General features: G+C 37.7%; 10 protein-coding genes and 2 pseudogenes across 12 annotated transcripts; 6 read left to right on the top strand and 6 right to left on the bottom strand.

The window, feature by feature from the left end:
* Window positions 1–2,739: 2,739 nt before the first annotated feature.
* LOC137717199 (uncharacterized) lies at window positions 2,740–3,885 on the bottom strand. Its single transcript, XM_068456496.1, has one exon. It carries the CDS (start codon window positions 3,883–3,885, stop codon window positions 2,740–2,742), a length of 1,146 nt encoding a protein of 381 aa, XP_068312597.1.
* Window positions 3,886–21,571: 17,686 nt separating this feature from the next.
* Window positions 21,572–37,241, bottom strand: LOC137717567 (phosphatidylinositol-3-phosphatase SAC1-like). Of its 2 annotated transcripts, XM_068456973.1 has the most exons (16): window positions 36,986–37,241; window positions 36,683–36,887; window positions 36,429–36,594; window positions 35,372–35,594; window positions 34,849–34,925; window positions 34,421–34,608; window positions 34,206–34,303; window positions 33,103–33,236; window positions 32,175–32,309; window positions 28,641–28,929; window positions 27,974–28,095; window positions 27,423–27,530; window positions 27,045–27,257; window positions 26,695–26,886; window positions 26,112–26,223; window positions 24,695–25,278 (listed from the first exon to the last, which is right to left on the bottom strand). In XM_068456973.1, exons 1-16 carry the CDS (start codon window positions 37,163–37,165, stop codon window positions 25,030–25,032), a joined length of 2,691 nt encoding a protein of 896 aa, XP_068313074.1. In that variant the 5' UTR covers window positions 37,166–37,241; the 3' UTR covers window positions 24,695–25,029. The 2 variants fall into 2 exon arrangements, with proteins under 2 accessions (XP_068313075.1, XP_068313074.1); XM_068456974.1 differs by lacking the exons at window positions 24,695–25,278; window positions 26,112–26,223; window positions 26,695–26,886 and adding an exon at window positions 21,572–22,060.
* Window positions 37,242–42,424: 5,183 nt separating this feature from the next.
* On the bottom strand, window positions 42,425–47,106 carry LOC137718820 (receptor homology region, transmembrane domain- and RING domain-containing protein 2-like). 2 transcript variants are annotated; one of them, XM_068458358.1, is made up of 4 exons: window positions 46,696–47,106; window positions 46,278–46,508; window positions 44,532–44,969; window positions 42,425–43,217 (listed from the first exon to the last, which is right to left on the bottom strand). In XM_068458358.1, exons 1-4 carry the CDS (start codon window positions 46,832–46,834, stop codon window positions 42,640–42,642), a joined length of 1,386 nt encoding a protein of 461 aa, XP_068314459.1. In that variant the 5' UTR covers window positions 46,835–47,106; the 3' UTR covers window positions 42,425–42,639. The 2 variants fall into 2 exon arrangements, with proteins under 2 accessions (XP_068314459.1, XP_068314460.1); XM_068458359.1 differs by having other exon boundaries at window positions 44,532–44,936.
* A 2,478-nt stretch (window positions 47,107–49,584) lies between these two features.
* On the top strand, window positions 49,585–55,184 carry LOC137717578 (CBS domain-containing protein CBSCBSPB3-like). Its single transcript, XM_068456988.1, has 14 exons — window positions 49,585–49,863; window positions 50,057–50,225; window positions 50,304–50,436; window positions 50,600–50,770; window positions 50,978–51,056; window positions 51,171–51,284; window positions 51,400–51,466; window positions 51,597–51,702; window positions 51,770–51,828; window positions 52,565–52,671; window positions 53,017–53,144; window positions 53,996–54,078; window positions 54,172–54,261; window positions 54,739–55,184. The coding sequence occupies exons 1-14, from the start codon at window positions 49,715–49,717 to the stop codon at window positions 54,910–54,912; spliced, it is 1,629 nt and encodes a 542-aa protein (XP_068313089.1). The 5' UTR covers window positions 49,585–49,714; the 3' UTR covers window positions 54,913–55,184.
* Window positions 55,185–57,046: 1,862 nt separating this feature from the next.
* On the top strand, window positions 57,047–65,428 carry LOC137717750 (uncharacterized). The gene is made up of 11 exons (XM_068457214.1): window positions 57,047–57,295; window positions 57,384–57,422; window positions 58,858–58,949; window positions 59,398–59,647; window positions 59,838–59,957; window positions 60,031–60,106; window positions 61,147–61,355; window positions 61,535–61,643; window positions 62,278–62,370; window positions 63,624–63,784; window positions 64,690–65,428. The coding sequence occupies exons 1-11, from the start codon at window positions 57,107–57,109 to the stop codon at window positions 65,245–65,247; spliced, it is 1,896 nt and encodes a 631-aa protein (XP_068313315.1). The 5' UTR covers window positions 57,047–57,106; the 3' UTR covers window positions 65,248–65,428.
* Window positions 65,429–65,735: 307 nt separating this feature from the next.
* On the bottom strand, window positions 65,736–69,189 carry LOC137717795 (multiple C2 domain and transmembrane region protein 6-like). The gene has a single exon (XM_068457282.1). The coding sequence runs from the start codon at window positions 69,011–69,013 to the stop codon at window positions 65,948–65,950; it is 3,066 nt and encodes a 1,021-aa protein (XP_068313383.1). The 5' UTR covers window positions 69,014–69,189; the 3' UTR covers window positions 65,736–65,947.
* A 10,502-nt stretch (window positions 69,190–79,691) lies between these two features.
* On the bottom strand, window positions 79,692–80,258 carry LOC137717198 (agamous-like MADS-box protein AGL80). The gene has a single exon (XM_068456495.1). The coding sequence runs from the start codon at window positions 80,256–80,258 to the stop codon at window positions 79,692–79,694; it is 567 nt and encodes a 188-aa protein (XP_068312596.1).
* Window positions 80,259–80,878: 620 nt separating this feature from the next.
* On the bottom strand, window positions 80,879–83,151 carry LOC137716738 (pentatricopeptide repeat-containing protein At3g13880-like; annotated as a pseudogene).
* A 4,387-nt stretch (window positions 83,152–87,538) lies between these two features.
* LOC137717197 (UDP-glycosyltransferase 88F4-like) lies at window positions 87,539–100,038 on the top strand (annotated as a pseudogene).
* A 2,205-nt stretch (window positions 100,039–102,243) lies between these two features.
* Window positions 102,244–104,235, top strand: LOC137718001 (UDP-glycosyltransferase 88F4-like). The gene has a single exon (XM_068457527.1). The coding sequence runs from the start codon at window positions 102,588–102,590 to the stop codon at window positions 104,028–104,030; it is 1,443 nt and encodes a 480-aa protein (XP_068313628.1). The 5' UTR covers window positions 102,244–102,587; the 3' UTR covers window positions 104,031–104,235.
* Window positions 104,236–104,887: 652 nt separating this feature from the next.
* Window positions 104,888–105,976, top strand: LOC137717196 (uncharacterized). Its single transcript, XM_068456493.1, has 2 exons — window positions 104,888–105,260; window positions 105,408–105,976. Exons 1-2 carry the CDS (start codon window positions 104,888–104,890, stop codon window positions 105,974–105,976), a joined length of 942 nt encoding a protein of 313 aa, XP_068312594.1.
* Window positions 105,977–114,157: 8,181 nt separating this feature from the next.
* On the top strand, window positions 114,158–115,846 carry LOC137718372 (UDP-glycosyltransferase 88F3-like). The gene has a single exon (XM_068457909.1). The coding sequence runs from the start codon at window positions 114,180–114,182 to the stop codon at window positions 115,620–115,622; it is 1,443 nt and encodes a 480-aa protein (XP_068314010.1). The 5' UTR covers window positions 114,158–114,179; the 3' UTR covers window positions 115,623–115,846.
* The last annotated feature ends 2,047 nt before the right edge of the window (window positions 115,847–117,893 follow it).

Below are 117,893 nucleotides of genomic sequence, written 5' to 3'. Positions count from 1 at the left end.
TTCGTCCTCTCGTGAAAGATTGGGTTTTATGCGATGTGCACGGTCGCCTGGTTGTCACAGAATAAGGTCATTGGTTGAGTCGTGAATCCACCTAAGTCACATAGAAGTCTCTTTAGCCATATCAGCTCACACGCGGTTGAGGCCATTGCACGGTATTCAGCTTCGGTGCTTGATCTTGCGATGACATTTTGTTTTTTGCTCTTCCACGTGACCAAGTTTCCACCAACGAAGGTACAATAACCAGTGGTGGACTTGCAATCGATTGCGTTGCCTGCCCAATTTGCATCGCAGTACCCCATGATTTGAGTGTTGTCATTCTTTGTCATGAGAATGCCACGACCAACAGACCCTTTTAAGTAACGTAAGATCCTCTTTACAAGGTTCAAATGCTCGATGGTGGGGGAGTGCATAAACTAACTGGCGATACTCACTGAGTAGGAGATGTCCGGTCTGGTGATTGTTAGGTAGGTCAGCTTACCAACAAGCCTTTGATAGGAGCTGATATCCGAGAGTGGCGTGCCTCCCAAGTCAAGTTTGAGCTTGCTGTCGAGAGGGGTAAGTGCAGGCTTAGCATCACTCATATTAACGTTCTTGAGTAGGTCCATGACATATTTTCGTTGATTAAGAAATAGTCCCTTGTGAGAAGATGCCATTTCAATTCCAAGAAAATACTTCAACACCCCAAGATCTTTAATCTCAAATCTTTGTTGAAGTGACTGTTTGAGTGTGGAGATTTCTGCAGCATTATCACCTGTAATTATTAAGTCATCCACATATATCAACACAACTAATTTGCTCCCAGCTCCATTGCGAACAAATAATGATGAATCTGCATTACTCCTTTTGAAACCAACACTGTGAAGAACTGAACTTAGTTTAGGATACCAAGCCCGAGGCGATTGCTTCAATCCATAAATCGACTTGTGCAACTTACACACCAAATTAGGTTCTTGGCTTTGAGGGTGTCCTGGTGGCAATCTCATATAGACATCTTCTTCAAGGTCACTATGTAGAAAGGCGTTCTTCACGTCCATTTGGTACATGGACCAACCCTTATTGACGGCAACAGACAATAGAACACTAACTGTGTTCATTTTTGCAACAGGAGCAAAAGTTTCTTTGTAATCCACCTCAAATGTTTGAGTGAATCCTCGAGCCACCAGCCTGGCTTTATGTCTTTCAATTGAACCATCTGAATTGAACTTGATCTTATAGATCCATTTGCAACTGACTGCCCTTTTTCCTTTTGGAAGTTTGGTGATGCTCGAGGTGTTATGTTGGTCTAGTGCTTTGAGTTCACCTCGCATTGCTTCTTTCCACACAACTTGGTTAGCCTCATGAAAGTTTTGAGGCTCACTGTGACTTGAAATGTTGTTAAGGAAGGCAACATGGGATGAAGTCACTTTTTGATATGAGACGTAATTGGAGATTGGATGCCTCGGTTTATATGTGACAAAATCTTGAAACCTTGTGGGAGGTTGTCTGTCACGCCCAGGATTGCGTCGAGGAACTGAGAGAGTTGTCTCACTCTCGTTCAAATTATCAGACACACTTTGCAGATTTTCTTGATTGCCGTTGTCATCATCATGCACGGAACCATCTGGATGAGTGCTTTCATTGTTGACTTCAGTGAGTGGTGTAGAGGATTCATCATTGTTGACCTGGTTAAAACCTCTTTCATTTAAAACATCTGGAGTCCTAATTCTTGGTAGAGGAAGCAAATCAAAGATACACTCATCCTGACTTGTGGTTTCAAGGGACTTGCTGAAAAAAGGGTTAGCTTCATGGAATCGAACATCTTTGGATACAATTATTTTTCTCAGTTGGGGATCATAACATTTATATCCTTTTTGTGTTGATGAATAACCAAGAAAAATGCATTTGTAAGCTCTAGGGTCCAATTTATCTCGATGGTGTGACTGAACATGAACAAAACAGACACAACCAAAGATCCTAAGATGAGAAAGGTCAATTTTCCTTCCTTTCATGACTTCAAGGGGAGATTTAAACTCCAAGACCCTGCTAGGAAGTCTATCGATGATGTATACAGCTGCCATAACTCCTTGTAACCAAAATCTCTTTGGTACATTCATTTGTAACATCAATGCTCTCGTTTTTTCCAGTATGTCACGATTTTTCCTTTCGGCTACACCATTTTGTTGAGGTGTGCCAACACAACTTGTTTGATGCATGATACCATGATTGCTCAAATATTATGACATGATATGGGACATGTATTCGGTGCCATTGTCAGATCTTAAAGTTTGAATTTGAGAGGAGAAATGGTTCTTAACCAGATTGTGAAAATCCTTAAATACTTCCATCACTTCACTCTTAGACTTTAAAAGGTACAACCATGTGGCTCTAGAGAAATCATCAATAAAGATTACACAATACTTATAACCATCAAAGGATTCAAACGTTGGTCCCCATACATCTAAGTGAACAAGTTCGAAAACTTTACTAGTCCTAGATGAGGATGAGTTAACATGTAATCTAGTGGCCTTAGATAGATGACAGGTTTCACACGAAATTAAATCATTCCCTAGGTTTGGAAACAAAGCTGACAGAACAGGTTGAGAAGGATGAGCTAGACGTTGAAGCCATAATTGACAATCTTGGGATGGATTGGACTTGGCTTGAAACCCCCTAGGACTGTTCTTGGATATGTAATAGAGACGATCTAGGTAAAAGCCTTCACCAATCGTCTTCTTGGTGAGACAATCCTGAAAAATGACATTATGAGGAGAGAAGAAGGAAACAATTCAAGGTATTGGTGATTTTTCCCACAGATAGAAGTTGAAATGGAAAAGAAGGAACATATAAGGTTACTGACTTAATTTTGTTCGACATTAAGTTGATATTTCCCTTGCCTAAAACTTTGGAACTCTCACCATTTGCAGTTGAGACTTGAGAAGGTTTTGAAAAATTTTCAAACTTGTGAAATTTAGAGACATGATTGGTCATATGATCTGTGGCACCCGAATCAACAATCCAAAAATCATGCATCATATTTACATTAAGAGCAGTTTTGAAAGCAGTCATGATACCTTGCATGTCATCTCGAGGCATGTGTTGAGTGTCTGCCAGGAAGCCAGCGAACTTGCCTAACAAGGCTGTTGAGTTTCCATCTTCAAAGATGACCGTTTGATCACTCTTATTCCCTTCTTTCTTGCTTTGAAGGTACGCTGCAAACTCATTTATGAGTGCAGCCGGAATTGCTGTGAAGCTCTTGAGTGTATTAGACCCATGTGAGGTTGAGGCAGATGCATTGTTAGCTCTGTGTGTGGCACGGTTCAGCTTTTGTATGCCCTTGTTATCCTTCATGAACTCCGACTTTAATTTTGGATGTAAAATCCAGCATGTTTCCTTAACATGACCAGTATAGTTGCAGTGTTGGCACTTCAAGTGTGGATTCTTCCCTTTGTATTTCCTTTCGTTGGTCAGGTAGGCCCTTGCTTCTGTTACATTGGTCTTTGAGCCAATGTTCATTACCTTCCTTCGTATTTCTTCACGTAGGATGGTTGCACATACACTGGTGAAGGAAGGTAGTTCGGGGTTCATGAGTATATGGCTTCGTAGGTCTTTGTATTCTGAATCGAGACTTGACAAGAGTTGGAATATCTTGTCTTCTTCTGCCCTTTTTAGTAGTACATACGCTTCAGTTGTATGAGGCCTATACATTTCCAACTCATTCCACATGCCCTTCATGCTACCTAGAAGTTGAACAAGGGGCTTTCCTTCTTGTTGCAGGTTGGAAATATCCTTCTTTAATTGGAACACACGTGCAGCGTTGTTCTGACTGCCATACATCTCCTTGACAGTCTCCCATAGCTTGAATGATGATTCAAAATAACTGAATATTTCAGCTAGCTTACGTTCCATGGAATTTAGGAGCCATGACATAACTAGTTGATCCTTGCAAAGCCAGGTTTCATAAGTTGGTGAGGAAGCATCAGAACTTTGATGCATCCATTTATGAACCCTAACTTAGACCTTCCACCTAGGACAAGACTCACTACTCTCAACCAAGGCAAGTAATTAAACTCGTTTAACAAGACCGAGCTTAATCGTTGATTCGAATTGACATCCATCTCAGACACGTTCGAGGAGGAAAGTATCTGAGAATTTTCAGCTTCAAACGAAGAAGAATTTTCTTCCGCCATACCAGAAGATGAACACGATCAGATGGTAGGAATGTAGAAGCAGGTTATTTTTCCTGCTCTGATACCATGTTGATTTTCAAGGTTTTCTTCTCATTCATTGGAGATCATTACAAAGAGAGCAGGCTATATAGCCGGCTGGGAAAAACTTAAAAAACGAAGCAAAGAGGTTGTCAACATTAATTAAGGAGTTGACAACTAAGACTCCTATACATAGAGATGCTAATCACATAAGAACCGGATCATTAACCACCTAGGGAACCATTAATACCCAAAAGAAAACTACATGAACAATTCCTTTATTATCCAATGTTAGCATAAACCATCCTAATAACCAGGAACCCTAATAACCACTGGACAACTTCCAATACTTACGTACATGGCAGAAATGTTAATATTTGAAGAGCATTATTAAGGAATAAGATACAGGGACTCTCTTAAAATTGAAACTCACCATGGACTCTCTATTACCTCATAGTTTAACGTTAATTCTCATGTTGACATTATGAAATTTTAGACATTTCAAAGGTCCCCGTTTCAGTCTCGCACAAGGCCCCAAAATCTCAGTGTTGCCTTACCTATTAGCTAGGTAAGATGATAACTACAACCAATACTTACAACAACCATGATTGAAGGCAACTAAGTAAGGTGGTAACTACAAACCATAGTGTAGCCATCCAATAATGAACAAAAATTACTAGTGTGCAATACATATTGATTCATCTTCAATAAACTAGCTATTGGCCGGTCTAGTGTTGCTTCCTTTAAATAATCAAGAAGAGATCTCAAGTCTGAATTTTTCCTCCGTCAATGAATGAAAATAAAATAAAATAAAAACAATCAAAATCTACACATCTTGTTCATGTGCAACAAAGGCAGATTCATATAATTAAAAGATTATCTCTAATTCATGAACAGATACATGCAATGGATCATATTATCCTAAAGTAGTAGCTAATCTTCAGAATAATTTGATTAACGATTTATATATGTATGTATATATGGTACAGATGAATCAAATTATATGACAATAAGAATACCTGAATTTCTGCCTTATTGAAGAGCAACGAAAAGTTCAAAACCTGAACGAAAAGATATATTGCCGAAGTGTGTTATCCTTAGAAATTAACGCTTTCAGAAGTAGGAATTCCAACCTCTTTGAGATTTATTCAAGTTGGGGAGGAGATAGACTCCATCAATAACGGGCTTAGGTTTCAGTTTTTGAGTTCAGTCAAAGCCGTTTATATGCATACGTGTAAGTAGCATATTGAGTTAAAAATTATACCAGCTGAGAGGAACTAATTCTGTTGAGAAATTACTGGGTCCTCATACTGTCATAACCATAGAGGGAGAAATTTTTCCAAGTGCCGGGAACACCATGACACATGGTGTTCCCTCACCCATTAGCATTTGACATCTTGGATATCCTTCAATTTTATATTTCAATAAATAAATAAAACTAAATGCTAATGGGTGAGGGAACACCATGTGTCATGGTGTTCCCGACACTTGGAAAAATTTCTCCCATAGAGGGATGGGGATTCTCTCCCCGACACTTGGAAAAATTTCTCCCATAGAGGGATGGGGATTCTCTCCCCTCCCCTCCCTCCCTTCCTCTCACAGTTTTTTTCTTTTTCTTTTTCTCTCTCCTTTTTTCTTCTTTCTCTCTTTACAAAGATGAAATATTGAGCATTCAAACAGGAGGGGACGGAAGAGGAGGAAAAAAGAGAGGAGAGAATCCTTGTCCCAAACTTTTATGGTGATGATGTGTGGTGAGCTCTAAACTCTTATCAATATCATCTTCTAATATATAATTTTTAAATTCTCTATATACTTTTCAAGGGTCATAGAGGTTTTCTCTTTTGCTTTGTTTATGGTTTGTTAAATATTAATAGGATAGTAAATGGAATAGCACAAAAGTATCCATACCCAAACACTGCAATTTTAATAAAATATACATTGCTTAATTATCATGAAAACGTAAAATACGCAGCTTTGACTCTGTTGGGTAGAAAGGACACGGGGAAGAAAGTAAGAGTGATCGACCGAGATAAGATGCACTAACATCTCCAAGTTAAAATGTAAACAATCCCTACACATCTCTTATGCATTCCAAATTATTTTTGTTGGAATTTGCGATTGGATAGTATTGGGCCAATGCACATCTTTCTCGCCTTGTAGAAGTAAGAAGTACAAGGGAATCGGTTTCTGTAATTCTATATACCTCCCTTCGAGATCTCTTTTGAAGGTGCAAAATCTTGTTTATTCCTTACTAATAATATCTTAACCATATAATTTTCACAATCGGAACCGTTCAATTTTTTAATTTTCATTTGAAGATCATCTCTATACTGTGAATATGTTATATGGTACCACACTGTCAATTTAAGGTCAATCTTTAAATAAAGCTTAAGAAGTTAAATAGTTCCGATTACGGAATTTATATGATGAAGTTATATTATTTACAAGGGACGAGATATGTGTATTTCCTTATGGGATTCAAGTATTATCCATTTGCAATTGTATCTTGTTCTCTTCTTACTCAGATTGGTAGTAAAGGGACTTGTGATGCGAGTTCAATACAGGTGCTAGCGTGCGTAAAGAAACATTTCCAAACGGGGTTATCAAGGGTAATAGTACACCTTGTGTTCCTGATATCTATAAATATTTCTCCGTCTAACAACATGCATATCCTCCGTTGAAAACAAGTGAAATAGTACACCACATGATCTGTGTTCCTAATATCTATAAAAATTTCTCGTACTAACACCACATCGTCCAGTCAAACGGGTTCATTTATAGACTCTACTTCATCATCTAACACTATTGTCTTTATGTTTTTGATCACATTTATCACTAGCACTACGATTAGGGATATTTTTATCAACTAGTAAATGAGAGATCTTGTGAAAGCAAGGGTTGACTTATGACTTGTTAGCCCAAATTCCAAAGTATAATCTTGTTGTGTGTGTGTGTGTTTTATATATATAAACACACATATATATATAAGTGAATATTGCACTTCTCCTAAACAAGCTATCCAATATTGGGAAGAGAACTTATTATCAAAAATCCAACCAACGTTGGTCCTGCCTCCTGTGTTCTCTATATGACTCTCTTCTATGCTACCTCATACCCTATAATTGCTTTTGTTAAAAGCTTACATAACACTAACCATTAAGGGACGAACAGGAGCCGAATCTGGTTGTGCAAAGTAAGTGTTGGTGTCTTGAGCGTTGTTGGGATAATTCTCATTCCCAAAGGAAACAAATGATGACGATTCTACCAAGTCCACCATCGCACCTTCACTTTTGAAATGCTTGGATAGATTTTGATACCTCTTACACCTACTTGTCATCCCCAAACGAGGCTGAGGCACCGAATTATATGTCACCACAGCAATTGCCTTCTCCACATTGTTGCCAGATTCAGCATCATCCTTGTCGTCATCTTCCTCATCCTCATCATCATCCAGTCGCTCTGCCTTAATTTCACCAGCATCAACTTCTTCGCTGAATAGGAGGTCTTCTTCCGTTTCGAGCTTTTCTTCATTTTCCTCGCTCTTCACGTTGTCTAGAAGTACAAGGTTGATGACAAGCCGACCATTCTCACGGAGGGCTTCGAAGTATTCTTGGTGCTTCACTTTCTCTCCTTTGAGGACCAGCCTTCCATTGTAGCAATGTCTGGTTAAACTCCAGGGCATACGACATGTGAAATTCCCTGTCTGTGCTAGCAACGGTATTGGCGGTGGGTATTCCTTTTTCCTCCGATCACATATTTGACCAGTATCAGTCCGACTCCGCTTGATATGAGTGGTAAACGTCGACGATCCTGCCGCATTCTCCACCCACAATTTATTTTGTTCTGGGCTTCGCATGACTGGGACACCGCTATCCGTCCCAATCAGGTCGTCCATTGCAGAGGACGACCATGATGTTGTGCTATCCAAGAACATAGAAGAAGGCTGCCACCGTGATGGCAACGACAGTGGTGATGAAACCATGAAGCTGTGAACAATGTGGGGGTGATGATGATCTAGATTTCGAGGGGGGTTTTGACTAGCCAGGGTTTTGAGGCCCAGTTGGAGATATTGGTTGGTTGAAAATCCTTTTGGGCTATGCATGGGAAATAATGGTAACTTAGATGATGCCCACAGCACAAAACCAAAGAGAGAGGACATGCTGGATTTAGCAGTGGAAAAATAGCTTTCACTCGACGAATACATGGGTAATTCCACTCCACAGACAAGAAACCAGAGTAGGGCTTAGCTTGGGACTGTAGAACTTGTGGCTTTCTAGAAATCACTCGCGAAACCAGTAATTAATCTGCAAATAATCAAATAATTGGATGGAGATATATCAGATTAATTTTGTGATTAATGGCTATGGTAACAATCTGATACTCTTATCTTTTTGTTGGATATATTTTTGTGATTAATTGTTATTATATGGAGGGGTTTATCCAATTGGAAAAGGACAATAGCTTTATTGTCTATAGTAGTTGTATTTTCAGTGTGCCAAGAACGGTACGTCAAATGTCATAATATAATTGGTTGGAAACTTAAAATAGTTTTTTTGACCAATTGTATTATGAAACTTGGTAAACAACAACGTGTTTCCGACACATTGAAAAATTTCTCATGGGGAATGAATTAGATTCCTTATTCTTTGGGCAGGTAAACATCGTCGATCTAGTTTCTCAGCACAATAGACGGAAGAACAAAATCATATCTTCAAGTAATTGTGAAGATTTACTTGCCAGAAAAAAAAATGAATAAAAACCTTTTAATTCATTGCAATTTTAGACCATAAATGAAATTGTAATTATTTCCATACACTGAACTTTAGTAATTAATCCAACAATATCGACAGTTCAGGGAAAAATATTTTCTAAAAGTATAAAAATATGGCTCCAAGAGGTTAGAACAAGAACAACTGTTTTTCATGAAATTCATCAAGTTTTATTGAATGTTTTAAAACTTGAACAAATGGAATGAAATCAGCCAGATGGGTTATCTAAATTATAATCTTATTAGTAGTATATATAAACAAATTATGTGATTTGATATACATATACATATACATATACATACACATACATATATATATATATATTACACATGTACACAAAAACATTTTTTTTTTTTGTGTGACACATAAATGCAATATATGGTTGACAGAGAATCACCAACTAAGCATCATTGTGGGGAAAATATATATGCAAGAAGAGACGAGAAATAATGAAGATTAGGGTATATGTTAATCTTACTCTGTCACCGGTCGCACATTCAATCACTCCATTTCCTCTTCTATACAAAGTGAAGAGCATCCAAGTTGCAGTGCCGTCTCCACTGTTGGTAACCCTTTAAAGGAGAAGGCTCAGCAATTAACCAAGTTAGGTTACCTCAACTGCCCCGTGGCTTTACAATAGTCCCCGCTTTGGCACGACACGTTCTCCATGGGCACAAAGGTCATTTCCAATCTAGCAAAAATGCAAAGAAACGACTGTTTTTCTGGGCTCGGCGGAGGGCTGGGTTCACCTGCAATGGCATGGTGTCTAGTGGTTTGTAACCGGCACAGGAAATAGCACATCAGAGTCTGACCGCACTGCCGTTTATAATGTGATTGGTGGGCCTTTTGTGACAGCAGGGAAGAGATGCACAGGAGATCAGGAAGTGAGAAGTCCAATAACTGAATTTGTCTGGTTTTGTATTCTCTGGCTTCCATGTTTGATGCCAGGTCTGTTCCTTGGCTTGTTTACCAGCCAGCTTATGAGACACGTATATTTTATCTCTTTCCCTTCAATCAATGTTGTATTGAACCTGTGGTTTACTTGCACATGACTCTTGCAGCACATACAAGAGCCATGCATGTAATGTTCAAGTAAACCGTGTTATTTTCTACGGTATCCCGGAGTATAAAATACTTCAGTACAAAAACCAATATCATACATGCAAAGAATTGGTGCACAGCACAGCTGCTGGGATTAATCAAACTTTGCTTTTCCTAATCCGGTTTGACATATGTTAATATCCAAATCAAAAGAAAATCCTCAGCTGATATGCACATCAGAAAGAATCTTAAACAAGAAGATGAGGAAGTGGATTAGGATTAATAAGTACATAAATCGATTCTCTCCAATGTAATCAACAAAAAAAGTTATCTTTCTGAACTTGCGCTTCCATTTGACCAAGAAGAAAAAACTAGATCTCTTTTTCCCGCACCCATTTTGCAACGTTCCTCAACAAAGAAAATGAATTCCCGAAGAGCAAGTATTACATCTTGCTTTCGGATTGCAATGTTCCTTTTGCAAGTAACCTAAAATTTTTTTTTTTTTTCATTTATGTTCTTAGGATTTCAAATTTTGTGAATCAATTTAGAACCCCAATGAAAGAAGAAAAAAAAAAGCAATAGAAATTAGAAATGAATGGTCTTCTTGAACGTGATCACAAAGTATTATAAAATGTAGGGATAATACCTGAGCAATAGAAACACAAGAGAGGGATGATTATAAGTTGTGCTTTTGGTACTCTCTTTATGGTTTCTCAAACGGTTTGTTTTCAAGAACCAAAAGGATTTGTGCCAAAACAATGCCAAGAAGAGCAAAAGACCTTGGACACGTAATTGGACCGTGGGTGCGATTATTTACTTCACGGTCGAGGTCTTTTGTTCAAGTCCAGAATTGCTTAACTTGAATGAGAAAATTAGGGTTACATTGTGTCTGTGGCGGCGAGATTGCTTGCTTCTATGAGTATTTCTATTTCTCTTTCATCTCCACTCGAAATTTGTCATTAAGTGAGAACATATATAGAATGAAATTAAATCTTAGTTGATGCGTCCATTGAACGCCTCTTGTGCTAAAGTAATGCACATGAGAGGCACGCGCATAAGTGACATTGTTTCTTGTGGTAAATGATAGAGATAGATTTTTCAGAAAGCATCTCTGAGTGTATATACACACAATAAGGCAGCCAAATCCAAAATTGGAGAACAACATTGTAGACCAAAATTGTATCAGATGAAGGGGTTCCACCACAAAACCAATTGGCAATGTGAGAGTGACCCGATTACTTATAACTGATAAGCACATGCAAGGTCTCCTTTCCCGGATGTGGGTTGATGCTCTCAACTGTATCTTGTTTGGCAAACTGTTCAAACTTGTTTGACAACGGTATGGTTGTTCTATGAATATAGAAGTCCACATCCCGTACAAACAGAATTTCATGCTAGAAATTAATCAAGATCATGCATCATCTCTACTTGAGAGAAGACCACTAAAAGACTCACTATATTCAAGGTCCAATTATTTAATTTTTTTTTTAATGAAGCGGGGTTTCCCAAAAAGCTTTCCCTCTTTCAACCAAACCTTAGCCGTCAACTCCTTTGCCGTCGGCCTCTGGCAATGGCTGGGGACTTGTGGCAGCCTCTCCCCTCCCTTTCCTAGCTCTTCCTCCCTTCCTCTTCCCCCCTCTTCCCCATCTCAGCCATCCTCCACCCCTCGCCATTCTCGTTTCTTCCCATCTCCTCACGCCGACCCCTCCTTCCCGACCTTTCCCTTCCTCCTCTCCCTTCCCTTGCTTCTCTCCCACCATTTGGGTGCAGATATCCATGGATCTATGCCCTATACCTTGACCCGGGCCATGCCCTTTCAAGATTTTCTTTGATTTGGCGCTCGGTTTCTTGGTCTAGGGTTTAGATATGTGCTGTAGGTGGGTTGGATCCTCCCTTGTCAACTCAGTTCCATGGTGGTGTCACCCTCCTTGACAACTTCAGTGCTCTCAGCTCTGGAGGATCGGCTTGGTCTGGGAGCTTGGTGTGTACGTCTCGTTGCGGCTCGACTCGGCTTGTGCGTGGACGCCAGCGTCCCACTGTCCGGAATTTATAGGTGGCCTTGGCATGAGTGCCTCATTCCCTTTGTTATGAGTTGTACATCGAATCCTTTCTCGGTGTAGTGTAGTTTCTCTCGCCCTTGTGCACCGCGATCGCGCTTGTGTTTTGGCTAATTTGGTCTGTCTTTGTGCATTGTGTATTGTGAGTCTCGTCAGCTAATGATGACTTTGACGTGGTCTTGCACTTTCACGATGACCTTTTGTGGCCTCGCTATTCAATGATGACCGTTGTGTCTATCGGTATCTCTCTGTTGCGACTATCATTTATTGTGATAGATTTGTACAGGTAGTTCTTATGCGCTTGGCGATTGTGTGGTTATGCTTGTGGGTGTCTACTAGGGGTTTACTGTTATTTGTCTGTTTTGTGCAAATTCATTCCAGATCAATTTATTGGTCACTATTGGAATTATGTACCCAATGACACTCTGTAATTGTTTGGTGTTGATTCATGAAAGACTATACTATCGTTTCTTGTAAAAAAAAATTAAAAAAAAGGTCCAAAAATTAGTTTGAGATACAATTGAATAGTAGCAAGCGTAGATCAACGGCCGAATTCCCAGTCATAAGTATTAGAACACGAGTAACCAATCCAAAACCAATTAGCTATGCATGTAAAGGCCCAAAACCATATACTCCACAAGCAAGATTTTAAAATTTTATTTTATTTTTTCCCGTGAGAGAGCACTCTAAACATGACCCTTCACATGCGACACCATTTTAAGCATAACAGGTAGACGAATTGACAATGGGTGAAAGGGACCAATATCATTTAACTGAGGTCCTTGTAATCAAAAGTCACTAAACAATTACCATGAAGAGGAGGACAGAAGCAGCAGCAGCCAATGACGATGATTAGTTTGTCGCAAAAATTTGAGGCTTATAGTGAAGCATTGAATAAGTTCCATCACTGAACTAAAACCAATTTAAAGGCAAAATCTTGTAAAAGAACTAGAAATTAATCACAGTAAAAATCCAATTGAAAAAAATAAACAACAATAAAATGGGCTGAGCTGCCTCATGCCGAGAAACTCCATCTTTATCATCATCACACTAGTCTATTACAGTCACTTCTTTAATCTTTCTGAACTAATAAAACTGAGACACATAAAAGCAATTTTTTTTTAAGGATCCTCTCTCATTTTGGGGCTCATGCCCTTGCAATCGGTGCCCTGCCCCTAGGGCTGAGCCTGGGAAAGACTATAGGCTCATCTTTTTAACTCTGAATATATACCTGTATGTAGACCTAGCAGTTTTTGACATGACACGGTGACACAACACGAAAATAACAGGTTTCGAATCAACACAATAACTAATCGGATCATTATTGGGTGACCCGTTAATAACGGATTCTTAACGGGTATACATGGGGAGAGGGGGCATTAAGAAGGTGCGAAATATGCAGTCGCACAAGGCTCCAAATTTGAAGGGCCCCCCAAAATTTTTGTCACCTAATATTTATATGTAATAATATTCTATATTTAAAATTGTTTTTGTTATGAAATAATGTTCTATATTCAAAAATTGATTTTGTTAGTACTTTAAAATCTCATCTTACACTCCTTATAAACGTATTTTTTTTTCTTTCTAAATAAAAAAATTTAGAGTACAATAAGATATTTAGAGTACCAATAATACACCATAAAAGACGGTATTTTGTTCAATATTATTATAGAATAATGTTACATATTCATGTGAAACTTTAAAGTTAGAGTTTTTTTAAGTTTGTTTTCTTGTTTGGTTGTTTAAGATTGAACTGCTTTTGGTTATTTACTGAACGTTATGTTTGTAGCTCTTTTTATTTATTATTAATGACATTTTTAAATTTGCAATCAGTGAGTGCTAAACTTTGTTTTGATTTAAGTGATTGTTTTCTAGCGTCAATACATTATTCTATATTTTTAAGACTTATCTTAAGGAGGGGCACTTATATAAATTTCGCACAGGGCCCCCAAAATCTCAGAGACGGCCCTGGTGACGCGGGTAACACGTGGGTAACCCGTTTCGACCTGTTAAGAAAAAATTATTTTGATAATTTTAAAGTTCAATTACTAAAAGATTTATTATAAAATACAATAGTCATATTAATATATACAATATATTCTATATTAAATATATAGTTTTGTATTATTATTCTATATAAGTTTTAAAAAAAAGTTTTAGTCATTATTTATTTTTATTATGAGAGTTCCTTATTATCATTACTAGGATAAATTTTACTTAATATGTTGTTGTCCAAAATTAAAATAAACTAGTATAGTATTTGTATAGGCAAGTCTGAAAAATGTGAAAGAATATATAAACAGTCGTGATTCATCATTATTCCTCCATGAGCATATAATGGTTATACTTACATTATCGTTTAGATTTTTAAAATCTTCCAAACCCTCATGAATAATGTTTTTTATTTGAGGGAAAAATTAATAAAATTAATAATAATTATTGTAGAAGTGTAAAAAATGTAAAAAAATAAAAAATAAACAATCACTCATAATGACAAGTTTTACAACTTTCATGAAGGGGTCAGCTTCGAAATCCAACACTATAATTCATAAACCTTAAATTTATATTTAACTGTCGATTATCATTTACGCTTTATTTTTCTTATTGAATTTCTTTTTTTAAATTTTCTTTTTTGAAAACATGATCATCTGATGGATGTAAGAAGATGAACGGTTTAGATCTTTAATATCACGTTTCGATATTTACGGTTAACTAAAATATGAGTTGATGTCATATAGTTTGTAAAAACTTTATAAACACCAAACAATATTTTCACTAACTGTAAAACTCTGAATATAATATCAACGATCCAAACCATTCATCTTCCTGCATCCTCTAATAGATCATGTTTTCAAAAAAGAGAATCTGAAAAAACAAAATTTGATGAGAACAATGAAGCGTAAATGTAAACAACAATCAACGGTTAAATTTTGATCTATGATTTATATGATTATTGTGGCGAATTTCGAAGTTAAACTTTTCATGAAAGTTGTAAAGCTTATCATTACGATCAAGTGTTTATATATTTTCTTTATTTTTTACACTTCTACATTAATTAAAAAACTATTAAAGACTTTACTTAATTAATTAAGCTATTAATTAATTTATACCCATTTTGTTTTAGAAGCAATGGATGCTAGAGATTCAGATTCAGTAAACCTTAGTGATGAGGAGTCCGTGGAAATTATAATGGGAACAGAACGAGATCTTGGAAGCGAATGTATAGGCAATACAAATACGAGTCTTGCAAAGAAAAAGGCTAGAGCAATCAATTTAGGTAAGCGAAAATATACTTAAAAGAAAATTGTGTTTTTATGTTTTGGATGTGACAATATGGTATGTGTATACTTATTTAGTATTATGTTTTTCATTTGATTATTTATTGGTTTAAAATATATTTTCCTTAACGTGTAATAGGTCGGGTCATATTACCTGTTAACATAATCAGGTGGATTTCGGGTCGGGTCATTTTACCCGTTTATTTTAACGGGTGTTACACGACACAATCCGTTAAGATATTAGGTATGACACGAAAACGGAAAGCACGACACGAATGCCAGGTCTACCTATATGATTCAAAAATTCTTTGAGTACAGCTAAAGGCAACGAAAAGAACCATATACAATGAGCAATTCCATCCCTGGCTCAGGAGTTGAAAAACCAGTATTATCCCACCAACACATGGTTTGGCAAGATTATCAGCCACTGCATGTATTGCCATTCTTTCTAAATGAGAAACTCTGAAGATCGATCATGCAGCTTATTAGATAACATCAATGTCCCCACTGAGGACACAAAGACCAAAGAGCAGAAAGGGGTTTAGAGAAAAGAGATAGGACCAACTGAGAATTTGTATCCAACCATAGCGTAACCAACCCTTCTCCCAAGCAATGATCATAGCAAAGATGAAGGCTGCAAGTTTAGCCCTATGAGTAAAGGAGATTCCGATATTGTCACAAAAAGCGCTGATCATTACTTGACCAGCATGGCTGCCAAATAGACCGCCAAATCCAGCTTGCCCCAGAAAGCCTTTCCTTGATCCATTTGTATTGCCCTTCACACATCTGCAAATTCAGAAACTTCTTAAAATCCATTCAATTTCAAGGATGAAAATTTAAGACTTTCAATTTACTTTGATATTCATTATATTTTATGTACAGCAGAATATGCATGTATATAATGCTCTTGAAACAAGAATTTTGGCCTTGATGGTTAGAAACCCAAAACCTAAGAAAAGGTTATTTGATTCATAGTGCATTATCCACAGTAAAGAAACGTGCAAGAAATGCAATTAGGATCATATAATCCCTGGCAGCACAAGATGCTTAAGCCTAAACCACAAATTTATGCAAGAATTAATAAATCTAATCTAATCAATAGTTTAGATTTAATACAGTTTTTCATATATATGCCGCTGAATATCCAACGATAATCAAATATACAGTTGCAAAGTAACCTAGGTAGCTTTAATTTTCTAGCATGCCATGACAACCCATGGAATTTCATGGAAGACAACTAAATGAAGTGATTGTAACTAGCACTCTAAAATAGTCAAGAGGCACTAATCTCCTCCCTCTCTTGTTTCTTCCATGAGCGTGAGTGCAAAATGTCTATTTTTTCAAGTGTCCATAAGAGCATATAATGAAGAAAAAAATGAGCAGCAAACACACCATAATTTCATACATGTGACTGATGGTGTGCTTGCTTTTCAATATTTTTAAAAATATCATTAGATTTTGGGAGCTCATGAGTTACATAAATGAAAGTGAGGATTAAAATTGCATGCCTTAACTGTGAACATACCTGATCGCTGGCGCTAGCACTCCCAAGATGCACGATGACTCTGTTTTCACAATAGTGTTAATATTGCGACACTTACCAGCTGACGCAGTTGATGAATTGGCAACCTTAATTGTTTGTTCAACATCACCATGACGACAAAGACCATTGCAGTCATTGTCATAATCATAATCATAATCACAATGACAATCGTAATCGTAATCATAAGCATCATCGTCGCCATCATAAGCATCGAGATTGTCATCGTAGAGCACATCATGATTGTCACAATAGTACCCATCATTATCATCCACCTCCTCCTCATCATGATCATCATCACAACAAACTACTGGCGGAATCAAAACCTGGCCGTCAAGAGGGACAAGCTGTAGTCTAAGGCGCCCATTGGATCTATGGGCCCTGAAGTACTCATGGTGCCGAACCTTCTCCTCCGTCAAAATCAACCGTCCATCGGTGGTGTAATGCCTCTTCAAAACCCAAGGCATGTGAGAAGGCAGATTCTCCGTACGCGCCAGCAACGAAAGTGGAGGTGGAAGTTCTTCATAAGTTCTCTTCTTCTCCTTCTCCCGCGCCCAACATAACCTTTCTTTTCTCTGACTATAACAATCATGATGACAGCCACTAAAGCTCAATTCATCGTCACTTAGAACGTCGACACAGGACTCCATGCCAAGGTAGTCCCCAGACATTAATAGTGAGTCGGAGGAGGCGGAGAACGAGGAGGTCGGGGAAAACAAGTCGGAGATCATTGTATCAATGGAGGTGGAGGAGCAGCTTCTACTAAGAGAAGGGTTTTCTTGGGGTTCAAAAGTAGTTGTGAGGGGCTTGAGGCTAAATTCTAGAGGATAGGAATATTGGATTTGCGATTTGGATTGGGATTGGCATGGACTAGAATCTATGAGACTGTTAGTGATCCGACTTGGATTGAGGATCTGCATACTGTAATATTGGGAAAAAACATGCGAGACTTACAAGTGTGTTATCAAGATAGGTATGGACTGTCTAGAAATTACAAGGGCCAGTTAGGTAAAATATGTGTCGTCAAGGGTAACTGGGTCTATTCAGGAATCAGCTGAATCACCTGGAATTAAAAAATAATAATTATTAAAACAAAATTAATTAATATAATATAAATGTTGACGTAGCTTAACTATAACCGTTCAAATAGAAGGGAATGGAAGGGTAGAGAGATTAGGAGTGTAGAGAATCCTACTCCATAATTATATAACATATTAATTAGATCGTTGTGTGGAGTACGTAGACGCATCCTACAGCGTGGTTTTGCTAGACTGCACCACGCGTTGCTGTTTTCATGTCTTGCATGCATGCATGCAATGATTTTTGTTGTCTCAATCACTGTCAATCCCAGAAATGGGATTCTTGTGCATTATTGATTTGATTCAATCACATCGTGGTCATCCCGATCAACGGTCTAAAGTGTATGACTTGTGTGTTACTATTTTTGGTCAAAGTATACTAAATTAGTGATTTTGCCAGAAACAAAAGCAATAACCAGATGGAAAAAGTACAACAAAAGCAAACGAATACGCGTCCGAAAAGCCCGAGAGTTGAATGTGACAAAGTAAATAGATCAGCATGCAAACTTGAAACGTAGAAGCTCAAACCTCGACAATCCGATGGTTAGGCCTGTTTTCAGATTTGTTTGCTTCAGTTAATTTTATGTATAATTAATTAATAACTTATTACTGCGAAACCCTGATTTCATGAGGCATTGAGGCATTCCGGAGATTGTTGGGAGTTGATGATTCTGGAAAATATATTTTATTGCTGCTAAAGCATGACTGGAAGAGGTGGTAGTATTGAGCAAAAAGCAAGAAATTCAATGAGAATTGAGAAGATGATGGTATTTCCTCGACTGGCCGAATCGAAGACTAACTACAAAGGAATTAACGAGTGTATGAAATGTTTGTATCAATTCTTACTATCATTAATAAAACTGCTATCGTTTCGCTTCAAAATGAAGCCAAATATTGTAAACATGAAAGATGAAATCTCTAGACAACCCATATGCCGAACAGAAAGAAATGGTTACAGAATTAGGATAGGTAATGAGCTCGATATCATTTGATCTTTCATAAGTATATGAACTAATATAGACAACTATATATAATTGAGATATAGAAATTAAATAAATGGACTTACAGGAGGAGAAGAAGGGATGATTAAGGTGTAGGGCAAGCTTGTTGTGGAGTCACAGACACAGAAGGAGCAGGTGGTGGAGGAGAAGACGACGACTGTAGGAACAACACAACTCATGACCATTATTCCAAAGAGACGCACCGATCGAGAGAGATAGAGACAGAGAGAGAGAGATTGTAATATTGTGTGTTTGTCTAATTGTTGAATGTGGAAGTTAACATATCTGCTGCCTTTTATTTCACGTAGCAAATGTTTTTTTGTTTTTGTATCTTAGCAGAACGAACGTACGTGTATGATGATTGTCTGTATTAATTGGTACATGCTAATTTTAGAGGCGGGGTCGTAGGAATTAGTGTGAAAACCGAGTAAGACTCGGCGCATTGCTGGAGATATCCGGACAATTTTGGTGTTCAGTTTTCACAATTTTGGAAGTGAATTGATCAAAGGAATTAAGGTTTCAGTATTTTATCTGTCACATGCCAAATTTGGCCGGCCGCAAAGATAAATATAGCCACAATAGTATAGTAATTAAATGTAGATCTCAATGTTTAAATTATGACTCATTACTTGTAGACATTTACAGAATATTCATGATTATAATGACATACTTTTTACTAAATATATTATTTTAGGACAAACTTAAAAAATAGACAAAGGATCAAATTACACGGTGAAAGGAACAATATTAGTATGGTAAGTACATAGTAAAAAAAGGATCATGGATTATCTAATTGCTCTTTGAAAAATTTGCAATCGTCGGAGGAAAAAAAAAAAAAAAAAACTCTGCTACGAGTCACTAATCACAACTGCCGAGCTTCAACTTCAAATTTCCTTGCCAAGAGCACAAACTATACTTCAATTTTGGACAAGTGTCGTCGTTAGACTTTACACGTGGGATAACTTATTCTGATACCATGAAAAAAGTTGAGGTACCACGATAAAGCCATTTGGCAATATGGGGAATAGCCCAATCTCTTATAAGCACAAGGTTCTTTCTCCCATTAATGTGAGATTCATTCTCAACCGTCATAACCACGAAGGCTCTCCTCGACATATTGAGGGGGGACCACTATCAGAGACAGAAACAGTGATAAATTGGACATTCAAGTTCAACATCAAAGTCCTTGCCCCTTCTATTATGGTCTCGGGTAGTGCGATGGAAAATGTTCAGCTCAACAAACCGATTGCCTCCATTAGAAGGCTTAATCTCTCTAAGGGAACTAGATATTGGAGGCTATGGAAATTTCCAAACCTCACTCCCCTGTCCAAGCTTTATATGCTATTTCTCTCTTTACAGAATTACTTATACATATTGCTCCTCATGGTGTATACACCACCAGCGAAGGTGGCGTTTTTCTCTCTGGAAATGAAATTCCTGAGTGGTTCATGTTTGTCAATGAGGGAGGGTGACTGAATCTACTTAAAAGTTCCTCAAAGTATTGGTTCGAATTTAAAAGCGTTCGACTGTGAGCATCATTTCATCTCCTTGTTTAGAAAAATTTGAATCCGAAAACTCGACTGCCATTCTTGTTTAGAATCATAACAACGGCACGAGTATGCATATGTAGGGACTTCAGATTAAGATCACCTTTGGCAAGGACACTTACAAACAAAAAGTTCAATTTGGAAGGGGGCGACTTGGTTGACGACGTCATTGTTTTCTTTCGAGATAGAGATGATATCAAGGAAGTAAATACGGGTCAATCTAGCATCGGACATGTTTATCCGTGAAGATATGTGGACGACGTGGGAAGCTTTACTATATGATTCATACTGTCATGATGGCAGCCACGGCCACGAGGAGCCAAAAGTCATGTCGAGTAGGGGCAGTGATGAGGAGTGACCTCCGAATGCAGTCTTGAAATGACGAGTACAGACGGATGAAAAACCAGCAGCTAAAGAAAGTTCATCGAAACATATTAGAGGTCAAGCAGCTGGTTAGAGGATTTGGTTGCACATTGACGATGTGGTACGAAAAGTACCTTGCTGCCTACAAGCATGTCAACAGTGTGATTCACCAAACACAAATGCAGAAAGGGTATCTCCAATTTTTTATTTAAATGGGGATCCCCCTTGGGAAGGGGCCTGTATAAATATCAGAAGGAAGCCATTTTCGGGTCAGATAATGAACACAGAGACCGGAAACAAGCACATTCATTATTTTGCACAAATTTATGTCAGACTTCAAGGTTTATAGGAGATAACACACTTGTCCATGTTTGGAAAATTAGTACCCTACCTGACATGACTAAGCATAGTGCTTATATATCTCACTGCTTTCATCTTGATCGCCTAGCGTGTCCCACGGTACGACCCATTGGCTTCATCTGCTCATGTCATTGAAAGGCACCTTGGAATTACAGCTGAGAAAGACATGATCAACTAATATAGACTCCATGGGACACCGGGGAGGCTTTTAATGCAAAATAAAGTATATGCCTACAGTTTAGTGGAAACATGAGTAAACAATTGAAGCATTATGATTCAAAAGATTTATCTGTGTATGTGTAAATATTTTTGTCGGCACAGTTGATGCAACAAGCTAGTAACAAAGAGTTCTAAAACAGCTTAATTACCCAGATTATACTACTCCATTATCAAAATTTCTTCCGCCATAGTTACTTTCTCTTATTATCCTTATTATAACCATTTCAATATATTTTTAGACGTTTAGTATTAATTCTTAGCACCCCACTCACAATGGAGGTTACGGTAAGAACAACAATGTATAAGCCATCTACAAAGAGATGAACAACACCTTCATGTTTCTCAAGCTATTTAAGCTAATGAACCAGACAAATGGGAGGTTCTCCTCCTATGCCAACGTAAAAGCGTTTCCATATAGCATACCTCTGGAAGGTATCCTCCTCATCATCATTCGATTCAGAAGAAAGCCAATTTAAGTCACAAAATCCACCAACCCGTCTTGTTATGGGATCCTCCAGTACTGATTTAATGTGAAGTAACTTTTGTTGCAGAGGCTGCAGAGCCACTTTCTTCATATTTTCTCTGGCCACAAAGCCAATTTGGGCTTTTCAACTGTATTTCACTGAAAATATAGAATTCCACTGTTCGTTAACAACTACGAGAATTTGCCTTGGTTCCCAACTGTACAGGATAACCAGACAGATGTATAATCAAATCACAAATAGTATGCTAAACATAGGGATAAAAAAGCTTAAGTTGAATATAATTACGCTGCATCAGGTGCCACACTAGAATTTGCAGTACCACCGCCTGGTCTTTGATCTGGTTCACCACAAAGTCTAACATCCTTTATTGAACTACATGTCCTTTCAATCAATTTATCAAAGGATGTCAACTTCATCCTCAAAAAATCTTCTCTGCAAGCAGGAATAGGGGCAAGAGTGTTACCCAACCCTCCTAAGCGCGTAGAATTTATTTTTGAACTGAAAAGTTGAAAATCAAGATGAGATTAAACAGAAACATTAACTTTACAGAAGACTTGGAAAGTCCGATTGGAGCAGGTAATTGTAAATGTACAAGGTGCATAGACGTGCACAACCTACTGCATGTCATTGTAGTATCACAGTACTACTACAAGTTTTGTGTTTTAGTTTATTGTGATCTGAATTAGTTTTGTGTTTTAGTTTATTGTGATCTGAATTATCCAGGCTCACCTTCAGTCCTGTCGGTTTCAGATTGTCATAGTAGCCCCTTCTGAAACTGATACCTCCGATTTCAAAGATCCTAACTTTCAGGTGTTCCGACCCAAAATGGGTTCTTGAGCATTTCGTGTGTATCTGCTTTTAAGTTAATGGTACTCCATCCGTTCGGAAGGGTTATGGGAAACATTGTCTTTTTGGAGAGGTAAATCTTTGACGCTCAAAGGCTTTGGGGCTTTTAATGTCGAGAAGGGCACCATTTCAAAGATCAATTTGCCGTTCGACAGTGGTGGTATCGATAGCTTAATGGTTGGCGACGTGGGGAGTCACTTTTGGGTTGTATGATGAATGACTCAATTTGTTAAAAATATGGCGATTAGCTTCCCATAACCCTTCCGAAGGGATGAAGTACCATAAACTTAAAATCAGATACAGACGAAATGCTCCAAGAACCCATTTTGGGTCGGAACACCTGAAAAGTTTGAAATCGGATAAGGAAGAAATCGTTAGATGAAAAACCAAAAGCCATAAGCCGCTGTACCGTCCATTCCTTCTATCTGCATGAAATTGTTGTTGAGTGGATTCCAAAGGAGTAAATTTTTCTCCGTCTCCAAGCAGAAAGCCTCTACAGGAACCTACGATTTTGAAATATTCTGTCAGTCAAACCGGGTTTTTCAAAGCAAAATCACTATCTTCACAGGTGAATTTTATGAAATGACGTTGTGTATCCCATCTATAGATCATAGAGGCGGAGCCACCGTGGTGGAAGAGGGACTTCCCGACAGCTTCCGACGACGCAAGATCGTTCCAAGACGTGGAAACAACTTTTAATTGTCCTAATTCTCGGTAAGCTTTTCAAGAAGCGACAACAATGGGGCCTTCAACTTCAGTAGCGTCGGGCGGCATTGAAAAGGGTTATTAACTACTACGCCATCATCTCCATCATCTCCATCATCTTCTTGGAGGTCTCGGTTTCGCATCCAAGAGGCGGACTCCATTTTTGGTAGGGATCAGGATATAACTGCTCGCAAAAGGGTCTCAAAGTCGCACTGACATTTGTGGGTAATTATTAGCTGATACAGTACCACGTGGCACTGACAGCTGGTAGCACATACCAACAAATGAAGGACACGTTGCAAAATTCACAACTTCGACTTCCAGCTCATTTCCCTGTTAGTCCTCCTTGAATTGGGTCCAGAGGGAGTTCCGATCTGAGTTACGCCGTCCTGGATCTCCTATGGAATTGGTTCGGAAGCACATTCGAACGGAACCCATCTTCTCCAAAAGATCCTTCAATTGCAGCAGGGAACCATCAAACTGATTCATCTCCGATTGTTTGAAACCAGAAACCATCTTCTTCGCCATTGTTGATCAAGTTTGCTTCTTCTTTTAAAGATTAAAAACTAAATTAAATTTAAAAAAAAAAAACCAAAAATTAAGGATCGAAATGTTACGAACGCGATTCCGTGAAATATGGACAAAAAAGAGGAAACCCCAATGTGCCAAGCGTGTTCAGTGATCAAAAAAGGTGCACTTTTCAATTTCTGAAAAAATAAAACCCTAAAAACAGAGGACGTGAGATTACTGAAAGAGAGCAAAAGGCCGCCATTGCTGATGAAATGAAGAAATCGCACACCTTTGAGTTGGAATTTCTCAGCTTTGAACTTGAAATTGACTCCCACGGAGGAAGGAGGGCGCAAAGCTTGACGCTTGGTTCTTCTTCTGGAAGCCAAAGATGTGAACTTTGCCACTTATCATGCATTTGTTGATGGGTACTACCAGCTGTCAGTGCCACATGATAACACTGTGCTATCTAATAATTTCTCCTAATATAAAAAAAGAGAGACGCCGCTGCTCTCAGTGCTCCAAGTGCTGCTGGCTCCAAAGCAGTTTGTCTCTCAGAACTTTATAAGAGCAAGTCCACCCTTCCAAAGCCACCGTAAATCGCCAGTTTACATCATTTTGCTTGCCTAAAAAATGCAAACGAAAAAAGAAAAAAAAATAGAAAGTATAAAATTCAAAAGACCCTTATGAACAAAATCCAGAAAGGTAGTTCCTGAAGTTCATAGTTCCTTGTATTCCATAAATGCAATAAAAAAAAAAGTCAGTGTCTCCATTTTCCAAACAACGAAGCAAGCAAGCAACATTTCGAAAACCCTAATTCGAACCCAATTTAGAAGTATAACCAAGTAAACCACTTAATCAAAAAAACCCACTACTTTTCCCAAAAACCCAACTAATTCAAAGGATACCCAGATGATAAATCCCAGTAAAATTCCAAATTTGAAAACCAGAAGAAATACTCAAAAATATTTGCCTCTTTTGCATTCATAGTTAAGAAACAATGGAAGAAACAAAAATCATAACTATACGCAACACCAAATATCTCTCTTCAAATCCTCTCAACTTTCTCTTCACCAATGATCCACCTCGTCAACCAGCTCGGATCTTCCGCTAACGATTTACACGATGCGGGGATGCTCCCGAGATCACTACCAATTTGGTCGTATTCCTTGAGGGCGGCTTCCATCTCTACCTCAACAGCTGCATCATCTACAATGTTAATTGTTCCCATATGAAGAGCATCAGCATAGTGCTTCTCCATTTCACCATCATTTTTTAAAGGCTCAATGCCACGGCCCTGCACGTTGCAGCATTTCACAATATCAATAAAATCAAATGTACCACATATGTGAGAAAGTAGGTGAACAATGCCATTTTTTAAAGGCTCAATATACAAGTGTCAAACTTCAACGAAATATCGGAAAACCATCCAAGATATAAAACTACTATAGTGCATTTGAAAGAGATTTAAGGTGTCTTATCGGTGGTGAACAATGCCATTTTGTTTGGAAACGTGACATGATAATTGTGCTTCTATAGATGGATTTTAGAGTCAAAATCCCATTTCAGGATGCAGGGATTTCAATGTAGTAGGTGTTGTTTGAACCCTGAACTACAGACCGCAGACCAAAGCTTCAAGCCAGGGATCCGGACATCGAACCAAACCACCCTAACATGTACCCCAGAATCCAATAACAGATCACAGACGCAAATCCTAGAGCCCTGGCATGGGCCCCAAATCAAACCTCAAGATTAGGCCCCAATCCTTGATCCCTAAACCCTAAACCTCGTAAACAAACAACAATAGAGAAATCAGGGAGTTAATGGTTAACTGTTTCTACACATGTTAGCGTTTTTTCTTTGTTTCCTTTCATTGAACTATGCCCAAAAGGTACACTCCCATGTGCAGCATACAGACCTATCCGTTAACTAAAATGTTAACCTACAGGGTTCACCTACAGAAAGAAATTTATAATTATGTTTCTTCAATTTTCTGGTCAGAGAATGAAGTTAATGAACACAAAGACCAGAAAAAAGCGCATTCATTATTTTGCACAAACTTATGTCAGACTTTAAAGTTTAAAGGATATACCACACTTGTCCATGTTTGGAAAATTAGAAGTACTATACCTGACATAACTCAGCATAGTGCTTATATATCTCACTGCTTTCATCTTGATCACCTAGCAGTGTCCCACCGTACCACCCATTGGCTTCATCTACTGATGTCATTGAAAGGTACCTTGGAATTGCAGCAGAGAAATACATGATCAACAAATACACTCCATAGGAATATAGGATACCCCGGAGGCTTTTTTATACGAAACTAAGTATATGGCTACAGATTGCTGGAAAACATGGAATAAAGAAATGAAACATTATGATTCAACAGATTTTCTGTGTATATGTAAATCTTTTTGTCGATGTTGATGATGCCAACAAATAGTAACATAGAGTTCCAAAACATCTTAATTACCCAGATCAAACTACTCCATTATCAAAATTTCTTCTGCTATAGTTACTTTCTTTTATTATCCTTAACTCGGTTAGCAGCCCACTTATATTAGAGGTTACGGTAATAACAACATTGTATAAGCCATCTACATAGAAATGCAGAACACCTTCATGTTTCTGGAGATATTTATGCAAATGAAAAAGCAAAATGGGAGGTTCTCCTCCTGTGCCAACGTAAAAGCATTTCCATATAGCATACCTCTGGAAGATATCCTCCTCATTATCATCGGCTTCAGAAGAAAGCCAATTCAAGTCACAAAATCCATCAACCCCTGTCTTGTTATGGGATCCTCCATTACCAATTTCATGTGAAGTAACTTTTGGTGCAGAGCCACTTTCTTCGTATTTTCTCTGGCCAAAAAGCCAATTTGGGCTTTTCAACTGTATTTCACTGAAAGAAAAAAAAAAAGAATTCCAATGTTCAGTAACTACTACAAAGAATTTGCCTTGGTTCTCAAGTGCACAGGATAACCAAAGACAGATGAATAATCAAATCACAATAGGATGCTAAACATAGGGGTAAAAACTGCTTAGGTTGAATATAATTACGCTGCATCAGGCGCCACACTTGAATTTGCAGTACTACCGCCTGGTCTTTGATCTGGTTCACTACAAAGTCTAACATCCTTTATTGAACTACATGTCCTTTCAATCAATTTATCAAAGGATGTCAACTTCATCCTCAAAAAATCTTCTCTGCAAGCAGGAATAGGGGCCAGAGTGTCTCCCATTCCTCCTAAGCGTGTATCATTTCCTTGTGAACTGAAAAGTTGAAAATCAAGAATCTTATTGTAAAAAATGGGAGATTAAAATGAAACATTAACTTTACAGAAGACTTGGAAAAACCGATTGGGACAGGTAATTGTAGATGTACAAGGTGCATAGACATGTGCAAAGGTCACCAATTCTAGATACATAGAGATTTACCACACATCAAAGAGAGGGTCATCAATTCCAGATACATGAAGATAGTAATCAGAATCCAGCTCCCAGAGAGCAGGTTTCCCTTCCTGTGGTTTGAAGTAACCCAAAAATCTGGTAAAACCCACAAAAAGATCAAGGTATTAGAACCTTTTTTTTAAGGCAAAAGACAGTATAACAATGTGCAATATAGCATTGTATAGTAAATTGCAACACAGTGAGATATAATACAGTACAACATAATATGACATACTCTAATACAACATCGTTTCAATGTGAAAATAATACAACATAAAGTTACTACTACCTCAAGACATTCAAAACACAATATACAACTACTGCAGCAACACAATGAGTTCACATATGCAGAGATGCATCTATTTCTTAATGCAGAATGGAGAAGCTAATGATCGAGATCAATCTCTATATTTTATTTTATCTGAATTGATGGAGATCGTACGTAATAAGTCTCATCTGTTGCTACAGGAAAGAGCAGGTAATACTTAAAAATAGAAAAATAAATTTCATTAGAAACTATAATAGAGATGAACAAATACAAATTTATGGCGTCTTGCTTTTCACCATCAGTGTAAGCGTTGCTGTAGTATCGCTTAATAGACTTCAGGAACTCTCTTGATTGGGTTGTAGCTTTCCACTTTCCCTGCCTCTCAGGAAATACCTAGCATTCGTTATGAGGAAAAGGTTTCAGGAAGAAAAAATAAAGATAAATATGAATTTGAAATCTATCTATACGCATGTGCGCACACACTTCTTACACAAGCACATACACACAGAGAAACATAAATATATTAAATATTTGTTGTAGGTTGCATTCAAAAGGTGGACTCCTTGTCCACTATATGAATTATACTATTATTGTTTATATGTCTTTATAAACTTCTCAAGAAAAACCTAAGTTGAGAGGACCACATTGTTAACACCCACCCTACAATGTGGTGAAATGATCCGAACCGTCTTTCAGGTTCCCCAATCAAGGATGATCCTCACCCAATGTCCGTCTATCAGAAGCATTATTCATCTTTTTATTTCACCACAATTATAACACATTGGTTTTTGATGTGATTTTTTTTCAGTGGACATCTGATTAGAGTTGTACAGTTTTCTTTCATTTTTAACTTTGCGTTAGAATTATAGGGGTTGATCTATCACATCAAGCAACTGATTATATGCATACTCTAACCCAAGAAGAAAATAAGAACATACAGTGTTGTGAGCTGCAGAGCCACCATACTGCTGCGCAAGAGCGTCTCCCATGCTCTGGTACATATCCATGAGAGCTGCAGCAATAGTGCTATCAGGATCCACTTTGGGCAGATTTGTCAAACCCATTGCATGAAGTTGGCGGCCTAGAGCTGCAAGGCCATAAGCATACTGGGCAACATTTGTACGATCCAAACAATCAATGCAATTCGTGCGCAGAACGCCGCTTTGAAAATGTGGTGGTTCACCACTAAAATTATCATTTTTCTTCTGTTGAATAATATCAGATTCCCTGTCCCGATTAACAGAAGAATTTAGAGTTTCATTACTGCTTCCAAACATACTGAAATGTTAAAATTTTAGATAATGCAAAAACTATCACCTTTAATCATATTTATCTGTGGTAAAAAATTGAGAACATGTAATATAGAGAAATTTTACAATATAAAAAGGATTTTTACTTGCCAAACATTTACACTTCAGATGTCATGGGGATATTTTATATGCTTCTAAGCTCTAACAAAAGTGGTACACAATTCTTATTATAACAAAAGCAGTTTTACAAACACCCAAACAGGGCCTACAAGCAAGAAGATTGTATCACAAAGAAAACTAATTCTTCCTGGAACAAAAATTTGGCGCTCACTTGCACCATAGCACCTAATTTCTGCATATCCTATCTTAGATGGAATGACCAACTGAGCTGTTGAACTGAACCACCACCAATTGGGTTATATCAGGATCCATGTTGGTTATGGAGGACTAGATGTGTTCGGGCGTGCTCTGAACAGTGCCAAAGGTGCTTCTAAAGTGTATGATTTAAATATAAACAGGTACAATTTTGAGTTTAGGGAAGCATTTTACTGCTTCTTTAAGAACCTTATAAGTTTTCTGACAAAATATGCATGAAGCACTTGAGTTTTTTAAATGCTTCTAAATTTCTAATAAAAGCAGTACAAACAAAAGTACATTACTCAGTATAGAAGTGCTCCCAACCAAACCCTATAAGTAAGGAGTTCGCAGTAAAGCAAGATTGTGTTTCCTCAATAGGATGTCTGGCACTTGTCTGCCTACTAAAACTTATCTGATACAAATTGATTCAAGGATAACAATCTAAGTGCAATGGAGATCTGGAACCAATCTTGAGAATACAGTTAGCAAATCACTGAACCAGCAAATATTGGGGTATATCCTGTTGGGTTTTTTCCAGCCCATGATAAGTTGTCCTAAGTCTATTGGGAATTAATAGTCTTAGAGGATTAAATTGTTTTCTCAATTGGAGAAGGATTCATAACTAGATTCCAATTAGGATTAGTAATCCTTATTGAAGAAGACCTTTATTATGTCTATATAAAGGGGCTATTGTACTATTTTTAGGAGGGAGCAAAACAATAAATTGTATACCACTCTAGGGATTAGAGTGAGAGAATATTGTAAAGTGTGTGCGAGAGAAAAGAAAAGAGATAGGGTATTTCTTGTTCTTGTTCTTTTAGGTTTTTCGTCAAGTCCTAGTTCTAGAGATTTGGCAAGATTATTGGTTGTACTCATTATTGATATAGTGAAAGATTGTTGTTGCTGTCCCGTGGACGTAAGCACATACTGCCGAACCACGTAAATTCTTGGTGTTATTTATCTTGGTTATTTGTTTTCGATTTCCGGAGTTTGTTCTTGTTTTTCCCATTCTTAAAACGTGATATTCTCAACAAGTGGTATCAGAGCCTGGTTTGGCTGATATCCGTTTAGAATGGAGGGTGCAATTATGATGAAACTCACTCGTTCCAACTGGGTTACGTGGAAATCAAGAATGGAGGACATGCTTTATTGTAAAGATCTCCATGAGCCAATTGAAGGTATTAATAGCAAGCCAGAAAATATGTCTGCTGCCAATTGGACCAAGATGAATCGTAAAACTATTGGTACGATTAGACAATGGGTGGATGAGAGCATCTATCACCATGTGTCTAAAGAAACTGATGCGCAAGCTCTTTGGAAGAAGTTAGAATCCCTCTTCGAGAAGAAGACCGCTGCCAAGAAAGCATTCCTTATCAAAGAGCTTGTCAACATGAAGTATGCGGAAGACGTTAGTGTAACCGAGCACTTGAACAACTTTCAGAACATGATCAATCAGGTAGCCACTATAGGTTTGAATATTGAAGAAGAGCTGCTAGCACTTTTATTGCTAGGATCCTTGCCAGATAGTTGGGAAACTTTCATCGTAACTATAAGCAATTCGGCTTCTAATGGCGTATTGTCTATGGATGCTGTTAAGGATAGCATGTTTAATGAAGAAACAAGGAGAAAAGCTTCAGGTGCAGGCGCTGGAGCTGGACAACTCTTTGTCATAGAGAAAAGAGGCAACAATTCTGGTGAGACAAGATTCAATGGCAACTGCCACTATTGTGGGAAAAAGGGTCACATGAAGAAGCATTGTCGTAAATGGAAAAAGGAACAAAAGGATGGGAACAATACTGCAGGTGTTGTGACTTACGATGAAGAGCTTCTTTAATGTAGATGATTGATGGTTTTCTGGCAAAGAAGTCTATAATTGCCTTTGCCAATGACAATGGGTATTGCGATCAGGGGGAGCCTGGTTAAGAGAAGTCTAATCAAGAGGGTCTTGGTTAATGAGTAGTTCGATCAAGGGGAGCTTGATCATGAAAAATTCGATCAATGGGAGTTTGGTCAAGAGGAGCAATCCTATTTCGTTATACCTTCCTCATGGTCTGGAGGGGGAGATTGTTGGGTTTTTTCCAGCCCATGATAAGTTGTCCTAAGTCTATTGGGAATTAATAGTCTTAGAGGATTAAATTGTTTTCTCAATTGGAGAAGGATTCATAACTAGATTCCAATTAGGATTAGTAATCCTTATTGAAGAAGACCTTTATTATGTCTATATAAAGGGGCTATTGTACTATTTTTAGGAGGGAGCAAAACAATAAATTGTATACCACTCTAGGGATTAGAGTGAGAGAATATTGTAAAGTGTGTGCGAGAGAAAAGAAAAGAGATAGGGTATTTCTTGTTCTTGTTCTTTTAGGTTTTTCGTCAAGTCCTAGTTCTAGAGATTTGGCAAGATTATTGGTTGTACTCATTATTGATATAGTGAAAGATTGTTGTTGCTGTCCCGTGGACGTAAGCACATACTGCCGAACCACGTAAATTCTTGGTGTTATTTATCTTGGTTATTTGTTTTCGATTTCCGGAGTTTGTTCTTGTTTTTCCCATTCTTAAAACGTGATATTCTCAACATATCCATGATTCAATATTTATAATTGTGCATTGTTTACTGGAGAACCAGTATGAAAGAATTGGAAAAAAAGGGTGTAACTTCAAAATATAGCATGCATGAACTGTAACTCTTATTAATAGACATGTCACCAGAAATATGCATGGAAATCAGAAATTAGGCTAAACTGTACAACTAGTGTTACAACTTCATTTTATTTTCCCAACACAAAAAGGACTGTGATTCATATCTATGATATGATTCCAATAACAATTGCAAAAACTAAGAAACCAACATAAAAAATTGCATACCTTCCCGTGCTTGTCTGACTTAATTGATTGAGCCTCCGTTTAACAACACTAGGTTTGCCACTGTAGTAAAAACCAGTCAAATCAAGCGCCTCACTTGCCACAGCACCCAAAACTGCTAAAACATTGGCAGACTTGCTTTGGAAGCAGAAAAGATAGAGAACAGTTAGACCGAAGAAAACAAACATAAACACAAACAGATAGAGATGGTTGAATTGAAAGCATTGCAGAGATATCTATTGCTAAATAAGTCTACTTCTTAGCAAGGTAAAAATGTGGGAGCAAAATGATGTATACCTATGTAAATGATATATACATAGACATAACAAATACATATACAAATCTGCAAGCCTATGAAACAGAATTAGTCATTCTTTATATGGAGAATTGGATACCAATATGGCCCGATACGTATCAAATACTCCAAATGGATCAATACAATTCCGTAAAGAATTTCTAGGTCTTGAAGAAGAATCCACTCCCCAACAATACTATGCGTATGTCTTATTTCAGTTGTGTGGGGCTCCTATAATGGTTCATGTAAAGGAAAAAGAATTTTGGTTCAATTGTGCTAACTGGTTTTTGACAAAACAAAAAAGGGGAATATGCTTTTCATACTTTTTTATGATTGCAACCAACCATAAAAGACAAGAAAAACATAGAACTAGCCTGCACCACACCAGATAGGGATGTAGTTTACCCTATTCTCTTAAATATACGTACACACACACACACACACACACACATATACATATGATACAGCATTTTCTTTTATTCCCCTATCCTTATTCTAGTTTTAGGAGACTTTTTGTATAGTATGTAATCATGTATCCTATATCTATCTGTGCATCATAGGGGTGTGTGTCTGTGTCCACTTCGCCGAAAAAAGCAAAACAAAACACAAAAGGAAAATGAAAATTCAACTGGTTACCTTTTTGCAAACTTGTGAAAGTCCCAGTGAATAAATTTAAGATGGTTTTCTTCCGAAAATATTTGATTCAAGTACCCAACTGCACTTGCAAACTCACGCCTCAGCATCATTTCTCGAGGCCTTTTTTCGACAGTCTACAATAAAATTGCATGACACATGAAACGAAAAATAAGAAGAAAAAAATTGCATGATGGGCAACTAATAAATATAGCTTAACTTGTAATGCCAGCAAAATATTTATCTCTATGTATGTATGTATGTATCCAGAGTAGGCTATTACTCAAATAGTGCTTAGAAAAGAATTTGGCACCAAAAATATTTTTACCAATTAACATCCTCGTAACCGCAACCTCCCTATGACACAGACACACGCACACACATGCACGCACACACGAGTGGAAAACTCAATCACTGTAGATCAGAAGCACAGAAAAAATCGTCAACTTATACTGAACATCAGAGAGATGTGAGAAACAAGAGATGCATTCTATTTTCAATATTGCCCCGCAATATTACACCATACTTATACAATCCTCAACTAGCTACAACTCATTCTTAATAACCAAATTTATTAAATAGAGGATCTACTATGTGGCGATAGCTATCACATAAATATTAGCCACTGCAGAATAGATGCACATTAAACTAATGTTTCTCTCATACAACAGGAAGACTTATAAAACCTCACTTTTAACTATTAACCAGAAACTTCGGCATCATTGTCAGAATTTTCTAGTTTTGTATTCTCTCTCTTCCTACTAGTTTATTAGAGTTTACATAGGTTGGCTGAAAAAATTGCATAGGTTGTTTATGATAAATATCCAATAACCAACTAGCTCTCGGTCTAGTGGTATATCCCTTCCCAATGTTTGAAAAGGTACAAAATAATGAAACAAAGGGGTGTTTCATAATGATCTGAATTGCACATTTATTGAATCCCCCACCCCCATTTAATTAAAACGAAAACAAGAAGAATAAAATAGTAATTGGTCATCCAACACATAAAAATGTTGTCACATCACATACAGTAATAGTAAAGAGTAACAACTAACAATAAACGTCGTCCCAGCATCTGTTCAGAAGGCATTTAGAAATAAACAAACCTTGATCAAATTAAGCACAATAACTGGGTTGCCATATCTCATTGCCAGGTCTTCGAAATGTAGTTTGGTAGCTTGATATGTGGGGTCATATCTCTGTACTAAAGTCAGAATAAAAACATGCAAAAAATGATTAATTCCAATGGCCCTTGTAACAATGTATGTGACATGCAGCATATGATTCAGTACAAATGAAATTAATATGCATCTGTTCTTACATATAATATCAGGCTTAGGACTAAGTCTTGAAGCTTCTTGTGACCAGAAAAGGGGAATCGAGCCACGCATCTGGACAACAGAACTCATTTTTCCTTTGCATGAACCAACTTCTTCATCGAGGATTATCTGCTCTGTCTCAACATCATTTGCAACCCTTCCCCTATCATTCACTCCCCTTTTCAAGTAACTGCAACACAATTGAAAACATGATTAATACAACAAGAAATTTCTGTATCTCAAAACATTACCAAAGCTAATACCAGTGAAATTTCACCCTCAAAACAAAAAACTTAAACCTTTTCTTAAATTAAAGAAAAATGTATAGCTGAAAATTTTTTACTTTTGTTTTTATATGCCATGTGGACAGCTATGTGAATAATTAGAAGAAATGAAGATGGTGTGGTGTGATATTCAAACTACCACATACCGTGTTCCTGCAAAATGCCGAGAGCGTCTAGAGACCAGAGAAACACTGAAGTCCCTACCAAAGATTGATAGCCGAATCTGCCATAACGAAGTAAAATAAACTTAATCGAGATATTTAACATCTTCAGTTAAGAAGTTTTTCTTTTCAAAGAAGAAACAAGTTTTATCTAGAAAAAACATAAAGAAATACAAGAAACATGGGCGACCAGTCCATCAGACGCCTAAAGCATCAGTCAAAAAGCCTAAACTCATAAATCCCTCGGCACAAGGTAAATACATATGTAGCATGGGAAGTAAATACATAAGATATAAGTTCATCAAAAAAGAATAGATATGGTATAACCAAATTGTATCGGTTAAAATGTAGAGTAAGTCTAAAACAATGCCCCTTTCGGCCGGCTAAAACTGTCTATGGGTTCCACTAACCAAAACAATCTCCTTACCACGCACATACAGTGAGAGAGAGAGAGAGAGAGAGAGAGGGAGGGAGGGAGGGAGAGAGATTGCGTGTGTGTGTTTCATACCTGCTTAAAATGGCCATGCACTAATGCTATTGTCCAGATTGTGTTATTGCACCTTGATCGAATAGCTTGTGTTAGATAGGCATTCCATACAAATATATTATCAAACGGCATCCCTTCTTCGCCCATTGATAACACATTCTTTTGCAATCTCTGCATTATAGGATACGAGTAACTATAGAAAAAATCTTTGGTCAAATCAACACTGGATAGAAGCTTCTTGTACCTACAATTAAGAAAGAAAAATATAAGTAAATTCTATAGAAGTTGAACTAGGAAGTATGTTAGTTGGTGACCATGAAGTTGAGTAAAATTAAGCATTCAGAGTTCCGTTACAATATATTTTTCCGTTTTAGATATGAAACAATTAAATAATGGAGGGAACACTCCTTTAAGCCCCTCCACAAGAGGGATATTAAGTAAAACAGAAGTCTATGCATTTTCCAATGATCACAGATTAACTGCATAGTTCTCACATTAAAGGTCTCCACAGCATATGGCATTTGCTTCGCCAGTAACTTTCTAACATCAAATTCACACCCTTCTCCATTTACTATCCTAAGTTATTGGCGGTCACCTAACCCCTTCCCAATCCAACTTCCACGTAGTCAATACGAGAAATCATTAGCAGTGTCATTCGTGAACAGTATATTTGTACAACCATGACTTTGTCCATCTAAGCAAATAAAGGTAAACCCCCGAAGCAAACTCTCTCACTCCTCTAACAGGGCACTAATAAATATAAGTCAGGGTTTCTTTCTTTCATGTGTTAAGGAACACTGGTGTAATGACTTAAGTAGCCCCATAAAACTTCACACCGTCGGGACCCTTGTTGGGTAACCTCACCCTTCCTATCTTATTCTTTCTGGTACTCTTTGTGGCCTCTTGGTAGTATGCAAGCCTGATGTATGAAACCACGGTGAGAGACCATGCTGATTATACAATTAAATAACCCAGTGACCGTATATCTCTAATCAAACCAAATATATCTCTGCAACATTTATGCTATCATTTAACAGTCCAGACAACAGAGAAACATGAAAACAAAGGAGAAAATTACCGCAACTCAGTCTTAGAATAAGCAACATCAGTTTGAATCGTGACGTGCGGAATAGTAATCAACTGGCTCTCCTCTATGCTATAAATCGCATGACCACATATGCTTCCTATTTGGCGACGCTTGGTGACCAAAATCAAGTAATACGATTCCAGAAACTTAATGCAACCTACCAAAACCCCATACAAAGAGTAAATACAAACATACAAGCAGGTAGTTCATAAATCTCAAGTAAATTTGAGGTCAAAGACACTGACCGGCGATCCCGAAAACCTTGGTGACAAAAGTAAGGCCGCCGGTGGCACGATTGCCCTCGGCGATTCGCTGGAGCAGGCGCTTGATCTCCTGCGGTGAGTACACAACCGGGTCTTCGCTGATATTCAAATCGTCGGGCTCCGAGCGGTCGAGTTTCAAGACCCGGAAGAGCCGCTTGTTCCGATCGCTTCCGATCAAGTAAAATCGCTGGAATTGAGAGCGTCAATTGGAGGAGAACGAAGAATTGGATTGAATTGAATTGAATTGGTGAGAGCGAGAGCGAGAGAGAGTGAAGAATTGGTTACCTGTCTGGTCTCGTAGAGCTTGAATTTTTCAAGGGAGTAGGAGTTGGGGTCGGCATCGAAGTCGGTGTGAACTTTGGCGGAGGAACGGACGTATTGGGGAATATTGGGCTTCGACTTGTCAGGTTTCGCCATTTCTGCACTGCGGATGGAGGAAATGGAAATTGCCGGTTTCGGTTGCATGTATATATAGTGTTCGATTTGGAAGTTGGAAAGGTGTGTTCTGCTTATTTGTCAGACAGTTCGGTTCGGTGCGAATCTGTTGAAATTTATTATTAAAATTATACGATTCAGTTTATGGGGTTTCATTCGGTTTTACGGCTCAAAATAAATAGGGAAAATTAGAATGCTTTACAATTATTAGATTAAACATTCATCCATTCTAAAGATTTGATTAAGGTGTTTTGATCAATTACCACCTCAATCTTTTTCTATTTATTTAATTTCCATGTCATTAATTTAAAGGCATTCATATATAGAGGTATAAAGTAGCTTAGCAACTAATTACCTATAATATAGGAATTTAATTTCGTCAATCCCCTTCTACACATTAAATGACATTTTTTTTAATAAAATAAAATAAAAAATTAATTAACTGATTCTTCATTACCTTATTATCAGTATTTTTAAAAAAAAAATTCTCTTTCTATTAAAAATGTCTCAATAAAAAGTCTTCAATACATATTTTTTCACGTATCGATATATAAAAAATATACTTGAAACTTATGGTACATTTAAGAACAAAAGTATCGACTTTTGGTACATTTAGATTTCAAATGTACCAAAAATTCAAATGTACTATAAAACCAAATGTACTCATTGTTATATAACCCTTTTGGTACGTTTAGATTTAAAATGTACAGAGAAACCAAATGTACCAAAATTTCAAATGTACCATAAAACCAAATGTGCCCACTGTCAGGTAATCATTTTGGTACGTTTAGATTCCAAATGTACCAAAAGACCAAATGAACAAAAAATCACAAATGTATCACAAAACCAAATGTCTCTATCAGATAACCCTTTTGGTACATTTACATTCCAAATGTACCGAGAAATACAAAAAATCAAATCCATTGTAAAACTAAATGTGTCCATATTATAGGTAACTAGATGTAGCTATATAATCAAACAAATCTTTATTATGTGTTGGGTCTTCTAAATAATAAAATCTGACAATTTTTTTTATAAATATTCTACTATATTCACACAAAAAAAAGTAAAATTACAACAAACAATAAAAAAAATGCATAGAGATGGATAATAAATGCATAAATATATTGATATGAAGAAAAGGAAAAAAAATAAAAAACGAAATGTCCAAGAAAAGTCGTAAAAAACTAAAATTTTAAACAAAACTGAACTTATACAAAACTGAAATTAATAACCAAAATTTTAGGAAAATGTTTGATCAAATTTTCAAAAGGAGTGTATGTTTAGTCTAAAAAATTAAAAAACAAGGCACCTATATCAAAACGTCCCAAATAAATATATACACACATGAATCCTTTAACAAGAGGGATCCCTATTTTTTCTAAAAGAATAGAGATATTTTCTTGACCATTGGATTTGACTTTATGAAATTGTGTGGCATGTGATTTAATCTCAACCGCCTGTGATTTAATATCAACCGTACAATTTCATTAAAGTCAATCTAACTGTGATCCTGATACCAAGCATGTCCTAGAGGGAGACAAGCTAACAATGAGAAACAAGGGGGCTTCATTTTTCAAATCACAAACAATCTACCTGTGAAGGATCAATTTCAAATGCATGAGTTTTTTTTTCTTCAGCTGCAGCTACTAGTTCTGCTTCATTTAGCAAATCACTAGGACCAACTCCAATTTCACCCATTGTTTTGCTAATGGCAAAATCATCAACAGTTCTTGAAACACACCTTTTGCATAAAGAACTCCATTAACAGCTAATACAGTGGCAATAGCTGCAACAACAATAATCATACTTGCACCAGCAGCTGAACCACTAGTGGTGAATCAGTGAAGGTCTAGGGTGACGAAGGTAAATCGGTGACAGTTTGATTGGAATCAGTTCGCGTGCCAGTGATGTCGGCGTTCGGTGATGTCGGCGAGGAGAGATAGGAGTGGGAAAAGATGAGTTGAGTGGGAAGGGGGGCTAGGTCACTCGGAGAAACAAATCCCATCCATTCATTCCTTTTTTAAAAACGGGCCGACTGGGGTCCTGTTCTTTTACAAATTTGGATTCGCCTTGCCCCGCCCCGTCCCGTTTCTTCTTTAGAAAAATTGGACCCGGCTTGTACCCGTCCCGACTTGCGGTTCCTAGACCCACTTGCCCACTTCTACATTTTAATCACAAATTCAAGCAAATTATGTAGTTAAGCGTAATTAAGTATTAAATTAATGTTTTTGTTTTAATACGGTAGCACAACTTGATCAAATCCCAATTACTTACTGCCGAATCTGTTTCCCCTCGTTCCCTAAAACCAACAAGAATTGCTAATTACAACATACAACACAACAGCCAAACAAAGGTCTGTCTAAATGTGATATATTATCTCTTATTTGACCCACCACCCACTACATACTTAAAAATTAACATTAAGCCCTAATCAATCAATTAATTATATAAAATTATAATAAAAAAATTATTTAAATTAAAAATGGTTCGATCCGGTTATTTCGTTTCTCAGCATTGCCAAACCAGAACCGTTTGAGAAGGTCTCAAACGTCCAATTTGGTTTTTGTCTCAATTTTGGCTTTTTTTGTTCAACGTGATTTTTACAATTTTTGTTTTTTTTTTTTTTTTTAATCACGGTTCGACTTGGTTTTTCTGGTTTGACGGCTTTTATACCAACCCCTATTGGGAGGAGATCTTTCATAGTGACGAAAAAATACAATTTGGTACATCAAGTCTAATTATACAATTAGACATAATTTCAAAAAAAAAAAAAATCTAAACAATTGTATTATGACACTTCTTAATACCAGACAGTCCACATGCTAAAAAATTTCTACAATCATTGGTGCCACGAATTTTTTACAATTATAAAAAATCTAAAGTCATTTTTCAATTTTGTGTGTTTAAATATCATTTATTCATCCACTAAAAAAAATAATTTATTCATGACAATCATGTACGATTCATAACATGAGTTGCATTTTCATCTTTGAATTCCAAAACATTGTTCTATATAATAACGTTAGCAACATTTAAGACAAATAATAATCAGCTGAAAAATGTGCGGCTGCACTAGTTTTTTTTTTTTTTTTTTTTTTTTTTTTTGAGTACACCGATATTTTTACAATAGGAGAGATGGAGTTCGGCTAAACCACAAAATAGGCAACCTAATTTGGTATCGAATTCGCCATTCATGAGATTCGAACCTAAGACCTCTCACTTTTAAACGAAGAGGAATACCACCAAATCTTAATACTGTCTGACACTTGTTAAAGAGGGACATGGTAATACCAAAATGTTACTTGTTGTACACAACCCTTTCAGATGCTCACCTATGCTCATTTCAGAACTCGGATCGGACCTCGCGGGCGATCCTCATTAGAATGAGCCCGTCGCTCGGTCCTGCCTCGCCATTATCGCCGCGCTCTGTCTTCGACTTGATTCGTGGCTGATCATTGGAAGACAACTGTTTTCCCCACACTGAACTAGGGTCCGAAATCTACGATAAACTCACGTTCATCACAGCTTCCAAATTGAACCCTTTCCCTGCCAAAGAGATCTTCATGGGATGCTAGTTGCTGCGTCTATTGTCTCTGGCCTGGAGGTACGAATAGTGCCCGTGGTGTAATTTGTACCTAAAATACTACCATGGTGTCAAGGCATGCGGAATAAACAATGCACAGTCAACTGCGAATTACAATCAATGATATAAAAAGACCGAGGACAATCACAGAGAGAGAGAGAGAGAGAGAGAGAGAACCTGTAAAACCTCGTTAAGAGCATCAGAGACCTTGTTGCAGCCTTCTACCACTCGAACGAATTTCATGGACTTCAACATAACCAAGCCTGGAATCGCAATGAGTTCGTGAAACTTTGTAAGTACCAAAGTATCCGTATTTGAGACTTCTGTTCAATTTGGGATTCTTTTCTGTCTTCTTAGTGCAGTTGGTCCTTGAATTTTCCAATCCCTTCTTCTTAAGATATGTGCCACAACGATTTCCTGCCGCCGCCTCCTTGATACCCATCACGTAATATAGCTACATTACGAGTTTACAACCATTCCAAGGAGCCATAACTTTTGATCCATTTTCCACATCGTTACTCCTTTTCCATCAGTGTATATGCTTCATATATAAAGCTTTGCCTAAGACTGAAACAGAGACACAAAATGTAATGATCCCATGCGACTTGGTCAATCCATACATATGTATCAGTGTTATGCAGTTTTTAGACGAGAAAAAGGAAAAGGTACTGGAGCAAGCCTAGCACACCTTGGAACGGCAATTAGTAAAACAAAAATCCGAGACATAGAAGATGTAAATGGCAGTAACTCTAGATTTTGAGTGTATAATTTGAATTCTAGAAATAGTTAGGTACTAGTTACAGCAATCCCAGCACATCTTTAGAGACAGAAACACATATTCTCAAACCATTTTTGAGTTACGATTATCAGCATAGCAGACTTTTATGACAGTTCAGAGTCAAGCACAAAACCCTTGTATATGATATGGTATTTTTACTTACATGCTTACATAATCAGTAAGAGAATCCTAGATATGGAAAGACTATAACAGAAACATGTAGATGTGCACCATCTACATTCACAGCATAAAACCTTTGGCAGAACTAAGCTTATCAACATAATCAATTCTGAATACTCGAACAAACTTAGCAACTGGAATACGTGAATTGCACAGCAAACATGATCTAAATGATAGAAACTGAAATGAAATACGTAAATGAAATTTAAATCAATTAATAAGAAGTAATCTATCTAATCTTGAAGTAGACAAAGCCCCTATCTCATAGTCAAGACAATGCCCCTATTCTCATGGTAATGTTAAAGCCCTAATCTGAGAAAAATTGAGAGCTTCCAAATCCAAAAGTAAAAAATTGTAAGGAGATATATAAACTTACAGATGAGTGATGACTTGATGAGCGGGTAGTCACCGTTAGCAATAAAATTTCTCAGATGAGAGCATAGAGGTCTGCAGCTGCAGTCGACTGTTAACTAGTGAAAGCTACACCAAACTCAGTAAAGATAAAACACAAAATTGGAGGGATATGGACTGTCACTTAATTAAAGTGCTTTTGCAGGCTCCGTAAGTTTTAAGTTTTAAAGCAGCTTTTTACAACTTTACCAAACCATTTGATGATCAAAATTTTAAACATAAGTCATTCTGGAAAGAAATCCCAAACGCTCCCTAATAGTATCCACCATTGCCGATTATCAAATGCACACCACAACTCACTCTTTGACTTTGCGACTGATAAACATCTGATATATGATCATGAACCATAAACACATCTTGCAAATTAAAACTATATACATAGTTTAATATACATGTGAGGTGGTAACAAGAAACATTTCAGGTGTGAATTCTAGCATACAGCAAGCATTCACATCATAGACCTCAATCACGATACTGCAACAAGGTGAGGTCAGAGTGGAGAAAAGCATCTTGGTTCACCTCCCTCTCGAGCTATTTCATAAGTCTTCATCAGCATTCAGGAAGAGATTGAGCAGAAGAAAAAGGAGAAAACGTTGCAGCTGATTCACTACAATGTAGTGGATGCGGTCGATGATTGGAAGAGCTCATGTAGCTTGGTGATGCATTGCTAGGGCTTGGAATGTGTCCAACAGACATGTATCTTGAATTCGGGGGTAATAAGGTTGGGTAACCCAAGGAATGGGGTGAAACAAAATAGGAAACATGGGACCTTTGAGACGAGGCATTTCGGAGGTCCATTGAACTTCTGCTTGCACTAATAGAAGGGGACTGGCGATAGGAGGACCTAAGAGACTGCTGAATGTGACCTGTGCTAGCGTAAGAGGGAGAATGAGACAATGAAGGGTTCCGTGACAATGATGGTCCTATCTGTATTGCTGAAGATGATGCTACTGATGATCTCATAGATGAAAGTACGGAAGATGCCATGGAGGATGGGCCGGACGAAAGCAATGGTGTGGATTCTGAAGCGGGTAGTTCACCCGTGTTAGCTCTTGCATCACGCTTGCAAACTGGACAAAAGGTTCTCCATGAAGTAAGCCAAGAATCCACACAGAGAGCATGAAACTCTGTCAAAATCCGGGTAAGTGACAGTGAGATATGCATACTACAAAATAATTATTGAAGTCAATATACAGCTGACGAGAAAAGTTGTTCAAGATTCTACATTATGTATGCAAGCTCCATTGACATTGAACAATTTCCATTAGGCTAGGTTAATAGCATAGCAGGTTATCAAAGTGGGAGATTCTTGAAGTTTACCTCCGCAACTACTTCACATTTTATCACTATTCAAATTTAACCACTAACAACATTCTAAAGCTACTGGAAAGGTATCTGAATTTTCAGCATAAACAAATATTTAATTGCCATAACAACAAGCATTACCAAGAGTTTGTAGTTTGCAGGATAGGATTTGTAATGCCATACCATGAAGTAAACATCAAACAAATGAGATGTTTTATATGATTCTTCCATTGGTTTCTCAATGATTTTTTATAATGTGGAGTGCAGCAAATAAACCAGTTTGCATCCACTTATATGTATTTAGAGACTGATTAAGATAATATTAAAGGTTTGAACTTCAGAAGTCCCATTTGCTGCAATACCTGGCAGAAAGACATAAATTTTTCAAGGAATATGAAATCTGCAGAAATGTGTATCGTATTTTTTTTTAACTTTTCACCACTCCAGAATAATGCCAAGTTTATGCCCCTTATGACTTGTTTAATCACCAAACCAGCACTCTGTTGACTATTTGTCTAAGATAAAGCAAAGTTCTTGGAGGGAAGGACCAAACTTGGACCTTTCAGCATACAAATTCATTTAAATAACTAAGTATTGTTTTCACAATATGTTATCCAAACAAAAATTGAACACCACAAGCTAATGTGCCACTGTCTCAACCCCAAGTCGGTCTCTCCTAGTGGCCCACTATTTAGTATTTCAAACAACAATAGATATTTGCCCAAAAATTCAATCAGGATTTCAAGCCTTGTATGAATGCATCAATAAGCTCTTTTTTCCTCTACTAAACAAAGTTCTGAGATCCTATATGATTTATTTGCATAGACAAGTGACTTTAAAATCCCAAAAAGTAGCACAACTTGTGGCACCCTGCCCACCAGGTCAAGCCCAGTTGAAGTCCCAAAAATAACGCAACTTCTGAATACTGGTAATTGGGAAACAATGAGAAATCAATTCTTTGTTTATATGAAGTGAGAAATAAAATGTGACCAACGAATAAAATTTTGCATAACTTAGTAGAGTAGCTATCATAGATGCATTAAAATGCTAATGCAGGAAACATAAGCCAACCAATCATACAAAAAAGCTCTGCAAGGAACAATATTTTTTATATGGCGGAACAAAAAGAAACTTACTATGGCGACATGGCAGAATCCTGAGTTTTTCTCCAAAGTTATAGTCCTCAAGACATATAGCACATGTGCTTGATGTGCAGTTGTCCTCTAAAACAGTGGTAAATTTCAAACTTGGCATTGCTTTTACTAAGCGTTTGCTCATCCCATGAAATTCTTGGACACGGGAAGCTTGAGGCCTCTCTCGTCTTATTCGATGCCTGCGAACGAAAAAACAAGTAGCCAGCACTGCAGACATGGCAAGCAATGAAATGAAAGAGATTGCCATGATTGACCATGCTGTATTCTCAAAGCTTGCAATTAGCCACAGCTCCATGTTAGTAAGTCCAGTGTACTTCTTTAGTAGTTCACCAGAAGTTTTCGAAACGAACACGGCGTATATTTTTATACCAGCTGAGCTTCCTGCCACTGTATTTTCCACACAAAAGGGAATTACAGTTTCTAGAAAGGGCGAACAAATAAAATAAATAATTAAAACTTAAACCACTTGGGAGGGTAAAAGGGTATAGAGAAAATTAAAAATAGACTAGAAAGTGCACGCACATTAACATATGGTCACAAATCTCAGAACATGAAGAAAGTCTGTGTATCTTCTACTGCATTTATGCATTCTTAAATGAGGTATTCATCAATTTACCCCCTGAACTTGTAAGGATTGGCCAATTTCCCCCCTCAACTCTCATAATTAGTTAATTTGCACCCTACTGTTAATTTTTTGAATTTTCCTCTATTCTTCTATTAAGTAGGTATCCACATGACTGCCTTTAAAGGGCAAAAAAGTCATTTTCCCTACACCTTCAATCTTCTTCCTTTTCTTAGAACTTTCTCTTCTTCTTCCTTGTCTCCATGCTGAGCCCGTGACTGCCGCCAACGCCTCCCTCCTCCGCTGTTTGCAGCCCAGTCCATTTGATATGCTGCTTTTGCAGTTTGCAGCTGCCCACACCCCCGTCGCCTCCTCCCTCGGCCTTGTCTACCTCTGGTAAGGTGTAGGGAAACCTACTTAACGGGAAATGACAGTAGAGTGCAAATTGAAAAAATGACAGTAGGGTGCAAATTGACTTTTTTTGCCCTTAAAAGGCAGTCATGCGGATACCTACTTAACAGAAGAATAGATGGAAAATTAAAAAAATTAACAATAGGGTGCAAATTGACTAATTATGAGAGTTGAGGGGGGAAATTGGCCAATGGTCACAAGTTCAGGAGGTAAATTGATTAATACCTCTTCTTAAATTACTTGGGGGAGAAGGTTCTTCACCACTACGAAAAGTAGTAGATGGAGGTGTAAACCTTTCGGGCATTGAACAGAAATGTAAAAACTATACACACACATATATATATGTGTGTGTGTGTGTGTGTATAATTAACAAAGTCTGAATCTATCATTCAAGCATAATAGTCAACCTTCAAACAGTTTTTTACAATATCTTCCTCCTGTGAAACTTTTTGCTATCATTTTATCATCTTTCTAACTTTAGTTTTTAAACACCTAGTTCGAATAGATAAAAAGTAAATACACCTAAGCTGAGTTATAACTAGCAAGACAGTGGTTTACTTAGGAGCTTGTGACCATTTGGGAGGCATGGACAGACTTGTGTGTTGTTTTTTTTATGGTCAACTAGACTTGTGTATTGTTTACATCTCCAACAACACCGTTAATTTTCATTGATCAGTGAGTAATTGCTGGAAAATATGGAGCTTGACAAATCAAAACACTAAGCGTGAAAAATTGTTATCGGAAAAGGTCATTACTTGAAACCAAGATGTTGCTATCTTCATTGTCGTAGATAATTGCAGCTTTGAAGCCGGCCTTTTGTGCTCTTCTAACTTTATCCTCAAAACTACACCCTCCTCTTACGATCAAAACGAAGGGGGAGCTATAATTCGTGCCTTGTTCGACTTGATTAGTCAATGTCGAGCACGCATCAGGAGGCTCTGCCAAATACAATACTCCGCATTCCCCGGAACCCTTAACCTCCGGAGCTGTAATTAACATCATTGTCCACCACAAAAATCAACAAAAACACAAACATGGAAAACAACAAACAAACACACATGCATAGAATTATTAGTTTGGTTTAACTTTCAGCAACTCTTGTTTCCCGCAATTTCTTAGCAACCAAACAGAAATTAAAACATGAAGAAAAAAGCAAAAGCAAAAGAAACTCACCAAAAGTAGCTTCCTTGTCGTCGAAAGAGAGAGTGACGTTGTTCCCCATCAGCACCACATTGGCCTTGGTGATGAAAAATCGGCCGAACAGAACCACCGCCACCGCCACCAGAACCACCGCCAGATTCATAGTGCTCATCAATCCCCCCGATCAAAACCCTAAAGTGTCACCAATTTGGATAATTTAACTCTCAACCAGTTGGGGAAAAGGACAAACAAGGAAGCAAAATTGATAATATAATTTAACAAAATCCATTTTCTGATCCACAAAGCACCTAAAATCCCCCTTTTTATATACTTTGATGCTTTTCTGCAATTTACTGATTTGATTTCAACAGCTGAGAAAAAAAAAGAGAGAACCCTTTTGATAGCTGATTGATTTATACATAAAAGGGGTTGGTTCAATTTTACAGGAACCCCAGTTACTGCCTATCCATATTATTGTGTGTGCATCATTGATTCGTTAAATATAAAGGATTTTCGAACCAAAAACAAAAAGAAAGTTTTAATGAAAAGCCCACGATAATATTTACTTTTAGGAAAAATCACATTTTTACATTAAAAAGGTAATCATGATAATATTTATTTTACCATTTATTTTGTCATTATCATTAAAACTCAAAGTTTTTAAGCTATTTTCATTAGTTTTCTTAAACAAAAAGTTATAGTGGCTTATTTAACAAAAAGGTAAGGTAGGTTTATTTAACTGAACTATTCTAAAAGAATAAAGAGAGAACGAGGGTGGCGGCAATAAGATTTAATTGTAAGATATGTGTTGTATCATGTCATTGTACCTTTATTTATATAGTAGTAAGATAGATTAAATCCTTATGATTACAACTCTAATAGGATAATAACTACTAAAGAGAATATTAAAAAATATGTCTAGATATAATAGGATTTACAAAATCACATTCCTATTCTAAATATAATTATAACAAAAGGTTTTTTTTTTTTTAATCACAAACTATTTTTTATATTTTGTCAACTCATCAATTTGGTCCTTTATATTTCAAAATCATCAATTTGTTCTTTTATTATATTGTTTTGGTCATCAAATCGTCTTTACTAGGGGTGGGCAAACGGGTCCTGGACCCACGGGTCAAGCCGGATCCATGCGGTTCGGGGCAGGTCCAAAAATTATAAATACAAAACGAGGCGGGTTGGGCCAGTTCTTGGTAAATAATGGGGCTGGTCGGTTCTAAAGATTGGAGAAAACGATCCCCTGCCCCGGACCGTTTAAATCTCTACACATTCCTGCCAAAGCCTTTGGAGGCCCACCAACAAGATGTAACAAGTTTGGTATTTGAGGCCCATCGAACATTGAGGCCCTTTGGGAGGCCAATAGTTTTTTACACTCTTCCTTCCTCGAAATTGTTAATCTTCCTGATATTCGCCGACTCAAAAATCCCTAGGTTTTGCTCGCTACCATAACTCGCCGCTCAGGAGGTACGCACCGCTGTCTCTTCTCTTCCTTATATCTATTTCTGCTTTGTGATTCTGTAGATCAGAACCCTCTATTGGCAACCTGGTAGGTTCACAGGCAGGCGCTATGCGTAAAGTCGCCACCTTCTTCGCTGAAGGCCTGACCTCGAATCTTCAGAGTCTACCATCAGCCGTCAATTGACCACTCATTCTCCGACATGCTGTAGATGCACTTCTACGAGACCTATGGCGGTAAATTCGGTCTTCGAGTTGCACAAGTTGCTGGCCCGACCCTGCACGATTGAGAATGTGCTATGAGTGGTGAAGCAAATGAAGCGGGAAATTGTGACCGTGGTGGAGCATGAGTGAATCGCTTGGAAACGGTGCGGCAGCGGATGAGGGTCTTGATGTTGGACACCAAGTCGAAGTTCGGGAGGTGATCCAAACAGGGAAAAAAAAAACCCGTGGACCCATCCCGAACCAAACAGGCCGAGTTAAGTTCGGTTCCAATGATAAGATTTGTAACACCCGGCCCGTGCCCACCCCTAGTCTTTACCGTCTACCTCTTTTAAAAATTTTGTTATCTGCTTCAAGGCCTTTTATTTTAAATGGTTTTTAAAATTGATATAAATCTTTACTTTAGTCTTTGAGATTTAAAATTAATAGAAGTGGTTTATGAGATTGTTCATGGTATATCATTTTGGTTATTATGTGAGAAATTTCCTGTTAAATTGATGATATTTTTGTCAAATTAATCCCTCATCTTAAATCGGTGATTTCTTCAATTTAGCAAAAAATTTTCACAGAAAGACTAAAATAATTGATGTTAAACGATTTCAAGATTACGTCTATCAATTTAACGGAAATTTTAAATCCCATAAAACCAAACAGTTATACCATTTAAAGTATCATTTTTTAAAAAATAGTGTAAAATATTAAAAATATTTCAGTTAGGTACGGATTATCGAATAAATGGTCAAGTGAAACCGAATACCATACCGAAACTTTCGTCTTTCTTGGCTTTTCGGTTTTTGGTATGCCCCAGTCTCAATGTAGGTAAATTTCAGTTCCGTTTCGAATTTTTCAGTCATTTTATCCACCCCTAGTTATTAATTCAAATATTGTGTGACTTAATTTAAATTTCAAAAACTGAACCGAATCAGATCAATTGGTCCGGTTCACTCGATTTTCTCTGCTCCTGTGGCCACCACAAAATTATCCTCTATGTTTAATTCGAATTGTCAAATCGGTGGGAATTGAAGATGGAGGGCCTTCCCTTCTACTTTCCGTGCCTTCCTGTTTATGTGATCACGGTTAAACAACGTTTTATATTAGTATTCTTTTTTTATCTTATTATCTCTATAAAAAAATAATATAAAATATTAATATGACTTAATTATGACCACACAAAAAGGACAAATAATCTGCCTCCATTGAAAATTACAATACTCTGTCTGTCTCGCTCCAATTTTAATTCCAAAAAGAAAAGAAGAGAGAGAGAGGGGGAGGGTTCCCTTTTTCTCTCTGCAACTAAATTAGGGTTTCTGCAGTTCAGATAACCAGAGAAACCCTAATAATCGCAGAGAAGAGAAAGATGAGCAGCCAAGTGGGTGTGAGGCGGACCAGTCTCAGCCAAAAACGCGGCCCCTCCGCCGGGGTTAAGAAATCGGCCCCTCCCGAGAACGGAACCTCTAATGGCACCGCCACCAAACCTTCCTCTCCTCCTCATCCTCCTCCCCTTTCGTAAGTTTTTCTTGTCCTTTCTCGTTTGCTCTTTGTTTGTTTCCCGAGAAAATGGTTTCTTGGAGAATTTGTCTTGCGTTTGTATAGTTGAGTTGATTTCAAGTTTGGGTTTCCTGAGAATTGGGGTCTGCAAAACTTAGCTTTAATTTTAATTTTTAACCGAAAATGGTGTTTTAATTTTAACATTTAAAAGGTCTGGTGGTGGGGAGAGGACCGTGAAGAAGCTAAGGTTGTCGAAAGCCCTAACTATTCCGGAGGGGACTACAGTATCCGACGCATGTCGGAGGATGGCGGCTCGCCGTGTGGATGCTGTGCTCTTAACTGATTCAAATGCGTTGCTTTCCGGAATTGTGACGGACAAGGTTCAAGTTATAACTCATAGTTGGCTGTTCTTGTGAGTTCTTGAGTATCCGCTTTGCTTATGGTACTTTTGCTTTCAGGACATTTCTGCTAGAGTGATTGCCGAGGGGCTGAGACCAGAGCAGACAATTGTATCGAAGATCATGACGCGGAATCCTATTTTTGTTAATTCTGATTCATCAGCTCTTGAAGCTCTTCAGAAAATGATCCAAGGTTAGTTTTTTTATCTAACAAGGTTGTAGTTTTTGGTAGTTTTTTATTTATTAATTATTATTCGTGTCTGCGAGTGGGTTTGTCTAAGAATTTGCATCTAAATCTTCATTTATCATGGCTACGTTGGGCAACGCGGATGACTTCATTTCTTTTTCTGTAACAGGTAAATTCAGACACCTCCCTGTCGTAGAGAGTGGTGAAGTTATTGCCTTGTTAGATATCACAAAATGCCTCTATGATGCTATATCAAGATTGGAGAAAGCAGCAGAGCAGGGGAGTGCCATTGCTGCTGCAGTTGAAGGAGTTGAACGCCAGATGGGAGCCAATTTTTCTGGTTCGTATTAATGTATGAAAATATTATTAAATTACTTAGAGTGTGATTGGAAGTTGCTTCCTACAGTAAAGTTTTACAAAAGCCTCTGTTTTATAGAGAATGTGCACTGTATTAACAGAGCCTATTTGTTTATTATTTTGGTACATACATTTGATACATCTGTTAGAATTTAACTTATTCTGTTCTGTTTATCATCATGCATTGCAGCTCCATATGCTTTTCTAGAAACTTTGAGGGATCGAATGTTCAAGCCATCCTTGTCAACCATCATTGGTGAAAATACGAAGTACAGTTCTTTAGCGTGACTTGCCATTTGGTCTTTTTGGGAGGATGCAATTTATCACTTTTGGCTTAATTTTTGTTTAAGGTTTGTGACAAGCTTGTAGCTCTATGATTTCAGGGTTGCCATTGTTTCCCCATCGGATCCTGTCTATGTTGCAGCAAAAAGGATGCGGGAGTTGCGGGTTAATTCAGTTATAATTGTAATGGGCAACAAGATTCAGGGGATACTAACGTATTGTTCTTTACGTTATATTTGTTTATGAACATTTGGAGTTAGATGCCATTCTTGGATGTTGTATGTCCTCTCTAATGAATATCATATGATGCTTGCTTTTGACTGACTGCAGTTCCAAGGATATCCTTATGCGAGTTGTGGCACAAAATCTCTCTCCTGAGTTGACTTTGGTGGAAAAGGTTTCCTCTAAACCATTGAATGTTTGATTATTCTATATTTAGAATTAACTATATAGCTCTGTTCCTTTTTTGAAATAAGCTTCCTTGAACAAACATGAATCAACTTGTGCTATCCAAATAATTTGTTTAGGTAATGACTTCAAACCCTGAGTGTGCTACGTTAGAGACAACAATCCTTGATGCACTGCATATAATGCATGAAGGGAAGTTCTTACATCTTCCTGTCTTAGACAGAGGTGAGTGGTACTTTTTATAGTACATATTTTTACTGTTTATAGGGTGTATTGACATCTGTTTGTGCAGATGGATGCGTTGCTGCCTGTGTGGATGTTCTGCAGATAACTCATGCGGCAATTTCTATGGTAGTCATCCTGGTTATGGTTTAGATGTGTGCCTTATTCATCAGAGTGAAGAAAATTTTTTTTTTTCATTTTTTCCTTTGCCTTTGGATATGAAAGATGTTGATTTTACATTGCAGAATATATTGAACTTTTAAGGTATGGGATTGCCCAGTATATAATATATATTCAATGCATTCTATTGGTTTAGTTTTTAATTTTCCAATTGTGATGAAGCTCGTCTAACATGTCTTGTGAGTGTGTTTCTCATGGTTGTCTTATTTTATTTTATTTCCATTTCGTTCCTTATATGGTTTACAAATTCTACATGCATCTTTTCCTCCTTGATTGCCATGTAAATTCTTGATTTTTTATCTTTTTCTTATGTAGATTATATTTATCTTATGTGCATATACTGTAGTTGTTGCTGAGGTTTTTTTTTTATGGTGCATGCGAGTTATGAAATTTTGCCATAAATGTTTGAAACTTGAATTCAAAATTTGGTGCTATAAATGCATTAAATTGAAGGACTTTTAATTTGTTTCCATTATTTACCTTCAAGGGTTAATTAGCCTTGAAACATAAATAATAAATGCAAATTTGGCCCAAATTGAAATGGAAGAAAAAAACTTGGGTTAATTCTAATGATAGTTGCATTGTTTAGGCTTGAATCTAAAAGCCCCTTTGGATGTTCTCATTTATCACTTTTTTAAAGCGTCCAAGGATAAATTGATTAAGTAGTTGTTTATTCCTTTCCTAGGTTGAAAATAGCTCAGGAACTGTTAATGATATGGCAAACACAATGATGCAAAAATTCTGGGATTCAGCACTTGCTTTGGAGCCACCTGATGATTGCGATACTCAAAGGTATTCAAAACTTGCTAATATATGTATTTTGTTCACTTACACAATTTTTCTACTGACTTAAACAGTCTAGTGCTGAAGTGAGACTAATTTGATTGGAAGTGCTGAGGTTAGGAAAACTATACAACAACAACAACAAAGCCTTTTCCCACTAAGTGGGGTTGGCTATATGAATCCTAGAACGCCATTGCGCTTGGTTCTATGTCACGTCTTCTGTTAGGAAAATTATGGAAAAGAAAAATTATCTGCACAAATGCATGTTGTAATTTTGTTTCATCACTGATTCAGTGATTCTGTTTTGGATAACCTGGTTATTCAGTAACCATAATTAGGGTCTTTTGTTTTCAGTGAAATGTCTGCACTGATGGCATCTGATGGGGCAGATGGAAAGTTTTCTTATCCTTCTCTTGGTCTTGGAAATTCATTTGCCTTCAAATTTGAAGATCTTAGGGGTCGAGTGCATCGAATTAATTGTGGTGAGTGGTGGTTGAAGGCCAAAAATCATTGCAAGCATACTTTGTTGTCACTTTGCTTGATTACTTATATGTACCATTCCTAGCATGAATATTTTGTGGAGTGATTGCTTGGTGAAAGGATAGAGTTGGGTACAAATTGTTAAACTATTGCACCCCTCTGCGTCAAACAATCAAGTTTATCCTTATCATTTTACAATGCAGTCTATGAGTCTATCTTTTGGTTGCATGGATGCCAAATTGATGTCGGGTTGCTCACCCTTCACTTATCTAAATTTAGAAGCTTAAGTCTTTCTTTAGAATAAAAAGTTCTTATTTGTTATGTGGCATCTGTTAATCCAGGTGTCATCGATTTGGAATCTACATAAGCAAAGAATAGGCCAACTGAGTGCTGTCTAAGACAAACAAAGGTTTACTTGACAGTTAGACTGACCCTTAGTTTTATAGCTTTTTCCATCTTTTTCTCTTTTTGGGAGTATATCTTCTTTTTTCCTCTTGGTTGATAGCTAGGTATAAACTAAAAAATAGGGGGAAGCCTTCTATCATAATCCACCTCTACTAATAGTGTCTAGAAATCTGGGGTCTCGATTTTCATTTATTTAGTGACCAATGGGATTAGTTGTGGCATAGATTCGCTGTGTGGTGACCTTGGTCTCTGTGGTTTGGTTTTTACATTGGGCTGGATCAGCACTGGGTGGGGAGAGCTCTGTGACTGAGTTGATGGACGTGATTTTTTTATTTTTACTTTTTTGTGCTTACAGACCAGATGTTTCGACGCTAGAATTGAAGATTACCTTATGTTTTGCCTTTTCTTATTCTTTTTTTTTTTTTTTTTTTTTTTGTTTATTCTCCAGGCATGGAAAATTTAGATGAGCTGGTATCTGCTATCATGAAAAGGATCGGTGCTGCTAATGATCATGATCGTCCTCACATTTTGGTTAAAACTTTGAGCTAATCTTTGGTTTCATCTGATTTATTGGGCTGCAAAGCTTCACAGTGTTTACTTTAGTAATTATTTTCTTTCCTCCAGTTTGAAGACGAAGATGGTGACAGAGTTCTACTTGCAACTGATGATGATCTTATTAGCGCAGTCAGCCATGCTCGAGGAGTGGGACTGAAGGTAGTATAAATGTTAACTCTATGCTCATTTACTGGATTTCTAAGGCTTTTTTTTAAGCATTTTGGAGCAATTATTTTATTATTTAAACTCATAATTGCCTCCCCGCGCTGCCCCCCCCCATCATCTGGTTGTTAATATCTTGTGGACAATATGTTGATACAAGGTGACAAATGATCATTTAATAACGGTTTGAAGTTGAGAAACTTTTATATTCATAGGTTTGGGGGTGAAGGGCTGAGTGTTTAGATTACAATTGGGGAAAGAGAAGTTTTTCATGAGGGAAAACAAATGAAATACTTAAAAGATAATTATTGTGTCCATTTTTTCTTCTAGATTTTAACAATTATACAGGAATTCAATGGAGGATATGACACAGCGATTTATGTGTAATTATTTTGGGATGTGTTGGAGTTTATACTTGTAACCATTTTTCAGCTGTATGGTTTATTCCTCAAGTGTACCTCCTCTGTATCTCAGGTTCTAAGGTTGCATCTGGACTTCTCTGATTCTGGCCACCCAAGCATATCACAGCCAGGAACAACAATGACCCAAAAAAGCAGATGGACGTCCGTGCAAACCGGAGTTCTTGCTAGTGCTGTTGCGTTAACTGGCGTTGGGGTGCTGGTCTATCTGAAGCGCACGAACCTGTAATGCATGTCCCGATTGTGTAAAGAAAACATACTAGGATCGATCATAAAGGTAGTCAAGAGCCTGCCTTGCGCTGCCAAACCTCGGTGGCAGAGGATTTAAGGAAACCAAACATTTTGGACTCGAAACACGAGCCGGATGAAGGCAGAAGGATAATCCATGCATATTGTAGGTTAAACATAAAGAGCCGGATGAAGGCGACGACCGGAAAATCGTTATATTTTTGTTTCAGATATTACTGTGGAAATGGATCGCGTTTCGTTCGCAAGGAAGAATATCGGGAAGAAAAAAAATAGAGAATTTGACCCCCAATCAATCTGTAAATATCCTTTTGAAAAATTAAAAAGCTCACTCCAATTATAGCAAATTGCGTTTAACCTGTTATGCGGTGGGGATCGCGTCGGAGCAAGTTTAACTTGTTTATGATTAAAATGTTTATATTATAAATTACTTTGAAAAAAATTAACCACTAGTTGGTGATTCAGTAGTAAATGACGCATTGCGAGACTTTCTTCAAATTAAAAATTGGAGGCCTTGGGTTCAAAATCCATTGTTGGTATGGAAGCTAGACTTGTGATCATGTGAGGTTGAAATGTCTTTGTGAGTCTTTTTGGCTTTTGGAAGGGGTGGATAACCGTGGGTTGTCTTGTCCCCCTTTTAAAAAAAAAATAGACAAAAAAAACTGTGCAAAAAATTAAGTCAACTAACTGTAACTATATCTGACTATTGTTTTCATATAGTTTGATGACTAAATAATTTTGTTTTATTATTTTGTACATATATTATATTTATAATGTTAACATAAACAGTACTATATCTTGCTATTGTTTTTATATAGTTTGATGGCTAAACAATTTTTGATTTATTATTTTTTACATATATTATATTTATAATGTTAATATAAACAGTATGGATTATAATTACGAAATTCTATAAATCGATAATAAATTATATTGAGAAACTCTTCTCATCAATATACAAGCCAGTTAAATCCAAAAAGGCTAAATAGTCAAAATGGTCATTGATATTTACATAATCAATAGAAATTATTCCTGAGATTGAAAATCAATAGAAATGGTTCCTAAGATTGTCCATCATCCATGATTTTGGTTATTTCGTTGAAAACTCTTTGGGCAATTTTCAGAGCTTCGTAACTCAATCGTTTCTTAAACCAAATTCGACCCGTAATGTATCAAACGAAGATAGGAAAGTGTAGAACAAGATTATACCTATTTGGAAGTCTAATGATTGTTGGAGATGGCAAGAAAATAGCCTGAAAGGAAAAATGGAAAACTCGCCAGAAACTGGATAAACTTTAAATGTTCATAACTTCTTTAATACTCAACGAAATCGAGTGATTAAAAAACGAAAATCATACTTCTCAACGAGACGAAGATAATGGTTGCCACTTTCGAGCTTTTTTCCTGCCAAACCATGACGAGTTAGCTATCAAGAAAGGTACCATTATCTTTGTCTCGTTGAGAAGTATGATTTTAGTTGTTGAATCACTCGATTTCGTTGAGTATTGAAGAAGTTATGAACGTTTAAAATTTACTCAGTTTCCAACGAGTTTACCAGTTTTCCTGCAGACCAGTAACCTTTTAGGCTATTTTCCGGCCATCTCTGACCACCATTGGCCTTCCAAATAGGTATAATCTTGTTCTACAGTTTCCTATCTTTATTTTGATATATTATGGGTCGAATTTGGTTAAGAATCGATTGAGTTACGAAGTTTTGAAAATTGCCAAAGTGTTTTTAATGGATAGACCAAAATCATTGATGGTGGACAACCATTTCTATTGATTTTCAATCTCAGAGACCATTTCTATTAACTATGCAAATCTCGGAGAGCATTTTGGCTATTTAGCCTTCCAAAAATACTTACGGGCTAAGTTAACTCCAAAAAATAAAGTGGTGTGATATCCACACACCTTTTTTTACTTCTCACACACCCTTCTAACTTTTGGCCGTCGGATCAAATAAATTAAAGAAGATCAACAGACAGAAATTAACAAAAGATGTGTAAGAAATAAAAAATAATGTGTGGATATCACACCTCAAAATAAAACATGGGTGAGTTCAGTATTACTCGATTTTTAGTGGGTTAAAATAAAAACAGTGTTACATAACCTTTCACCCTGCCCGTCGTCACTGCGTTTGAAGTGAGAAGCTTCAACAGTCGCAGAGAGCTAAGGAAATGGAGGACATAGAGGATTTGTTGATTGGGAGCGGCGGCGGAGCTCCTCCTGGTTTTCGTCTGCCGATAAACACCGTGGGATTGAACCCAAAGAACAAACCCATTCCCAATGGCCGCAATACCACCGCCAAGCTATCTCAAATCCAAGACCCACTCGCTCCTCTCTCTCACAAAGTCCCTGGCACTCAGGTCCCCCACCCCCCCCCCTCTCTCTCTCTCTCCCCTCTCTCTCTCTGAAGATGGCTTTCTTCCTAACCTTGTTTTTTTCATTTGGCAGACTATATATATCAAAACATTTGGATGCTCACACAACCAGGTCCGTCTTTAGGGTTTCTTCTATTACCGTTCCAGTATTTTTCTGTAGTTAGTATTAACAATTACCAATTGTACTCTGCAATTTTAACTATATAGTATTAGTTTTAGCTTCATGTTCAATAATTAGGGGCCGAGTTTCGGTTTTTGTTAAGTTTGAGTTGTGGAGAATGGTTCAACCGTGTGGGTTTGGTAGCCGAATTGAAAGGTTTATGCGGTTCGTGGAAAGAATGATGGAATGAAAACAATATGTAAATGTAATACAAAAAAAATGGGTTGGGTTTAGGGTTTGTCCCATTGGAAGAGAAGACTGTTATGAGAATGCTACACTTTTATTCCCATCCTTTCTTTTATTTTATTTTATTTTATTTATTTTATTTTTTATGACAAGGGAAAAGTTAAATTGTCTAGGCAAATGTGTACTTTGCCTTCAACATTTGACTAATCAGAAATCTGTCATTCCAACGGATGAGGCAAATTGTTAGGCGAATGTCATCCATTGGAGACGGTAAAAGGTGATGGTGCAAGGTACATATGGTTTGCCTTGCCCATTGCCTAGCCCCTTGGAGATGCTCGTGGAATTGTCCCATTGGCTTCTGTTACGTGGTTGGTTTTCCAATGCAATGATGTAGGTGTGCTCATCAAGTGCCACATAGGTTGGAAAACAAAAGTAGCCACATAGGTTGGGTATTTAAGCAGTTTCCATATGTTTATTGTGAAACGGAGTAACTGAATATTTTGTTTCATCTATAAAAAGTGCTGGAAGGGGCTCAAAAGATTAGAGAACATCAAAATTTGAGGGTGTAATATTAGGTTAATTTCTTAGAATTAAATATATAGAAGTTAGTGGAATGTTAAGTAATCATTAGCGTTGGCTGGAAAGCCATTGGGTGGACAGGCTACGTCCTATCGATAAATGGTCCCTTACGAAATGCATGACGTCAACTGGGGCTTCAGTAAAGAACTAGCAATGGCTGCATTGCTTTTATAGGTCTCAATGAAATAAAGGTGTATCCAATTATATTTGCTGTTAGAGGTTTGTGTAGATCTGTATCTTCCATATCAGCTATTTGCTGATTATCCTCTCTTATCAACCTATTGCAAATGGATCTATTGGTATCAAGTTTTAGGTTGTCATTGTGGGTACAAGTAGGATTTATATGGCGGTAAAGGCTATTTCTTTTTTTGGTTGGAGTGTTAAAGTCCTTTGTTCTTTTACCTTGGATTTTGCATCCTTTCTGATGGTACTGATGGGCTACTTACCGTATTTTTCCATTTTATTTTCCCATCTATAAAAAGACAGTGGACTGACCATAATGTTATATTAGCATGAGATCTGGTCTTGTCACTGGAATTGTTTCCTAAATTTTCTATTCATTAGAGAATGCATTGAATTTCTCATTTTTGTTTTCGCCCCCTGCACTTTGTTGTTGTGGCAGAGTGACAGTGAATATATGGCTGGTCAACTTTCAGCTTTCGGGTATCCATTAAGTGACAATCCTGAGGAGGCAGACCTGTGGCTCATAAATACGTGAGGATTCTTTTATTTGTCTCATTTTTTTTGTAGATCTGGTCATGCGTTACCCCTGAAAACAATCTAGTAATTATATTTTAAAGTCAAAGTTAGGGAGTATTTAGTGCTTCAGTCCTTGGGACATTATTTTGGCACTTGCTAGAGTTTTATACGTATTTTATAATTTGTGGCATTGTAGTTTTTGAACTTTAGTAGACCTATTTTAAATGCTATTCCTATATTTAAGTCAACTATTCCATATGTGTGCTTGCCTTGCTTATCTTTGAGTGCACATGTTTTAATACTGAAGTTCTCTCTTTGAAGTTGGCTTTTTTGTTTTGTTTACGATACTCTTTATAATTTGTCCATTTTTTTAACATCTATGTAAGTACATGCTTATGAGAGATGTCTTTTATTATCCGTTAACTCATAATTCTCCATGTATTGATTTTGTTACTTGATGTAGATGCACGGTCAAATCTCCAAGTCAGTCTGCCATGGACACTCTGATAGCAAAAGGTAAAGGTGCAAGAAAGCCCCTGGTGGTGGCTGGGTGTGTGCCACAAGGAAGTCGAGATCTAAAGGAGCTAGAAGGTGTCAGTATTGTAGGAGTCCAGCAAATTGATCGTGTGGTTGAAATCGTTGAAGAGACTTTGAAAGGTCATGAGGTGCGCCTTTTGAGCCGTAAGACATTGCCTGCACTTGACCTCCCTAAGGTGCGTTTTGGAGATTTGTACCTTGGTGTTTGCATTTTATGTTGTCCCTTCTAAAATTTAGTTTTCTTTGATTGTTACCCATTCAAGCACTTTTTTTTGCTTTCTTCACTCCTGCCATGTGTTTCTGTTTCTACCTTATATTGTTAACTAGTCTAGAGATGGGGTATTTGAATGGAATTTTTTTCCACAGGTGAGGAAAAACAAGTTCGTTGAGATTCTTCCCATAAATGTTGGTTGTTTAGGTGCTTGCACTTACTGCAAGACAAAGCATGCTCGTGGTCATTTAGGAAGTTATACTATTGATAGCCTTGTAAGTATCATGCCATTGGTTTTTCTTAAATATTACATCTGTTTCCAGTTTAATTAGAATTTTAGCACTGCAGGTGGGACGTGTAAAATCTGTGGTAGCTGATGGAGTTAAGGAAATATGGTTGAGCAGTGAAGATACTGGTGCTTATGGTAATTTTTTGTTATAATTCTATTGTCTTGATTGATTAGTGATTATAGTTGAGCTTGATTGATTAGTGATTGTGGAAGTACTTGTTTATCTGGAATACTAGATATATATTAGATAAGCATTGTTTTGTTTTTGTTTTTATTATTTTCCTGAACATTCTCATGATTGGCCGTAGAAAAGAAAACATCTTTTTATTTGGATTATTATTTTCTTAATGTTATATTATTATTTTTTTTTAAATTCGTTATATTTTTTTCCTTATTTCTCTTTTTTTAAGACTACCTATGCCACCCAAATATTATCCAAAACTCTCATATAAATAGGCACTTAAGTAGATGTTTGAAATTGATTAATTTGATTGCTTGATTAAACTTGGTTATGTGAGTTAAAATAGTTTGTGACTATTATATTTTTATATGTATAAAATATGTATTAAAAAATTAGGTCTCGTGAGGCTTCGCCTCATGCCTTAAGGCTTTCGCCTAGGCGGGGCTATCCATCAAACGCCTTGCCCACGCCTTAGCCTTTTAAAACATTGATCCGGGGAGACTTTGTCTCCGTTTTGGAGGTACTTGGTTTGAGTGATTTATACATCCATGTGAAGAATTCTTGCAAGCATGATGGATTGACCCAACTATGTAAACATTGAATTTTTATTTATATACTTAATTAGTTTGTAAGAATTTTTATAATTTCTTTTAACTTGTCTTTCTGCAGTGTAAGAATTTGTAAGATAATCTCCAAATAATCACTATAAATTTTCGGGCTTTATATCTCAAAACTGCAATGTTGATGTGGTTGGTTGAGATCTATGTTAAACATGTAAAGTATATTTGAACAGAAAAATAGAGTAAATAATAAGTATACCATAGTCATGTGTGTTGACATCTTCACAGTTTTAGTATATTGTTTGTTGGATGTTGGAGGAGAAATCATTTCTGGCAGGACACACCAAAAAAGTAATACTTAAAGAAAAAAGAAGTCAAAATGTTGTTTAAGCCATTGTTTAGTTTATTAATAATCGGTTCCTTGATGTTTGCAGGTCGTGACATTGGGGTCAATCTACCAATTTTATTGAATGCAATTGTTGCAGAACTCCCCCCTAGTGCAAGCACAATGTTACGGATAGGGATGACGAATCCTCCATTCATTCTGGAGCACTTGAAGGAAATAGCAGAGGTTTTGCGTCATCCATGTGTATACTCATTTCTACATGTACCAGTCCAATCTGGAAGTGATACAGTCTTGACTGTAAGTCCTAATTTTTTTTCTTCTCTCTTTCTTCATGGATTGGTCCATTTTCTTATAGCTAAGTTTGATGTATCCTTTACTTTATCTTCCTTCGGATTTAACATTTAACAAATGTACAAACCTAGACTTCCGATTACATTATGGTTGCTTTATTCAAATAACTATGCTTATTCATTCAGGCAATGAATCGGGAATATACTGTAAGTGAGTTCAAGACTGTGGTAGATACCCTAACTGAGCTTGTGCCAGGGATGCAGATTGCGACTGATATAATATGTGGATTTCCTGGTCAGTGAGTAGCTTGATTCTGATGTCGTGGCTCCTGTTTGTTTTTGTTTTTCACAAAGATCAAATGTTTTATGCCCACATTCTTTGTTGATCAATTATTGATGTAACATATCTCTAAATTTCAATTTAAGATTGTGACTCGGTGGCACTCCAAAAGCAAATTCAAAAAGCAAGATAAAGCACTAAGATTAAGTTGGAAATGTTGAGGGGTAAACTTAGCATGAAAGGGATATAAATGATTTCTGGTGGTAAACTTAGTGATTGTTTACTTCCCAATGCTTCCCCTACTTGGTTAATTTGAAGGAATTGCTTCCCCTGTTCTTCCTTATTTCTTGCCTTTATTAAAGGAAATTAAGGTGGTTTAACATTATAGATAATAACGGCAAGTTTGTAAAGTTTTAAAAAACATGTTTGATAATATTTGGTTGCTAATAACCTAATCAGCGAGTAATCAGTATACTCTCAGCTGCTAAATTTAGCTTGCCAAGAACAGCGTTAACAATAACATATTCTTCATATCTCTATATTTTGAGATATGGTGGGTAATTTGGGGGATTTGATTACTTTATTCTCTGCATTGAGCAATCCAGAGAACATTACAGGAGGAGTTTACACTTATTTCCTGGCTTCTCAGGTGAAACGGATGAAGACTTTACTCAAACTCTTAGCCTTATTAAAGAGTACAAGTTCTCTCAAGTTCATATTTCGCAGTTTTATCCTAGACCAGGTATGATAATTTCTGGTCAAGTTACTTTGGGATGCCGTAAAGGGCATCGTATGCATATACACAATGGTTAAAGTATGGCATCAACATTTTTCATTGTCCATATATGAGAAGTTGATATAATATGAATTTACAATAAAGTTTATTGTTTTTAGACCATGTGACATTATGCATCCCCTGCTCAGTTTGATAAGCAAGAAAAAGTATACATGGATTTGATTTGAAGAATATTTTATAAAATTACGGACGGATGAGTATAATGTGATATTACTAAATTCCTGGCTACTACTGTTGTAGAAATTAGTTTCTTCAAAATTTGGAGTGCTTTATCACTTTTTGGCAAATAGTCACTAATGTTGGACAAACCGGACAAAAATTGCTCTGTGCCCAAATGTATGCAGGACCAGATATAGAGAAGATAGGAATAAAGAAAAAAGAATAAAACAATGGGAAGAAAGGAGAAGATAGGGGGCAGAGAACAATGGGGAAAAAGGAGGAGAGCGGGCAGAGAGCTAGAAGAGATGAGATAGAGAAACAGAGGGAGGGAAAATTTGGGTAAACCCAGTCTTTATTGCCAATCTATATGCCATCGCTAAAACCTAAGACAGCCTAATATACAGATAATCCTGCCTGTATGATAAGGTAGCTACAAATTTTTAATAGAAACATATTATTAGTTGGGTTGCCAAGGGATTGTTTATCCTTTCTCTGTGAAAGTTACAAATTGTTTTGGAAGGGCAAGAAGTCCAAAGCTATATGGCGATGGTGGTGTTACGGTGGAAAGTTTGTTTTTAGTCGGCTCTTTGGGGATCTGTCTCCATTGAGTTCAGAGCTTCTTCTTTCTCGAAATGTGGTGAGATTGGTAGGCAGCTTCATGTTAATTTGCTTGTGGGAGGGATTTAGTTCTCCCTAGTTTGTTTTTCTTTATGCTGTCCCGTTTCCTCTGTTTGATGTTGTGTGGTCTTCTTGACCACCAGTTTTCCCTTCTGATTGTTCATTTTCTAATGTATAATTGTCTCCTTAGTACATATTAAAAATAAATACAGATTCTCCTATAGATTTGTTTTAACCACTTGATGGTGTTGTTAAATTTCCATAACATTTACATACCAAAACTGGTGTACTTCGGTTTTGGAACAAAAATCTTTCTAACAGAAAGTGAGGATGATAAGTTAGGTGGTGCACTATATTACAGAAATCAATGAGTTAATACATAGATTTGTAATTGGCTTTTGTGATGTTGTTTGTAAATTTAGGAACCCCTGCTGCAAGGATGAAAAAGGTCCCCAGTACTGTAGTGAAGAAAAGGAGTCGTGAATTGACTTCTACTTTTGAAGCTTTCGCACCATATGTTGCGATGGAGGGCAGGGTGGAAAGAATATGGATAACTGATATTGCGACTGATGGAACTCACTTGGTAAGTTTATGTGCTCTTTGTTTGTAACATTGTAGTTTGTACAAGTTGTCTCTTCCTAGGGTATTATATATATCATGTCAGTTAATGTTGTACTGGGGATAAACGGCTGGCTTCTTTTGTATTGTCTATGGAATAAAACATGATATTCAAGCAGGTATCTGGAGTAATTCTACGCTTTGCTTTGAATTAGTCTCACTTTGCCCCCTGAAATTCAAAATGTCACTTAACTCCCCAAATGTCAACTTCCCGTGTCACTTTGCCCCATTCCATCAACTCTCTCATATGTGCTTTAGATTATGTAGCAATAAAATGGCAATCTCATCAGCATTAAGTGGGCCCCACTCATTCCACATCAGAGGACTTAATGGATTTCTTGCAGAGTTGACAAAGAAATGGGGCAAAGTGAGACACGAAGTTGACGTTTTGGGGGATAAGATGACACATTTTGAGTTTCAGGGGGCAAAGTGACACAGACATTGTGCTTATGTTTAAGGGTGTTTAGCAATAATTAAGCCTTTTGTTTAATGATAAACTTGAGTTATTACTTAATTGCATGCATAATTGAAGAAACTAAAAATTCAGTTTAATGTTTAATAATAAAGGTATTGATCTTTGGATCTACATTTCATTACAATTGAGTTGAACAAACATTTGTTTGTTTGTTTATATTTTCTCGAAGTGCAAGGATGACTTACAATTTGCAGTCTTATGTCTCTCGATGATATAACTCATAATGTTATGTATTGACGCAGTGTTTATTATTTCAATTTTGTTGCCATTTATCTTTTGGTCTATAACACCATGATGGCCATTGTTAGCCAAAGAGTTTTGGGGTTTAGGACAATTATTCAATCGTGGATGGAACTGAAGTGATGTTTACAATTTATGTTCTTTATTTGCCCTAGGTTGGCCATACAAAGGGATACGTGCAGGTTCTTGTAGCCGCTCCAGAAAGTATGTTGGGGACTTCAGCAATTGTGAAGATAACATCGGTGGGAAGGTGGTCGGTTTTTGGAGAAGTGATTGAGACCATCCCTCACATAAACGATAAATCCGCCTCAACAAATGAAAACCGTAGTCAGGAGAAATGTTTCCCTGGTGCCAACAGTTGTGAGACTTGCGCGTGTTCAACTTCGCCAGAAACTTGTGCCTGTGGACCAGAAAGCTGTGGAGGACAGGCTACCTCGGAAGAATGTGCTGTAACAAAGAACGCCGTTCTGCTGGACCACTGGAACAGTAGAAATCCGATTGGATGGTTACTGAGGAAGCGAAAGAACCATGTCGAGAAACAGGTGGAGGATGAAATTGGCTTGCGATCCCAGAACAAGCAAGAGCAAGCCCAAGGATGTTTGAGTGATTGGGGTTTTGTCGATAGGGCTCTTCTAGGCGGGATGCTCATGAGCTTCGTGACAATTGTAGCGCTACTAGTACATCTTGGCTTTAGGATTATGTCGTCTAATTAGAGAAATTTAGTTGTACTAATCCATTTTTTGGCGAGATTTTCATGGAAAAAATGCCATATGAGCTTGCCTGTATCTTCAAGGATAGATTATTTTTGGAATGATTTTAATGTTGGATATAGAGTGTTGTTGGATGGAAGAAGTTAAAACATAACGGCTATAAGTCATCATGCTTTTCTCTCAAGTGCTTTTCTTCGCTTGTAATTAAATCTGGAGCTACTTTTTATTGATTGAACCTGATTAGGGATGACCAGTATTACTCGAATTGGCTTTTACTTTATAGTATGGAAACAGCAGTCTGGAAGGTAGCGATAACAACCTGTTTGAATATGCTTTTGAAACAATTAAAAGCGTTTTCAGATTTTACCAAAAGGGTTTTTGATCACCAAAGCGCATCTGATCATGTTTGCCTGATATAAAGTGCTGTTGAGTTCAAAAGAGCAACTGAAGTGCTTTCTGAAAGAAACACATGTTGTGCGCTTTTTTCGTGAAACACCTTCAAGTGCTTTTCTGGAAAAGCACTTTCATATTTATTAAAATTTCAATGTACATATTCAAGACTTGATCAAGAAAAAAGCACATTATGGCATCGTCTTTCCAGCTATTATTTGGTTGGGTTATTTACTAAACAACCGTTTCTTCACAAGAATTAGGCGAATATACAAAGAATCCAGATAATTAACTGCAGGTAATAGCTTCAGTTTCATAGTAGCATATCTGACTTGGATGGCAATCTCTTGAAGAAATTAACTGGTGCAGAATGCATCTTGTTCCTGAACCGTGGATGCCGAAGAAGGTAGACACCGAACAGCACTGCCACAAGCCCGAACGGAGTAACGTATATCAACATGGCCCAGATCAACGCGAAGATGATGAAGATTGCCGTTGCTCTCGGATCCCTCCAACTTAGTAATGCTTGTGCTCTTTCCGCTTGGGTTGCCAAATCTCCAACCACCATCTGCACCCTGCCCGCCACGCTACGCAACCTGTCGTACCTCATCCTCACAATGTCCGGGGGTCGACTCGTGGGGAAGCTGTCAAATTCCTCGTCCAACTCATCCGAGTGGGCAGACTCTGCATGCGAAAGCCGAGCATCCATGTGAGGTGGGTGCCTTGGCCTGAACCTGTAGTTCCACATGCCAATCACGAAGAGGTAGAGGAAAATTGTGGGCAATATTAGTTCTGGGTAGCAAACTAATATCACAAACAAGATATGGACGAGGCAGGTTGTGATCGGGTTTCTCCAGTTGCAAATGTCATTAAACCATCTGCAGACAGTCATGACCCAGCTAAGAACCGACATTATGCGCTGGAAGTTGGCTTTGCTTCTCCTCATACTAAACATATGGTAGTCTATGTCTAACATGTACTCGACAATCTCCCGCCTGAGCGGTGGCTCTGAACGGGCTAGCCTCATTGCTACAATCTGCATTGCTTGGTGGCGGAGCCAATCAACGTGCCTAATAGGTATAGGTTGGACATAATGCATCTTTGGAAGCAATGGTCTTCCATATTGAGCTAACATGTTAACCCAAGCAAAGCAAGTGAACCTCAATGCTAACTGAAGTTCCCCGTGCTTTTTTAAACCCGAGGGTGTGAGCATCAGCAGGGGATAGAAATGCGTATAAACTCGATCAGTTCCTAAAGTCGATAATCGAATTCTCACCTTCCCAATCCTTTTATCTCTCGAGTCTTCCCTGCTTCCGTTGATATGGCAATTGTCGAAAACACCAATGGTGATTACAGTATATGGATCATAAACTTCCCAAGTATACTGCTCATTCCAGCGAGGAGTCAGAGTGTCCAGAAGCGTTCTGGTTCGTACCCACTTGTTTCCGTACTTGGCCACGCAGTATGCATCAGTAGTCCTACTCTCATTTCCCTTCAAAGGTGGAAATTTTCTGGCACTCAGGATCCCAAGCTCAAGAATTCCAATGCCTGATTTCCTCAGGTGCCTGGACGACGGCTGAAAATCGCTGCTAAAGTGTGTGGACTCATCAAGAACATGGTAACCCACGTCTAAACAGATGCGCAGATGAATCTTACTTGAGAACTTCTCCTTCTGCTTTTCAGTTTCCTCTTCAGCAGCTGCTGAAGGCTTGTGGAGATTGAACCATATCGGCTCGGGGAGCTTATGAGTGTCAATTCTCTGCGGAAGGTCTTTAACCGAAAGAATCACCCTCCCTAATATCTCATCCTTTCCAGGACCAACCCTGTCCTCAACTGATATAACTAAGATATCTTCGAAAGGCTCGGAGGCCACGAGCATGAGGTCATCATTCCAAACGGGGTTAATAGTACGCACTTGGGAAGGCTTTGAGACCCTCAGCTGGTTCCCAAGCTGCACCTTGACATATGTATCCAAAGGGCGGTTTCTATCCCAAGGAACAAGATCCTGAGCTTGCAGAATTTGAACTCGAAGGTAATATAACTTGGGAGAGAAGTAAACCTTTGATCGAGTGCTGGCGAGATTGACGTGCCTAATGTCGTGTGCATCGGAATGCCAAGCATCGGGAAAGGACTCATCGGCCTGAGTCCCCATCCAAACAGCAAGCATAAGCTCCCCTCTGACCTTGTTCCCGTGCATGTCCTGCAACATGTACCACTGAGGAGCCAAAGGGCTGTCAGGCGGCAGGCAAAGGGGGACTTCGCTGAGATCGAAATGTAGCCTCCCCACGAAATCATCCTTGGTAAAATCCTTGTCCTTGACAGTGACTTCAAGCAAATTGGATTGCACGCTCTCTTTCGAGAAGGCGAAAACCTGGTGCCACACAGGGTTCTGGTCCTTGTCCAAATGCTTGGTCACCCCTTTGTAGTTGCCAAGCTTCACCTCCACATAAGGATCAAGGCTTCCTGTAACATCCATGGTTGGAAGATCTCTTGCCTTCACCACACTCACGTACAAGTAATGCATCTGCTCAACCAGATCGTATGTGCTCGAGGTCTTGTCCCCTCCAAACCCTCTGTACCGCCGCGCCGCCAATGGTGGACTTGTCTCCACCAGGGAAAATTCCGGGTTCTGCTGCGGAGTCTGCTGCATGTGCACAACCGTGGCAGGACCCGCCCGAGCGAAATCCGTCCTTGTTTCAACGGTGGATGCCTTCATTGGAGGAGGAGGAGGATAAGAACCACCGCCGCCACCACCCATCCCAGTGCCTATGGAGTGAAAAGTTCTCACTTCTTTTTCCTTCTTCTTGATCTTCTCTCCCCCAAAATGGTGGTGATGAATCTCCTCATCTATCCTCTTAGTATTGATTTCCTGCAGCGGAGGAGGATGAGCAGCACCACCAGTACTCGTAGTAACAAATCCATCATTTAGTGTAGGTGGTGCTGGTGCTGGTGTTGGAGCAAAGTCGCCATTGCTGATGTAATCTTGAACAGCGTAGATTCTGAGGGCTATATCGCCTTTGACATGAGAGAAGACACCGCGCTTATCGAGCGGGTACCGTTGGATGGTGGCCTGAGACTCGGAGAAAGGGACGGAGACGCCGGAGATTCTGACTCGGCCGAGGAAGTTCTTATGGTGTCCAGTTTGTCTGTCATTGTAAACGACAACGTCGAAGGTCTTGTGGGGGAGGTGAGAACGGTCGTTGATGTTGAAGACGAGCTTCTCGTTCCAGTAAGGATTGAGGTCTTTTGGCTTGGTCTGAGTCCGCTGCCGCTCCCCTTCAAGGTCTACCTCCACGAAGGGACTCGCAAAACCGTCGCCGTCTTTCGGCATCAGGTCGCTTGCGTCGTGAACTTCCACTACAAGTTTAGTATTGGCCATGGCTAGCTCGGCGGAGTTGAGAGAGCTCAGAGCTCAGAGAATATTGTCTGGTGAAATGGAAGGGTAGCCAGAAGGAGTGGGAGTGAAGAAGAAGAAGACAGAAGTGGTGGGGGAGAGGAAGAGTTGGCGGTGGTGCTGGAGATGAGGTAAGAGACAAACATTAGAAAGAATGACAAGTCGATTGTCTTGGGTCGTCAAAACTTTACTTGCAATTCCTCACATGTAGAGTTTAATATTTTTTTTTCTATTTTGTGTTAATACGTGTATAATATCGTTTGTACTAAAAAAATATTTCTTCAACTCAATACGTAAAAGAATGTAAATGTGTTTTTTCATGCATGATATCATTTTCCTTAAAAATGTTTTCTTTTGCAACTCAATGCGTATAAAATGTAAACGTTTTTTGATGTAAATTTGTGTATAATATCGTTACATTAAAAAATTATTAAAAAGAGAAGTTAGGTGACTCTTTTAAAAGTGAATCTCTCATATTATATTTTTTACATAATATTTTTAAAAAAATAACATTAAATTGTTAAGTGACATAATATTGTCTTTTTGGTGGTGGGTGGGGGTGTGGGAAAGATTTTCTGCTGGTGGTGGTGACCGGTGGGAACGTTTGTGCATTTTAGGAAACTAGGAGAGAGATTGTATATTCATGCAAAGAAAAGTAGTCTTTACTTGTCATAACTCTCTTGTTTTTTTTTTTTTTTTTTGGTAAACCATAACTCTCTTGTTTGGCAAAAGTTGTCGACATGAAGTTGTCGACATGAATCTTGACCATATATTTTGATAACAATATCAACTTGATTCATAATTCTAATTCAAAGTCTCACAATATATATCATATTTTTTATGAGTAATTTTAGCATGTATCCAGAACATTAGTGTCACATTCCGGTTCGGGTTCCCATCACATCCCGGCCTCGACTTCATTGTAGCACGATATTATCCGTTTTGGGTCCCGACCACGCCCTCACGATTTTGTTTCTGGGAATTCACACAAGAACTTTCTAGTGTGTCACCCATCCTGGGAATGCTCTCGCGCGAACTCGCTTAACTTCGGAGTTTCTACGGAACCCGAAGCCAGTGAGTTCCCAAAAGGCCTCGTGCTAGGTAGAGATGAGAATAAACATAGAAGGCTTACAGGATCCACTCCCCTGAGCGATGTAGGATGTTACAATCCATCCCCCTTAGGGGCCCGACGTCCTCATTGGCACACATCCGGCCAGGAATTGGCTCTGATACCAAATTCACAGAAATGAAAATCTCAAAGAGAGGAACAATTTTCATACCTACCACGAAGTTCAAAAGTGGACGGAAGATAGTCAATTTTGCCTACAAAGCTAGCTGGTGGGATGTTACAATTAGTCGGTAGATTATGTATTATAATATAAGTGAGAGCATATATATTGTTCAGTGTCTAACCAATTATATCATAACACGTAATGTATCAACTCGTGTTCCAAATACATTGAAATATCTCCCCTCTTTTATGAAATTAGGAGAGAGATTGTCTAATCATACAAAGAAAATTAGTCTTTACTTGTCATGACTCTCTTGTTTGGCAAAGGTTGTCGACATGAATCTTGACCATACATTTTGATAGCAATATCAACTTGATCCATAATTTCTAATTCCAAGTCACAATTGTCAATATAAACCATATTTTCTTTATGAGTAGCATGCATCCAGAATATTAGTCGGTAGATTATGTATTATAATATAAGTGAGAGTATATATATTGTTCAATGTCTAACTAATTATATTATAATACGGAATAGTGTTTCAAATACATTGAAATATCTTCCTTTGTTTTAGACCATATGTAGGAATAGAATATTTAAGTTGATTGGAATATTTAAGCCCATTTCCTTGTTCATGTGTACATAACATATTTAGTGATAGATATTTTGGCACTTGTCATGGATGTATGAAATGGGTGTATTCCACTACTCATATAGGCTCCATGTAGATATAGATCCCGCTGCTACTTTTGAGTGAGAGATGGACTTCAAGCAATGGTGGGGTTTGATGGAGACAGCGCTTAGGAGGACAGAAGAAATGCAAAAAGGTTTTTTTTAGTTAAAATGATCTTTTAAATTGTTATAATTTTTTATTTTTATTTTTGAGATTTATAATCGATAGATAGAAGTGATTTTTAAAATTGTCTACCGTTAATTATTTTAGTTCTTCTGTGAAAAATTTTCATTATTAAAAAAACCATAAGTTCAAGTGAAGGGGTTCATTTGACATAAATACCCTTAATTTATGGAAGAGTTTTTACATAATAACCAAAATAATTGATGGTAAACAATTTTAGTGACTACTTCTGTTGATTTTGAATTTCAAATATCAAAATGAAAAGTTGTGATAATTTAAATAATCTTTTGACTAAAAAGCCAATGCAAAAACAATTGTTAGTGAAAGCCATGGAAACATACACACTTTTGCCAAAAGCAATATTCCCTTTTTACTTATTGGGATCTTCCCGTGTCAAGGAATTAGGCAGATCCATTATTTTTGATTAATTTCTTCTATCTGTGATTGTTGCGAAGTCTTGTGGCCTCAAAGGCCAGCAGCATCATAACTTTCCTTTTGATTAGAAAAAGTAGAATTTATACTATAGGAAAGAAATCATGCTACAAAAAAATGGTTTCCAGCACAATTCAAATTACAAAAATCTCAATGCTAAGTTGATCTTGCTTTAGAAGGACGTATGTCATTTAAAGATGAACAATGATTATGTCGTATGGGTAATTGCAATTATTTACTCAGAAACCGTTTATGTTCATACCTCAACAACCATTTACTCATTGTGTAATTGCTTAAATAGTTATATCTATTTCCATAACTATTTAACTGTAATCATTTACCCCTTTACCTCTTTTTAAACCCGTTTACCCTTCTTTTTTTTTCTAATTTTTTTTTTTACCCATTTACCCTTTTTCCACCCATTCACATGTTTTTATTTTTAACATCTTGAAAATTTAAAAAGACAAATTTGTCATAATTTGTTTTTTTTTTGACAATTAAATGCCGTTATAGGTATATTTAGCATGCATTTTCGTATTTTAATCTTTTAAATCCTCATACAATTCTAATAATTGAGTTTATTTTTAACTGTTACCAATAAAGATAATATAATATATTTGGTAAGAATTGATTTGCTACTAACAAAATAGCTCTCACGTGAGCAAGCATATTGGAAAGAAAATTCATGTATTTTTGACATATTTTTTTGCTATAACCAAGCTGTTCTTCAATCATATGATCCATATAATTGTGAGTTTATGTCAAGAACTGATTGATAACAGTTAAAAATATTAACAACTGATTGTTGGATAACTAATTAAAGATGTTTTTTTAATCTAAATTTATTGTTAAAGAACTAATTAAAGATATTGTTAGAGAACTAACAGTTAAAAATATCAAGAACTGACCGTTAGCGAATGTTCCTACATTTACGAACGATATATATATATATATATATTTTTTTTTTAATTTTACATATATTAAAATAAATGGATAAAAAATACTACGGTTATATTTATCCATTATAACTGTAGATAATATCTATAAATATCCATTTAAATTTCACGAGTAAACGATTATATCTTAACTGTTTATTTGTCTAAACGATTACTTATAACCGTAAGCTTTAGTTTTAAATGGATGAGTAATCGTGTTTACCCATATCTATGAGTATTTTGTTCATTCCTAATGCCACTAAACCACACAAAAGGTGACTGAGCATTTTCACAACTTCTCTAAAATGATATTTTTATCATTTATTTGTATTATCATTTGTATATTTTATTTAATAAATATAATATTTACAGATTATAATAAATTTTATTTTTATTAAAAAGATAATACAAACAACAGTTAGAACTAGGTGATCGAGCCCAAATGTTTGAATTACGCATTAGATATATGCGCATGTTTATTATTTTATTTTATTTTTATGGAGGATGCATGTTTCAATTGTGATATGTACGAGGGAGTCTGTGTTTTCACTGGCATAAGACTTTGGTGTCAGTAAAATACAATACAATTTCAATTTGGTCATGTGCTCATATCAGGTTGTTGGAGAAAACGTCACAACTGGTGGTTTGACAGTGGCTTCCTAATTAGATATTTGCTTTGTAATAAATGAAGCATAACGTTAAGGTCATCCAGAAGGTCAAAGGTTCAAAATTAAAAAAATAGCTTGATTTGTTTCAGAAATTATAATTTATAGAGTTCATAAAGATATTATTTGGTCAAATGGGTATTCGGAGGCCAAATATATCCTCTCATACCACTTTTTGGAGGTTAGCTATTTAGAATAATTGATTCAAATAGCACAATTAGATTTTAAAATATTCAACAGTAATTTAATTAATTAACTAATAATTTTTTTGGAAAAAAAATTAACTAATAAATATAAGTATAAATTTAAAACTAATAAATTATTAGATGTTATATTTATTCCTTTCAGTTAAAGATGGTATATAAGTATAATCTGATATTATTTATATATAAATAATTTTTTACAGAACTATAATTCGAGAAAGGTAAGAAGATTTTATATACAAAGAGAGGGCGGTCTTATTTTTTATTTTTTTTATTTTTCTGTTAAACTGTGTTTGAGAGGAGGAGGCAGGGTGCGACTGCTCTATATCCCATGCTTGGGATTAGTTTTTCGCGCGAACACATATACAAGCGTTTCCAATCTCCTTAACCAGAAAATTCAGTCTATTTGTCATTCTTCCGTGTTCAGCTTCTTACTAGTACAACAATCACTTTCTACATCTTACTTTGTTATAGAACCAAATTTCCTCTAAAAATAAAAATGTGAAATAGCCATAAGTAAATTGTATGTCTGTAACATTACCTGCTCAATCTGCATCAGTATACCCATCTATACTATGTGACCATTCTTTGAAAACATTATTCCTCTTCTTGGTGCAAACTTTGAATATCTAAAAATTCGAATAATTGCATTAATTCATGTGATTAAAATTAGACCCACATGTGTTGGTGGATCATGTTCATTAGAGAGATGGTGTATATATATGGTAAGTGTATCATTACTCTTTGTATCTAATTTTAGTTAAAATTTGATTAGCAAAAACGATACTCTTACTAATTTTTCATACTACATTTGTATCGTTCCGGTAATAAAGATAAGGCCCACATGTGTTAGTACACTTTACTTCTATTAAAGAGATTATACAAATTTAATATGAAAACTGTGGTAAATTATATTATAAATTTATATAGTCATTGTGCGAAACTATTTGCTGCACAAATTTAGTGTAGCACGGCCCTTGAATAAACTCTCTCGTCTAAGAAAATAGGCACCCATTATAAACACAAGATAGGAACACAGGGAAAGAAGTAAAGCCATGCCAATAGCTGAAGCATTGTCCCATTGACACGCAGCATCCGCTGTGGCCATGCAGGTGAACACATGTCACTCACTCAGCCGCAACGCATGTCAAGCCGCCAAGCACCACGTCGCAGATCAACAACGGGTACCAATTTCGTACACACCCCATCCCTCACCCCCACAAGAAATTTTTAATTGTTATAGTACATAATGTGTTTTTATGTAAGTAGTGAAACTTTTTATTTTTAAAATTATTAACTTTTTGACACACATATCCTATTATTTATCTAATGACACGTGCTATACCATCCCCTTCCTTATGACGGTTACACTGCAAAATCTCTCCACCCCACCGTTGTTTCGAAACACTGAGCAAACAAAGAAAACCCTCTCGAAATTGTTTGTGATCTTCAAAGCAAGAAATCATCGTATTATTCGTATTTATACCAAAAGATCAAATAACCCGGAAAATGATGAACTTTGTGGCTCTGTTCCTTGTTGTGAGTTCACTGTTCAACGCTGGCGTGTGGCCTCCATCTGCAAGGCCACTAAATGGTCAGACCCAGCAGCAGAAGCAGAGGCAAGACGATCATCAGCAGCAGCATGTTACGGATCAGGAAATCATTGTGAAAAATGGGCACAAGGTGGTTGTCGTGGAGTACGACGAGCACGGCCTGTAACAATCCTATGTGAACTCAACTAGTTAGGATAAAGGAAAAGTAATAGGTTGGTAATACAAATCAAATAGAGTTCAAATACATGTAAAACTATATCCTACAATTGAGGAATACACTTCCAACGTGCATTTGAAAATAAGCACTAATCACAACTGCTCCATACATGGTTGGATTGGGTGCAACGGGTGAACAACCAACCCTCCACAAAACCACGCCTAGGCTTTTTGGGCCTATCCGCCACAGGACGTTTATCCGACCTGCCTGCAATTCTAGGCACATGAAGATCACGAGGAGGTGATACGATGCAGCAGGGCGGTGGAATGTCAGAAGGTGGAGAAGCCATCGTAAGAGAATAATTCGAGTCGGAATCCGTGTCCTTTTGCCCTGGCTCATCTCCTTCTTCTCTTTTGTCCTCTTCCTCTGAGCTCTCCATTCGGGAGTCGGTCACAAGTACGGGAGACTCTGCGTTGAACTGAAGATCAAGGTCGAGAGCGAAGATAGATTTAAGCGGAGGGTCTGGGGGTAACGACCGGTCGACCAAACAATACGGGAAGTAAATGATGGAGTTGCGAAAGAGGTGGTTTGAGTAAGGGTGTTAGCAACCTCTCTAGAGCTCCATATCTTCCTCGTCACAAACCTCTTTAGCCAACATTTTCGATCTTTGGAGAGTATCTGTTCGGGACCATCCGATAAAGCTGAGAAAGAAGCTCATGGTAAGTAATGTTTGCATATTTATGGAAAAACTAATAACAATGGTAAATTTATATACCAGGTTTAGGAAAAGTAGAAGGGATAGGTAGTTGAGACAACTCGGGAGCCTTCCAGTTCCCCGAAATTAGAAGTGGGCGGTTCTTCCAATCCCTGGCTCTTAAGAGGGCCAATGACAAGAATCTCTTGCGATATCTAGATTTAAAATTAAAAAAGCTAGTTTCACCCTTAATGGTAGTCATGTTGAAGAGATAGAGGAAATCTCTAAAACCTAATGATACACCTAGCTTCAGACCCAATGCCAGAAAGGTTGACATAATCAAGTAAGAGTTTGGGTTCAGTTGCATAGGGTGGGTGCTTGTGAAGAATAAGATGAGATGAATCATGGGGTGGAGTGGGAAACTAATGGCCCCTAGGTGGTATGGAGACAAAACGGTAAACCCAGCTGGGATACCGGAGCCCGAATGCATGTTGGCTCCGGCAGGAAGTGGGTTGAGGTGCACGTCATCTGGGACATGACCTTGGTCACGAGCCTTGACGATTTCAAAGCATGGTGGAGTGCCACCATATTTAGACCAAGGTGTGCGTCTCGACATGAGAAACAGGGTGGAAGACTCGTCGGCCAAAACTGATTTGAGAAGATAAAAGAGGAACATGTGGAGTATTCCCGCAAGTGGGGTTTGAAATAAAGAGTTACCTGTAAGCCAAGAGGCCACTTGAGAAACCACATGCTTGGTGGAGGAATTGAGCAAAGGAAGTGAAGAAAAAAGGGATGGAGAAGCCTAAGGTAATGACATATATATATATATATATATAAATTTATATATGTGCATGTGAGCATAGAGATATATACGAATATATGAAAAGTACGTAGAGATCTGCATGTCGGTACATAGAGATATGCACGTAGATGTTACGTGCAGGTGTGCCTATGTATGCCTAGGTACCCAGACAGATACATACATACATACATATATATATAAATATATAAATATATGGATTTGGATCCTCTCCTGAGCTCAACGTCCTGATCCTACTGAGCAAATAATATGGATCGTTGGATCAAAATCCAATAGGTACAATTATTATAATTTTTAAAGAACCTTCTATTTGTTGCCGTTGAATCAAAATTCAATAATTCATATGATTTGCTTAGTAGGTTTAGGATGCTGAACTCAAGAGAAGATTCAAATCCCATATATGTATGTGTGTATATAGTTAGATAGATAGCCCGGTGTGCAAGTCTGGCAAGGATGTGATGTCTGCAAAAGTGTGTGTGTATATATATATATATCTCTATATATAGTGAAGATATATCAATATGTAGTGAAGCAAGTCAGGGTCGGAATGCATGTATGTCTATATGTGTGTGTATATATGTGTGTGTGTGTGTGTATAAAAGCAAGTTAGTGTCGATGTCAGTGTCAATATATATGTATGCGTGTGTGTCTGTATAAAAGCAGATGGGTGTGCAGACTAGGCGTGTTCGGCGAGAGGGACGCGCTTTTAGGCTTCTGTACTGCAGCTGCTGCTTTTGTCAGTTCAACAAGATGGGATGGTTGTTTATGTAATAGGTACATATATATATATATATCTTGTCAGATAACCTACTCAGTCAAATTTCATCAGTCACTGTTCGTAAGATGTTAGTTCACTTTCGCATCATCTCGTCCCTAAATCAACTTGTCATTCTTCGTTCGTAAACCACCTCGTCTCTAAATCCACTTCAACTTGTCATTCTTCGTTCGTAAATCACCTCGTTCGTAAATCACCTCATCTCTAAATCCACTTCAACTTGTCATTCTTCGTTCGTAAATCACCTCATCTCTAAATCCACTTGTCAGTCCTTGTTCGTAAATTCTCATTCGAAAATCCTTGTGGGAAGATGTTAGCCCTCGCAACGAAGTGAGGACTTCAGTAAATTTACCTTTAGCAAGTTTATTCTTAAAAAAAGCAATTTCCACAAATTTGGCCTTAGTAAAAAGTGTTTCAAGTTTAGCTTGGTTTAAAAGAGTGTAGTTTGAAGGCCCCATGAGATTGAAAAACTCACTTTTCCCCTATTTCACATAAGTAAAAAGGGAAAAAAGGGGGCACTGTGGGAGGATAAAATCCAATTTCGACTCGCAGCCAATACCAATCATCTAAGGAGAAAGTGTTGTGAAAGGTAAAAAGCCCACAATAAATATACAGACGCAAGGGAATGTGCCTAGAAAACTACCCCACTATGGAGGAGAAGTGGGAGAGGGCGACATGTCGTGGCACTTGTTCCCAAAGCATGCAGTCATATGACAGATGACCACTAAGGAAGTGGGGAAGGAGGATTGGTCGTGGTGGTTGATCCTCAAGCATGCAATCCTATAAATAGGGAAAGGAGCCAAAAAACAAGGTACGTGAGGATAACCTAAGAGAATCCAGAGAAGAGAAATCAATCAACTGACTTGAGCGTCGGAGTATCTTTCGCAGGTACCCCGCCTAGGCAAGCCACGAAAGAAGAAGATTATTTTGGGACACCTCAAAGAAGGATTCGGCAAACGTGAGAATTGCGGTTAACATATCTATGGAGGTATTTCTTCTTGTAAGAAATCTCGCTCCAACACCCTCTGAGAACAATACGAGTCTCATCACCCGCAACTTATGGACCCTGAAAGGCACAACAAGTAGGCTAAATGCATCGGAGGTCGGTTGCTCTCTATGTTGAAGCGTGTTGTGTTTTTCTGTGTGTGTGAATGAAGTAGAGCATTCATATATACACGTACGAGGCAACTTCGATCACAGATGAGTACAATTAATTACGTACAGTGAATCTCTTCTTCTTTTTGTAGTTGTCACTATTTTTTAAAGTGTCTACTGTTTTTGAATGTCGAGTTGGAATCTATTGACGCTTGTATCAATATATTTTTTTATTTTGGAAACTTTAATGAAAAGTTTTCGAGATTGTTCACTTTAACGAAAAATCACATTTTTATTCTAAAAAAGCAAACTTGGTACTATTCACTTACAACACATTTTTATCATTTTCGTTAAAACACAAAATTTTCAAGTCATTTTAATTAATTTTTCTTTTTATTTATGGACCACTTCATGGACGACACATGGTACTCGTTGAAGTTCTACAGGCCCATTTTGAGAATTTTGAAAACTCCTTGTCCTAACGAGTAAAATGGCCCAAAAATTGGGTTTCTCATTAGTTCTCCCTTTTGTTCTTCCTCGTTCAGAAAACACAAGTTTACTCAAAAAGTCCTAAAGCAGAGAATGGTGGTTTCTTTAAGAAGCCAAATCAGTTACAACTCCTTCCTTGTATTGAGATTATGGTTGTTAAAAGCTCGTGGTTCTTTAAAAGCTATTATATTTTCCATCGGGATTCGGTAGTATATAATTAAGCATAATCCATGATCATGAAATTGTTTCACGGACGCAACAGAAGGGTAGAAAACAACCATCAAGGGAAGGCTTAGTGATTTGTGGACAAATTTCAGAGTCATATTCTACAAGGCATGTCTTGGGTTCAATTCCTGATGAATTAGACGATGGTGGTCAAGGGATGCTGAAATGTCTTCGTGTATCTTTCCTACCCCAAAAAGGGCGGACTGCCATGACGAAGCCATCAATCAATCAGTCCCTTTTTTCAAAGAAAGAAAACAGAAGGGTAGAAAATAAAATCCATACATAGAGCAGAAAGGAGTCATACTACTGTCTGAATTACATATGAAAGTGATAATTATCTTAATCAAAACACCTCTGCTGCGACCGTAATCGATAGACAAAAACTGCGTTTATTCAGGTAAACAAAAATAAAAGTACATTCAGGCAATTGTAGGTAAATAAGATACCTGTTTCATCAACATTCAACACCTACACTCTGCTCACAATTTATTTTGAATGGCTTGCACTACTACTTCCCCCAACAGACAATAAATTAACCTTGGTTGTCGCCAACGACTCCCCCTTTAATACCACGGACCACCATCCCATCAGAATCGAGTTCAGCATCGACTTGGTTGCGCCTCAGACCCTCTAAGAACTCAATCCTATTAGTAATGAAATCAATTCTTTTATCCAATTGTTGATCAAGTCCGTTCAAACTTTCAAGGCGACCAGGATCAAGAAAATTCTTACCTTCTAGGTATTCAATCAAAAGTAGCTTCTCATCAAGTTCTTGATTCTTAAATCTCGCTCTTTCCAATTGTCTGTTCAGCTTAGATATATTGTTCTTGAGAAAGGATTCTTGATCCACCATGAACTTGCCTCGCCTTTCTTCAGATAAATTCCTGAATTTTTCGAGTACATAAAATGCTTCTTGTGGAGAAGGCCACACGTCCGTCTTGGTATCAGAAGGATTGTAAATGACAGCGCATGCAATAACACCACATAAAGTTGTGATCTCATTCAGCTTTCTGAAGAAACTTGCCTTCCTATTTTTGAAGGTTGCTCTCCTGCTCGGTTCATGAGAAATCAATTCACGCTTAGTCCTATTTTTAGCCATGGTTGAGAATACAAAGAAGCAACAGGTACCTTCTGGAAGTTGCATTGGAGATGGTTATAAAGGGAAGAACTTCGGGGGCTGCAAGGAGTCAACCCCATTTATTCTTGCTCTTAATTTGAAGCATCTTCACGGATATAGGTATAATTGGTCAGGGAAAGAGTAAGTATGGTATATAATTGAATAGGATTTCTAAACAAGATTTTCAGCATTTAGTTTGTCAACTGAATTCAGTTGGACAATGACGTATGTATTTCATTTAAGAATAAACAACCTTCCAAAATGATATTCAGCATACGACTAAAATTATTTGCATGACCTAGTGCATTTTTAGAATACATGATACCTTCATGTCGAATCTGGAATTGTTTATAATGTTGTTATCCGCTGCAAAAACTTTGACAATGTTTTGAGGAGTTCTGTTTTCATTTTTAAGCAGAACTCTTACAAGTCTTACATGCTGGTTTTGCATCCTAAAAATCCGATAAAATTATAAAATCATATCAAATAAATCAAAATAAGATTGCTGGCTAAAAAAGACATTGAACCGTTGACCAAGAAGTTCCTTTTGTTTGGCTTGTTACCTAACAACCAATAAAACTTACTTCATCGAGGGACTAGATGACATGGTGAATTGGTGAAGTGAAGATATGGTGAATTTATACCATCAAAGAGTTCAGTTCAAAGTCCAAAGTAAATAGAGAATGTGAATACAAACTAACTTACCCAATAAAAGTTACCTGAAATATGGATATTAAGTATCTAAGGTCAATTGCTTGGCTTCAAGATCAACCTCCAACAAGCGTCTCCATCATTAGCCAACTGTTGAAGGTAACAAGATTAGGGGCTTTTAACAAATGAAGTTAGCCGCTTGAATGTTAGTCCTCTAACCTTTTAAGGAACCACAACCATGAATATGTCCAATTCTTGTATAAACAGTATGGACCCTCTTTTTAACAATCATACTCTCATAGAAGGAGTTGCAACTGATTTGGCATCTTAAGGAAAACACCATTCTCCGATTTAGGACTTTTGAGTAAAGTTGTGTTATCTAAACGAGGAAGAACAAAAACTAATACATTTAGTAGAAGTTACCTGGCATATATGATACGGCTCCCAGGTCAGATGCTTCTCTACCAAGCAGGCCAATTTCTTCCCTACCTAGCATTTTCAATCATAAAGGAAAGTGCTGGAGGAGTAAACAGGATGAAAGAATACAACAGATAACAGATGAAGAATAGCTAAAATTTTTAATTGTCTAAACATTTAAGGAAATATGTATAGATTTCGCATTTTCTATCTCTGTAAAGGTCAAATTAGCAGAATCAATATCTCCAGATTTTGCATACATGCATTATGTGAATTTTCAACAATAGTAAATTCCCAACTCCAGCTTTTACAGAATATCCTTGGATCTGCTCTCCAGATCTTGCTGCGGCCAAATCATTACGCGCCCCCATCGTGCTTAATACTATGAATTCATCAGGCTTCATTCCAGATGCCAAGAGTCAATAAAATAAATCAAATGCACTCTCAATCTCCCCATTTTGAATATAACCTGCAACCATGGATGTCCATGAGACAATATCTAGCCTAGGAGTTAAGTTAAAGCATCTCAACGCAGGATCGGATAAACCCAACGTAGAGTAGAAATCATTAAGTCCACTTCAATGAATTCTTCTCCCTGCAAGTCGGGCTTGCAGGCTTGAGTGTGAACTTGTTCCCTGTACTCGAGCTTCAACCAATTTACAAGCTCTCAATATGACTGAGGAGGTAACGTATATGGCTTGATTCCTATCCTTTGCATCTCAGATAGAAGATTGAACACTTTGTTTGCATGTCCATAAGAAAAAGTCTCTATTTGAAGGAACCCCGCAATCATGGCATTTTACAAAACAACATTACGGAAGGCATGCATTTGTATATTTGTATCACATCACCTAAACCAGCAGTCTTTGCATATCAAGCACTGCCGTGCTGACAAGAACATCCAAGTCCAACCCCAGCTTGACTGTGTAGCCATGAAGTATTTTCCTAAATAGGCCTGAATTGTCAAATGTTTTGCATACGTCTTAAGGGCACTTCCCAGAGTTGTCAACGTTTCCTCATTAGCACCAATTCGAGCATAGCAAGCAGTCAAGGAATCCCATGAGACATGGTCCAAGTTATCCGAACTCTGAAACAAATTCCTGGCATGATCAACCTGGCCGCACATGGAGTACATATCAATAAGAGAATTGGTCAGAAAAACTTCTGAGTCCAACCCGTTGACGACTATCAATCCATGAACCAGCTTACCCAACTCAAAATCACCGGTTTGACCACATACACTCAAAGCACCGTAAGCTTATCAAGTTTCCAACCAGCCATTCTTGCTTCCTTAAAAACACCCAATGCCTTATCAAACAAACCCGCCCGTGGTAACCAGAAATCAAGGAATTGTACGAAATGAGATTCCGCTTAGACATTTTATCGAACAAATGGCGTGCACTGTCCCATTCTCTAAGCTTGGAGTAGAAGTGGAGAAGATCGTTGAGCAAAAACATACAGGGGTTAAAAGGAAGATTTGATAATGTGGGCGTGAGCAAGCTTGCCGTGGAGTGAAGACCCGGTTTTGGTAGCGTGTTGGTCAAGTTTCGTATAGGCAACATTGTCTAGAGAACTATTGGGATGGCAAAGTTGAGACTTGAGAGCACTGCTGTGGAAACGGTGCGGGTTCAGGCAACATATTGGTCACATTTTGGCCTAAAATTTACAAAATCAGTCTCAAATCAAAGGTTAAAGGGAATCAAGTTAAAATAATCAGGCTAAGTAGCCTCAAAAAGTAATAAAATATGAAGGAAAATAAAATATAGTCATGGTTTCGGAATTGAAAATTTTAACCTAAAATAGTCTTTAAAATGTTTACTTTTGGAGGGTCTAGCTCCCCATGGTTGGAGATGGCTTAGCAAGCGAGCTTTTAAGTGAGTTGAGTATATCCAACAAAAATGTCAAATATAAAATATAAAATTTTATTTGAAGGTTGATGTAAAAAAAATTTCATTCCAAAATAAGTTAAGTTATTATTTTATTATATATTGGACCCAAAGATTATATTTGAACGCTGATGTCAAAAAAAAAAAAAAAATTGGGTTCCATCATAAAATCAATTGGTAATATGGGAAGTAGCCCAAGACCATATAAGTATATAGCAAACCTTGTCTCTCACCGGATGTGGGACAACTCTCAACACGCCCCCGCTCGTGTGACATATTTTCAAGCCTACATGTGGACAACAACTCGGTGTTGTGGAGTGCGTGTGACCGTTTGACTTCATACGAGGACAATCTGCTCTGATACTATGATGAAATTGAGGTTCCACCATAAAACCAATTGGCAATATAGGAAGTAGCCTAAGACCATATGAACACATAACAAACCTTGTCCCTCACCGATGTGAGACAACTCTCAACATTCAACAGCCATCACCGTATGATCGCAATCCTCGGTGACTCATTTGGAGTAACCAGGATCTCCCTCATCAACTTTTGGAGTTTTTCCATTCAAATATCCAAGCTTGTTCAAGCCCGCAGCATGAACCTCCATCATCCTCGACCACACTTTGAAGTTTGTGTCGTTCAGTTTGAACGCAAATGGAATGGCATTAATGTTGGACTTCTCAGACCCAGTCTGACATAGATAGGAATGCCTCCTCCTGCCTTTTTTCCGGCCATCGCGACGAATCTGTGATTGTGTAGGGTAGGTTTGTTTTAGGGTTTCTTGGGTTGGTATTGATTTCTTGTTTCGAGATTGCTGAAGATGGTACAACAACTTTTGAATAAAAGTTGCAGATTTGTGTGGCCAACAGAATTTTCAGTTGGCGGTTAGGTTTCGGGGAAAAAGACGGATTGTAACCCGCTGCCAAGCTAAGAGAATAACTTCGGGGTTTAATTTTTCTCTATATTATTTGTTTCTTGGAGGAACAACATATATACGAAAGTACAAGGCATTTTCTTGATTTGATAGATTTTTAAATAGGCATTTTCTTCATTTGATAGATTTTGTTGTGGGTTTGTTGATATGGTCGACTAGCTCATCTGGTATTGGTCTCTCTTGCGTGGTAGAGTTGTATTGGTGATGGCTAGGGTTGGTGGATTATTAATGATGAGGATTCTCTCTGGATCCTTTTGTGAGGATCCTAACAATTCTCACATCTCATCTGTTTATCATATATCGTGCGATCAGCTTTCGTAAAGTACTATTTGTGTTTAATTTAAATAAAAAAATATTTAATATGATTTATGTCCGCATGATGAACGGATAAGATGTGAAGATCCATAGGATCCTCGCAAAGAGGATCGGGATGGGATCCAAATCCGTTTTCAAATGTTAGCTTGGCTTCTAATTCTTGCTTTGAGAAGCATGTATTAACTAATTGTCATTTCTTTTAGGTTATATATTTGTGTGGTTGGTGAGATGGGTTTGCAAATTGAATGGAGCAACGAGGAGCGTCTACAACTCGTCTTTCCTGTTGAAAGAATCATGCTTCGCTGCTGAAAGAAAAGCTACGAATATGGTTGAAAAACCAATCATTAATGAACACGTCTTAATATTTGAAATTAGAAATTATATATCCGGATACTTGTTCATTTGTGATAGAGTTTCAGCAGTACTTACTTCTCTTCTTTCAACAACAAAGCATGGTTTGTGTTGGAAATTATAACAATGTTGTGAATATATATACAACAAATATATTATATACTAATACTATAGACATCGTATCAACACCATCCACATTATCCTTCAATACAATATATGCCTCATATCAATATAAATATTGTAATAAAACTATCGCAATGCAGTATTTGTGATATATTAAAGGATAATTTAGACCGTTTATTCTATCGTGATGTTGTCCATGTTATTGGACATGTCTATATCTTTATTTTGACTAAACACTTTTGAAATGGAAGTGATCTTTTATCATAATGGTGGAAATGTGTTGAGTCCTTACATGACAGCATGTGTTCGAACTTCGTCGGTGACTAATCTAACAAAATCTATTGTTTGATAAAAACAGAAACATTTTGAAATTAGTATAATTGTTGCAGTCCTATTAGATTAGAAATGTGATCGTGTAAATCCCATCATATTTGGGATATCCTTATGAGATTCTACCATATCTCTTAGACTATATATTATCCTATTAGAGTTGTAATCCTATTAGGATAAGGAATTTACCTTCCCTACTACTATAAATAAAGACATAATAGGGTGGAATAACACACACCTCACAATTACACATCTCTCTATTTCTCTCTATGTCGCCGCACCCCCTCTCTGTGTCCTTTATATGGTTAATTGAATTAGACCTACAACACGTTATCAGCATGCTCTCAACGATGCGGTAAAGAGAGTTTATTCTTCAATTAGGAGAGTATTACGTATTAATTAGTGTTTTTATGATTAATTTATTATTTTATTGAATTGATCTATATGCTATTGATTCAATTTAATTTTTCTTTGTTGAACGTGATACAACGCATTGGGGATGCACTTTTGGCTTTCAAGAAAGATCTTCTACAAATTCAAAGGCTCAATTGTTTTCTACCAATCAGGTTCTTTTAAAATAAATTAAGATATTTGAAACGACAGTGAAGCATGAAACATTCCCCATGATGTATGAACCTCATACATCTATATTTTCCCCTTCCATTATATATATATATATATATATATATGCAATTATAAATTGCTACGTGAAATTTGTGAGTTAAAGAATCGAAAGAAATTAGAATCAATTTAGGGTTTTTCCAAACCCTAGATTTTGAAAAAAAAAATATGGAAAAATCGCGGCTTGAAGCCACACTGAGCCAAACATGGACCAAAATTGCAGCAGCCTTTTAGGCTTGCTGAGTGCGTAACAACATGCCCGCATGCCTGGGTTCTTCACGATTGGGCTTGCAGCCTCAATCCATGACACCTCATTAGAAGCTAGCCTTGCTGGGCTTCTGCTCTCTGGCCCAAAAATTTGATTGCTGCTTGTTTTCCTCCACGCAATAGTCCACCTGCAGCAACCCATGTTGCTGGGCTTTTTGTTTTTTTCCCTACCTTGGCCCGCGTTACAGTAGCAAGCCTGCTGCATGTGAATTTTTTTTTCTCGGCCCATGAGTGCAGCAAACCTGCTTTTGCAGGTTGATGGGTTGTTTGCAGCAGCCTCACGCGGCCTAAAGCCATTTTTGGCTTTTTTTTTTTTGGTGCCCGATTTCACTGCCTTAACCTATTTTTAGGCCTTTTCTTTTGCATGGTCAGCAACCATCTAGCCCAAAAATATGGCCTGAAACTTTGTATTATTTTGCTTCTGCGATCGACCTCGAATGGTCTTAATCTATCGAATTAATTAAAGTGATCAGCAGTCCACTAATCTGATAAGACTTCCAAAATTATTGGCCTGAAGCCCACTTTTGGACATTAACGATTCAATATTTTATTTCTTTTCCTTGAACCGCTGATGTCCTTTTTGTAGTCCCAAAGCACTCACACTTGAGTTCCTAAAGCAACCCAAATCCAATATACTAATTGTATATTGTATTATGTGTTCTTACAGGTACCTCCTCTTGTGAATCGGAAGTTCATAACTAAACTCGAACTTGTAGTTTCGAATTTAGTGCCTTTGAAACCCGAAGTTTTAATAAAATAATACACCCATGAAAATCTGACGTTTTTCATGTAAACCAGGTCTTAGAACCCAGATATTCTAACTTTGACGCTTATGGATGTTTTATTTCCTATAACACTATTCACAATCTTGTTCCCTCCATTCTATAAATTTTCGAACAGTAACAAGTTCGATTTCATCGAAACCACTTTATGTGGGTACATGACGTGAATCTCCACTTGACTATCAAGAAGCTAAGTAACCATTGAAGCCAACAATGGCATAGAAGAGCTGAATAAGCTTTCGCCATGATCTTCACTCGAAGACTTATGCCCGAAGCATTACAAATGGAAATACCTCCCGAACGAGGATTTCATGGCTATTTGCCTCGCTTCTACGACTCGTTTATTCATGAACGATATTGCCATAAACACACCATAATTCTTCCATGAATGAGTACAATTCTGAAGTTTATAAATTTGATTGAAGTTTAACTAGAGAATACTTTTCTCATCTTTTCATGTTTCTAACTTGCTCTTGAAGCAGCAGTGTGGAGAGCGGAAGTTTACCAAATTCTCGGATTTGATTACTACCATAAATGTGAGAAAACACTATAGACTCAGTTTTGGTTAGAGTCTACCGAATGATGGTGCCCTGCTTTGGCAAGGATGCATCGAAGGGCATGCTCTGCTTCGGTAGAGATGCATCGAACGGTATTGCTTTGCTTTGGCAAAGGCCTATCGAACAGACCCATCCAGCTTCGCCTGGAGCCTACAAACCCCAAGTCTGGGTCTGTCTCTCACAATCTAATTTCAAGTTTATTCTTACAACCTATGGTAGAATTAGGGCCTATTAAGGTGTGGCACACGCCTGAAGCATGATCCTTGGTACTTAAGACCTAAATCTTCAACAATTAAGGATACAAACCTTAACCCTGTAAAATATACTCTCGATGGAATAAATCATTGGTTATGCACCTGTTTACGCCCTTACCAATGTTGTTGAGAAGTATCATTCTCGTAGTCAATATGTGAGATTAATTTTGCTCCATCGAACACTATTGGAAAAATAGAATTTTGACATGGATGACCTTGTTGGCCAAATCCCCTTAGTAAACCATTACTTCGTGAACATTTTTATATGTTCTTGGATTCAACTTTGGTGTTTGTTTTAGTTATGGATTATGTTATCAATATTGTCCTTGAATATGAGTTAATTGAATCATGTTTCTTAAACATGTGACCAAATTCGATTAAACACGTGATTAGGTATGAATGTGGGAAAGTTAGTTGTCTGGATGAATGCTACGCACACTAACTTTATACCTAAATCACATCTCTAGCAATGACTTCAGGTCTACCCAATATGATTAAGAGCATTGGTAAGCTCCTCGTTGTATAAATGGTACTACATTACCATTTAAGAGACCTTATACTCTCTTCGTTCCGGAAGAACGTCATTGAGTTTTTTTTTTTAAGGATATTTGAGAGAACAATAATCATAAATGAAACCACTGATGGAAAATAGAGTAGAATATCACCACCTCCAAAAATGAGCCTTAAGCTTTGCTTTGGGGCTAATGGGCTGTCTCCCAACTGGGAACACAACACATGTGGCCGACCTGAAGCCTGGTGATTGAGCAATTTACTTGCCTTGGCACGACCATTTGGGACACTTAGATCGAACAATGATGCTACAACACATCTCTTTACTCGAAGTAAGGATTTTGTGCTAACAAGCACACTTTGCTAAGCCTGCTCGTTGGGGAAAATGATTTTCGAAATCATCCCTATCAAAGATACGAAACAACCCTCTTTTCATAGTGGACTCAAGGGAACATATTGGACTAATCCAACCAAAATGTGGACCATATAGATACTTATGGTTTTGGTTGATGAATCAACAAACTGGTTACATATTTGTCGACACACATTGCTACTAAACCTCCTGGCCAATTAAGGGTTCACCACCCTAATTATCCCATAAATTCTGGAAGACTAGATAATGCCAGAGAGTTATATCGAAGGTTTTCGATAAGTATTGCATGTCTTTTGGGTTTATAATTGGACATCGAATTTCCATGTTCACCCTAAAATAACATTGTAAAGTGATCATAAAGCGCAATTTAAATGATCGTTCGGACCTTGGTGAACACACCAAGCTTTCAGTTTCTGCCTAAGGCTATGCAATCTTGTAACGCAGCTACGTTGGTCCACCTTGAGGCCCATTCCACCCAACCTATTTGACGTTACAGTTGGTTACTAGGTACAAACTTGACATTTCATACTTACGCATTTGGGTGTGCATTCCATGTGCCAAGTTGCGTCGCCACAACGTACCAATATGGGTCCTCAAAGAAGGATGTGAATCTTTGTCGATAATGATTCTTTTTTGCACTAGTCTCTTAGAGCCCTTGTATACGATCTCTTTACCGCTCATTTTGTGGTTTGTCACTCTAATGAGACAGTTTTCCTGCCATTAGGGGGAGATAAGAACATCAACATTCATGTTGAACTGTGCGAATTTGCATGGATGTTGCCCAATATGTCTTATTTTGATCCCTGTACAGCACAAATGTGATGAGTAAGTGCGATGAATTCTAGCTTTCAGAATGTTACTCCAGACATATTCATCTGATCTAGCTAAAGTGAGGAGATCATATACCAGCTGAAAGCATGCTTGGAAGGATAAATGTACTTAATGGACGTCAAGTCAACATTCCCGAACGGTTTGGTAGCCCCTATTGGATGACCGGTACATCGGCGGATAGCCAATCAATCTGTCTCGGCCTAAAGCACGATAAATCACGATAAATCACTCGGTTCATAAGATTCACTTCCCTATAAGAGGAAGGTCACAGCACAACATGAATCCATACTTGATCACTGTCTCATATCATTTCCATCTCATGAGATTAATTTAGATTACTCCCGAGACTTGAAGTTCTTGGTCCAGTATACTAGTTTGGATGTGATAATGGAATTGGAATGAGATTATTATCGACGATATTTTCACTTATATGGTAGCTACCAACGTAAATGAAAAGTGACGATATTGAACCATGTTTAGTTGATTAGTGACAACGTAGAATTGATTAGACAACCAAAATTACAATCTAGGTTAAAATCCTTTCCAAAGTATGTGTGGACATGTAGTTCCTACACTGCCCGAGGTAACCTTGTTATGTTACAAGTAGGAAAGGAAGCGTAATGAGATGAATGAAATAGTGTGATATGATGCATGCCTTACGACGCAAGTTTTCTCTTAAACACCCTGTGATTGATTGCAACATTGCGAATATGGTTAGTGTTTCTCCATAAGGATATTAATATGGAGATTTTCATGTAACTTCCCAAAGAATAACATGGACTAGTTCAAATAGTTCCAAACCATGAAACACCCTCTCAACTTGTTTAAGGCATTCACTTACAGATTGAAGCAATCCGGTGGATGTGGTATACTCATCTAAGTGATTATTTGATCAGTTAGGGATATGAATTATGCCCTTGCATGTTAAACTATGAAGTCTTATTCCAAATTGCTAGAGTTACAGTTTATGTCATTGACATGAATCTTACTAAGATACTAGAAGAGCTTGAGAAAACTGTCTCATACCTGAAGACGAAATTTGAGATGACGGATCTTGGGAAAACTTGTTCACGCATTAACTTGAAGTTCAAAGTGTTGTTCTGACAATACTTTAGTCTACTAGTTGAATTACACCCTGAAGGTGTTACCTTTGAGTATACCTATGATCTTCTATACGTTATATGCAAATGAGACCCTTGAAGAGGTTAAGGAATCCAGAGTTCCATATTTGAGTTAAACTTTGCGCTTTGTTGTACTTTGCTCATTGCAATTAGATATGACATCTTCTTCATTGTTGATCTATTGGTAAAGATGCAGCATTGCACCTACACGTAGCCACTAAATTGGTATTAAAGACGTTTTTCGGCTACCCTGAAGGTACTCCGAATTTGTGCTAATCCAAATGCATCCCGAGCCGATCCAACTCCCTTGATCCTAAGAATGATGTTTGCCTTGTTTGTTATACTAACACTGGTTACTTATCAAAACTGCACAAGGCATGTCCCCAAAATGGTTATGTCTTTATCGTTAGGGACATCGCAATATCTTGGAGGTCCACGATATGACCTTAGTTGCGAAATCTTCAAACAGTTCCAAGACTCACCCCACTTTACTACGCCACACGTAAGACATGGTTAAGATCTCTTGTTGAGTATATTCAGAGTACTTACTGTTTTCATCCATCGTTGAGTCCCAACAACGACCCATGAAGACTATGCCGCATGTATCGCCTGACCAAGACATGATACATCAATGAAGTCAACGCCAAGACATATTGTGTCTACATTACATCAGCAAAGCATCGGGAGATTGAACTTATGCAAGACGATCCTAGACAACCTTGCTGACCTCTACATGGCGTCATTGCCGAAGTCAACGTTCCAGAAGCTTGTTCGAGGAATTGGTATGCCTAACTATTCATATGCAATGCTTGTGGTTCTCATTTGGAAGTTCTGTCAAACTCAAGAGGAGTATCTAGAAGCATACACACTTGATCTTAATGTACTCTTTTTCCTATGATTAAGAGCATTTTTTTCATTGGGTTTTTGCTACCTAATTAGGTTTTGACGAGGCCCACATCCTGGGCTAGTTATACCTTTGTGAGCTTTTCTACTTGCATCCGGAAGATATATAGTTTTGACTTAATGCAACTTTTCACTTTTCTCCTTAGTCTATGGATTTTTCTCCCACCTTGGGTTTTAACATAGCGAAGTTTGGTGAGTTTTACCTTTTATGCATTCTTTCGTTGTTTTGAGACTCGCATTCACTCCTTATGCCAACGACTTCATCAACTATACTTATTTCATTGCTGAAGACTTGATGTGCCAAGTGTTTGAGTATTTACACACTCAATGGGGAGTGTTGCAGTCCTATTAGATTAGGAATGTGATTGTGTAAATCCTATCATATATGAGATATCGTTATGGGATTCTATCATATGTCTTAGACTATTTATTATCCTTTTAGAGTTGTAATCCTATTGAGGTAAGGAATTTACCTTCCCCACTACTATAAATAAAGACACAATGAGGGTGGAATAACACACATATCACAATTACACATCTTTCTCTTTCTCTCTACGTCGCCACACCCTATCTATATATGTCCTTTATATGGTTCAGTAAATTAGGCCTACAACAATAATGACTAATTTCCTGTTCTTTTAGGACAATCTTATTGTTTGTCAAACTTTTGAAGATTTCCTTTAACTGGATCATCGTGCGATTAGATTTTTATTATTTTAAGGTATTCGTTGATGATAATCTCTTAACCAATCGTAATTACTAAATTAGAAAACAAGACAAATAAATAAAAGGAAAAGTCAAACAAATCATGGTCCACTTTCTTGTTGTTTTGGAGAAAATTTTTAATGCGGCAAGAACACAGAATAATACATCACATGTCATTATGTAATTAGAGAAAAGTTTGTGGTCGGAAGTGGTACACTACACATCATAGTGGAGGAATGTTGTATATTTTAACCGTTCATCTACTTGTATCATAACATATGATGTACCACTTCATGTTCCAACCACACTAAAAATCTATCTTCTATTTTATTGAGTTTTGCTTTTATTCTAAAAAATTGGTTGGGTTGGGGTAGTTCAGGTTTGATGAGAGGAGACGCGCGAATTACCAACTTTTATTCAGTGGAGTTTTTCTTCTCAAATCAAATCAAATAATTGCACCAGAAGCACATCACACAAACAGCAAACCACAAACAAATTAGCAGCCGCCGCCATAGGAAACGTCATAGTACTGTACATAGCTCTAGGAATGGGGCACATCATCTCTATGGTAGAGATGAGCAAACTCATTCTCCAGCAATACGGGTCTCACAAATTCTCCATCACCATTCTCTACACCTGCGGCAGCTTCATTGACACCCCTAGCATCCTCGCCTATATTCGACGTATCTCCCACTGCCACCCTCCCATTTCCTTCCGCCACTTCCCTCGTGTTACCAATAAAATTACCCAAAACATCAATGGCTTCGCAATCATGAGCGACTTTATCCGCTAAAATGATCCTCACGTCCGTCGTGCTCTCCAAGACGTCTCCAAATCTGTCGTCGTTCGTGCCTTCGTCATCGACATCTTCTGCACCTCTACGCTGACCATTGCCAAGGAATTCGACATCCTCATATACTACTTCTGCCCTTCGGTTGCCGTAGCTCTGGCTGCTTTGTTATATTTTCCTAAGATCCATGAACAAACCACCCAGAGTTTCAAGGACCTCACTCACATCGTTTTCAAATTCCCCGGACGGAAATCTCTTGTGAAGGATATATACATGATGGAATCGGTGCTCGACCGAGATGACCCTGCTTATTGAGACATGTTCTCCTGTTGCTCATATCTTTCCAAATTCAACGGAATCATCGTCAACACGTTCGAAGAGCTCGAGCCACCTGCCGTCCTCCATGCCATTACTGAAGGCCTGTGTGTTCGTGATGGGCCAACTCTGCCTGTGAACTAAGTTGTACCATTGATTGATAATGAAAAAGAATCGGGAAATGTTGCAGATATGGCAGATGAGGAGGATTGCTTGTCCTGGCCTAATAAGCAGCCAAGTCGAAGTGTAGTATTTCTCTGTTTTAGAAGCAGGGGATCGTTGCCTGCAATTCAATTGAAGGTTGGAGGTAAGTGGGTAGAAGTTCCTATGGGTGGTGAAGAAGCCGCCGGTTCATGAGAAAACAAAGCAGGTCTTTGGAGTTGACGACTGTGATCTAGAAGGTATATTACCTGATGGGTTCATGGAGAGGACCAAAGACAGGGGGATGATAGTGAAGTCATGGGCGCCCCAGGTGGCAGTTTGAAAAAGAAATCGGTTGGTGGGTTCCTGACACATTGCGGATGGAACTCGGTGCTAGAAGCAGTGGTTGCGGGGGTGTCGATGATTGCTTAGCCGCTGTACGTGAAGCAGCATTTAAACAGGAATGTTCTGGTGACAGACATGGAAATGACGATTGCGGTGGAACAGAGAGATAAGGAAGATGGGTTTGTGAGAGGGGGAAGAATTGGAGAGGAGAGTGAGGGAGTTGATGGGGTTGGAAGTAATAGTTGAAAGGTAGTTGATGTACATGTGGCGGTTGTTGATTAGTTAGAATGTAATAAGGAGAGATGTAGAGGATTGTCACCTATGCAAATTAGTTAGAAATGTAGTGTTATAAAGGTTGTTGAGAAACGATTATGGTTCATTCAATACAGTTAGACATTTCTCTTCCGTTGCTTTACTTCTTTCTTTCTCTAGCTTGACTTCTCTTAGCTTTCTTGAATATCATCTTTCTCAGATTTCTTTTAGCTGTTTAGTTTAGTTATCATGGTATCAGAGCCAGTGATCGTGTGTGGGTAGTGTCGTTGCCCATCGAAGTTTGATTATTCTCTTCAGTTTCAGGTGAATTGGGAGATTTCGAGGTGCAATTTCGGCGAGCTTGCTTGAAGAATTGGGAGTTTTTCTTGGTGATTTAGGGATTTCTCTTGGCAAATTGAGGGATTTCTCTTGGCGATTTGAGAAGCTTTGCAGAAATTTCAGGTTCTATGTTTACAGTATCTCTGAAGATTGCTTTTTCTTGAAATTCTTTTGGGCGATTTGTGTTCAATAGTATTGTTTGATTTGCAAGGATAATATATTGTCTATGAAGTTGTGAAGGCCAAAGCCATTATTACATAGTTGTTTTTGCACCGAGTATTTTGAAAAGGCCAATGCCATTACTCGGTGTTAAGTAAGAATCTGAAGGCCAATGCCATTGATTCAAGAAATCTACTGCTTGTAGAATTTGACAGAATTTTCATTCTTTTTCAAGATATTGTCTAAAGATTGATTCTTGAAGGTTATTAGATATGTCTTCTTCATCTATGAAAATTGAGAGTCTGTTAGGTATGTTGACTATCAAACTTGGTGAGCACAATTATACCAAGTGGTGTTTTCAATTCAAGTCAGTGTTAAAAGGGTATAAATTGTTTGATCATTTTGATGGGTCTATGGTTTGTCCATCGAAATTTGTAGTAAGTGCAGAAATTGGAGTTACAAAAGAATTAATTGCTGCTTTTCAAGACTGGGAAACAATAGATTTGTCATTGTTGAGTCTGTTAATAGAAACATTGACTGATGATACTATTGAACATGTTATTGGGTGTAAGACTGCTGCAGAAGCTTGGACAAATCTTGAAGAAATATATGCATCGGTTTCTCAGACAGGGGTTAATCATTTGAAAACTGAACTGCATATAGTGCAGAAAGGTGGTGATTCAATGGATAAATAGCTGTTGAGAATCAAGTCCATAAAGGATCAGTTGAAGGCTCTAGGGGAGTATATTTCAGATAATGGTGTGATGATTACAGCCCTTGCTGGGTTACCAAACGAATATGCCACTATCAAGACAGTTATACTTGCAAAAGATTCTAATGTCACTATGAAAGAATTTAGAGCATTATTAATTGGGGATGAAAGGGAAAATGATGTGGTGATGAATTCACTAGCTCAAAATATGGCTGCCTTGTATATGCAGGGAAATGATGGTGGTGCGAGTTCTTCTTTGTACAACAATGGGGCATCTAGTTCAAACTCTTTTGTGAGTAAGCCATCAAGTACATGAGGTGCTATCACCTCTACTCCATTGCCACACCAAATGTCATTTCTTCCACAGCCTCAAATAGGTCAACTTAGTTATTTTCCAGACCATAATTCTCTTGGTTCAAGTGTTGGTTTTGTTGGTAATATGGATCATTCACAGGATAATTCAAGGCAACATTAACCTTCATCACATTATAATGGGGCTCAACAAAGGTTCTACAATGGTGGACAATCAAGGGGAAACAATAATTACAAGCTAGGGTTCAAAGGAAAAGGGTTTAGTTATAGAAATAATAGTGGCTGGACTTGAAATACAAAGTCAAGAACAACTTTGTATTTGGAGTGTCAAATTTGTCAAAGAAGGGGACACACTGCTCCCACATGCTTTTACAGAAATGCTCAAAATACTTCACCACACTTTACCATTGAGTGTCAAATCTATGGTAAGAAGGGGCATAGTGCGCTTGAATGTTACCATAGGGGGAATTACTCTTATTAACCCTTTGGACCTCCTACTTCTCTTACTTCATTTCCTGGTCAATCTCAAGTGGTTTCTCAGCCACAGGGTTTTATTCAACAACCTCAAAACTTTGCTGCTCATTACTCTTATCAACTGAATCCATATGCATATTCTATGCTTCAACAACATATGCTTATACCTGATCTATCATATGAAGTCCACCCTACAATACAAGGAATGGTTGCTCAAGGTTCACCATTATACTCTAATGCTACTACTTGGATTATGGATATAGGAGCATCACATCATATGACATTTGATCTTGCTAGTTTGAATCAAGTTTCTCTTTTTGAAGGTTTTGAGCAAATAAAGATTGGCAATGGTCAAGGTATGCCGATTAAGAATATTGGATTTGTAATTGTTATAACACATTCTCACTCTATCATGACAAATGTGTTGCATGTTCCATCTCTTGCTGTGAATTTAATGTTTGTGAAGCAGTTGTGTAAAGATAATAGGTGTTGGTTTATTTGTGATGACCTAAATTTCTTTGTGCATGACAAGGTGACAAGGGAGATCTTGTACAAAGGAAGGAGTAGACCACAAGAGTTGTTTCATATTCCTGTGTCATCTTGGATAGTTCCAAGTGCTTTCATTGGACAGTTGATAAAGTTTTCTTTGTGGCACCAAAGGCTAGGGCATCCTACAAATGAAGTGTTGGCAATTATGTTAGCTAAGTCTCATATTCTAGTATCCATAGATAATAAACATACAATGTGTAATGATTGTATTCATGGGAAAATTACTAGAAAACCTTTCTCTAATGAGTTTTCTCGATGTATCTTACCTTTTGATAGAATTCACTCGGATGTGTGGAGACCTTCCTCAGTCAAGTCTATTGGAGGGTATTGATTCTATGTTGTATTTGTTGATGATTGTACAAGATACATATGGATTTTCCCACTTTATAATAAATCAGAAGTATTTTCAATATTTGTCAAGCTTTACAAGTTTGTTGAAGTTCAATTTGGAGTACAAATTAAAAGTTTAAAATCAGATAGGGGTGGAGAATTTGTCAGTAATACATTCATGGAGTTTATGCAGTCAAAAGGAATGGTTCATGAGATTTCATGTCCTTACACTCCACAACAAAATGGGTTAGTTGAAAGAAGACATAGGCATATAGTTGAAACAGCAATAACCTGGATGAATATTGCTGGGTTGTCATAAGAATTCTGGTCTTTGTCATGTGTACATGCTGTATATTTGATCAACATGATGGCTTTTAAGTCATTACAGATGAATTCACCTTACTTCTGTTTATATGATAAACATCCATCATTGCAAGATCTGAAAGTATATGGTTCAGCTGTGTTTCCATATTTGAGACATTATAATGACAGTATATTTCAAGCAACGACTTCAATGTGCGTATTCTTGGGTTATGCTGCAGGTTATAAGGGTGTTATATGTTATAACTTGCAGACTAAGAAATTGATTTTGTCTAAACATGTTCTGCATGATGAGTCTGTGTTTCCTGCAAAATGTAGACCTGTAGTATTATCAAGTAGTGATTTTGTGCAACATTCAGGTCTTTCTTCTCTAATCATAGTTCAACTAAGGGTTCCAAATGAACAAGACAGAAGATTCAGTGAGCATGTTCAATCCATTTATGAGAATACTTCATTGCAGCAAGATATTGATGGGACTGCTTCCACTAATCATACAGAGTATTCATCACAGTCTGCATTATAAACACCGGGATCTGAAACACAGGAATCTGAGTCATTGGTATCACAATCTACTCTTGTACAATATCTCAATCAACCCTTGTTACCTGTCCTAGATCCAGCACAACTTCAGGTACTACTTACTATCTCTGTGAATGATGGGAATCAATCTCCCAACTCTGATCCTATTAATGCTTCTCGAACTCATTCTATGCAAACAAAACTTCAAACTGGAGCTATTGAGAGAAAAGATTATGCAGCTTTTTATGCTAGTTTACCTGAATTACAATCTTTAACACATGATGATAATTCTCTGTGCTATAGTGGGTTTTCTTTTGTGGCTAAAATTGTTGATCCTGAAGAACATAAAAGTTTTAAGGTAGTAGCTACAAATCTGAAATGGCAAAATGCCATGCAAGATGAATTTGATGCTCTTAAAGGACAAGGAACTTGGGTCCTTGTACTTTATCCTCATGATAGAAATATAATTGGGAGCAAATGGGTGTACAAATTGAAGAAAAATCTTGATAGGAGTATAGCTAGATATAAGGCTCGTCTGGTAGCTCAAGGATTCACACAGGAGCATGGTTTGGATTATTCAGAGACATTTAGTCCGGTGGTCCATCATACTACAGTAAGGCTAATCCTTGCCCTTGCTACAAGTTACAAGCGGGAACTTAGATAACTGGACATAAAGAATGCATTTTTGCATGGTGAGTTGCAGGAAGAAATATACATGAAGCAACCACAGGGTTTTGTGGATCCCAAGCTCCAATTCATGTCTGCAAATTGGTCAAATCACTATATGGCCTCAAATAGGCTCTAAGAGCCTAGAATTCTAAGTTCACAGGTGTGCTACCATTTCTGAGATTCACTGTATCTCAGTCAGATACAAGTCTTTTTATTAAGGCAGATGACAAAGATATTATCATTCTACTTTTATATGTAGATGATATTATTATGACAGGCTTCAATGTCTCTAAAGTCCAAGATGTGATTACTGCACTTAGTGAGATATTCGATTTAAAAGACATGGGAAAATTGACTTACTTCTTGGGAATGCACATTCAGTACAAAAGCAATGAGGATGTGTTTATTAGTCAGTCTAAATATGCCAAAAAGCTTATAAAAAAGGCAGGAATGGAGAATTGTAGGCCTGCACCAACACCTTTAAAGCCTCATACTCAGTTACTCATGTCTGAGGGTCAACCCTTAACTAATCCTAGCCTTTACAGAATCATTGTTGGAGCTCTTCAATATTTGACCTTTACTAGGCCTGATATTGCTCACTCTGTAAACGTTATCTGTCAATATATGACAAATCCAACTGATGCACATATGTTCTTAGTAAAAAGGATACTTAGATATCTTCAAGGGATACTGCAATGTGGAATTACATATAGTTCAGATGCTGATATTTATATTTCAGCATATTCAGATGCTGCTTGGGTTTCTGATACCAACACAAGATGGTCAATCACCACATATGTAGTGTTTCAGGGATCTAACCCCATTTCATGGCAATTGAAGAAGCAATCTTCTGTGTCTCGAAGCTCAACAGAAGCTGAATTCAAAGCTCTGGCCAATTGTGCATCTGATATATGTTGGATAAGGTCATTAATGAAAGATCTCAATCAGTTCTTACCTGCTGCTCCTGACTTGTACTGTGATAATCTCTCAGCATTGGCACTCAACACCAATCCGGTGTTTCATTCCAGAATCAAACACCTTGATACTGATTATCATTTCATTCGCGAACGGGCGCAAAAGAGGATGTTGTTGTTCATTATGTGTCCACAGATAATCAAGTTGCTGATGTTCTCACTAAAGGATTGCACAGTCCTGTCTTCATTAAGCACTACATCAGTCTCAGCCTTGGTCCCCCCAGCTGCGATTGAGGGGGGTAATAACTAAAGGGTAATTGATGTACAAGTGGCAGTTATTGATTAGTTAGAATGTAATAAGGAGAGATGTAGAGGATTGCCACCTATGCAAATTAGTTAGAAATGTAGTGTTATAAAGGCTGTTGAGAAACGATTATGATTCATTCAATACAGTTAGACATTTCTCTTCCGTTGCTTTACTTCTTTCTCTCTCTAGCTTTACTTCTCTTAGCTTTCTTGAATTTCATCTTTCTCAGATTTCTTTTAGCTGTTTAGTTTAGTTATTAGGAAGAAGGGAGAGTGCTTAAAGAGAGGAGCAAGAAAATTGGGGAGATGGTTGTGGTTGCTTTGGGAGAGAATGGTTCGTCCTCGAGAAACTTCGTTAACTTTGTTAATAGCATTACATAATTAAACAAGTTCTGGACTTGCATTTGCATTTGGATTTTGGTGAAAAATAAGCAAATGTTAGGAAGATAAAATTTTTAGATCATTTTTTGTATATCACATGATGTGGCAATTTGATGGTTGAATTCCTTTTTTAAGGATATAAAGAAGAAGTTCAACCATTAAACACTACATTATGTGGTTACAAAATATTGTCTAAAAATTTGATCTTTTTAGCATAAACATAAAAATAAAATTAAGAAAAATTGTATTTGTATGATACTTGAATCTTGGGTTGTATTAATTATTATGTATGTAAATGAAGTTGATGAACACAAGTACATTGTTGTATTATGAATTTGAAGTATTGTTTTAATATTTATTATATTTTAATTGCTGTGTCTAACATCCGTGTCCTTATTTTTTGAGATTTGTCGTGTCGTGTCTCGTGTATCAATTTCTATGCAATATAGGTCGCAACCAACATGAAATCACAATTCACTCGATAGTAAATATCCAGATACATGATAGTAAACATGATAGATGAATAAATATCCAGGTATACGTCTCTTAGAAACGATTATCAACATACCACTGCTATGAGCCGAAAGTTCCATATGGTCATTCTTTAGCTATGCATTTGCACCTACGCTGATGCTCCAAAAGTTCCTGCCATGTTTCGAAGTTTTTAGTACGTAACTTCCCTTCAATTGCACAGCAGACAGACATAACATCTTATTCAAAAGAGGGAGCAGGACAGGAACAGCTAATGCAAACTTTTTCCCTTCAAATCTTTCCCAAGTGTCTCATTAGAGGTAATGAGGTATAATACGTAATGACAAAGTTTCTTAAGAAGGTCAACGTATTAATACCTGAATATTCTTCTGAAGAAACTTGACATACTCCACTGCCTCATCAAAGATGTTGACAATATTAGTTTGCTACAAGGAAAATCGACAGAAGCACCACATCGAACAATTGTAAGCTGCTGTCTGCTTAGTTTCGCAAAACACATGCAAAGTTTAGACAAAATTCATATACACAAAATATCTTCTGGTTTCTATTCTTTGTGCAATGTTTTAAGATAGTTTTACAAGAATGAGGATCTTAGGGATTTTCAAATCGTGTACGTTCATCGTACATCATGCGGTCAGAAATTATTTTAAATATTTTTATTTAAAATTAAATCTGAATAGTATTTGACGAAAACTCACCGCACGATGTACGATGAATGAACACGAGGATCCTCATTCATTTTACAAATTGTAGGGTTAAGTATTCGTAAAGACAAAGTTTTATACATAAATGTTCTCTTGGTCACCTTTGATTAACACGGAATTCCTGATCACTCTCTTTGATTAGAAATCAACTATTGGATATTTTTTAATGTTTTTAATCTCAATGTAGTATTGTGATGTTATATGGATAATTTAGACATTTCATTATATCACGATGTATACATTATTGTTCATGACTATATTTAAAAAAAACAAAACAGCAAAAGACAAACAAATCATGGTCCACTTCCGATTTTCTTCTAAAAAGTTGGTTTGGTTGGGTTGGGTGGGGTGGGGCAGTGTAGGTCCTCTCTTTTATCTTTACTTAATTGGTGAGAAGTCATAAGTCCTTGATTGTTTCAAAGTTGACAAGACTCCACTGCCTCGTCTAACATATTGACAATATTAGTTTGCTACAAGGAAAATCGACAGAAGCACCACATCGAACAATTGTAAGCTGCCGTCCGCTTAGTTTAGCAAAACACATGCAAAGTTTAGACAAAATTCATATACACAAAATATCTTCTGGTTTCTGTTCTTTGTGCAATGTTTTAAGATAGTTTTACAAGAACGAAGATTTTAGGAATTCTCAAATCGTGTACGTTCATTGCACATCGTGCGGTCAGAAATTATTTTAAATACTTTTATTTAAAATTAAATAGAATAGTATCTGACAAAAACTGACCGCACGATATATGATGAATGGACACGAGAATCCTCACAAAGAGGATCTGAAGAGGATCCTCATTCGTTTTACAAATTGTAGGGTTAACAATTTGTAAAGACATAAAGTTTTATACATAAATGTTCTCTTGGTCACCTTTGATGAACAAGGAATTCTTCAACTATTGGATATTTTTTAATGTTTTTAATCTCAATATAGTATTGTGATGTTATGTGGATAATTTAGACATTTCATTCTGTCACGATGTATACATTATTGTTCATGACTATATTGAAAAAAACAGCAAAAGGCAAACAAATCATGGTCCACTTCCGATTTCCCTTCGGTTATGATTACTTCGATTTTCTTCTAAAAAGTTGGTTTGGTTGGGTTGGGTGGGGTGAGGTAGTGCAGTTCCTCTCTTTATCTTTATTTGGTGCAATTACTTTAGCCGGAAGAGAGATTTAGCAGAAGTCACTATCCGGGGCGTCAAGGGTCGTTGGATGAGAGCACCCCGGAATTACCAACTTTTATTCAATTGAATTTATCTTCTCAAATCAAATCAAATAATTGCATCAGGGAACACAGCGCAGAAACACCAAAACGCAAACAAACCGGCAGCAGCAGCAGCCATGGGAGACGCCATAGTGCTGTACGCAGCTCCAGGAATGGGTCACATCATCTCCATGGTGGAGCTGGGCAAGCTCATCCTTAACCGCTACGGCCCCCACAAATTCTCCATCACCATTCTCTACACGTGCGGCAGCTTCCTCGACACACCTAGCATCCCCGCCTACATCCGCCGCATCTCCCACTCCCACCCTCCCATTTCCTTCCGCCAGTTCCCTCGCGTCGCCAATAAAATTACCCAAAACATCAGCGGCTTCGCAATCATGACCGACTTCATCCGCCAGAACGATCCCCACGTCCGCCGTGCCCTCCAAGACGTCTCCAAATCCGCCGTCGTTCGCGCCTTCATCATTGACATCTTCTGCACCTCCGCGCTGACCATTGCCAAAGAATTCGACATCCCCACATACTACTTCTACGCATCCGGTGCCGCAGCTCTGGCTGCTTTTTTGTATTTTCCTAAGATCCATGAACAAAACACCCAGAGTTTCAAGGATCTCACCGACATCGTTTTGAAATTGCCCGGACGGAAATCTCCCCTGAAGGCTATATACATGATGGAACCGGTGCTCGACCGAGATGATCCTGGTTATTGGGACGTGCTCTCCTTTTGCTCACACCTTCCCAAATCCAACGGAATCATCGTCAACACGTTCGAACAGCTCGAGCCACCTGACGTCCTCCATGCCATTGCTGAAGGCCTGTGTGTTCCTGATGGGCCAACTCCGCCTGTGTACTACGTTGGACCATTGATTGACGATGAAAAAGAATGGGGTAATGATGCAGATGCGGCGGAGGAGGACTGCTTGTCCTGGCTCGATAAGCAGCCAAGTCAAAGCGTTGTATTTCTCTGTTTCGGAAGCAGGGGATCATTCCCTGCAATTCAGGTGAAGGAGATAGCGAAAGGGTTGGAGGCGAGTGGGCAGAGGTTCCTGTGGGTGGTGAAGAAGCCGCTGGTTGATGAGAAAATAAAGCAGGTCCTCGGAGTTGACGACTTTGATTTGGAGGTTGTGTTGCCAGAAGGGTTCTTGGAGAGGACCAAAGACAGGGGGATGGTAGTGAAGTCATGGGCGCCGCAGGTGGCGGTGTTGAAGAAGGAATCGGTTGGTGGGTTCGTGACGCATTGCGGATGGAACTCGGTGCTGGAAGCAGTTGTTGCCGGGGTGCCGATGATTGCTTGGCCGCTGTACGCGGAGCAGCATATGAACAGGAATGTTCTGGTGACGGACATGGAAATGGCGATTGCGGTGGAGCAGAAAGATGAGGAAAATGGGTTTGTGAGCGGGGAGGAATTGGAGAGGAGAGTGAGGGAGTTGATGGAGTCGGAAGAAGGAAGAGTGCTTAGAGAGAGGAGCAAGAAAATTGGGGTGGTGGCTGTGGCTGCTTTGGGAGAGAATGGTTCGTCCACAAGAAACATGGATAACTTTGTTAATAGCATTACATAATTATGCAGTTCTGGATTTTCATTTGCATTTGGATTTTGGCAAGACATAAAATTAAGAAAAATTGTATCTGTACGATCACAATAGGATTGTCGTCCGATCACCTAAATTTTCTTTAAAAGTTGGTTTTCTTTTCGTTCCTAGTGTTATTAGACGACCGTCTATATTCTAAAACGATCATTTTTTATATTACCAGACGATAGTTTGAAATTGAACCGTCGTTCCTAGCATTACTAGACGAGAGTTTGTCTTCTAAAACCGTCATTATTTATATTATCAGACGATAGTTTGAAATTAAACTCTTGTTCCTAGCATTACTAGACGACATTTTGTATTCTGAAACCATCTGTTCTTTATGTTACCAGACGACAATAGTTTGAAATTGAACCGTCGTCCCTAGCATTACCAGACGACCGTTTGTATTCTGAAATCGTTGTTCTTTATATTACCAAACAACGGTAGTTTGATATTGAAATGTTGTTCCTTGCATTACCAGACGACTGTTTGAAATATGAAACCATCATTCTTTATATTTGTTAAAGGAAAGAAAATCACTTGATCTAATTGAGAGTGATTACAGCTTCTGGAATTGTCAACTCTTGTAGAGTGATTGTAGGATGTAAATGTAATTAGCTTGATTATAGGTTCTGTTTACTTAGAATAGTTTATCATCTTTGTATAAAGGTCATGCCTTGTGTGCCAATATTGTCATAAGTACAATATACAAGTTCACAAATTTATATGGCATTAGAGCACTAATCCTGGTGACTCTTTCACGCTTCCGCCACCACAAACACCATAACCACCATAGCCTTTTCCATAATCTCTACATCTCTCCCACAAATATCATTGACAATACCATGACAGAACCAACCAAACCCGAAAACAAGAAACCAGATGAGAATCTCATGGAGTTCTCAGACTCGTACACAATACATCCCTCACATCACACTGGACTTGTTATGGTTTCCAAAACTCTTGATGGAAACAACTACGGGCAATGGAGTCGTGCCATACGCATGGGTCTTAGCGCAAAGAACAAGATTGGGTTCATTGATGGAACCATCAAGGCTCCATCACCCCTGGACGCAAAGTATGCAGCCTGGAAAAGATGCAATGACATGGTTACATTATGGATTGTGAATTCAGTCCACTCCCACATAGCCGGCAGCATCATGTACACTAAAACTGCTACCGCAGTTTGGAACGACCTCAGAGACAGATTATCTCAGAGTAGTTACTCGAGGATCTACCAGATTCGATAAGAAATTGTCGAGAATCATCAAGGGCAGCTCTCCGTTTCTACTTATTACATGAAGATGAAAGCTTTATAGGACGAGTTAGCGTCCTATCATGACCCTTTCGATTGCACTTGCACAGGCTTGAAAGGAGTTGCTGAACAGGAAGAAAAAGAGAGAGCTATGCACTTTCTGATGGGATTAAATAACTCCTACGCAACTGTACGAGGCTCAATTCTGATGATGAGCCCATTACCCGATACACGCCGAGTTCATGGCCTCATTCTCCAACATGAACGACAGATGGATGTGGCCAATCGTCGTGATATGGGGACAAACTCCCATACGATGCAGGTTCAGCGAACTGATGCGTCGTCATCTCATAGCAAAACTTTCAACACGTTTTCACGTAAGTCACTCAAATGTACTTACTGCGACGGAGATGGACACTTGGTGGATCGTTGTTATTACATTATTGGGTTCCCAGAAGGACACAAATGGCATGGAAAAAATGTGAAGCCTAAGAATAAGAGAACATCCAACAATGCCAAGGTTATCAATCCTGCAACAACCACCAAGACCAAAGCTTCTGATGGTCTTACGTTCACTACTGATGAATATAATCAAATCATCGCCATGCTCCGTAACAGTAATGGACAACCACTTGCAAATGCAACATGTATTTTCTTGCCTAAATGCAATATAGCATAAACAGACCCACATTCGACTCTATATTGGATTGTTAATAGCGGAGCAACTGATCATATATCTCATTCACCACCAACACACAACATCATGGATGCTCAGCATGATTATGTTGGCTTACCAAATGGGGGACAAGCGGAAATAAAAAAGATTGGTTCTATAAAATTGTCACATGAGCTATCTCTTGATAAAGTTCTTTATGTACCAAAGTTCCACGTCAATTTGTTGTCTATTAGTAAATTGACAAGAGCTTTGTGATGTATAATGACGTTCTATCTTGATTTTTGTGTTGTGCAAGACATGGACACGAAGAGGGTGATTGGCTTGGGCAAGCATTTTGATGGGCTCTACTACCTTACACCGAAACAAAATCCTCACCTCGCCAACCACATTCATCATACCACCAACCTGTGGCATCGGCGCCTTGGGCACCTATCATCCGCACCTTTACTTTCATTGGCCAAGAATAATACTGAAATAATGTTTGATTCCAAACACATTTGTGAAGTTTGCCCTTTAGCAAAGCAAACTCGTTTACCCTTTCATAATAGTGAAATTAAAACTTCCACACCATTTGATTTAATTCATTGTGACATTTGGGGCCCTCACAGACACCAAACACACTTTGGGGCATGATATTTTCTCACTATTGTGGATGATTTCACTCGTTTTACTTGGGTACATCTTATGAATTTCAAATCTGACACCCAAACATTATTAAAGTCCTTTTTCTCTTGGGTCAAAACCTAATTTCAACGTACCATTAAAGCCCTTCGTGCGGATAATGGGAGTGAATTTCTTTCCATGCGTCCTTACCTAGACTCGTGTGGCACCTCCTTCCAACATTCTTGTCCTTACACACCACAACAAAATGGGGTGGTTGAACGTAAACATAGGCACCTTTTAAATGTTGGTCATGCTCTTAGATTTCAAGCCAACTTACCCTTAAAATTTTGGGGGGAAAGTATCCAAACTGCTTGTTATCTCATAAATCGTCTACCTACAACCTTGTTCTCCTATAAGTCTCCGTACAAACTTTTGCATAACACACCACCTACTTATACCCACTTACGAGCTTTTGGATGCCTTAGTTATGCCACCAACCTCACACCCATCACTAAGTTTGACGTCCGTGCTCGTCGTTGTATTTTCCTTGGTTATCCACTTGGCCAAAAAGGTTATAAGGTATATGATCTTGTCAAACACAAAATCTTCACCTCACGAGATGTCATCTTTCATGAACATATATTTCCTTACACAACCTCACCCACCATTGACCAAAATGACATGCCTATTACTCCCATTATCCACCCAACACACGGCACAAATACCAATACCCACATCACCTCCACTTTTGACTCAATTCCCACGGTGCTTGATTCACCACCTAATCAGGTTCCTATTTCCCCGACCGACCTTGAGAGTTCCTCATCACCTCCACCACCCAGTATCTCCACCACACTCGAGCCTTCCTCACCCAACTTGAGCCTTCCCATTCCACCTGCCACGACCGACAGTCACACACCACCTGAACCTTCCTCATCTGCACTCCCTTGTCACTCTACTCGTCCCACCAAACCCCCTGCTCATTTCAAGGATTATGTGGCTCATCATTCAACCTTGCTCACACCCACGGATCCCTTCTCACCATCCATGTCCAACACGAGATATCCACTACATCAGTATGTTTCCTATTCCTGCTTGTCTCCTGGGTATCAACGCTTTGTTTCTCATATTTCACACTTGGTGGAGCGTATTACCTATGAATAGGCTTGTCAGAATCCCCACTGGGTTACAGCAATGCAAGCCGAACTCACAGCTTTTAAAGACAACAAAACGTGGAGTTTTGTTCCACTACTGCCCGGACAATGACCCATTGGTTGCAAATGGGTTTTCAAGCTCAAGTACCACTCCGAAGGAATTCTTGAACGCTACAAAGTGCATCTCGTGGCCAAAGGCTTCACCCAACATGAAGGTATCGACTACAAGGAGACCTTAACATCAGTGGCCAAACTCATTACCGTGAGTTGCTTATTGACTGTGGTTGCTGTCCACAATTGGCCTTTACATCAAATGGACGTCCAAAACGCCTTTCTTCATGGAGAACTTCAAGAAGAGGTATACATGTTGCCTCCCCCAGGTTATCGTCGACATGGGAGAATGTTGTGTGTTGATTCCACAAATCTTTGTATGGTCTTAAACATGCGTCCAGAAGTTGGTTTCGAGAATTTTCTTCGGCAATCTGTGACATTGGTTTCTGCCAATCTAAGGCAGATTACTCTCTGTTCACTCAAGTGAAGGGTACTTCGCTCACTATTGTATTGTTATATGTTAATGATATGGTGATTACACGCAACAACGAGACAGAAATCAAGAACCTAAAGGCTTTCCTTAGCAGTTGATTTTGAATTAAAGATCTTGGACTTTTGAAATATTTCCTTAGAATTAAGGTCGCACGTTCGAAAGCTGGAGTCACAATATGCCAACGGAAATATACACTGGACATATTGGAGGAGGCTGGGTTACTTGGTGCTAAACCTATGAAAGTTCCAATGGAGGCCGATTTGGTGCTTACACCCGCAGGAAGCACTTCACTTCATGAACCTGCGGGGTATAGGCGCTTAATTGGAAAATTGATTTATTTGACCATCACAAGACCGGAAATAGCATACACTGTCAACACATTGAGTCAGTTTATGCAAGATCCACAACGACACCATCTTGATGCAGCGTATCGACTTCTTAGATACCTTAAAGGAGCTCCTGGGCAAGGTTTGTTTTCTTCCCAAAGTGAATTACATTTAACTGGTTAATGTGATGCAGATTGGGCTCATTGCCCCATTACACGTCGATCGGTGACCGGTTACTGTATTTTTCTTGGAAAGTCACTAGTGTCTTGGAAAAGCAAGAAACAAGTTATAGTAGCCCGTTCATCCGCAGAAGCGGAGTATCGGTCCAGGGTTGCAACCACTTGTGAATTAAGTTGGTTAAGATATTTACTGAAAGATTTGCTTGTTAACCATCCTCAGCCGGCAAGATTATTTTGTGACAACCAAGCCACCTTACACATAGTAGCAAATCCGGTGTATCATGAATGTACAAAGCATATCGAGATCGATTGCCACACAATCCGAGAGCGAGTTCAAAAAGGAGAAATCAAAACTTCCTATGTTAGGACAGGGGAGCAGGTTGCAGACTTGTTTACCAAGCCATTACGTGCGCCTATTTTCCATGCACATCTAGGCAAGTTGGGTGTGATTGACATTCACACTCCAACTTGAGGGGGAGTGTTAAAGGAAAGAAAATCAAGTGATCTGATTGAGAGTGATTACAGCTTCTGGAATTGTCAACTCTTGTGATAGAGTGATTGTAGGATGTAAATGTAATTAGCTTGATTATATTTTCTGTTTACTTAGAATAGCTTATCAGCTTTGTATAAAGGTCTTGCCTTGTGTGCCAATATTATCATAAATACAATATACAAGTTCACAAATTTATAATATTACCAAAAGATACTTTGAAATTGGACCGTCATTCCTAACATTACCATATGACAGTCTGTATTCTAAAACCATCATTTTTATATTACTGGACGATAATTTGAAATGAACCATCATTCCTAGCATTACCAGACAACAATTTATATTCTAACGAGCTTGCTCAGCTCCAGGCTTAAGCGTGGAAATAATGCAGGACTGGGCCTCCCATTAATTCCTGGACTATTGTGCCTTTGCATGCTCATTAATTTGGGTTTGCTTTTTTTGTTGCTCAATTTGTGTTTGTGCTCAAACATTTTGGAGGAAAGAGACCTAGGCAAGATTTTGTTGTCTGTTGAAAGAGATGTACCGAATCTTGAGTCAATACACCATGTGTTATAATATAAATAAATAAAAAAGTAAAAAATATATCCTCTCTTTATTTATATAATGGTGTCGTGTATTGACTGTGTTCCGATACAGGGGAAAAATCTCTAGTGGAGAGATTTAGTCTGAAAGTTGGGTAATTATTCTATGGCAGACTGCCTCATCATCTTCTCAAGTCAAACAACATGTGGTAACGTTGACCATCAGCTTAATTCCATCCAATAAGATGCATTTCTTTCTTCCTAAGTCGTTGGTTAATTCGTTGGTTGGTTTCGGAAGAGATGATCCTTCAACAATGACCTTAAACAATGAGTTGATCTGCTTCAACACTGTCAAACTTACTAGCTTATTAATGCTTCGGTGTGTATAATACCAATGCAGATGTTGCAACCAACATGAAATCGCAATTCACTCAGCCTGGACATCATCACAATTCACAATCGCAATTTGGTTGTGACTCGTGAGTAGCAAATGAAAAGCATATGCAGTTTTCTTATTAAAACAAGGATCATGATCCTTAATGCCTACAAACTGTATGAGCAACAGACAATTGAGGGTTACTAAACCAAAATACTTGACCCAAATTTCAATCCCAAGGTTTCCGCATCCTTCCCACAACTCATCATATATTCCTTTGTTTATCTCTCATTTCTCTCTCGTATTTACCTTTCATATCTAAACAAAAAGTGAAAACTAAAAACTAAAAACTAAAAACCAAATAGTTAATTGGTGAAGCAACCGTACATTTCTTATTCTCTTTTGGTTTTTCTTCCAAACTTTATGTGGAATTGACATTATTGATGAAGGTTCTCAAGAAAATTCAGGTTGACAGCGCCTCGTTGCTTAGTTACAATTTTCCATATCCTACCACTCTCCCTTATTCGTCAGCCTCTCACCACCACCCACTAGAGAGCCCACATTCCACACAAGAGGTTGCAAATGCAAGGATTCGAACATAGGATTTTTAGCTATGATTCCCTAAGCTCTAAATTTTTAGATATAAACTAGCTGCGTGAATGATGAAGACAGCAAATCATTTTGTAATTTTGTTCTAAATAACTATCAGCCATATGCAAGTCGATAATCTCTCACTTGAGTCCTCCTGTATCGCGATAACAACATATCAAAACTCAATATCACTATGCTACACAGTAACTGAAGTTAATGAGTTATGAGAATTCCACAAGAGATTTTATTAACTGAAAATATAACTTTAACCTTTCAAATTCAAATTTTTCCATATAAAATTCGACATAATTTTTTTACTAAAAAAAAAACCAGTAACTAGGATCCACTTAAGTGAATTCATTAATTACATATTACTTTACACATTTTACATATTTTAGATGCCTAAAATACCCCTATTGCGTATTTGATGTGCACAATTAATTTTAGGGAACTTTAACGAAAAACTCCTTGTACTATTCATTTTAACGAAAAATCACATTTTTACACTAAAAAGTCAATCCTGATGCTATTCACTTTACCCTTTATTTTTAATTATTGTTAAAACTCACAGTTTTCAAGCCATTTTCATTAGTTTTCCTTTAATTCTATGCAAATTGTAAGGAGAGAGTTAATGATTTTGCAAAAATACAAAAATAAGACATTAATGTTAAAAAAATTCATTGCATATTAATATCAAATATGAGAATTGTTGGCTTAATTCTATGTATTTGGCATTATGAGTTCATATATATATATATATATATATATATATATATATATATATATATATTTTTTTACAAAAAAAAAAAAAAAACCTAATATATGTAATAATACATAAAAAAAAAAAAGTAATTTACCTACCATGCACAAAAATGTTATTTGATTCAAAATATGTGTGTGTGTGCGCGCGCATGTATTTATATAATTAGACCATATTAATTTACCTACCTACTATTTGAAATGTTCATTTCCAATTATGCAAAATATTGTATACCAACAACAAAATATTGCATAAACTTAGAATTGGATCATGCTTTTGATTTTTTCTTTTACCTACAAACAATCATATACATATTACTTTATATATTTTTACCAAAAAAACATCCCTAATAGGCTAATATATGTAATAATACATGAAAAATAATTTACCTACCATGTATACAAAAATGTTATTTGATTCAAAATATATAATCTAGGTTTTCTTAAGAAATATATATATATATATATATATATATATATATAATCTAGGTGTAGTATATATTTTTTTATATAATTGGAACAAATTAATTTACCTACCTACAAATTAATTTTCAATAATTTACCTGCAAAAAATTATACCATGTGTGTAATATAATTTCTTTTTTTTCACTAATACATGGAGAATAATTTACCCATAACAAGAAGAAATATAATTTCATGTATCATATTGAAAAATATTATGTCATACCTATATTTATACAACAATAAAACGTGCCTAATATATGTAACAATACATGAAAAATAATTTACCTACAAGTTAGAGAAGTGTTATTTGATTTAAAATATATAATACGGATTTAATATAATTTTTTTAATAATTGGAACAAATTAATTTACTTCCCAATTAATGCAATATATATATATATATATATATCACAAAAAGGTAAATTTTTGGTATGATATGGATACAATTAATGCAATACAACATTTTACATATTTTATTTCACTTTTTCTACAACTTTTAATTTGGAATAAATTTAGGGATTTGAGAAAGTGGCATAGGTGTAAATAAGGAGAGTTTTAACAAAAAACTCACGGTATTGTTCATTTTAACAAAAAACCACATTTTTATACTAAAAAGTCAATCCTGGTACTATTCACTTTGCCCTTTATTTTGTTCTTATCATTAAAACTCAAAGTTTTCAAATCATTTTCATTAATTTTCCTATAAATAAATTGTATTAGTAGGTCAATAGTGTTCCGATGTGGCTGCAAATTTTAAATTTGAATTTTTATTGGACGTTTACATGGAGATGGGTTTTTATCTCGAAATCATGAATTGTAAGGGCCAAAATCTAAAACACGCTTTTATTAATTATGTAGCTCCTCACCACATAACAAAAAACTTTGTGAATATATAAACATCCAGATACACGACGGTAAACGTGACAGATGCACAAATGAAGTCTGTTAAGAATAAATAGAACAAAATATATTGTCATACTATCGTACGACTATAATTCCAGAACAATAATCTGTTTCCTTGGAAGTGAAAACCAAAATCATAGCTTTTCCAAGTAGAAGCAGCTAAGTACACTAAATAGTAGTTGGAGTGAGGTTAGAATATTAAAACTCTTATTTTTTCATAGATACGGTCAATATAGGATATTTCAACAATTACACTAAATAGTAGGAGGCATTTCAGGTATCTTCCGGTCATTCTTTAGTTATGCATTAGCACCTGCGTTGATGCTCCGAAATTTCCTACCATGTTTCAAAGTTTTTAGTATGTAACTTCCCTTCAATTACATAGCAGACACACATAACATCTTATTCAAAAGAGGCACCTGAATCAGCTTCTGAAGAAACTGGAATACTCCACTGCCTCATCTAACATATCGGCAGTATTAGTTTGCTGCAAGGAATGAAGGAAAATCGACAGAAGCACCACACCAAACAATTGTAAGCTATTGTCTGCTTAGTTTTGCAAGACACATGAAAAGTTAGACAAAATTCATGTACACAAAATATCTTCTGGTTTTTATTCATTTTGCAAAATTTTAAGATAGTTTTACAAATTCTAATTTTAAGAATTCATAAAAACACGGAGTTTTATACATAAATGTTCTTTGGTGAATAAGGAATGCATGGCCACTTACTCTTGAAGTTGTTATTAACAGTTGGATGTACTTTGACTGTTTTAATCTCATTACAGTATTATAATATTAAGATGATGTCTGCATTGTTGTTGTGTTTGTATTTTTATTTTGACTAAACACTTTTAAAATTAGTCTGTAATGGACTAATTTCCCTTTCTTTTATAACAATGTTACCGTTTGTCAAACTTTAAACGTTTCCTTTAATTGGGATCATTGTCTGAATTAGATTTTTATTATTTTAAGCTATTTGTTGATGTATATCTCTTGGCCAATTGTAATTATTAAAATACAAAAAATACAAAGAAAAATAAAATAAGGAAAAGACAGACAAATTATGGTCCACTTCCATGTCGTTTTGATTGACTTTTGTTTACTCCTAACTATTTGGTTCAATGAGAGCTTCCGCAGGTTAGATAAGAGCATACGCAATTTACCTAACTTTTATTCAGTTGAATTTTGTCTCATATCAAATCAGCTAATTTCAGCAGAAAACACAACACACAAACACCAAACGCAAACAAATCAGCAGCAGCAGCCGCCATGGGAGACGTAATAGTGCTGTACGCAGCTCCAGGAATGGGGCACATCATCTCCACGGTGGAGCTGGGCAAGCTCATTCTCCACCGCTACGGCACCCACAAGTTCTCCATCACCATTCTCTACACTTGCGGCAGCCTCTACGACACCCCTAGCATCCCCGCCTACATCCGCCGCATCTCCCACTCCCACCCTTCCATTTCCTTCCGCCAATTCCCTCGCGTCACCAATAAAATTACCCAAAACATCAGCGGCACCGCAATCATGGTCGACTTCGTTCGCCAGAACGATCCCCACGTCCGCCGTGCCCTCCAAGACATCTCCAAATCCGCCGTCGTCCGCGCCTTCATCATCGACCTCTTCTGCACCTCCGCGCTGACCATCGGCAAGGAATTCGACATCCCCACATACTACTTCTACACTTCTGGTGCCGCAGCTCTGGCTGCTTTTTTGTATTTCCCTAAGATCCATAAACAAACCACCCAGAGTTTAAAGGACCTCACCGACACCGTTTTCGAATTCCCCGGACGGAAATCTCCCCTGAAGGCTATACACATGGTCGAACCGACGCTCAACCGAGACGACCCTGCTTATTGGGACTTCCTCTCCTTTTGCTCATATCTTCCCAAATCCAAAGGAATCATCGTCAACACATTCGAAGAGCTCGAGCCGCCTGCCATCCTCCAGGCCATTGCTGAAGGCCTGTGTGTTCCTGATGGGCCAACTCCGCCTGTGTACTACGTTGGACCATTGATTGACGAAGAAAAAGTATGGGGTAATGATCCCGCTGCGGCCGAAGAGGGCTGCTTGTCATGGCTCGATAAGCAGCCAAGTCGAAGCGTGGTATTTCTCTGTTATGGAAGCAGGGGATCATTCCCTGCAGCTCAACTGAAGGAGATAGCGAAAGGGTTGGAGGCGAGCGGGCAGAGGTTCCTGTGGGTGGTGAAGAAGCCGCCGGTTGATGAGAAAACAAAGCAGGTCCTTGGAGTTGACGACTTTGGTTTGGAGAGTGTGTTGCCAGAAGGGTTCTTGGAGAGGACCAAAGACAGGGGAATGGTAGTAAAATCATGGGCACCGCAGATGGCGGTGTTGAAGAAGGAATCGGTTGGTGGGTTTGTGACGCATTGCGGATGGAACTCGGTGCTGGAAGCAGTTGTTGCCGGGGTGCCGATTATTGCTTGGCCGCTGTACGCGGAGCAGCATTTGAACAGGAATGTTATGGCGACGGACATGGAAATGGCGATTGCGGTGGAGCAGAGAGATGAGGAAGATGGGTTCGTGAGCGGTGAGGAATTGGAGAGGAGAGTAAGGGAGTTGATGGAGTCGGAAGAAGGGAGAGTGCTTAGAGAGAGGAGCAAGAAAATTGGGGAGATGGCTGTGGCTGCTTTGGGAGAGAACGGTTCGTCCATCAGAAACTTGGATAACTTTGTGAATAGCATTACATAATTATGCAAGTTCTGGATTTTCACTTGCATTTGGATTTTGGTGAAAAATAGGGAAAATGGTAGAGGTGTTGCAATTTTAATTAGGTTAAGAATTTGATTGTGTAAATTCCAAATCCTATTGGAATTATATCCTATCTTTTAGATAATGTTATGTTTAGCATGTAATACCTAAAAGGTATGGAAATTACCTTCTGTGCTATTATAAATAAAGGCAAAGTGGTTTGAGAAGATACACTTAAGAATTCACTCAATTCTCTTTATGTTTGCCCCACCTTTCTTCCCATCTCTCTATAACCCTCCAGTTATATAGGCTCTACAGTTATATAGACCCTGCAACAAGGGAATTCAAATTTTAGATTAGTTTTTGTAGACCAAATGATGTAGCAGTTTGATGTTTGGACCCATTTTTTAATGAATTAAAGAAGAAGTCAAATCATCAACTGTCATATAATGTGGTTTATAAAAATAGCCTAAAATTTTGGTCTCTTTAGCATCATTCGGATGATAAGATTAAGAAAAATTGGGTATCTATAGGACTTGAAGATCATTGAGACTTGAATCTAGTGTTGTTTTAATAGAAAACTTAATCCTAGGAAAAGATACTTTTAGACTATAATCTTGTTTAGGATTAAAATGTAAATTGCATCCCTTAATACATTTAATCACCTCATTTATTAATTATATTTTAATGTTTTATTTCTCTTCTTCTTCCTAATTTTAATGTATTAGGTACATTTAATCACAATTTTCATTTCATTCATCATAATATATTTAAGTAAGGGTAAATTACATTTTCATACCTCAGGTTTGGGGCCTATTTCAATTCCTTACAACATCTTCAAAACATTTCACTTTCATACCTTAAGTACTATTTTATTTCAAAATAATACATCCGTTACATTTTCCATTCATGGATCCGTTAAGTGCTAACATGAATGCCACTTATATGCTACATGGTTGCCAAATATGTGCCACGTGGCAAAAAAAAATTTTTAATTTTTTTTAAAACTTGAATTTTCTCAAAAAAAAAAAAAAAAAAAAAAAAAGGGGGTAAATTATATTTTCATACCTCAGGTTTTGGGTCTATTTCAATTCCTTACAATATCTTCAAAACATTTCACTTTCATACCTTAAGTACTATTTTATTTCAAAATAATACATCAGTTACATTTTCTATCCATGGATCCGTTAAGTGTTAATGTGGCTACCACATATATGCCAAGTGGTTGCCAAATGTGTGCCATGTGGCAAACAAAAAAAATTAAATTTTTTTTAAACCTAAATTTTCTCAAAAAAACAAAAAAAACCCATTATCCCTTCTCCCTAGCGACCCACACATCCCCAAAGAACCCAAAAACCTGAAGAAGAAGAAGAAGAAGAGGGAGGGAAAAAAAAAAAACTGCAACCCCTACCCCCCAGTTCCCCACCTACAAGAACAAGAAGAAGAAGAAGCGGGAGGGAAAAAAAAAAAAAAAAACCAAACCCATTTCCCCTAAGAAGAAGAGGAAAAAAAAAAAAACTGCAACCCCTACCCCCTAATTCCACACCTACAAGAAGAAGAAGAAGAAGAAGAGGAAGAGGGAGAAAAAAAAAAAACAAACTGCAAGAAGAAGAAGAAGAAGGAAAGAAAAAAAAAACTGCAACCCAGTTCGTCCCCTAACACCCCCAACCCTCCCTGCACACGCCCGCGACCCAGCCACCAACCTCCCCTCCCTCTCCCTCTGGACCCCGCGACCCACCTCCCCTGCACAGAGACCCCGAATCACACTTAATCTCGGGTGGTTTTGTGGTAGATTCATCTTGGGAAGTTTGAGATGATTTTTGGACTGGTTTTGTGGTAGATCCACCTAATCTCGGGTGGGATTTTTGAGGGTGGGGGATGGGAGAGAAGGGTGGCTCATGTGCGATTTTGGGGTGGGTGATGATGGATGGGAGACGAGGGTGGCTCGGGGATGGGTTTTTTTTTTTTTTTTTTTTTAATTCAGGTTTTAAAAATAAATAAAAAAAAATAAAAAAATTTGCCACGTGGCATGTAACATCCCACATCGCCCAGGGGAGTGATCCTTAAATGTATATTCTCATCCTTACCTAGCACGAGGCCTTTTGGGAGCTCACTAGCTTCGGGTTCCATGGGAACTCCGAAGTTAAGCGAGTAGCGCGCGAGAGCACTCCCAGGATGGGTGACCCATTGGGAAGTTCTCTTGTGAGTTCCCAAAAACAAAACCGTGAGGGCGTGGTCGGGGCCCAAAGCGGACAATATCATGCTACGGTG

This window comes from Pyrus communis, chromosome 15 (assembly GCF_963583255.1).
Source record: "Pyrus communis chromosome 15, drPyrComm1.1, whole genome shotgun sequence".
Lineage (NCBI taxonomy): Eukaryota > Viridiplantae > Streptophyta > Magnoliopsida > Rosales > Rosaceae > Pyrus > Pyrus communis.
This window is presented reverse-complemented; position numbering and strand designations above follow the sequence as displayed.

Bases quoted from the DNA above. Each gene is read 5' to 3' on its own strand.
- LOC137717567 (XM_068456973.1), bottom strand. From the start codon at position 37,165: ATGCAACCGAAACCGGCAATTTCCATTTCCTCCATCCGCAGTGCAGAA. The intron at 34,926-35,371 runs GTATGAAACACA...TCGTTATGGCAG, and splicing joins TGCATGGCCATTTTAAGCAG to ATTCGGCTATCAATCTTTGG. The intron at 26,887-27,044 runs GTAATTATATTC...TTTTTCTTTCAG, and splicing joins AGTGTGGCGCCTGATGCAGC to TGAAATACAGTTGAAAAGCC.
- LOC137717750 (XM_068457214.1), top strand. From the start codon at position 57,107: ATGGAGGACATAGAGGATTTGTTGATTGGGAGCGGCGGCGGAGCTCCT. The intron at 61,356-61,534 runs GTAAGTCCTAAT...TTATTCATTCAG, and splicing joins GAAGTGATACAGTCTTGACT to GCAATGAATCGGGAATATAC. The intron at 62,371-63,623 runs GTATGATAATTT...TTGTAAATTTAG, and splicing joins GCAGTTTTATCCTAGACCAG to GAACCCCTGCTGCAAGGATG.
- LOC137718001 (XM_068457527.1), top strand. From the start codon at position 102,588: ATGGGAGACGCCATAGTGCTGTACGCAGCTCCAGGAATGGGTCACATC.
- LOC137717196 (XM_068456493.1), top strand. From the start codon at position 104,888: ATGACAGAACCAACCAAACCCGAAAACAAGAAACCAGATGAGAATCTC. The intron at 105,261-105,407 runs GTAGTTACTCGA...GCACTTGCACAG, and splicing joins CAGAGACAGATTATCTCAGA to GCTTGAAAGGAGTTGCTGAA.
- LOC137718820 (XM_068458358.1), bottom strand. From the start codon at position 46,834: ATGAGCACTATGAATCTGGCGGTGGTTCTGGTGGCGGTGGCGGTGGTT. The intron at 46,509-46,695 runs GTGAGTTTCTTT...TGTTAATTACAG, and splicing joins CGACAAGGAAGCTACTTTTG to CTCCGGAGGTTAAGGGTTCC. The intron at 44,970-46,277 runs GTAATGACCTTT...CGCCCTTTCTAG, and splicing joins TAGCAACATCTTGGTTTCAA to AAACTGTAATTCCCTTTTGT.
- LOC137717795 (XM_068457282.1), bottom strand. From the start codon at position 69,013: ATGGCCAATACTAAACTTGTAGTGGAAGTTCACGACGCAAGCGACCTG.
- LOC137718372 (XM_068457909.1), top strand. From the start codon at position 114,180: ATGGGAGACGTAATAGTGCTGTACGCAGCTCCAGGAATGGGGCACATC.
- LOC137717198 (XM_068456495.1), bottom strand. From the start codon at position 80,258: ATGGCTAAAAATAGGACTAAGCGTGAATTGATTTCTCATGAACCGAGC.
- LOC137717199 (XM_068456496.1), bottom strand. From the start codon at position 3,885: ATGGAACGTAAGCTAGCTGAAATATTCAGTTATTTTGAATCATCATTC.
- LOC137717578 (XM_068456988.1), top strand. From the start codon at position 49,715: ATGAGCAGCCAAGTGGGTGTGAGGCGGACCAGTCTCAGCCAAAAACGC. The intron at 50,771-50,977 runs GTTCGTATTAAT...CATGCATTGCAG, and splicing joins GATGGGAGCCAATTTTTCTG to CTCCATATGCTTTTCTAGAA. The intron at 54,262-54,738 runs GTAGTATAAATG...TCTGTATCTCAG, and splicing joins CTCGAGGAGTGGGACTGAAG to GTTCTAAGGTTGCATCTGGA.